Genomic DNA, 144,179 nt, shown 5'->3' with positions numbered 1-144,179 from the left:
CTTCCTGTGTAAGTAGTACCCAGATATCCAGCCCTGAAATTGAGGAACACAGACTGGACAGGAGGTCATGAGCCATTGGAGCCATGGGTGTGGGCTCAGCAGCTCAGGAGAAGGACGTGTGTGTCTTTGTGTGTTGAGCATCTGCTGCTTGTCCCAGTAGGGGTCTTCTACTTTTCTGCATCCCTCCTTTACATCACCACATGGTTCCTGGTTTAAAGCCAAGGAGGTCAGCCGTGGGTAAGGCCACTGAATGGTTCTGCAGACTTGAAATGTAAACTCCTAAATGTTTAAGTTAGTTCATCTTAGAAAGCACTGTCTTTATCAAGATTGGGTCCAGAGCATGTTTTCCTCATACAACCTCATTCTTCCATGTTCAACTAGTAGCCATTGGCAGGTCTTAGAGCTGCCAAGCTGAACAGAAGGGGCCATGCAGAGCTCCTGGATACAAAGAAAAGCTTATCCACTGCCATCAGCCAACACACTTCTGGAATAGGAGGCTGGAAATAATAAAAAGCCAGTAAGAACAAGGGCAATGGATTAATAACTTTTTTATTGATAATGGGGGAAAATTTCCTGTGGGGATCCAAGATCATATAGAAAGAATAGAAAAAAACCACTCCTATAAATGACACAGAAACAAATATTTTACTTTCCAAAACAAACAACAACAAAAACACAACTTAAAAGGCAGCAAAGGAAAAGCTGAGCCTTAAAAACTCTTTCATATTAATTCCTCCCACCTCCTAGGCTGCCCTGATTCACGTGTCCCTGAGTGGAGAGAAACACATTAAATATCCAGCACATTGAAGAGCACTTGCTATAGGACGCCCTGAACATAAATGCACGACCGTCCTACAGGTGAAGGCTGCTACTACCAGTGTCGTCCACGACACTTGCCTACGTACCCTTCCACCAACATCCACGGGAATCCCCATCTCCCCACACCCGAGACGTATTTGACAGGATCAGTCTTTTTAAACTGCTGTCAAGCTGATGGATGAAAAATATATCATTGTGGCTTTCATCCCATTTCCATTGTTAATAGCATGCATGCGCAGCCCCTCTGAATCTCTGCCATCACTGTTGTCTATATGCTTTGTTCTTCTACTTGGGAGGTTGTCTTTTTTATAATTTTTCATTAAAATAATAGTAACAGCTATCTTCTGGACACTTACTAGGACCCAGGCATAGTGCTAAGGACTTCTTAGGCGTCACCTAATTGGATCTCCAAAACAACCCAATGAAGTAGAGTGATTATTATCACTCCATTTTATAGATGAACAAACTAAGGTTCGAGAAGGTTAAGTGACTTGATCAAGATCACACAGTTAAGGATTGTGCAGTGCCTGGGAAATAGTAGGTTCTCATCAAGTAGGAGCTAATATTATGACTTGTATTATTGTATTATCGTTCTCTCTCTCCCTTTCTCTCTCTCATTTGTAATAGACTTTATTTTTAGAGCAGTTTAGGTTCACAACAAAATTAAGGGGAAGGTACAGAGGTTTCCCCTCTACCCCCTGCCCCACACACGCATAACCTCCCTCATATCAACATCCCGCACTAGAGTGGGACATTTGGTACAACTGATTAACCTACATTGACCGTTATTATCCATATTTTACATTAGGATTCACTCTTTGTGTTGGACGTTCTATGGGTTTGGATGAGTGTTTAATGACATGTATCACCGTTATAGTGTCATGCAAAACAGTTTCGCTGCCCTAAGAATCCTCTGTGCTCTGCTCTTCATCCCTCTCTCCTCCCAACCCTTGGCAACCACTGATCTTTTCACTGTTTCTATAGTCTGCCTTTTCCAGAGTGTCACAGAGTTGGAAGAATACAGTATGTAACATTTCAGATGGACTCTTTGCACTTCGTCATAAGCATTGAAGCTTCCTCCATGTCTTTCTGTGTCTTGATAGCTCATTTCTTTTAGTGCTGAATGAAATTTCATTATCTGGATGCAATACAGTTTATGTATCCATTCACTGAAAGACATCTTGTTGCCTTCTAAGTTTTGGCAATCATGAATAAAGCTGCTATAATCATGGGTATGCAGGGTTTTTTGTGGACATAAGTTTTCAATTCATTTGTGTAAATACCAAGGATCATGATTGCTGGATCATATGGTAAGAGTTTGTTTAGTTTTCTAAGAAACCAGCAAACTGTCTTCCTAAGTGGCTGCACCATTTTGCTTTCCCACCAGCGGTGAATGAGAGTTCCTGCTGTTCTACATCCTCATCAGCATTTGCTGGTGTCAGTGTTTTGGATTTAGGCCGTTCTAATAGGTGTGTAGTGGTATCTCATGGTTATTTTCAGTTGCAATTTGCTAATGACATCAGGGGATGAGCATCTTGTCATGTGATTATTGTCATCTGTATATCATGTTTGGTGAGGTGTATTTTCAGGATTTTTGCCCATTTTTTAACCAAAATTTGTTTTCTTATTGCTGTATTTTAAATGTTCTTTGTATGTTTTGGATCAAAGTCTTTTATCATATATGTCTTTTGCAGACTTTCTCCCCCTCTGTAGCTTGTTTTTAATTCTCTTGACAGTGTCTTTCTCAGACCAGAAATTTTTTTGCTTGTTTGTTTTGTTTTCAATTTTGAATGAGCTCCAGATTATCAATTATTTCTTTCAAGGATCATGTCTTTGGTGCTGTATCTAAAAAGTCATCTCCATACCCAAGATCATCTAGATTTTTCCTGTTATTTTCTTGCAGTTTTATAGTTCTGTGCTTTACATTTTGGTTTATGATCCATTTTGATTGAATTTTGGTATAGAGTCTGTGTCGTGATTCATTTTGTTGTTTGTGGATATCCTGTTGTTCTAGATCCATTTGTAGACAAGACTATTTTTTCTCTATTGCTTTGTCTTTGCTCCTTTGTCAAACATACATTGAGTATATTTATGTGAGTCTGTGAGTTACTTTCTAAGAGATTTTAGAAACACTTTATACATCATGAACATTAACCTCGGGTCAATTGTACGTGTTGCAAATCTCTCTAGATGGTTGATTGTTTTAATTTTGTTTATGGGGACTTTCAGACAGAAGATTTTTAACTTCTAAGAGCATAATCTATTAATTATTTATTTTAAGTCTCTGTATTATAAAATACGATTCTATGTTTATTTTGGACAATCTCATCAACTTCTTTGTACATTAGGCTGATCTACATGGTAGTCATTTTTGTATGATATGAAGTAGGAAGGTATCAAACTGAATTTTTTCCAAATTGATAGTCAGTTTTACTAAAACATATAAGACACGGTCCATATTTTCCCAGCTTTATTGCAATGAAAGTCTTTATCACACATTTATCATAAGAAGGATAAATTTTTCACTGATGCTTATCATGGGTTTTATAATGTTTATACCTTCTACATGAATTCTATAATCAGCTTGCCCAGTAACCTAAAAAGTATGTTGCCCTCTTGGTAGGTATTTCATTAATCTATAGATTGATGTGAGAGACGCTGACGGGTTCATGGGCTGACTGCCTCCATTCAGGATCCCAGTGTACTTCTCTGGTGACTCATACTCCTTTCGTGTTCTCCAGAACTTTATATGGATTTTATATGCATTTCATGTATATTTGAGGAATTGTTTCTTTACTTTTATTTCAGTGGAATTAGGAATTTTTGTTATAAAATGTTCTAATTGCTGATTCCGGCACAGAGACAAGTTGCTATTTATAGTCCTTATAACTGGCTGCTTTACTCAGTTGGCAAAGAGCTTTCTGTTCCTCTTCCTGGCTTTCCTGGACAGCTAATCACACAGTTGGTAAATGTCACTTTCCTTTGATTTATTTATTTATTTATTTTTATTGTCATCACAGCGGTTAGAACATCCAGGTCAGTGGGGACCATGAGCATGAAAAGCAGAACTCCTTGGCAGACTCGTGACTGTAATGGAAACATCTCTTTTTAGGCATGTAGAACATTTAGTGCAGGATTCTAGCAGACAGCCTGTGTCAATTTAAAGAACTCTCTTATTCCAACTTTGCCAGGTCTTTTTGAAGAAATGGTGGTGGATTTTGTCCCATGCTATTTCAGCATCTGAGATAATCATATGCACATACATTTTCTATCTGAAATGCTGTCATTAATTTCGTCAATAGATTGTCCAACCTTGTTAATAACCTTGAAAAGTAAGTATTGTTTTACCTCTTCTTGCTGATGACCACACTGATGCTCAGAGGAGGTAATTAACTCACACATGGTGCAGCTATGAAGTGATGGAGTCAGGATCAAAGCAGGCTTTTCTGGCTCCAAAGTTCAGGGCATAGCTTGGCCTAAATCTTAGGGTTACAGTATTTGTTTAACCATCCCTTCAGACTGTGGACACCTGTACTTTTTTTTTTGAGAGGGAAGAAGGGCACGGGAATATACATGTATAAAGCATCTCTGGAGAGAGCCTGTGGGCTACCTGTGTGGATACAGTCCCTCCTGGGGCTCCAGGGCAGCTGTGGTTTTGGGGGGAGCCTTCTGTCGGGATTCCTCAGCCACCACTGCCTAAAATGCCAGCAGTGCCACCTTCCCTGCACTTAGAGCCCCTCATGAGTTCAGCTCCGAGCTCAGCACCACAGCCTCACCCGAGGGAGAGCAGAGGGGGAAAGAGAGGGGAGATGGCATCTCCCTTTTGGCCAAGGATGGCTGGTCTCCATTACTCCCCCCACTCAGGGTGAGGCAGCCAGTGTTCCCACCAAGCTGTGGGCCTGACACTCTCTGTCACTGGCCCCATGTTCTTTTGGGTTGGATGTACGCAATTCCATATGTGGAAGCCCCCCACCCTTGGACCTTGACCCTCTTCCTCTGGGCAGTTTCTGTCACTCAACACAGCAGGGAGCTGGCTGGGCCTGGACCCCTCTGGATAGCACAAGGGCCTCCCACCATGGTCCATTCCAAGTGGAGGTTTCCATTGTCCATTTATTAACTTCTTCCCTTAACCCCTGGCTGCCGAGCAGACAGGACAAGGAGAATCCATATTCTGCCCAGGATGGGAACATGTCTCAAGTTCCTACAAGCACGGAGCAGACAGAACAAATCCGTGGGGCTTCAGTTTGCAGCCTCCGTGTCTGCTTTCCACACACACGCCTCTGGCCTCCATGGGCTTTTGTCCTCAGAGTTGGTGTGACACGTGAGCCCTTCTCTCTTTGAGGGTTTAAAATTCATGCAACACAAAACACGTTTCACCTTGTCTTCAATGTTGGGGAGCCCAAAGCAGCATCTTATGTCACTCTAGGGGCCGTGACAAGTAAATGTAAAAACTAATGGCCAAGCAGACTAAAGGACGTGGGAGAAAACTACCCGTGGAAGCATGCACACTCACACACATGTACACACACACATACACGAGTGGAAAAATACAAAGTCACTCTGAGCTGGGGCACACCGAGTGGCACTTAGGGTCCCTTCACTTGTCACATTAATATCCTTGCCGTCGAGAGCCTGGTTGGTGGCTCTCACTTCTGCCTGATCTTTATTTACTGTCTTTCTCTTCGGCTGCTTTGTCCCAGCACTGGTACGCCTGGGCTGAGCTCCATGATCCTGTCCATTATGACACGGTGTCGGCAGCACAGACCCCCGCCCCCGCCCCGCACTGCTGGATGTCAGGGAGATGCAGAGGAAGCAGAGATTTATTGAAATGCTGCAATTTAATTATCTCGATTGCCTTTTGCAAAATGAGGGAAGGAGGCTTCCAGGCAGCCACCGCACCATCTTCAGGCAACTTATCATCGTTACTGTGTGTCTGGTTCTCACCTTCATCTTTCTGATGTTTCCTCTCCTGGGGTTTTCAGGAAAATGCAATTCCTCGGGATTTTGAGCCTTGGGTAGGAACTGCCTGCCACCTCCCCGACAGCGAGTAGTGACAGCCTTGGATCCCAAGCTTACGTCTGAAAGGTCTCAGCCATAATAATAATAATAATAATAATAATAAAGCATAACTTCCAATACAGGCTGAATCCTCAGATGTAAAATAAAGATCCCTCTTCAGCCAACGCTAGCTTTACCAGCGAAACAATGCATTTGTCCGAGCACAGCCCTCTTTTCTCTGGGTTCCTAGTGTTCTAAGTCTACCTCATTGACATTCTCAAAACATCAGTCCCGGTGCAGAACCTGGCACACAGATGGAGCCCCGCTGCTCTTGGTTTCAGCAGGCCAGCTTTGCTCCTGGACCCTGTGCTCAGCCCTGTGGTCACCACGGTCCACTCTCTCCCGCCGCTGCACACAGGCCCTGTCTGCTGGGCCTGACCCCGGCCCTGCGTCCCCCAGGCCAGATGCTTCTTCATTCCCCCTCTGAGGATGCTGGGCACCACTGGAGATGCCCAGGACCTCCCACAAGCTGAGTAAGAGTGCAGAGCCCCTTCCCCTGCCTGGCTGTGGCTAAGTGAGGAGAGGACGGCAGGGAGATGAGAGGAAAGCCTGGGACAAACTTCCCAGAGTGCAGGTCAGGGAAGCCTTCACCCGGAGGGAACGGACTTAGCCCAGCATTCCTTGATTAACCACTGCCCCCATAGTGCGTATTCTGTGCGCTTCTGCCCCTGCGTGGGTCTCTGTGGGAGCTTCTGCATGTGTTCTGCAGAGGGCTTGTATCTCCCTCTGAAAACGCCATCCTCCTACCCTCCCTCTTATTTTGTCAGTGGAGTCAGAAGCTTCCAGCTGTGAAATATCAAGCATGCAGTAGTGGGATTCTCTGAATCATGACAGCCAGGAGAGAAATAGTCCACACCCAGCCCTCAGACCCTGCCTGAGCCATTGGGTCTGTGATATTTTGACCCTTGTTCATGGAACACCACAACCCCATGAGCAAAAGCATCCCGTTAGATTTTTAGCAACTTAGTGAGGAGAAGCACCGATATCATTGAGGAGGGAGTGGGGGGTTTGCCCACCTGCCTCTCCATCTTGATGAGTCAAGACAGAAGCTGTCCCTGCAGCGAGGCACCACCACCCAACATCTCAGGCAGGTTTCCTGCAGTGTTTCATGAGGTGGCATGGGACCGAAACCCAAAAGAATGTCCCCGTCTCCTTCCAGGTGACCACCTCATCCCTTTCTCAGGAAGCTCAGCTCCTCCAAGCCCAGGTAGGCTCTCCAAGGCTGCATTCTTGGAGGATTTATGTCATGCCACAGCAAAATTTAACCTCTCTTGTCCACAGTATTTTCCATATCTTCAATAGTTTTACTTCTCTTTCTTACACCCTCAAAGTATTCTCCACAAAACAATCTAAAATGTGACACATTCTGACCGGTGTGAGGTGATACATCACTGTAGTTTTGATTTGCATTTCTCTAATGATTAGTGATGTTGAGCATCCTTCCATGTGTTTCTTGGCAATCTGTATACCTTCTTTGGAGAAATGTCTATTTAGGTCTTCTGCCCATTTTTGGATTGGGTTGTTTGTTTTTTGTTATTGAGTTGCATGAGCTGCTTGTATATTTTGGAGATTAATCCTTTGCCAGTTGCTTCATTTGCAAATATTTTCTCCCATTCTGAGAGTTTTCTTTTCATCTTGTTTATGGTGTCCTTTGCTGTGCAAAAGCTTTTAAGTTTCATTAGGTCCCATTTGTTTACTTTTGTTTTTATTTCCATTTCTCTAGGAGGAGGGTCAAAATGGCCATCATCAAAAAATCTACAAACGATAAATGATGGAGAGAGTGTGGAGAAAAGGGAACCCTCTTGCACTGTTGGTGGGAATGTAAACTGATACAGCCACTATGGAGAACAGTATGGAGGTTCCTTAAAAGCTAAAAATAGAACTACCATACGACACAGAAATCCCACTACTGGGCATATACCTTGAGAAAACCATAATTCAAAAAGAGTCATGTACCACAATGTTCATTGCAGCTCTATTTACAATAGACAGAACATGGAAGAAACCTAAGTGTCCATTGACAGATGAATGGAAAAAGAAGATGTGGCACATATAGATACAATGGAATGTTACTCAGCCATAAAAAGAAATGAAATTGAGTTATATGTAGTGAAGTGGATGGACCTAGAGTGTGTCACACAGAGTGAAGTAAGTCAGAAAGAGAATAACAAATACCGTATGCTAACACGCATATATGGAAACTAAAAAAAAAAAAAAAAAAAATGGTTCTGAAGAACCTAGGGGCAGGACAAGAATAAAGACACAGACATAGAGAATGGACTTGAGGACAAAGGGAGGGAGAAGGGTAAGCTGGGAGGAAGTGAGAGAGTGGCATGGACATATATACACTACCAAACGTAAAATAGATAGCTAGTGGGAAGGAGCTGCATAGTGCAGGGAGATCAGCTCAGTGCTTTGTGACCACCTAGAGGGGTGGGACAGGGAGGGTGGGAGGGAGATGCAAGAGGGAGGGGATATGGGGATATATGTATATGTAAAACTGATTCACTTTGTTATACAGTAGAAACTAACACACAATTGTAAAGCAATTATACTTCAATAAAGATATTAAAAAAATTAAAAATAATAAAGATGACAGAAATGAACTTATCTATGAAACAGAAACAGACTCAGACATAAAGAAGTGACTGGTGGTTGCCAAGGGGGAGGGGGTTGAGTGAGATGGAGAGGGAATTTGGGGTCAGCAGATGCAAACTATTATATATAGAATGGATAAACAACAAGGTCCTACTGTAGAGCACAGGGAACTATATTCAGTATACTCTAATAAACCATAATGGAAAAGAAAAATAATAAAAAATAAAATATCTCTGAGATTAAAAAAAACAAAGACAAGCCATAGCAACCAATCAATCTCACCCATCTTTCTTTAGCTCCTGGGTCCTTTCTCTCCCTCTTCCCTCCGCGGTGTCCCTGTGTCCCTGTGCAGAGAAGACACCAGCGTTCCTGCCTCCTTGTCTCAGCTGGGGGGGCCAGAAGACATTCCTCAAGGAGAGAGGCCTGCTTGTATTCGGGGGACCCTCTTTGGCTGTAGACAGTGATGATTGAGCCAAGTGCAGGATGTAATTTGGGACAAAGCCACAACTATATTTCTGTTTCATTCTGGATGTTTGCCCACTAATAAAAATTCTGGCTAAGCAAGGAGTTTGGGGCAAAATGTAAGTCAGAATTTATGTATTGGGGGAATAACCGACCCAAGCAGCTTGGTGGTTTTCTCTATTTTTTGCTTAAAAAAAAAAAACTGATGTCATCTTGAACTATTTTCCCCATTATTAATTTATAGAGGAGTCACGAAGAGAAAATTCATGAAGACAAGGACTTTCAGCACTGGAAAAGACCTAAAAAGTCTTTTTTTCTGTTTCCATTCTCTTACAGAGGCAGGGGAGGGGAAGCAGAGGTTGAAGAAAGGCAGCTGCAGCTGCGTCTGAGTCATCATCAGTGGCAGCGGGATCCCTGGTTCTAGACTGGAATCAGTCTCCAGACACAGCCACAGTTTGGGCCACTGGCTTTGGTTTTATTCCCATCCCCTCCTTGAGTGCTAGTTTATGTATAGATTTCACCATTTAAAAATTAACCATTAGGGCTTCCCTGGTGGCACAGTGGTTGAGAGTCTGCCTGCCGATGCAGGGGACACGGGTTCGTGCCCCAGTCCAGGAAGATCCCACATGCCACGGAGCAGCTGGGCCCGTGAGCCATGGCCGCTGAGCCTGCGTGTCCAGAGCCTGTGCTGCGCAACGGGAGAGGCCACAACAGTGAGAGGCCCACGTACTGCAAAAACAAACAAAAAATAATAAAAATTAACCATGAGATGTAGGCATACAGATGATCTTTGGATTCTCCTTTCTGCTGAATTTAATTCAAGTGTCATCAAATATTCAAAAGGCAAAGACTGGAATTTTAGGGGAAAAAAATGGTAAAATTTTAAAGCAATTTTAAAAGTTAGCACAATTGATTAAAATCATCTCTGTGTCCCTTATTATCTGTATGAGGAGAACTTTGAAGAGTGTCCTTGATGGAAATGATGTCCTTTTGTCTCCCTGCAAGGCCATCACTACTACGTGTGGGGTGGATCATTCTGCCTTCCCCTCAGGTGCCTGGTAAGTCTACGAGCTGAGGAGGACCATTGTATTAGGTGTGCAATACATAATGGGTAGTAATATTTGGAGAAATGAAATAAATCCTCATCTTTTGGTGTTTATTGCTTCCTGAAGAAATCTTTATTCCTGCAATTCATATGACTTCATCCAGCTATTAAAAATAATTTATTTTGGTAGAAAAAGATTACTCTTTATAAGAATCAAGTATTTTCTCTACTGAAGTCACCTTGGCCAAGAACACAATGAATATTTTTAAGATGGGAAGGTCAGAAATGAAGGGAACTAAACTCTTTTCAGGGCTGAGAATGAATGCTACACAAGACTAGGATTCATGTGATCTGTGATATGATCAAGCATCATGGAAATGCTGATGCGATGAGGCCACTTCCACTGGCCCCCTTGCTGTGAGGTCATGGAGACTTTGGACAGATGGAGGGTCCCTTCTATTTAGAAGCTAACGGATGTTCCCCTCCACCAGGCACCCCTGCTTTAATTTCCCCATGTGTTTCTGGGCATCATTTCCCTGAACTGATGAAGAGATGTGATAAAAGGGGTGCCTGGGGCTTCCCTGGTGGCACAGTGGTTGAGAGTCCGCCTGCTGATGCAGGGGACATGGGTTCGTGCCCCGGTCTGGGAAGATCCCACATGCCACGGAGCGGCTGGGCCCGTGAGCCATGGCCTCTGAGCCTGCACGTCCGGAGCCTGTGCTCTGCAATGGAAGAGGCCACAACGGTGAGGGGCCAGCATACCGCAAAATAAATAAATAAATAAATAAATTTAAAATTTAAAAAAGAACAAATAGGGGTGCCTGGTAGGTCTTCAGTCCTTGTGAGGACACAACTGGTTCCGTGCCTAAGAGCCCTGAGTCACTCTGGACATCGCCCAGATCTCTGAGAGGCAAAGTCACAGCACAACACACTGAGAAATCACCAACAGCTTTTGATTGCTTCTTTTGTGTGAAAATGATGATTGTTAACACTTTGAGAAATAAGAAAACCCCTATTTAAGAAAGTCTTTAAAAAGCAATGAATAAAGTGTTATGATTGTAAATTCGTGATGAAGGTGTCCCCTATCCTTCTAGGAGGAACCATTCATAGAATACGAGGGCTGGCAAAGCATCTACAGTGACAACCCCTGGAAACGGCCTGACTCCCAGTGGCGCTCACGTGATCTTCTCCCAATGTGCCTCTACTGAGACAGCCCTCACCACCATCAGAGACCTGAGTGCTGAATCCAACCTTGAGATCTCCCTGACCTGGTGCGCCCTGGGATCACTGCATCACTCAGGGTCCAGGCTGGGAAAATGTATTTCTCAAAGGAGCATAACTGATGAGCATTTAATGAAAGGATTACACGAAGTTTATGCACAGGGTCCAGGGGGAACAACAAGGGGTGGCCAGGTCCCCGGGCACTGGCATCACCAGGGAACAAGGCCACTGCTCAAGCTGAAGGGACAAAGGACAGGCACGATGTCCCAGCCTCTGCACCTCCCACCCCCTGCCTGAGCCACCCATCGGCCAGACTCCACCTAGAGCTACAGGCACAGGAGGCTATGAATGTGGTCTATTCAGGTCAGCCTGCTGGCTTAGAGCTGGGTGCAGAAGTGGGGAGGCAGGTTTTGGGGAAACCTGCTTCTCACTGTGCTGTACACTCTCCTGGTCTCCCTAACCTTCAGGCTGCCCTTTACCAGTCTCCTTCGTGGTATCTTCTTCCTTTGCTCATGTAACCAAGCAGGACCCTATGGGGTCTTCCGAGAATAGACCCCCACCCATGTCCTCTGCCTGCCTTTTGTCTGCAGAAAAACTTTAGTCAAAGAATACATTTAATCAGAGAAGTGAGAAAATGCAGAAAGAAAGGAAAACAGGCAAGCAAGACAGAATAATAATACTTTAGCCATTGAACAAAGTCAGAACCTTTAGTTCTTCCTCAAGGGCTATTGATAATATTCTGAGCCATGTCCTTTGAGCTGTTTGGCAGATAATGAAATCCCCACAAGCGGGGGAAAGTTAACTGTACGTGGGCCCACAAGCACGGAGACCCCAGACCAGTCAGAACCAGAAGGCTGATGATGCTGACTCCCGGTTACGTCACCACCAACCAATCAGAGGAATGTCCACGGCCTGATCACGCCCTGCTCCTTGAGCACGATAAAACTCTTCACTACCCGCTCCAGGGTGGGACACACAGTCTTGAGGGCAGGAGCCTGCTGTGTCCTCCTTTGCCTGGCAAAGCAAGAAAGCCATTCTTTTCTACTTCCTCCAGAACGCCGTCTCCACATTGCTACGCGGCACCAGTGAACAGAGGCAGAGTTTCGGCAACACTCACCCCTAAGTGGAGCCTTTCCCCAGGGCTCTGCCCTCATCCCTCTGCTCCTGCACTCCCTCCCTCAGGGAAGTGTGTCCACGTCGTGAGGTTAACTAGAGTGGACTGATCTCTCCACAGCTGTGTCCCAAAGCAGCCCTGCTTATGGAAGCCCCCATCTGACATCTTCATCGTGAGGATGCCCCAACATGCCACGGCTAAACCTAGGCTCCGTCATGCTGCTTGTTGCACCTTGTACGGTTAATGCCCCCCGCCCTGCCATCCTGGTCTTTGCCTGGGAGTTATACTTACCTCCACCTTCTCCCATCCCCACCTCCAATGAGCCACCCATTCCAATGAAGGATCCTGCCTGAGATCCCGCACTTCCACTCCCCAGATGCCACATTTCTCCCTGAATTCCTGCCACTGCCTCCCAGCTGGTCCTGCAGACACCAAGCTTCTCCATGAAATGCAGCCTGTCTCTGTGCACACTCACATTTTATTTTTTTTCTAAAGCACGTCTAAACAGCTCACGAAGTACATCATAATACACACCCCAAGAATGGGAGTCAGGAAGAGTTAAAACAACACACAACAATGGTCTGCTATTTGCAACATAATTACAAAACAGGAATTAGACTACAACTAGAAGTACAGGTCCTCAACAATTCTAAGTTCTATGAGATGGAAGATAAAAGCCTAAATATCAAGGAGCTGCCTATTAAGCTTTGGGTGTGTGGCTAAGACCTGGATTGGGCTACCATCCATGTGTTCAACCTAAAGAAGTAGCTTAGCACTACTGCTAACTTAGTGCTAAACTTGCGGGAGGGAGAAATTAAATGTTCAACAACAGATATCGAGTGTGATGACACACGCAGCCGCAGGCAGTGGGGGGCAGAGAGAAAACCTGAACTCAGGTCTCCTGGCTGGGCTGCTAGTTTAATAAGCTTTTTCAAGTCTCTCCTTGAATTCCTCAGGAGGGAGAGGTGTAAATTAATTGGACGATTCCTCATTTTAACCACTTGAGAAGTTTTTCCTGATGAAAAGGCACCCAGCCCAGGGTCCATCTTCATGCATTTACCGCTGATCTAGAAGGGAAAGGCCAGAGAGTTGCCATGGAAACCATAAGTGGAGGAGCAGACAACGCCTCTATTTGAACCAGAGGAAATGCATGCTGGCATTAAGCACTGGCTGACATCGGAAGTCCTGGCCAGGCCCCCCCCCCATCTCCTTCCCCCAGCACCATCTCAGCTTCAGCCTTGGTCTCTTCTTGCCCGAGTCCCTACCTAACCAATTACCTGGTCTCTCAGCCACCACTCTTGGCATCTCCCATTCCTGTTCTTCAAGAGGCTGCACAGGCTTAAAAATGCAAATAATATCCATTCACTCAGGGCAGGGCAGAGCCTGCCCTGGTGATATCTCTATCAGCATCCCTCTCACCTACTTACCGCCCTTGGCAGTGCAGGTCTTCTTTGCAACTCAGACCAATCCTTCCTGCATCCGGGCATTTGCACCCAGCATCCCTCAGCCTGGACCATCCCTGGTGGTGAGTCATGGTTTCCTAGTTTGTTCATCCTGATATGCTTGATCCCTAGCAGAATTTCCAGCCATGCGGTGCTGGAAGCATGAAGGCAATGAGGACGCACAGGGCTGTGAGAAGCTGACAAAGACAGGGCTAAAACAGATGGTTGGGAGGGTTTGGCTCAATCAAGAGGAAGTGCCTGAAACCCTGGGAGTCCAAGGACAGGTAAGAGAAGGTAAGCGTTCCGACCTGGTCAGTGTTGAGCGGTGGTAATGCACATCAACTGAGGTTTAGTAAAAGGGGCCCATCTGTTCAGGAGACTTGCTAGTTTTACAACTGACGATCGCAGTGACCATCCAGCAGGTATACTTGGGTGCTGGTCTCCCTCCCTGGACTGAACTTGAGGGAAAAAGGAAGGGTCTTATTCGTTGATGCCTTCACAGCACAGGCGCCAGAGCAGCTCAGGTATGATGAGAGCCAAGCAAAGAGGCATCTGGACACAGATGTTCCAGCCATCACCTGGCCCAGGTGCTGGATGGGCAGAGTCAGCCTCCACAGTGCTGTCCTGGAATCCTAAAACCTCTGAAGGGGGAAACTGTGATAAAAATGGACTGCTTTGAGGCATTTAGGAGGTATATTATTAGTGGTGCACAGCTAATAGTAAAGAGGCTGCAAGTGTACACAACTAGTTTTATTAACATATACTATTATTCTAGTCGTGACTAGAACAATTCATCACACAGGCTATAACCCAGACTTCCAGTTTCCATGGTGCTATCTATTAATTTTAAAGTAAGGCTGTGCCCTTTGTCAATGAGCTGGAGGTGCTTTATAATAAGAGAATAAACATAAGTACATAATGTAAGAACATTCTGGGCACCCACTATTTTTTTTTTTTAATGAATGAGAGATAAAGCCAACTTCTAGCTCTGATTTAAATGTGAAAGCAGAGCTGTAGCAGAAAGAGCTGCACTGAGAAGAAGGAGACCCGGGGAGGGAAGGGACCCGCATCACCAGCCAACCTCTACCAGCTCTGTGATCTTGGGTAGTCTGGTCCCACTCTCCATGCCTCAGCTTCATTCTGTTGAGAAAAGCATGGATGGCCTTGCTCTCTCATGGGTTTTTGTAAGCATCTTGTGAGATAACAGGTAGTATATATGTCATGTCCCAGCACGAACAGATGGCACACTCCCATGGGGTGATGGGTAGAATGCCCCATAAAAAGACTGGTTACAGAGGTGAAGGCAGGAAGCAGGAAACCCCAGTGATGTAGTGCCTTGTTCTAAGGGCTGAGGGCACAGAGGAATTGGGAACCAGGTACAGAGAGAAGCAGGTGCAGAGGAACAAAGGCTGGGACCTTCAGTGGTGAGTCACAGACAACCCGTGATAGCTTGTGTGTGTAGGGGGGCTGGTCAGGAATAAACACCCTGACCCAATGCTGCTCCCCACCTGGAGTGACCCGATGATCACCCTTGGATGAAAAAAGTGAAAAGGTGGAGAGTAAGGAAGCCTGCTGACACAGCTCATAAAGGTCAGGCTCCAGGAGCAAGTGGGAAACATCACCAAGATCACTTTAAAAAGTTTGTTTTGTTTTGTAAATAAGTATATCGGTATCAGTTTTTTAGATTCCCCTATAAGTGATATCATATGATATTTCTCTTTCTCTGTCTGATTTACTTCAGATTTATGGTTACCCAAGGGGATAATGGGGGTGAGAGAGAGATAAATTAGGAGTTTGGGATTAACATATAGACACTACTATATATCAAATAGATAAACAACAAGGACCTACTGTATAGTACAGGGAACTGTATTTAATATCTTGTAATAACCTATAAGGGAGAAGAATCTGAAAAAGAATATATATATATAAATATATACATATATATATAATAGTTAAACATAAAAAGTATATATAAGAAATACGTATTTCTAATTTAGACAAATCAAGAGCAAATAGTTTTCAGGATTTCTTTTCATTAGATTTTAACATTGTAAATATAAAGAAAATGTATTTATAAAATATTTTTAAAAGGTTACTTTTAAAAAACAGTATGATGTACTACATAGAAGGAAAAGAAGTCCTCTGTCGGGGGGGCCATCTGGCTTCCTGGGCAGCAGGGACTCCCCACTCCAGCCTTGGAGACTGATCTCGCTGATGTGATAGTGACCATGTGCAGTAAATGCAAAAGTGTATCTCATTTTAAAAATTCTATTTTGAGAAGTTTCTTGTAAGATAAATTTTAGTCAAGAAAATGTTATTCTCCTCATTTCTGCACATTGTTATAGCTAAGTTATGTCCTCAGAGAAGAAAACCAAACCCAACAATATAGGAGATTGGTTATCAAAATATTCCTTGATCCTTTGCCTGTAGAAAAAAACCCAGACACTCCTCACATGCTCAGAATGTAACCACGGAAAATGAGGGAAGAGGGCATACATTGACCATCCTCACATCTCTCACCCCTGGGGCAAATTGTGCCTTCATGTCTTAAACATTAGGAGAGAAACCGCCAGTTTATCACATCTCTTTAAAGAACACATAAGGAAATCAGCACGGAAAACCCAGAATCTTGCCTAATCAGGAAATAATGCCTATTTAGTTCTCGGATATGTATTTTAATGTTCTTGAGATCAGAAATATGCTGACATTTTATTATCTTAGAGCCTATTTTTTCTAAACTGTACTCTAAAACTTTAAAGACTATAAGTTATGTGAATTACAACTTTATACAGAAAAATCCGTGTAGAACAATAAGTGCATTGAGACTGCCTTAGTCTCTCACTTAAAGCTGTGTATTTAGAATCTCAGCTAGAGCCTTGCTAATTGCCCCAAACGGACTTGCCTGAAACCCCTTGACTCTAGCCCCTCCTACCACGTGCCCATTTTCCTTTCCACATGTAAAGAACAAGAAAGCTGGTGCAGGTGTGATGGTGAAACGACCAGGGCCCATGAATCAGTTTCAAAAGGATTTGTTCATTTTAACACATTTTAATAGGGCCCAACTCTTAAATGAATCTCCACCAAAGCATAACAGTCATGCCTGAGTAACAACTAAGACTTCATCTGTATATGCATATCAGTTATCTATTTCTGTGCAACAAATTTCTACAGCCTCAACAGCTTAAGACAACGATACTTTCTTTTACTTCCTTAGATTGTTTGAATTGGTATACAAAAACTTCCACACATTTAACATGCTGACCTTATAGAGTTTGAAGACATGCATGCGCCCATGGTAGACATGTCCTTGTATTCTTTTGCTGTTTCTTTGTTGTTGTTGCTGTTAAGAACACTTAATAGGAGTGTGCACATGTTTTTTAAGTGCACAATACTGTATTAGTTCAACAACAATGTATTATCCCACTTTTCTGTGGATCAGGAGTTGGGGTACAGCTGATTAACTGGGTCCTCTGATTATGGTCACAAGGCTACAAAGTGTTGGCCAGAAATGAGTTCTCATCTGGCGGCTCAGTTGGGGAAGGACCCACTTCCGAGCACCCTCAGGGTGTGGGCAGAGTGCATTCCTTGAGGTTGTGGGATTGAGGGCACTGGCTTCTCACTGGCTGTCAGCTGGGGCTGCCCTCAGCTCTTTGCAGCATGGCCACTTACTTCCTCAACCAGTAAAGAGCTTCTCTACAGACAGTCTGCTAAGACCATTTTTAGATGATGCAGTATAATCCCAGAAGTGACATTTGCTGTATTCGCTTAAGAAGCAAGTCACAGGTGTCACTGGTACTCAAAGGTGTAACTACCTTTCTGCAGGGGAAAGTCTAGCTTCCTTCAAAGGGCCTCTAGGAACCTTACAGTAAAGCCCCACCCTCATGCAAATAGTCACCTGATTTATATGATTTATTTCTATACAGTTTTCTGAAAGGAAGGCATATCTGTACCAGAAGGCTTTTGGATGGGAACATATTCATTAAAAATGAACCCTGTGAGAGAGGCCAATATCACACACACACACACACACACACACACACCCACACACACACTCACGTGCATATGCACACCTGATTCATCATATTGTGACAAGATGCTACAGATGTTATGTGCAAGTGTAATGGTGAAAGAGTCCCATATGGACAGGAGCAGGCACTTTCTTGCACCCTGACCATGCTCAGTCACTGCCTTGGAGTAGCCCAGGGTGAATCCAGTGGGGTGGGACCCAGGGCTGTCGGTCAACTCTGCTCCCTTTGTCATCTCCCCACAGCAGGTCCTTGAAGAAGGTCTGAGTGCCTGCACCTCCACCCGCACCCCTGCTGGGACCTCTAGCAGGGGATGGAGTCAGAACTCAAAGCCCACTTCTCTGATTGCACACTGAAGGGATTATTTGCTTTCCAGATAGTATTCTTTTATTTTAGAACTTCCACTAGAATGTTTGAAATATACTTTAATTTTCAAGGCTTTAACTAAACAATCCTTTGAAAGCTCTGATTTATAAAATTGGGAGTTCATTTACAGTTTAATTTAGAACTTTCCATAATACAGAATCTCAGGTAGGGAGAGGCTGTTATTTAGTTTTTAAGTCTACAAGATCATTTCACCGTGAAAGTGGTCGAGACTTCCACTGGGAAATAAAAGCTGGGGAATTCCACTTTCTTGGTGTTTTATTAGGTTTTATTTTATTATTTTGGTCCTGGGATTATTGAACACATAACCCACAGGTTTTTCTTATCATATATACATTCTGTGTGTGTATATACATATACATAAAAAGAGAGAGAGATGAGGGAAACATGTACACATACATATGATGTATGGTCTATATTCAGTTTATACGTGTAGATGTACTTATGTATGTATGTATGTGTGTGTGTGTATATTTTTTGGAATTTTTAAGATTTTAAGTTGGAAACAAGAGAAATGGAAAAAGACATCATCAGATACCTCAAAATCATCCTTCTAAGGATATCCATTTCAAAGATATAACAAACTGTAATGGGATATTTTTTCACCTAAATGAATGAGGATAAAAAGTTATGCACAGAAGAACAACTCTGAAGGCAAACCTTAGTTATTTACAACTAAAAATGTTAGTGAAAAAAGTTATCATCTGAATATACATTTTCTTTAAAGCAGTTGAGTGTTTTTCTTGAACCAGCCAGTGGGCAATGGCTCATTTACCCTCAAAGCAACTGTAGACAATAAGAACTGTTAGTGCCTCATTTTAGAAGTTAGGGACTCAAGGCTTAAAGGGAAGATGTGACTTGCCCTAAATGATACAGTCCAAAGGTTTAGAGGTTTTCCTCTGTTTTTTATTCAATTTATTCACAAGCATATAAGATGATAGAAGCATGGGTTTGGCAGACTAGAAGTTAGATGTAAAGATGCTAATCATGAAAGCAATCTAAAATGCTTTCACTATTTTAAGCAGCTCTACAAAATTAAATTTAAAAACAACCTATGAAAATCTGAAGCTAATGACATGGTTGGTCTGCTGCTTATACCCTTCATTTTTTCCCACTTGAGGGAGGACAGATGATCTTTGCACATGTGAGCAGAACATGTTAGCAGATGAGGGGTCAGGGTGGTAAGTTGTGCCATTTTGGGGGTATAATTTAAGAACTGTTGGGGTAAAAGTAAGCAATCAGTGATGACAGTCTGCTTCTTCAGGGCACCATATACATTTAAATGTCAGAATCAGTTGTGAAAAGAGCTTTCTGTCACACAGATCCCGTAGGGGATCATATGCCACAAGGAGAAAAGCACAACTCAGTGCAGTAACTGCTAATCAAACTGAACAGAGCATAATTCATGAAATTGTCATCATAAATCAGTTTAGGTCCTGTGTGGGAAGAATGTGAAACATGGTGCTGAGACCCATCCCCACAGCTGCATGTAGAATTGTCTTTCTGACGTGTCAAGTCTGGCTCTTGTCAAGGGGAGCACCATGTGGTGGGAAAGCGAGGAACTTATGACTCCATGTTGCTAATGCCTGGATTACTTCCTATGGATGCCAGTATAATGCAGCATTTTGATGATCTTCGAATGATAACCCAAAACCTAAGTCCAAAATGCCAGAGCTATGGAGCTCGCCTGTGCTTATTTTAAACCCTAAAGACACTAGCTCATCCTTTCCGGAGTAGAATAAGCCACAGTTTAAGGAACCAGGCTCCAAATCAGACACTAATACTCAAATTAAAGGTTCTGAGTCTGGGCTTCCCTGGTGGCGCAGTAGTTGGGAGCCCGCCTGCCGATGCAGGGGAGGCGGGTTCGTGCCGTGGTCCGCGAAGATCCCACATACCGAGGAGTGGCTGGGCCCTTGAGCCATGACCGCTGAGCCTGCGCGTCCAGAGCCTGTGCTCCATAACGGGAGAGGCCACAACAGTGAGAAGCTCGCGTACTGCAAAAAAAAAAAAAAAAAAAAAAAAATTTGAGTCTGACAAAATAGCCTAATTTGGGAAAGAAAAGGGCACCATTGTCACTTGGGAAAGCCCATCCTTACGTGGAGAGAGCCATCCTTACACAGCTGAAACATTCTCTTTTTTTTTCCCCAGCTTTACTGATATAATTGACATATAATGTTGTGTAAGCTTAAGATGCATGGTGTGCTGATTTAATGCATGTATATATTGTGAAATGATTATCACAATAAGGCCAGTTAACACATCCTATATAACATAAGATTAATTATTTCACCCAACATAATAATCTTTTTTTTTTTTGGTGGTAAGAACATTTAAGATCTACTCTCCTAGCAACTTTCAGGTATAAAAAACTGTTAACTATCGTCACCATGCTATACATTAGATTCCTAGAACTTATCCATCTTATAACTGGTAGTTTGTACCCTTTGACTAACATCTTCCAATTTCCCCAGCTCCCAAACCCCAGCCACCAGCAGCCACCAAACTACTCTCTGTTTCTATGAGTTCAGCTTTATGGATACCACATGTAAGTGAGATCATACTCTATTTGTCTTTCTCTGTCTGACTTACTTCACTTAGCATAAAGACCTGAAGGTTAATTCATGTTGTCACAAATGACAGAATTGCGTTCTTTTTTATGGCTAAATAATATTCCACTGTATTAATATTGTACTTAAATTTTATTTATCCATCTGTCAATGGACACTTAGGTTGTTTCCATGCCTCGGTTTTGTGAATAATGCTGCAATGTACATGGGAGTGGAGATGTGTCTTAAAGGTAGTGATTTCACATCCTTTGGATATATATCTAGAAGTAGAATTACTGGATCATATGGTAGTTCTATGTTTAGTTTTCTGAGGAACCTCCATACTGTTCTCCATAGTGATGGTGCTGATTTACATTCCCACCAACAGTGCCCGAAGGTTCCTTTTTCTCTACATCCTCACCAACCTTTGTTATCTTTGTCATAATGGGCTTTCTAACAGGTGTGAGGTGATGTCTTGTTGTGGTTTTGATTTACAGTTCCCTGTTGGTCATTACTGTCAAGCATATTTGATATATCTGTTGGCCAGTTGTATTTCCTCTTTGGAAAAAATTCTATTCACGTCCTTTGTCCATTTTGTATTATTTGCCTTTTTGCTAATGAGTTGTATGAATTTCTTATATATTTTGGATATTAACCTTTAATCAAATATATGGCTAGCACATATTTTCTCCCATTCCAGAGGTTGCCTTTTCATTTTGCTGATTGTTACTTTTGCTGTATAGATGTTTTTTGGTTTGATGTAGTTTCACTTGTCTTTTATTTTTTTCTTTTGTTGCTTGTGCTTTTAGTATCATATTTAAAAAAATCATTGTCAAGACCAATGTCCAGGAGGTTTCTCCCTGTATCTTCATCTAGGAGTTTTAAGGTTTCAGGCCTTAAATCCAATTCAAGTAAATTTTTGTGAGGGGTGTAAGATAGTGGTTCAACTTCTTTCTTTTGCATGTGAATATCCAGTTTTCTCAACATCACTTATTGCAGAGACTGTCCTTTCCCCATTGAGTATTCTTGCCTCCCTTGTCAAATATTAGTTGACCATATCTATGTGGGTTTATTTCTGAGGATCTTAGTTCTGTTCTATTGGTCTATCTGTCTGTTTTTTTATGCCAGTAGCATACTGTTTTGGTTCCTATAGCTTCATAGTATTGTTTGAAGTCAAGAAGTCAGCTTTGTTCTTCTTTCTCAGGATTGTTTTCCTATTTGTTATGTTGGAATGACAAAAGACTGATATCTGTTTGTTACATTTCCTGTGAAAAATGCCATTAGAATTTTGATAAGGATTACATTGAATCCATAGATGGCTTTGGGTAATATAAACATTTCAATGATATTAATTCTTCCAATCCATGAACAAGGGATATCTTTCCATTTATTTGTGTCTTCTTCTATTTCTTTCATCAATGTGTTATAGTTTTCAGTGTACAGATCTTTCACCTCTTTGGTAAAATGTATTTCTATATATTTTAATATTTTTGATACTATTGTCAATGGGATTTTTTTTCCTCTTTATTTCTTTTTCAGATAGTTTATTGTTAGTTTACAGAAACAACTGATTTTTGTGTGTTGATTTTACATCCTGCAACTTTACTGAATTGGTTTGTTAGTTCTAAGAGTCTTTTTGGTGGAGTCTTTAGCATTTTCTATATATAAGATCATTTATTCTGCAAACAGAGACAATTTTACTTCTTGCTTTCTTATTTGGATCTTTTGTTTGTTTGTTTGTTTGTTGTTGTTGTTGTTGCCTACTTGCTCTATCTAGGGCTTCCAGGACTATGTTGAACAGGAGTATTGAGCATGAGCGTCCATGTCTTGTTCTTGATCATAGAGGAAAATCTTTCAAACTTTCATCATTAAGTATGAATTATCTGTAGGCTTGTCATATGTGGCCTTTATTATGTTGAGGTATGTTCCTTCTGTATCCAGTATGTTAAGAGCTTTTATCATAAATGAATATAATGACTGAGAATAACAGATCCAAGCCAATTTCATGATTCAACCAATTAAACAAAAACAAAGAACCAAGCATCTTTTCCAACCACAAAAAAAGAACAATAACAAAGGAAGTTACAGGTATATGAAATGATGTGAAAAGATTTAAACTGCAATAATCTGCCAAGTAAGGCATGGGGTTTACGAACAAAACCTGCCTTTAGGTGTTAGGAGAATGGAGAGATCCAAACGTTAGGAAAAGGGGCAAAGACAATCATCAGGAAAGAAGCAATATTTGAAGTTTAATACTGAAGGTGGGATAGGGTGTTACACATCCTCTCAGTTCCAAATAAATAAAATTATATGTATGTCTTGGAAAATAATGGGTTAATAATATCTGAAGAAGTACATTGTGTAGCCAAGCTGTGCTCACCTGAATAGTCAGACTCCACTTGCAGAAAGCATCTCTCCCTCTCAACCCACACACCGAGCTCCACTCCTGGGTGCTTGAAACTATGGCTTGAGCATGAAATGCACTGATACCTGGCCTCAAAGCCTCTACTCACAGGGCCTGTGGTGCATGAATGCATTTTATTTTATTTTAGGTAGGAGTATATTGTCATCTTTGGGAATCGTCTGCATAAAACACATTCTCAAGATTATCTAAAATAGGGGACCCAAACACCCTGGCTGCAGACCAGTACCGGTCAGCGGCCCACTAAGAACCAGGACACACAGCAGGTAGTGAGCAGTGGGAGAGCCAGCAAAGCTTCATCCCACTGTCTATCACTCCCCATCGCTCATATGACCGCCTGAAACATCCGCCCTAGCTCCCCCCTGCCGGCCCCATCTGTGCAAAAAATGCCTTCCGTGGAACTGGTCCTGGGTGCCAAAAATGTTGGGAACTGCTGATCTAAAATAATCAATGATCATTTACTTTAAAACAGTTCTCATGTCATGTATTGCTATCATTTTCTTCCTAAAAAGGTGAGGAAAACTAGCAACTTCTGTGGATTTTGATGCCTATGGGTTTTGCCACATTATATGCCACAAACAGCACAGGCTTTCCTAAGATTAAGAAATATTTCAAATCCTACATTCACTGAAGTTCTAAAGCCAAGAGGAAGGCAGACCAACACAAAGCATGGGATCACCCAAACACTACAGTGTTTGTTCTTATTTTACCTCTAATTCTGAAGACAAAGGAGGGCATCCACATAAGGAAAAGCCAGGATTCATGTAAAACCCAAGCCACTTATCTTGAAAATGGCCAGCCTGTTAGCATGTGAGCAACAGAGATGAACATTTTAACAGCAGGGGGAAATCTCAACAGGGAAACACTCTATTTATAAACTAAGTAGAAAATGCATATATTTCATGCTCATTTTAATGTTTCAGGTGAATGCTTGTTTCTATAAAGATCTGAGTCCTTTCAATTTTCCAACATTTACCCATTCTGCAATGTAAGCAATCTTTTTATAGTGACAGTGGCTTTCATGATGTTCACTTCAAGAGGAAATATGCATTTTACTCCTGGCTTGATCTTTAGTTTAATTTCCAATGCTGGAAGTCCAGGTGGGAAGTGGAGCTCGCTCTTCAATTTCAAGGCAATTTCTGTTTCCAATGAGGCAGACCACTAATTGGACAGGTTCACCCCATCTGCTTACTGCAAACCAAGCTCCAAATCTCCGAGACAGTATCAGCCTGGTTCTCATTAATATTTAAGCAAAGAAAACTGCCAAATTAACAATCTAATTATGATTGAAGTCCTACACTTGGCAGGGATCTACCACGCTGTCCCTGTTGGGTTCAATTTCTAAAATTGGTCATCTGGCAGACACCAGAGGTGTCTGGACCGAGACTCTGACAGTTTAGCTGGGGCCACCTGGTTTCAAGCACATCGTGCAAGTGCCTAAAAAGGAAGTGTCTGGTCAGAAAACACTTCGAGTCCTCAGGCACCTGCCCCGCTGTAAGTTCTCCAGTTCTACTGATCCCAATAAGAGCAACAGTGAATTACACAATATATTAAAAGAGCATAACCTCACTCAAAACAAGGTGAGCATCTCTGTGGAGCAGAATTAGGACCAATGTGAGGTGTTGAGCAGGGGCCAAGACACAGATGTCAGAATCTGATGGGAGACCATTCCTGCAGCACAGTGGATGAGAGCCTTCTGTGAGCAGGGAGAGTGAGGCTCACTTACCTGGTGTGAACCTGCAGTGCTGGGAGGGGGGTGAGTGGGGGAAGCTGATATGACAGGTCTGAACTAGATAACTGGTGAGCACAGAAGCAGTAGCCTGTGTGCAAACAAGAAGATGAAAATAAACACATCACACACACACACCATGTACACACACACCACACACACCATACACACCACAGACACACACACACCATATACACCACACACACCACACATACCATATACACACACACACCACATACACCATACACACCACACACAACATACACACACCAAACACACCATACACACCACACACCATACACACAACATACACCATACACACTACACACACCACATACACCATACACACCACAGACACACGCACACCATATATACCCCACACACCATACATACCATATATACACACACACCACACACAACATACACACCACACACCATACACACAACATACACCATGCACACCACACACACCACATACACACACACACCACACACCATACAAAGACAACACACACACCACATACACACACACCACACACATCACACACACTACAAACACACACCACCCACACTCACACCACACACACCACACACACCACACACACTACATACACCATACACACATCACACACACCATATACACACACACCACAAACACCACATACACACAAAAACCACACACACTACACATACGACACACACCATATACACCATACACACCACACATACCATATACACACACACACCACACACACACCACACACACTACATACACCATACACATCACACACAACACATACACACACACCAATACACACATACCACACACACCACACACACTACATACACCATACACATCACACACAACACATACACACACACCAATACACACATACCACACACACCACACACACCACACACACCACATACACCACACATAGCCCATACCTCATACCACACACAAAACACACACCCCACATACAACACACCAGACACACAACACCCCTAATTACACATACACTGCACACAATACACAATACATGCATACAGCAAAACACCCAACAAACATCTCAAACACACAAACACACCCCACGGGACTTTAAGATGAGCTTAGAATCAAAAGTTCCAATGCACCTGAAGAAGAGCAGTTCCATGGAAGTTTGAGCTTCACAAACTTGACTAAAGGAAGCAGTCATTCCAGAGTAAATGCAAGTAATGAAACAGTCTTCCTAAAGAAGGAATGATGTCTAAGAGCCATAATAAGAAAGATAAAACAAATGGCTGATACAAAACAAGCAGAAAGAGATTTTTTAAAGGCCTATAAGAAAGTACAAAAAATATAATTTCAACAAAATAAATACTGGATAATAGAAAATCATCAGAGCATTAAAAGACAGTACCAAAATAGTGAACCTAAATACTGAGAAATAAAAAGATAGAAAATGTGAAAATGATCCTAAAAAGATTAAAGATAAACTGTGAAGCTCCAACATTCACCTGGAGGAAGGGCTGGATGGAGGGTGAACAGGCAACGTTTGCAGTTATAATGGCTTAGAAATTCCCTTAAGTAAGAAGACAGTTCACATGTGTGTTCTGAGTGCATGCCAAAAGTGCATATTCAGTGCTCAATAGGATACATTTAAAATCTGTGTCTAGGTCTGTTATAATAAAAATGATGATTATCAAAAGTGGAATGAAATATATAGACGCTTTGGGGAAGAAGAAAAAAAATTAACCCACAGAAGGTTGGTAAGCTCTTAAATAGATGTTAAAATTAAGCACCACCTAGAAAAAGCAATGAAAGGATTCAGTCCGTCAATTAAAGGATTTAGTTCAGGCAGATAGCATGATTGTTAGTGATATAAATTGAAGCATCCTATTCAAAAGTGCAATTCCAAGCGCAGTGGAACCATATACTTGTATCATGGTTATGTCTGAGTTCTGTTCACCCTGTAGTCTGTCTACACCTTAAAGTCTGCAAAAACAACCCTCCTATTTACCCTTTAAGTCGTGCCCCCTCCACCCGCAAACACCTGTGACCAAAAAGCCTCTGTCTCCCACTCCGCAAGATCAAGTCCCACTTAATAAACTCTTCCATCATTACAAGAAAACATGATTTATATCTGTACTGCATTTTGCAAGCGAAGATCTACTAGTTCATTAAATGTTAAATAATTATGTAAATGTCTTTAAGACTATTTTATAATTTGCACAAACCTTCCATGGAGTTTTATTCATAAGTTTAGATGTGTTTCAGTGGTATTTGGGGAAACTGGTGAGCAGGCATTTTTGTCAGGCTGGGAACCATGAAACACATTATATCACTTTTTCCAACATAAAGTGGAACGTTGTTTCCTGTTTCCCAAAAATTCAGTATTGGATTAGATTTGGATAATGAGAGATACCTGTGTTTGTAATATAGTCATTCTTGCTGACACAATAGATGTATTTTCACTTTCTGATTTAAGATTTTGTGGTACAGCAATGAAAGAAACTGGTCTACAGAAACCTCTTTGATGGATCCAGCATTGTAAGTGGGCTCCAGGGCCCCTCAGTGGGACCCCATCAGGCCACAACTTGTCCATTGCTTCAGGATTGGCCCTATCTGGTTCTTGGCCTGGGTGTCATTCCTCTCCACCACAGGAGCCCATCCACCCCTACTCTAGCTTCTGAGATCAGTCATGATGTGAATAAGAGAGTGGTAAGTCCTGCTCTCCAGAATTCAGGAAACAGCTTCCTGCAAAGACCCACCCCGTTCCAGATGACTTAAATAAGACTCTGGGATAACCCCTTTGTTTATCTATGAAAAACCCCAACACAGACCTCTTGGTTCCCATTCTTTGCCTCTTAAAGGATTAGCTGAATTCTTTATGCCCACTGACCAATCTGAAAAACGTACCTGACTTGTCCAGATGTCTCTCCTCCTCCCAGGCCTCTGAACTTCGACCCACCTTAGCTGAGCCAGCAGACAACCCCTCCCAAGAATCAGCAACCTACAAGGAAAGACTTTCCCTGATCAACTGTCCCGTCATCGCACCGAGTCCCCTACACCCAGTTCTTTGTAGCCCTGTCCACACCTCATTACAAGAGAGCTCCTAGCTGCCTGCTCTTTGAGACACCTGCAGGTCTCAGGCTCAGAACACTCTCCCTACAGCAATAGACCTCTGCCTTTACCACATTAATCCCTTCAGACAAAGGCTCTCTTTGCTGTTAACCAAGAATTCCAAGAACAGAGATCTCGTTGAAGCAAAATACAAAAATTGCTTATATTGGGGGTTTGTTAGGACTGCAGCCTGGGAAGCACAAATTTACAAAAGCACTTGAATTGTGTTCCACAGGACCCCAAAATGGGGGAAGCTTCTAAAGGCAAACCCCCCCAGCAAGGTTACATGAGCTGCTTGTCAAGAATTAGGATTGGACCTGGCAAGAAGTAAGGGTGCTTGTTAAGTAAGGATTGGTTGAGGTTTGAAATGATTACATATTTGTGAAGCAAAGGGGACTTTGAAACCACAAGGTTGTAGCTGGCAGCTGTTAGCAATGGCTTGTGGTGTCCTTGAGTTTGATACAGTTCAGAAAGTTCAGGTTCTCAGTGATGCAGGGAAGTGTCTGAATCCCCATCCACAATCCACACCCCACAAACACCAGCTCCACTTCGGATGCCTGAACCATAGATACTCCATTTTGATGTTTTAAATGATCTTAAATGTATGATCATTTCCTAGGTCCAGGTATGTCTTTACCTGACACCGTGCACCCACATCTTTATAACCTAGACCTTGGGTCTAAGTTTTTATTCCTGAAATTCTGTCGGGACAGGAGTTCTGTCCTTAAATTTCCAGCTCAGGGGCCAGAACTTCCTCAGCTGAGAGATACTGTATCAACGTGTGAAAACTGCAAAATCACTGTTCTCTGTCAGCCTCTGACTACACAGAGCCCTGGGATGCTTCAATGTGGTTAACTCAGTGCACCAGTCATTCATTCCATAAATACTCATTAAATCACATGTGCCAATGCACACAGCTAGGCTGGGCTTCCTCTGTGCTTTGCGGCTGTGGGCATCGCCCACCTCAGCCCTGTGCTTAGGTCTCATCTCAAGTTCAGGTTCCTTAGAGACTTCCCAATCTCACTGTATCCCAAAACATGGAAAAAGCATTCATTGCAATACTTCTATTCAAAATAACGAGAAAGTATTGAGTGAGGGCCATTCACAAAACCTGTGGTTGCCAAAACATTTTTCAGGGTTTATAACATTAAAGCAGATAATGAACAATGTAATTGCCCTTCCTTAAAGAAATGGATTTTAAAATTTAGTCCATTTATAAGATGTACCCTTATAAAACATTTAAACAAGCAATCTAGATTTTAATGAATCAATACAGTTAGATCTCAAAAATTATGCTGAGTTTAAGCATTTTGGTTTAAATTGCTTTAAGGATTATAAATATTAAATTCCCAAGAGACTGGTCTATCTCCCAGATACCAAACTATAAAGCAAGTGAGATATTTTGGCAACAATATTTTCCTAAGATTAATATTTTGTGAATAACTTGAATTAAATTGTGATTAGCTCTATATTAGGATGTTCACTACTTTCTGCCATAGTAAACATCTCCTAAATAATTTCCTCATGCTTGGAATCCATGCATAAACTCTGCTGAAATAATTTAATTTGGAAACCTAAGGTCATCCCAGAAGTAAGTTGTACTCATGAGAATCTTTTTCCCTTTGAATTTTTTCTGACTTACATCAACATGAGCTTATGTGGGTAAATGACACATCCACTTATGCACAAATATTTCCATCCCTGCATTGCAGATGTAGAGGATTCTACAGTAGCCAAACACGGCCAAAGCATCATCGTCTCTCAGTTGGAGGAACCTCTGTTCAGATCCCAGTACTTAAGAAATACACTATTGTGTGCCAGGAAATATCAGATGAAGTGCCTAAGTATCTTCCTGACCTCCCATTGTCACCTCAGTGACACGCTGCCCTCTAGAAAAAAAGGAGTGAGTGCAGTGGATACAGCATAGGTGCAGCATCAGAAACCTGGCTGGTTCAACGTCTAACTGTCCCAATGTCAAGGCTGTGACTGTGGCCAAGTCACCTAAAAACAGGTTCTCACTGGTTCTCCTTCGTCTGCCAAATGGTCAAGGTCCCCTCTTGGTGACATCCTTATCCTGCAGCCAGATAACACCTGCCTAAGCACTTGGAAGGCTAAAAGCATGACTGACGTCAAAGTCACGAACACCAAAACCAGAGGAAACAACCTTACCTGAGAAGGTGAGGAGGAAAGGTGCTGACAAACAACTTTGAGGAGGAATGGAATTTCTAAGACTAAGGGAAAAGGGAAATGTACTAAAGTGCTGGACTCTGGTTGATCAAGTTATTACTGATGAGGAAGTAGGTTAACAATTCTGCTGCCACCCTACGTGTATATGACACTGGAAGTGAACAATTAAGTAAGTGGGTCTTGGATGGTGGGAACCAAGCTTCTCACTGATGGAGTGAGAGTTAACAGGATGAGCAACAGGAGGAGGCTAGGACGATCCATGTGGTGAAGGGTTAGGATTGGAGACACCCATGTGAACTCATATCTAGCTTCATATAGATGCTTGGTTGCATATAGAATATTTATAGGTATGTGCATACACATGCTAGTATACACACATATATTTCCTTGATCTGTCAGCTGAGAGGGCTTAGAAACACTTAGAAAGACACTCCAGTAGCAAAGAGCACATCACACACCCAGATCTCAGCTTCTACCACCATTCTTCAACAAAAGGAAGAAGGACTCCTTAGAGAAATGGCTGATTCTAAGACCAAGCAGAAAATATAAAAGATGTAAAAAGATATTGAAGTTCTAATCTCCCGTACCTGTGAGCATGACCTTATTTGGAAATAGTCTTTGCAGGTGATCAAGTTGAGGTCATTAGGGTGGCCCTAATCCAATATGGCTGGTGTCCATATAAAAAAGGGAAACTTGCACACAGAGACAGGCACACACTCAGGGAGGACACAGTGTTAAAGTTGGAATTATACTGCCACAAGCTGAGGAATGCCAACGATTGTCAGCAAACCACCAGAAGCCAGGAGAGAGGCACAGATTGGATTCTCTCTACTGCCTCAGAAGAAACCAACTCTGCCTTTATTTCAGACTCCTGGCCTCCACAACTCTGAGACAATACTTTTGTGTAATTAAGCCACCCAGTCTGTGGTACTTTGTTACAGCTGCCTTAGCAAACTCATACACTTGTTTTTCCTTCTTCTTTTTCTTCTTTTTCAGCATTGCTTTGCTTATTGCTTTGCACATGATTTACAGCCATTCACTTCTAGGGCTTCACATATGAAGAAGAGAAACCTTCCATTTCTGTGAGTTCCAACATGGACCGTTCACTCACTCCTTCACCTTCTTCCTCTTGTCCACTTTCACCTTCCACCAGACAAGACCAGCGACAAGACACTCTATCTTACCTCTTTCATCACCAAACCCTACTCAAGAAGCTTTTTTATTCATTAAGAAACCTCCATTTTAATATTGCCTTATTTATAAATGCTATTTTGCAAACTCTTTTTGCATTAATTATATGTGTTTAACATTTATTTCTTTATTTATGTTACATTATATGTTCATTTCAATGTAGAAGAAAAATACAATTTGCATCTGAGTCTGTACAATATCATTGCATACTGCATACAAGTGAACAGTCTAATGAGTTCATTAAGTGCCAAATAACAAGGTGACTGGTATTTTAAATTAGTTATATTGTGGACAAATCAGTGTAGGGTTGTTAAAAATGTTTTGGTCATGTTCAGGTAAAAAGGTGATAGTTTGGGCTTCCCTGGTGGCGCAGTGGTTGAGAATCCGCCTGCCGATGCAGGGGCCACGGGTTCGTGCGCCGGTCTGGGAAGATCCCACATGCCGCGGAGCGGCTGGGCCCGTGAGTCATGGCCGCTGAGCCTGCGCGTCCAGAGCCTGTGCTCCGCAACGGGAGAGGCCACAGCAGTGAGATGCCCGCGTACAGCAAAAAAAAAAAAAAAAAAAAAGTTGATAGTTTTGTTTACCCTGGGACATTATTTTTGTCCATTTATGGCTAAATTGTTTTCCCACATGAGTTTTAGGAGCCAGCACTTCCAATGGTCCTCAAAGTATCTGTGGTGAGTAGGGGCACTGAATGCAGACTGTGATATACCTCTAACAAATGAAACTTAGGTTTGTGGAACAAACCCTCAGATAACCATACTGCTTTTAACACAGATTTTCGAGCTTGCTATTGAACCTTTGTGGTCAACAAGCCATAGGATCAATGTACACACCATCAAATCCATCATCTAATGGCAAAGACGTATAAGATACAGGCCTTGATCAGATCCTGGAAGCACAGAAAATTGCGTCACAATTTGGTTCAGAATCTCATGGAACTTGCTCCTTCTATTGCCTCCTGTCCTAAGACTTCACAAGGAGTTCCTTATGGTTGGTTGACTTAGGAATAAAAATAATAGTCAGTCCTGATATATAGATAAGTTTTATAATTTAGTGGCCCTGATCAGTGGTTGATGGCTGTAACATTATAGCATCATAGAGAGATGTTCATAAATGACCAGGGTTGAAGATAAATTCTTCCAATGGCCAGAACTTTAAGCAATATTTTATATTGTCCACTTTTTCTCAACTAAAGCACAGCAGAGAAAGGGCTCCACACTGGTTTACAAGCTGCAACCATTGGGTTTGCAAGATGGTCAGGGATTTGGAATGAACTGGCCGAAAGCATGGGGAAGAGGTATATGGAAGGGTCTTGAAGGCTGGGCGTAGGCTGTGAAGATGTTTGGAAACTGTGTGAATACCTACAAGAGGGCATCTCTGCAGAGGAGCCTATCAAAACCAGGTGGACCAGATGACCTCTTCCCTCAGATGTCCTCTTTCCTCGACCACACCAACACCAAACAAAATGGCAGGATATTTGCTAGGAGGCAACACATGGCTTAAAAACATGGAATTCTTATCACTGATGTCAATCTGGGCTCCTGTCACTGATGAGTTTCTACTCTAACAATATCACTGTGCCCTGACACGGTCATCATTCCTTGAGGGGACCCTTTAAGTACCTGTGCCAAGTTAATTATATGAAATGCCTTACATCGTGGGAGGAGCAATGGTTTGTCTTTCCTAAAATAGACATGTATTTTGGATATGGATTTGACTTTCTGACTTACAATGCTTCTTCCAGCACCAACATCTGTGGATGTCTGAAATGCCTAATTTGACATCATCGTACCTCATCATCCTGGCTCCTAACAGAGCAGCCAATGTCACAGCACAAGACATACAGTGATGGACTCATGTCCACGGAATTCTCTGATTTTAATATATAGCTTGTCATTGAGAAACAGACAGTCAGATGAACTAGTGAATGGAGCTACTAAATCTTTAGTTATGGTTCCAGTTAAGAAAAAAATTTCTGAAAATCTGGAGGACTATCTCACAGGAAGCAATATTTCTTTAAGTCTACTGAACACATTATATGGTACTATTTTTCCCAGAGGCGATACGGACATATCTGGGAATTTAAGGGATAAAAATTGGGGATGCTCTTCTCATACTTCCCTCTCACTATTATACCTAATAACAAACTTCACTGAATAAGGGGTCTTAACAGGGCCAGGTTTAGAGTAAGACAAGCGAGGCAGTTGCCGCACATGTAAAATTCAAGAAGCATGAAAAACTCAGTCACCTAGACAAGTAATATTTTAATTCAATTTTTCAAAAAACTCTGATGAATAAAATATCAAAAATTTAAATAAAGACAGGATAAGTAACCTGAGATAATTAAATTTTATTTAAAATTTTCACTTGGTGAAGAGAAATTGTCCAACATGGCAGTTCTCATTTGAAAATGAAATAAGCAAAGAAGTTGACTTTGAAAATATTATTTGATGAATAATATTATTCATCAAATAATGTTTATATTGTTTAATATTATTTGATGAATCTGTTTTTCATTAAAGCCAGAAAAGTAACATTATAATAAGTTCCAATTTTGATATAAATATTTAAACATGTTTCAAGTTCCAATATACCTACTTCCAACCTTTCAATAATTTTTCAACTATTTAATGTTGTAGAAAAATTATCCATTAAAATAAAATACATAAAAATATGTATATAAGGGTGCACATTTTTCCTTTTCTTGCGGGTTCTGATATAGTTTGGCTTATGTTGGATCCTGTCTTCATTTCAATTTTTTGGCATTTTTGTTCATCTTGTATATTTGGCATCAATATAGATTTTTAAAATATTGCATTAAAATATTATTTATCTTGATTATAGTTTTTCTGGTGCTTGAGGCAAATGCTTCACTTGGCTGCCCTAATTCCTATCCTGGGCATTAGTTCTTGTATTAGGATTTTCCAGAGAAACAGATCAACAGGGTCTAGATCTAGATCTAGATATTTATTATAAGGAATTGGCTTACAGACTATGGAGGCTGAGAAGTACCAAGACATGCAGTCATTAAGCGAGAGCCCCAGGAGGGACGATGGTGCGGCTCTAGTCTGAAAGCAGTGAACTCAGGACCTAAGAAAAGCCAGTGTTACAGTCTGAGTTCAAAGGCTGGGAAAAGACCAGTGTCCCAGCTCAAGGTAGCCAGGCAGGAGGAAGTGCACCTTCCTCATGGGAATATCAGCCTTTTCTTTCTATTCAGGTTTTCATTTGATGAGGTCTGTCTAAGTCAGAGAGGGCAACTTGCACTACTCAGTCTATCAATTCAAATGTTAATCTCATCCAGAAACAGCCACACATACACAAAATGTTGTTTGGCCAAATGTCTGGCACACGATTGTCCCAGTCCAGATGACACATAAAATTAACCATCACAGTTTCCAAGAGAGGAATAATACTACCAGGCCAAACAGCAAGGGCTCCACTGAAGCAAAGTTGAGACTAAGGCCATTTTGATGCCCAAGGCTTTGTATTTGCTGGAGTAAATGTTTCTAATTACCAGGAGGATTTGGGGGGAGTTGCTACACAGTAAGGGCAGGGGAAACTATGTTTAAAACCCAGGGGAAAAAAAAACAAAAAACAAAAAACAGGGAATCCTCAGTGTTCATTTTAGTACTCTCATGGTGATAAATGTAAGTGGAAAACTACAGTATCCTAATAAAAGCAGAATCACTGAAGTTTTAGACACTTAAGAAATAAAGGTTTGGGTCATTCTATCTCACCCAAGAAGACAATGCTGGTCAGCTATAATACTACCTGGGAATTAGGGCACATGGGATGGATAGACAATGATAGTAATGATAAATATCAATTGTTACAATTACAGAGTGAGGACTGTAGCAGCTACACACATTTCCTTTCCAGCTTATTACAATTTGTGTATATGAACCAATTTGTGTATATACAATTTGTGTATATGAGTGAGAGTATCTTTATTTTATGAGGCAGAGTTACATTTTCTATGCCAAGAAGACTGTAGAGGCTAAAATGAGAAGGACTTGAAAACAGGCAGAAGGGGATGTACAGATGCCAGGAAGTCCAAGGAGTGGACTGTGCAGGTCATGTATCTATTCTTCCTCAGCTCCAAGACTATGTGATGCTTGAGGCTGCAATTCTGAAGCCACTCTTCATGCTTTCTCACCAGTTTCCTGCTAGGTTCTGTGTGTGGCGATGCTGGAAGAGAATTGGAAGGCAAGAGGAGAGGAAAAGGTACTTCCCTCCTGGTTCCAGCATCCCAAGCATCTCCCACCACCACCCCAGCAGAGGGCAGCTATGGCTCAAGGTTCTCCCTGCCCTGGGCACTAACTTCCAGCACCAGCTTCACGGCACATTCTTAGTGTTCCAGTGTCTAGCTGTAGGGAGACTCCCTCTCAGATCTAAGCACCACTGACTCTTAGTCGTCCCATTCTGAGGTTTGAGCATCAGCCTCTGAGGTCCCTCCTCTGAGCTTCAAGTCAATAACCCAACTCTTCCTGTGTTTCCCCAAACTAGAGGAACTTAGCTGTTTCCTTCACTTAATTAATAAATGGGTCACTAGTAAACCCTGGAGGGATTCGGTGCTTTCAAGATTTACAGTCTGATTACCCCTTTTTGTCTTGTTAGACTTTCAATGTCTGTGTAAAAATGATTATGTCCCCCGCTGTTTGAAATACCTCACATGATTTTTGTTCTCCCAACTGGCCCTTAATGGATTTACTTCTTCAAGGGAAATCCACCCCTCCTGTGTGTGAAATACTAAGGGTTCTCTTGCTGTTTGTACCTGCAGTGCACCTTGCAAGTCCTAGTACTGAGGCCAATTCCTTCTGAGACAGACTATTATCCACCAGGGAAGTGTAGAAATGAGCAAGAATAATTTTGATGGGATAAAAAAATAGGTAAAACAAAAATATTGGACTGTGATGAGCCCAAGTCTGACAGAAAACCACGTAATGTGTTATGACACCTGGGCAGTGAAAAGATGGTCTTCAGAAGAAAAGAGATGGGGTTTGACTTTGCAAAGTAGATTAATTACCTTGATTTCCAGAGAACCAGCTAGAAAGAGGGCATTGTGAAAGGTGATTTTCAGCCCCCTATATTAGACTCTGAATAACTAAATAAAATAAAACTATTCCTGGAGAAAGAGAGGCCCCAGTGCAGTTAAATGGCTTCAGACTTTCAGTAAGCCAAGTGGGAGTAATCTCCTCTTAGCCCCCACCTCCCCCAAGAACTAGATACCAAGGTCCGGTCTCCAGGATCCAGGCTGAAAGGGCAGCCCTCAGTCTGCCTCACACCTCATGACGATGTTCTATGAGTTAGTTGGACTTTGAGAGCTGAGTGTCTACAACCAAGTGACAGCCCTTCCAAGGAAATGCAAGTCTTAGCAACCATCTTACATGTTCTGAAGTGAAGTTAGTTTCTTTCTCTTTTTAAGTAGATTCATCCAAAGACAAACAGTCCCTTTCTCCTCTCACTGAGGGAAACTTTCCTGAAGATAGACTAGCATGTGACATAACTACACCCCCAAGAAAATAAAGCTATGGGTGATGAGAGAATTATACAGTAGATTGTAGCAGTCAACCTGTGCATGTCAAGTATAATTTTGGTGTCTGTCTTGGAAATGATGGTGGCTATGCCAGCAAAACCAGGCACTGCTTCTATCTCAGAAAAATACAATCTTTATTGGATGATAATTGATATCAGCCATTCTTGAGGTCTTGAAAATGGAGCATTGAGAGTTGTAGGTGTGGATTTCTTAGTGCCTGATTTCTCATAGCCTAGGACCCACAAGAATTACATGAGTCACACTGGGAAGCTTACATGTGATGACTAACTCAGGGTGCAAGCATGTTTTAGAGACAGTCTGAGCCACTTCTATTGACTGGCCCTTGCTTTTACAAGTCATGATTTGTGAGTATTGTGGCTCTGAGGGCACACATATCCCTTTTGTTTATTTTGTTATATCTCTGAATAAACAAAGGGGATAAATTTACAGTGGTGAACATCATGTGATAACATTTAGCCTTACCTCATAACTCAAATGCATCCTGTACTGGCCAATATGCCATCTTGATGGTACATCAGAGATTGCTAGGATTTGGGGAGGGAAGGTGAATAAGTGGAACACAGGGGAATTTTAGGGCAATGAAACTGTTCTATACAATACAGTAATCATGGACACATGACGTTATACATTTGTCAAAACCCATACAATGTACAGAGCAGAGAGGATTCTAATGTAGTCTATGGACTTTAATTAATTGATAGTGTGTCAGTGTAGGTTCATCAATTTTAACAAATGTACCACACTACTACAAAATGTAATAATAGGGAAAACTGTGTGCTGAGGAGGAGGTGGTATGAGGGAACTGTGTTCACTTTCTGATCAATTGCTATACAAATATAAAATGGCTTTCAATAAATAAAGTCTTCCTATTAAAAAAAAAAGCTTATAAAATTGGATCTATAAAATTGATGTCCAAAGCAGCGGTGATAAACTCCTTAGAGGAACCATACTCAGTGAAAACCGAGGCAAGGAATGAAATCAAATAAATACCTGTAAAACTAATGTCAAAATACTGCAGCCTCTGATTGGAGACTACAGCGAGGTCCTGGTGGAAACAAATGTCTCCAAAAGCAAAGAAATTCATGAAATGTATAAGGTGTGTTAAGAGGATGCCCAAAACGCTTGGGAAGGAAACTTTGCATGGAACTGGAGACTGCTCATCATCTGGAGAAAATCCAGTGAAATACAAGTTGGTATCATCACGACAAGGCCAAGTGTTCCTTGAGTCTATTGCTGTCACAGCAACACTGTCCCTCAATGAGACAATTTGTGCTTACTAGGATTTAAAACCAATAGTTTTTAAATACTATCTACTTTCATAATGACCTGGTGGCTGGGATTCAGGTTGAAATGTGCCAGGACCTCTCCAGGGGCCCAAGAAGAAACCCTCAGGAAGCAAGGGGGAGCTGAATGTCAGAAATTAAGGGCAGAGGTGTCCCAAAGAAGGAGGGGCCCCAAGAGTGCAGGCAGGGTATGAACAATGCATACCATCTAGGTCTGGTCCTACGGGATCAATATCTCTCCTGATGTACCTCCTTATGGAACTTTCTGGAGCTTTCCGTGATTATCTCTGAGAACAATTGCTTTCTGTGCCCAGAAAACTAGACGAGACCTCTATGGAGTAAGTTACCTTGCCATATGCCTGACAATAAAGAGAGTAGAAACATATGCACTGATGAGAGGATTACCCAGGAAATCAGAAGCTCATGGCAGACACTCAGTAAGGCCTGGGAGACCCACTAGGTCTAAAAATTTGTAGCAATTTAGGAAACTGTCACTGAGGAAGAGAGAGAAAAATGAAATGTTTTCAGATCTCCAACTACTGCTGCAGAATACAGGACAGGCCACTAGCAATTGTCATGTTATTTTTCTCAAACAACATGTTTATTGAAAAAAAAGTAAAGTTAAATAGGGAAATAATAAAAGATGACAAGAAAAACAGACAAGCTATTATTTCCTGGCCCAAGTGGATGCTATTTCTCATTGGATGGCTAGTTAGCTGTGGCAACACCTGTTTACCCAAAGGCTCAATTTTCTTTCTTTTTTTTTTTTTTTTTAACATCTTTATTGGAGTATAATTGCTTTACAATGGTGTGTTAGTTTCTGCTTTATAACAAAGTGAATCAGTTATACATATACATATGTCTGCATATCTGTTCCATCTTGGGTCTCCCTCCCTCCCACCCTCCCTATCCCACCCCTCTAGGTGGTCACAAAGCACCAAGCTGATCTCCCTGTGCTATGCGGCTGCTTCCCACTAGCTATCTATTTTACATTTGGTAGTGTGTATATGTCCATGCAAAGGCTCAATTTTCAGCTACTTCATATTTGTGTTAGCAAATAGCTGTGATAAAGCCCATGAATTCATTTTTTTACAACCACCATAGATTGGAAAATTGTGCATGAGAGACAAAGTCCTTTCCTTTATTTATCTGTACTATCTGTATGCAGTGCTATGGACCACTGAGCTGTGTAACAAATCAACCACAATGTTACTGACTTAAGACAACAGTTTTATTGTTTTATAATTCTGGAGGGCAGACATCTGACATAGGTCTCGTCCACCCGGCTAAAATCAAAGTGTTGGCAGGATGTGGTCCTTCCTAGAGGCTGAAAGGAAGAACCTGTTTCCTGCTAATCCGGGTGGTTGGCAGAATTCAATTTCTTGTAATAGGATGGAGGCTCCGTTTCCTCCTTGGCTGCCAGTTGAAGGCTGTTTCCAGATTCTAGGAACCATCTGCCTGTCTTGGCTCATAGCCCCATGCCTGCATCTTCATGCCACCAATGACCAGCTGGGTCCCTCTCATGCTTCAGGACCTTCTTGCTTCATCTTTCACTGGTACATCTCTCCAACAATGCTTCTGCCTCCCTCTTCTACTTTTAAGGTCCACATAATTACACTGAGCCCACCCAGTGCATCTCCTGGGAGATCACCCAGAGTAATCTCCTTATTTTAAGATCTGTAACCTTAATTCTATCTACAAAGTTCTTCCGGGATAAAACATGTCCATGGATTCCAGGGATTAGGGTGTGGACATTTGGGGGCATTATTCATCCTGCCACACCTTCCAATGAAAGCAACCTTCGTGTGGTCCAGTGATGTCAAAATTCACACACCTGTCCTTGTACATTCTTGGGTCACAAGCTCATCTTTTATACCACTCTTTCCTACTCCCAAGAAACATTTATTTCCAGGATAACAGCAAAGACGAAGCACTCTAATTCTTGCTGATACACCTGTCCTTAGGGATAGTGGCACAGAACCCAGAAAGCCTCTTTCTCCTTCAGATCCATCACTAACAAAAAACTACTCTGAGCCCATCCTCAACGTTCTCCTAACCTCCCTACCAATGGTCTCTTCATGGTTCGGGGCAGAAAACTATGGACTGGCAGGGCTTCAGTCTTTCCTTGGAGCCAGATTCGGGCTCATGGGCACAGAGCATAGAGGGAAGGCCTTCAATGATATTTGATGACTGGCTACAGCTGCCCATTCTGCCCACTCTGCTCATTCATCTGGAGGACTTGGAGGGATCACAACTCCTCATCTCCCAGTTGCCAACCACTTATTTATTTAAAAAAAAATCATTATGGATATCACAATAAAAAGAGCCATTTACACTATGAAGGAAAAGCTTTTGGTTGGTACTTTGCCTTGTAAGGTCCTCAGTGCATTTTTCATACCCAAGTATGGTTGGTTAAAGGCAAAACCAATGACTCCAGAGTGTCAAGGAAATAATGAATTGCTTGCATTCTAAAATAAAATGCAAATACAGTTAAGTGGAGAGAGCAAGAATCAAATCCTAGATGGCTTATATGCCTGGACTTTGTGTGTTTATATGACCTAGACAAGTCAAGGATGTATCTTCTAACCTAAAAGGAAGCTAACAACTAACCCATTTCATCTGACCACCAGGGAAGGTGATGGGAATTAGGGGTTAAAAGTAAAACCAGGAATATCCTGAAACCTGTTAGAAAAAGAATCAGGAGACTTCAGTAGGGAATGACCCCACAAAGCAAAGTCATGGGGCTCAGGAGAGACACTAGTCAGGATTAACAGGGATCTTCCCTCTGGCATGTCCCTCACCCCCATTATCTGTGACATTGACTTGCATGTGCTTTGATCATGGGATGAGTTTTTTCCTTAAGAAAGCTTTGACAGGAACTTACCTGGTGGCTAAGAAGGTGGTTAAGAATCTGTCTGCCAGTGCAGGGAACACAAGTTTGAGCCCTGGTCTGGGAAGATCTCAAATGCCACAGAGCAACTAAGCCCATGTGCCACAACTACTGAGACCATGTGCCACAACTACCAAGTCCACATGCCACAACTGCTGAAGCCCACGCACCTACAGCCCCTGCTCCGCAACAAGAGAAGCCACCACAATGAGAAGCCTGCACACCACGACAAAGAGTAGCCCCCGCTCGCCACAACTAGAGAAAGCCCCTGCGCAGCAACGAAGACCCAATGCAGCCAAAAATACATAAATAAACAAACAAATAAATGAATAAATAAAAATTAAAAAAAGAAAGCTTTGATAATAATTACATAACAAGTTACAAAAAGTTAAACTTACATAATAAAAATCAGAAAAAAATTGTTATACAGGTTATAAAACCAAGCAAGAGTCTTCTGAAATATAGTGTCTATATTTGTACTTGCTACTTCACACTTCTCTTTCCTCTTCTCACTTGAGTAACACCCAATCCCATGCACAAGTTAATTGGAAATATCGAATCAAACTCACCGTGGGATCATGTGGTAGGTATTCAAGACCATCTGATGTCTTTGATTCGAGTACTTTAAAAAGTTATCACTTCCAACGGTTATCTAATTTGGTCTCCTATTGTATATTCAAATGAAAACCCAACAGGCAGACGAAAATGTTCGTGTGAAAATGCAACAGGCAGAATCGCAGAAAAGAATTCTTATTCAATTTCTTGAAAATAAACATGGCAAATTCGACTTCATTTCTCAGTAACACAAGATCCTTAGCCAGATTTTCCTTCCGTCCATTTTTTCTTGGTAATATATATACATGTTTGTTATCATTTTCTCTTGAATTTTCTTACTCTTTTCATCTTTTTAAACATTTTTCAAATATACGTAAGCCTTAAAAAGGTTTCAGAAGCTCTATTTTTTGGAATGTTGACATGGAAATTCTGATCCAAATTATTGTGTCCTTCACTTTCAATTTAAATAGAATATGTGAGTTCAACCAGATAAAAAACAAAACTGAGACATCATCTGCTTTGAAATGAGTAAAACCCACTTACAGTTGTCCTGTCTGTCCCTCCCTTCCTCCTCCCAACCATGGCAGTTCTAAGACTTCTTCACGACCACCTCCATTAGACGCCTGAGAAAGGGAGTTTTTGTCAACAGTCTTCTCTCCCCATCTGTGACAAGAACCTTGGAGTCCTGGCTCAGTAAGAAACATATTGTCTGGAGCCTTGACAACCTAAAACACTTTGAAAATGAATTCCATTTTCTTTGCCTGCTGTACGTACGTACTCAGCATGATTCAGAACCCCCAGGGCATGTGGTAAGAACAGAAGCTTTCGGAGTTAGTCCAATCAGGAACAAAATGAAAGAAACAGAAATAAGAATAAAGCTCACCTTGCTGGAATACACCTATTCCATTAAATCTTACTTAATACAAAGAGTGACATAAAAACACAATGCAGTCCAACAGCAAGTGCTTACGCTAAAAAACTCCACAGACCTCACCTGGTTTTATCTCTGCCTTTCCTCTCCACGCCAAGAGGGCTTTCCAGAAGTCAAAAGAGCAACAGCAAAGTAACCCACTTAAACCAAAACTGAAACTGTTTTCCAAAAGTCATCAGAACAAGTTTTGTTTTTCTCTTTTACCAAAGAACAAAAGCGCTTGAGAGGCGTTTCACCCTGAGTTTCACCTCACAGACAAGCACGTGAGCTGCAGCACCAGCCCCTAAGCAAGTGGGGGTCAATGCCTGAGCCTGGTGGGGCAGCAGACAGGGTGACATTGGCCCCAGGCTGCACGTCCTCTGCCTCTCTTGAAACTGAGGAGGATCCTGTGAGGCTCCTGGGCACAGAAACCCTTCTGTCCTCTGTTTCTTGTAGGACAAGACCCCAGCCTCTGTGACCTTCCCCGATTTCCAAAGGGCAGAGGTTGCTAATCAAGGGAGGATCAAACAAGCAACCACGATTAAAGGGACCAGAGAAGCTCACCCGATTAGAAGAATACACGCCCTTCACACCCGAATCTTGTCAGCAACCCCGCCCTTGAACTATTGCTATAAAACCCCTCATCAAATCCTCCCAGGTTGAGATGCACAGTTTTCAAAGGCAGTAACCCACCGTGTTCCCCTTTGCCTGGCAAAGCAATAAAGCTGTTTTTTTCTACTTCACTCCAAGCTCTCTCTGAGATTAGATTCAGCACCGGTGTACAGAGGCTGAGTTTTCAGCATCCCTGTCTGGAGACAACAACGACTCAGAGCCAGGAACAACCCAGCAGACAGGACACAGGAGAAGTAACTCCGCTTTCAGAGCACTTTGGAGGAAAAGCAGGTCATCCTCTTTCTCCGCGGGAGAAAGAAACTCCTGGTGGGAGCACAGCCAGCTCCACGGGCAGGGGACCCAGCGGCCACACGGGGCCGTGTTCTGAAGGGCCCTGTGCTTGCTTTGTACTCTGCTGTGGCCTTCTTGAACCTAATATTATGAAGAAGCGCCCTGCATTTTCATTATGCCTGGGCTGCACAGCTCTGTAGCTGTCCTGGGTGTGAGTCAGAAGAGCAAGCAGTCTGGAGCAGGGCTGTGAATCCTGGCTTCAGGCAACTCTGTCCTCGGCAGCATGCCATGTGATTTTCTAAATGCCATTTCTTGTTTTTAAATCGGAGCTCAAAATACTTGCTACCTCATGGCTGATATGCTGAACTCGTGCATAAGGACATGCAAAACACACAACACAGAATAAGTACCTAATGTGAGCTGTCAAGCTGAAAGCTCCAATTAGTATTTGTCAAACTGAACTAAATATTATTTATAGGGAGTGGAGGAGTTTGGGGGGGAAATGTTTCACCTTAACCACTTCTCTAACATCTCTATATGTTTTTACCCTGCCTCTAAACTCTATTTTTACTTCCATCTTCAGAAATATTTCCTATCATTTAATCTAAAATGTCTAATTGCATTTTTACTCTCATTATTTTTAGAAGAAAAAAAAAACATACTTTTTTTTCAAGAAGAAACAAATCAGTGGAGGCACTAACTAGACCGTTTCTCTCGGTAGAAAGAACTCCCTCTTATTTGTAAAGCAGGAAATGTGGATTATGTAGGATGGCAGCTTTTAAACGTTCATTGGCCATGAGTCCCACATGAAGAACTTATGATACCTTTCAATCCATGCCACTCACCACACTCAACATTGAAACCAAAGTTGTATGCAACTTAAAAAAATCCTGACTCTAACTTTTACTATTTCCTCCTCAATCTGACATGTTTCTGTTCTATTTCAATTTTATTTTCCAAGCTGGATTGTGACCCACTAGCTTCATTTCATTAGCCAGACTCATCAAGAAAAAAAGGGAGAAGACTCAAATCAATAGAATTAGAAATGAAAAAGGAGAAGTAACAAATGACACTGCAGAAATACAAAGGATCATGAGAGATTACTGCAAGCAACTCTATGCCAATAAAATGAACAACCTGGAAGAAATGGACAAATTCTTAGAAAAGCACAACCTTCTGAGACTGAACCAGGAAGAAATAGAAAATATAAACAGACCAATCACAAGCACTGAAATGGAGACTGTGATTAAAAATCTTCATAATCTGGGCTTCCCTGGTGGTGCAGTGGTTGGGAGTCTGCCTGCTAATGCAGGGGACACGGGTTCGAGCCCTGGTCTGGGAGGATCCCACATGCCGCGGAGCAACTGGGCCCGTGAGCCACAACTACTGAGCCTGTGCGTCTGGAGCCTGTGCTCTGTAACAAGAGAGGCCGCAATAGTGAGAGGCCCGCGCACTGCGATGAAGAGTGGCCCCCGCTCGCTACAACTAGAAAAAGCCCTCGCGCAGAAACGAAGACCCAACACAGCAAAAATAAATAAATAAATTACTAAACTCCTACCCCCAACATCTTCTTTAAAAAAAAAAAAAAAATCATCATAATCCATTTATGTGCTACAACATGCCATTTAGAAAATGTTGATCGAGGGGCTGCTTTATTGTGAAAAATTATATTTGGAGAAACATGTTCAAGACTATTGGTGGAGTCATGATCCCTCCTCCAAATTAATATGTTGAAGTCACTGCCCCAGTACCTTAGACTGCAACTATATTTTCAGATAGGTCATTTAAAGATGTGACTCAGTTAAATGAAGCTGTGGGTATGGGCCCTAACCCAGTATAACTTGTGTCTTTATAAGAAGAGGAAGAGACCAGGGGTGCACAGGCACAGAGGAATAAACCATGTGGGAACACAGCCAGAAGACAGCCATCCACAAGGCAAGCAGAGAGGGCTGAGGAGAAACCAACCCTGCCCACACCTTGATCTCGGACTTCCAGCCTCCAGAACCATGAAAAACTAAATGTCTGTTGTTTAAGCCGCCCCATCTGCGGCACTTTGTTACAACAGCTCGAGCCGACTAATACAGGGCCTTCAGTAAAAGATGCGGAACACACGTGATTACCTTGCTCCCTCCCAATATCCTCTTAAATCATAATAAACGGGTTAAGATGTATAAAAAGGTGAGAGTCATTATTTTGAAAGCTGGAAAGCAGGTGAATGGATAACACTTTTTTAGCAACAACAGCTGTGAAACCTAAGTTGGCATTGGGGGTCCCCAGCAAGTCGCTCTGTGCCTTAGACTTCATGGTGACTCCGGAACTGGGGAGCTGTAGCTGGGATGCCCCTAACATGGACCGAGGGCAGGGGAGGAAAATGGACATCCACTGAGTGTGACGGTGAAGCAGTGTGGCCACCAACTGCCCAACCCAGCCCACATCTGGAAGCTGCACCCTCCTCCTCCTCAGCATGTGGGATTCTGTCCTTAAGGGCTGCAGGCACAGCCCAGCACAGGGGTGCTGCGTGGAAACAGGAGAGCCAGTGAAAGCCACATACTGGATAGGGGTGGAAGAAAGAAATGGCAAGAAAACAGAGCCAATGCAGAAAGCAGAAACATTTTTGAAGAGTGTGTATTTAATGTCCTCAAGAATAGGGGAAACTTGACCTCAACTGAAGCGAGCAGCAGCATAACATCTCATAGTAGGAAGGTAACTAAATCTTAGCTATAAATGGATTTTTAGACTATTTTCCAGGTTGTTTTGATATTCAAAAATATTCAAAATACTTTTTTTTAAATTATTTTTTGGCTGTGTTGGGTCTTCGTTGCTGCATGTGGGCTTTCTCTAGTTGTGGCGAGCAAGGACTACTCTTCGTTGCAGAGCGCAGACTTCTCATTGCTTCTCTTGTTGTGGAGCATGGGCTCTAGGCACGTGGGATTCAGTAGTTGTGGCACCTGGGCTCGGTAGTTGTGGCACACGGGCTCAGTTGCTCCATGACATGTGGGATCTTCCTGGATCAGGGCTAGAACCCGTGTCCCCTGCATTGGCAGGCAGATTCTTAAACACTGGGCCACCAGGGAAGTCCCCAAAACATTCTTGTTTCAAAAATATTCTTATGCAATTACTTTGATATTCTGGTTCTTTCATTGTAATGGGATATATTCTTTAAAATGATGGGGTTGGGCTTCCCTGGTGGCGCAGTGGTTGAGAGTCTGCCTGCCGATGCAAGGGACACAGGCTCATGCCCTGGTCTGGAAAGATCCCACATGCCGCGGAGCGGCTGGGCCCGTGATCCATGGCCACTGAGCCTGCGCGTCCGGAGCCTGTGCTCCACAACGAGAGAGGCCACAACAGTGAGAGGCCCAAGTACCACAAAACAAAACAAAACAAAAAAAGATGGGGTTGCTGGGGCAAAGGGTGTGTGTCTATCAGATTATCAGAGATACATTTCAAAAAGCTGGAGCAGTCCTCATCTTGACCAGCAATGGCTGCTCACCTTGTTCCCTGAATCCTCCTCCAGACTGAAAGCTACAGTGCTTGCTATGTTTTGCTAGTCTGCTGGGTGGAAAATATGAAGGTATTATTGCTTTAGCTTTCATTTTCCTGCATGCTGGTGATGTTGAGATTTCTGACTGTATTTCCTCTTCTGTGCATCGCTCGCCCATCTCATTGCCCATTTTCCCACTGAGCTGTCAGTCTTTTTTTCTTATATATTTATAGGAGCACTTTTACTGTCTCCTATATATGAAACAGAGCCAGACCCTATGGGGTCTTCCCAGGACAGACCTGGGGTCCCCCATGTCCTCTGCCTGCCTCTTGTCTGTAGAAAAACTTGAGCCAAAGAATAAATTTAATCAGAGAAGTGAGAAAATGCAGAAGCAAAGGAAAGTAGTCAAACAGGACAAAATAATAATAGTTTAGTCATTAAACAAAGTCAGGAACCTTTAGTTCCTCCTCAAGGACTATAGATCATATTCTGAGCCATATCCTGTGAGCTGTCTGGTAGATACTGAAACACCCATCAGGTGGAAGAAGTTAACTATTAATACATGATGACCAGACTGTAGCCATGACATAAGCTGCCACAATTCTGAGAACTGGCCTCAAGGAAATAGGAACAAACTGACCCTGGAACTGAAGACTAACTGTACTTAAAACAATCAAAATTACACTGAACAGACCACTTCATGACCAATTTCAAGATGACCGTCAGAGCTGACTGTGCTGTTTCTTCCTGTAGCCCTCTCCCTCCTCCCATAAACCCCTGAAACTCCCCTTTCATAGCTCTTGCCAAATGATTGGCAGCAGGCAGCTGGCCTGTGGACATGAGTCAGCCTTCTCCCCTGGTTGTCAGCCTCTGGAATAAAGCAAACTTTCCTTTCTACCAACACTTGCTTCTCAAGTATTGACCTTCAAGCAGTGAGCAACCAGACCTGAGTTTGGTAACATAAATCCACATCATTTAGCCAGGGGTGATACTCAGAACATCTGGGAGAGCTGAGGCCACATTAGTGAGGGGTGGGCAGGTGATAGCAGAGCTCAGAGAGGTAAGGGGCCAGCTTTTGTTCTGAGGACAATGCCATGTGGGGTTTTGAGCACAAGTAGCATGATCTAATGCGCTTTTCAGAAGCACCATTCTGGTGCTGTGTGGAGTGTGAATGGAAGGGGCAAAGGGGAGGCAGGGAGGATGCTCAGAAGGTAGTTGAATATTCTCCTAAATCATTGTGCAGATGTTGTTTTATTTACTTTTTCTTCATGAATCTATGTGCAGTTAGGTCCATGTGTTTCCACACTTTGTGGAGCAGTTGTGGTTAGGACAAGCTGTCTGTCCATCTCACCAAGGCTTCCCAGCACACCAACAGAGTGGCCATTGTCAGGGTCTCTGATGATCTAAACCTTCCCATCCATGCTTGCCTCACCTTAGGTCTACCAGTCCGTGTTGACTTCACCTCATTACCCCCAGTAGCAAGAGGTTGCTCCCTCTGCCTGGAAACACTTCCTTCCTTGGATCCCAGGCACCCACTCTCAAGGTAAAGGATCCTGAATTATTTTACCAAGATGCAAAGAAATTGATCCTTGATGCTCTCATCTTATTAAATACCTGACCTCAGCCTCCTTGAACGGAATTTAATAAAACAGTAGGAAGGAAAATGCTCATAAAGGAACAAAGATGTAGGCTTCCTTTCACATCCTTTTGCATTGGATGTCAGGGTAGCACATTTCTGATGCAACTGCCCAGCTCCAAACTGCAGAGACTTCTTAGAGAAACCAGGACCGGCTTTGATGTGGCATCAGGGATGCTGGTTGCTCCTCTCCCAGATGGAGATCAGTGTCCTCGAGGAGGAATAGAATAAAGTTTCTACTCTATTTTTCTAGGACATTTAGAGTGAGTGATGCTTATAGGACCATGTAGAGCACATGGCATTTTAGAACTGCAGACAAAGACAGAGCTTTGGTACCTTCATATGCACATATTAGCATAGGGAAGAACGTACCAACCTTGTTTTGATAAGTAAATCTTTCCCATTCAATGCCACTGCTCTGAAAGCGCTATACAACGGCACAGAAGGGAAAGCTGTGTGGATCATATGTTATACAAACAAGTTACCTTCCTGTCATCAGTTACCTGGATATGGTCTGATTTTTAGAATTGAGATAAAACTCTGTGTGCCTATGTGTGTGTGCACCTGTGTATGTGCACATGTGTGTGTTCCTGTGTATATACACATCTGTGCGTGCCTGCCTGTGTATGTGCACATGTGTGTGTGTGCCTGTGTATATTCACATGTGTGTGTGCCTGCCTGTGTGTGGGGGGAGGTGCTCTAGAAAGTCCATTTAGCAGAGATCTAGCCTCACTTTGGAAGCCATAACAGAAGACTGCTATTTGCTCTTCAGGAAGCAAAGACAATTTTTGAAAGGGACACTCAGGGCCCTCAAGTGGTTTGCCAACATGATCCGGCTGGTGCTGTGGAGGCTTGTCTGGCTCGTCCTTGTGATCTGAGACCCTGGCTCTTACTCAGAGGCCTGTTGGGAACTGAAAGCTGGGCACACAGGGTGTGGGAAGGGTTATTTCACTGGATCCCCTCCTACGGGTTTCTGGGACTGCTCCCGATTCCATCAAATCTCAGCTTTCCGGTTGCTGGGTGTTGGTGTGTGAATATATGATATTACATTAAACAAGGATTCACAAACTCAGATTTGATGTGGGTGTGTTTCATTTATGATGTTATTTGTTTCTAAACTAATTTAAGAGGGTGTGTGTGTAAGGTTGACTTTATGGATATGTGGATACCATAATGGTAAGAGTGTGTACCTTTAATTCTAAAATGCCCCAAGAGAGTGTGCTGTTCCTTCACTGTACCCTCATGTCTACCAACGTCTGGGGGACCACACGCACTGCATCAACTAAGCCTCAGAGCATGAGCAGACAGTGGGACTGTCACCTGTGCTACGTTTGCAGCCTTACCCTCTATCTGCCTAGTCCATGTTTTTTTTCCTCATCAACACAGTCCTCCTTCCTGGATTCTTCTTCTCTGTCTTATATTCTATGCAACTGAACTAAATATTAAAATATTATATTCATTGAACTGGAAATTACTATTTCCCATTTCTAATTTGAAAACCAGGTAAGAAGGATTATTTTATTTCTCTCTTAAACAACAAACAGAACTAAATTACCATTTTATTTACATGATGAAGAAAGTTGTGTGTGTGTGTGTGTGTGTGTGTGTGTAAGACCTTCAATCAAATAAAGCTTCCCAATTCTTATAGAATGTCTACATTTTGGATCAAATTATCTACTTTTCAATAATACAAGAAAATACAACGTCCAGTTGTGTTTGAAGAGCTTGCCCTAAGAACTAGGCAGTTTCATCCGTGTTTATATTGCCAGGATCAGTGCATTTTCTGGCCCATATCAATCATTCAAAATGTGGTGAAATGAACAGAAACTTTATTGTGATGATTTTTTTTTTTTGAGTTGGGCTGTGAAGCTCTATTTTTAAAATTCTCTTTCGCAGTGAACTAAAGTTAGAAATGGAGAGAAAAAAATAGGCATTCAACCTTTTAAATATTTCCTCTTTTACGTTATATGAGTAGTAGAAGGCTGTCCCTCTTCACTGCAGTTCCGAGTTTAAGAATAAGCACTTCCTAAAGAAAGAGTCACTGCATTTAGATGTGAACTACAAATCAGTTAGGTACACATTATATTTCTATTGCCCTTTCTCACAGGAGAAGAGATTAAAATTAAGAAATCAAAACAGAAGTTTCCCCTGATCTCTAAAAATGATGGATACTGGCCACAACAGCAGAAAAAAAAGCATAGTTCTAATTGCTGGTTCTTGATGTTTTCACATAGCTGCACTGAAAAGAAACACTATTTTTTAGAGTTGATAAAATCAACTTCCCCTAGCATTTTTTACTGTATTTTTTTATTTTTTTGCGGGAACAAATGGCTGTTAGCTAATGGACTGCACTGTTCATGGTGCAGTTTGCAGAGGCTCCATATTTTCAACAGGAGTAGCTTCAACCATCTCCCTCTTGACTGATAAAATCACATGAACCTCGTCCAGGACAAAGAACTGTTTCTGCATAACTTTTAAGAGCAAAAGAGACTCGGAGAGCAATTTAATTTGGGGAAACGGAACATAATGGGGCTCAAACAAACTAATTTGTCCCTAAAGCAGATAAAGTAAGTTCAAGGTTGGTGTTTTCATAATCAGCCAAGTGTTGGAGTTGTTGTTTTATGATTTTCTATGTGAAAGCTGTGCTATTTGATTTTGTTTTTCAGATGCCCAGAAACCAGGCCAAACCCTGGTTCTGATCCAAGGCAGAGCTGAATTTGCCGAAAGCTGGCTGGTTATCTCTCGGTTGCCAGACGGAAAACATTTTTTCGTGACAAATTTTCAGAAACACCCATTTACCTCCACGACCTTCACATAAATCATGAGAAGATTCTGCAGCACAAAAGGCCCCACGGTCCTCAGGTCCCTGTGCCACGAGGCTCTGCTTGCCCGGCAGCTGCCAGGTCTCCTCCTCAGGGTGACAGGAATCAGCTGCTCTGAGCACTTATCAGCAATTCTGGGGCTTGGAAGGGATTTACTGCCTTGGGGCATCACTGGTGTTTAGTTTGCAGATTTGAGTAGCCAGGGGCGTTGTCAGGTCTACAGTGCATCACACAGAGCCTGATGGAGGTGCTCCCTCATCACCATCTGCTGTCTGCTTCCTGCTTAGGGAAGGCTGCAGGTGTGAGGAGTCTGCTAAATAAATGAAAACTCGTTCTGTTTCATGACCCAGGCTCTCTGATCAAATGCAGGTCTATATCTTCAGGTCAAGCTACTCTATTTTTAAACGGAGACATTTCTAGAAGAGTTATTACTTATTCAAAATATTCTGAGATTTCTTTGCTTATGTGTATTTTCAATAGCATTGTCATAAATGTATAGGGATATTATAAGATGTTTCTAAAAAGAAATTAAAGAGCTTGATAAATTGTCAAAAAATAAGCAATTCCTTTCAACCACTATCTGATAAAGAAGTAGAATCTTAGGGCTTCCCTGGTGGCGCAGTGGTTGAGAGTCCGCCTGCCGATATAGGGGACACGGGTTCATGCCCCGGTCTGGGAAGATCCCACATGCCGCGGAGCGGTTTGGCCCGTGAGCTATGGCCGCTGAGCCTGCGCGTCCGGAGCTTGTGCTCCGCAACGGGAGAAGCCACAACAGTGAGAGGCCCGCGTACCGCAAAAAAAAAAAAAAAAAAAAAGAAGTAGAATCTTAAAATCTCCTGGAAATACTCCTGATACCCTTCTCAATGGCCACGTACTTCCTCCTAAAAGGTTATCACTATCCTGACTTCCATCACCATCAATTAGTTTTGCGTGTTTTGAAGTTTATATCAATGGAATAATTTAGTATGTAGTATTTGCTTAATATTGTATTTGTGAAATTTATCCATATTGTTGCATGTGGCAGTAGTTTATTGATTTTCATTGCCTTGTAGTATTCCTTGGTATAAACGTAGCACAATTTTCTTATCCATTCCACTGTTGATGGTCAGTTGAGTTTTTCTGCAGCTTGGGGCTATTACCAATAATGTTACTATGAACATTCCATGCAGGTCTTTGGGTGGACATGTGTGGACATATTGTTGGGTGTTGTCTTACTTATCTAATGCTACATGACAAATCTCCTCAGAGCTCACTGTGCTGAACAATAATCCTTTGTTGTCTCCGTGGTTTCTATGGATGAGAGTTTTGGAGGGGCTCCACTGGGCAGTTTTTGCTCATGGTCTCTCCTGTGGTTGCTGTCAGCTGCCAGCTGGGCCTGAAGACACCAGAAGTCACGGCTGGCACGGGGCTGAGGAGCTGTTGCCTATCAACCTGGGGACTCAGTTCCTGCCCCTGGACCTGTCCCTGAGGCTGAGTAGCCCATCACTAGCTTTCCCCAGAGGGAGTCATCCAAGAAAGCGAGGATTTCCCTGGATCTATTTTCACTTTCTCTTTTGTCTCCTGGTTTTTAGTCACTTATTTCTGCCTCATGGTAGACCTGGTAATTATTTGCACAATGCTAGACACTGAGTATGGAAAAGATGTAGAAATATGTGAATCTCTTGCTGTGGTTATTTTCCTCTAATAAAGATGTGCATTTCTTTATTTAGAAGGCATTTAGATGATGAGTGGATCACTTCAATCTGGACTTGAAATAAGCTGGTCGACACTGAGCTTTCATTTTCTGGTCCTGGGGTCCTTCTTAAGAATCTGGAGGGTTTATAAGGCCACCTTCTCTTTTTTTTTTTTTTTTTTTTTTTTGCAGTACACAGGCCTCTCACTGCCGTGGCCTCTCCCGTTGCGGAGCACAGACTCTGGATGCGCAGGCTCAGCAACCATGGCTCACAGGCCCAGCTGCTCCGCGGCATGTGGGATCTTCCCAGACCGGGGCACAAACCCGCGTCCCCTGAATCGGCAGGCGGACTCTCAACCACTGTACCACCAGGGAAGCCCCCACCTTCTCCTTTGAAAGCCAAGTGTTGACCTCCTTCCTTTGTCTCTCTGCCAAAAGCTGCTTAAAGATCGGCAAGTGTCTGAAGGGAACAGAAAGGAATGCTCACCTTAATGCATTTCACTTTTCTCCATGACTTTAGCACCTCAAGGCTTGGATGCCTTGGTAACCTCAAACTCCAAGTTTTGTAGCAGCAGCAAACCTTAGTTTAGGTGTCCAGACTTTTGTTTGCTACTCTTTGCTCAGATCTTAAATTTCTGGGGCTCGCAATACTTATGAATTAACAAATTCCTTAAACAGTAAAGTATCACAGGATGCTGGACTCATCTCAGTGAGTTCCTCTAGGCCAATGTATGGTCATTTCTGGCTGCCTAAGTAGTTCTCTGCTGCACTTAAGCAAATCTGAGTGTTTGTTCTCAAGATTTTCTGATTGCTTTCAGTAGCAGCTTAACCGAAAGAAGATACTACAGCATCATGAGAAGCAGAAAATATACAGGTTTTTAAACCAGATGTGCATTTGGGATGCTGGAACATTTAAAGAGAAGAAGAATCCTTAAATGTTGTAGTAGTCAGAATAATGCTCCCCCCAAAGGGTCCACATCCTAATCCCCAAAACCTATGAACATATCAGATTATATGGCAAAGGAAAATTATGGTAAAGATGGAATTAAGGCTGTTAATCAGTTGATCTTGAAACTGGAAGAGTAACTTGAATTTTCTAGTGGACCCAATATAATCAACAGGGTTCTTATATGTAGAAAAAGGAGACAGAAGAGAAATCAGAGTTACAAAGAGATTTAAAGACGATGAAGCTGGCTTTACAGGTGGAAGGCCATGGACCAAGGAATGCAGGTGGCTTCTAGAAACAGGAATAGGCAAAAATACAGATTCTCCCCTAGGCTCCAGAAGGAAGGCAGCCCTGCCAATATCTTTGTTTTATCCCAGTGAGACCTCTGACCACCAGAGCTGTAAGATCATGCACTTATATTGTTTTTGCTTTTAACATCTTTATTGTAGTATAATTGCGTTACAATATTGTGTTAGTTTCTGCCATACAACAAAGTGAATCAGCTATATGTACACGTGTATCCCCATATCCCCTCCCTCTTGCTTCTCTCTCCCACCCTCCCTATCCCACCCCTCTAGGTGGTCACAAAGCACAGAGCTGATCTCCCTGTGTTATGCAGCTGCTTCTCACTAGCTATCTATTTTACATTTGATAGTGTATATATGTCAATGCCACTCTCTCACTTCATCTCAGCTTAGCCTTGCCCCTCCCCATGTCCTCAAGTCCATTCTCTATGTCTGCGTCTTTATTCCTGCCCTGCCACTATGTTCAACAGTACCAATTTTTTTTAGATTCCATATATATGTGTTAGCATATGGTATTTGTTTTTCTCCTTCTGACTTACTTCATTCTCTATGACAGACTCTATGTCCATCCACCTCATTACAAATAAATCAATTTCACTTCTTTTATGGCTGAGTAATATTCCATTGTATATATGTGCCATTCTTTATCCATTCATCTGTCGACGGACACTTAGGGTGCTTCTATGACCTGGCTATTGTAAATAGTGCTGCAATGAACATTGGGGTACATGACTCTTTTTGAATTATGGTATTCTCAGGGTATATGCCCAGTAGTGGGATTGCTGGGTCATATGGTAGTTCTATTTGTAGTTTTTTAAGGAACCTCCATACTGTTCTCCACTGTGGCTGTATCAATTCACATTCCCACCAGAAAGTGCAAGAGGGTTCGCTTTTCTCCATACCTCTCCACCATTCATTGTTTGTAGATTTTTTCATGATGGCCTTTCTGATTGGTGTGAGGTGATACCTCATTGTAGTTTTGATTTGCATTTCTCTAATGATTAGTGATGTTGAGCATCCTTTCATGTGTTTGTTGGCAATCTGTATATCTTCTTTGGAGAAACGTCTATTTAGGTGCCCATTTTTGGATTGGGTTGTTTGTTTGTTTTTTTATATTGAGCTGCATAATCTGCTTGTATATTTTGGAGATTAATCCTTTGTCAGTTGCTTGGTTTGCAAATATTTTCTCCTATTCGGAGGGTTGTCTTTTAGTCTTGTTTATGGTTTCCTTTGCTGTGCCAAAGCTTTTAAGTTTCATTAGGTCCCATTTGTATATTTTTATTTTTATTTCCATTTCTCTAAGACGTGGGTCAAAAAGGATCTTGCTGTGATTTAAGTCATAGAGTGTTCTGCCTATGTTTTCCTCTAAGAGGTTTATAGTGTCTGGCCTTACATTTAGGTCTTTAATGCGTTTGGAGTTTATTCTTGTGTATGGTGTTAAGGAGTGTTCTAATTTCATTCTTTTACATGTAGCTATCCAGTTTTCCCAGTGCCACTTATTGAAGAGGCTGTGTTTTCTCCATTGATATTCTTGTGTCCTTTATCAAAGATAAAGTGACCATATGTGCGTGGGTTTATCTCTGGGATTTCTATCCTGTTCCACTGATCTATATTTCTGTGTTTGTGCAAGTACCACATTGTCTTGATTACTGTAGCTTTGTAGTGGAGTCTGAAGTCAGGGAGTCTGATTCCTCCAGCTCTGTTTTTCTTTCTCCAGATTACTTTGGCTATTCAAGGTCTTTTGTGTTTCCATACAAATTGTGATTTTTTTTTTCTAGCTCTGTGAAAAATGCCATTGGTAGTTTGATAGGGATTGCATTGAATCTGTAGATTGCCTTGGGCAGTATAGTCATTTTCACAATGTTGATTCTTCCAATCCAAGAACATGGTATGTCTCCCCATCTGTTTGTATCATCTTTAACTTCTTTCATCAGTGTCTTATAGTTTTCTGCATACAGGTCTTTTGTCTCCTTAGGTAGGTTTATTCTTAGGTATTTTATTCTTTTTGTTGCCTTGGTAAATGGGAGTGTTTCTTTAAAGTCTCTTTCAGATTTTTCATCATTAGTGTACAGGAATGCAAGAGATTTCTGTGCATTAACTTTGTATCCTGCTACTTTACCAAATTCATTGATTAGCTCTAGTAGTTTTCTGGGGGCATCTTTAGGATTCTCTGTGTATAGTATCATGCCATCTGCAGAGTGTCAGTTTTACTTCTTCTTTTCAGATTTGGATTACTTTTATTTCTTTTTCACCTCTGATTGTTGTGGCTGAAACTTCCAAAAGTTTGTTAAATAATAATAGTGAGAGTGGGCAACCTTGTTTTGATCTTAGTGGAAATGGTTTCATTTTTTTACCATTGAGAATGATGTTGGCTGTGGGTTTCTCATATATGGCCTTTATTATGTTGAGTTAAGTTCCCTCTATGCCCACTTTCTGGAGAGTTTTTATCATAAATGGGTGTTGAATTCTGTCAAAAGCTTTTTTCTTCATCTATTGAGATTATCCGATGGTTTTTATCCTTCAATTTGTTAACATGTTGTATCACGTTGATTGATTTTCTTATATTGAAGAATCCTTGACTTCCTGGGATAAATCCCAGTTGATCATGGTGTATGACCCTTTTAATGTGCTGATGGATTCTGTTTGCTAGTATTTTATTGAGGATTTTTGCATCTATGGTCATCAGTGATATTGGCCTGTAGTTTTCTTTATTTGTGACATCTTTGCTTGGTTTTGGTATCAGGGTGACAGTGGCCTCATAGAATGAGTTTGGGAGTGTTCCTCCCTCTGCTATATTTTGGAAATGTTTGAGAAGGATAGGTGTTAGCTCTTCTCTAAATGTTTGAGAGAATTCGCCTGTGAAGCCATCTGGTCCTGGGCTTTTGTTTGTTGGAACATCTTAAATCACAGTTTCAATTTCAGTGCTTGTGATTGGTCTGTTTATATTTTCTATTTCTTCCTGGTTCAGACTTGGAAGGTTGTGCTTTTCTAAGAATTTGTCCATTTCTTCCACGTTGTCCGTTTTTTGGCATACAGTTGCTTGTAGTAATCTCTCATGATCCTTTCTATTTCTGCAGTGTCAGTTGTTATTTCTCCTTTTTCATTTCTAATTCTGTTGATTTGCGCCTCCTCCCTTTTTTCCTTAATGAGTCTTGCTAATGTTTTATCAATTTTGCTTATCTTCTCAAAGAACCAGCTTTAAGTTTTACTGATCTTTGTTATCATTTCCTTCATCTCTTTTTAATTTATTTCTGACCTGCTCTTTATGATTTCTTTCCTTCTGCTAACTGTGGGGTACTTTTGTTCTTCTTTTTCTAATTGCTTTATGTGTAAGGTGTTTATTTGAGATTTTTCTTGTTTCTTGAGATAGGATGATATTACTCTAAACTTCCCTCTTAGAACTGCTTTTGCTGAATCCCATAGGTTTTGGGCTGTTGTGTTTTCATTGTCATTTGTTTTTAGGTATTTTTTGATTTCCTCTTTGATTACTTCAGTGGTCTATTGATTATTTAGTAGCATATTGTTTAGCCTCCATGTGTTTGTATTTTTTACAGTTTTATTTTCCAGTAATTGATATCTAGTCTCATAGCATTGCTGTCAGAAAAGATACCTGATACGATTTCAATTTTCTTATATTAGCCAAGGCTTGATTTGTGACCCAAGATATGATCTGTCCTGGAGAATGTTCCATGAGCCCTTGAGAAGAAAGTGTATTTTGTTGTTTGGGATGGAATGTCCTATAAATATCATTAAGTCTATGTTGTTTAATGTGTCATTTAAATCTTGTGGTTCCTTATTTATTTTCATTTTTGTTGATCTGTCCATTGGTGAAAGTGTGGTGTTAAAGTCCCCTACTATGACTGTGCTATTGTCGATTTCCCTTTTCATGGCTGTTAACATTTGCCTTTTATATTGAGGTGTTCCTCTGCTGGGTGCATAAATATTTACAATTGTTATATCTTCTTGGATTGGTCCCTTGATCATTATGTAGTGTTCTTCTTTGTCTCTTGTAATAGTTTTTATTTTAAAGTCTATTTTGTCTGATATGAGGATTGCTGCTCCAGCTTTCTTTTCATTTGCATTTGCATGGAATATCTTTTTCCATCCCCTCATTTTCAGTCTGTATGTGCCCCTAGGTCTGAAGTGTGTCTCTTGTAGACAGCATATATACAGGTCATGTTTTTGTATCCATTCAGCCAGTCTGTGTCTTTTGGTTGGAGCAATAAATCCATTTACATTTAAGGTAATTATGGATATGTATGCTCCTATTACCATTTTCTTAATTGTTTTGGGTTTGTTATTGTAGGTCTCTCCCTTCTCTTGTCTGTCCTGCCTAAAGAAGTTCCTTTAGCATTTGTTTTAAAGATGGTTTTGTGGTGCTGAATTCTCTAAGCTTTTGCTTGTCTGTAAAAGTTTTAATTTCTCAGTCGAATCTGAATGAGATCCTTGCTGGGTAGAGTAATCTTGATTGTAGGTTTTTCCCTTTCATCACTTTAAATAAGTCCTGCCACTCCCTTCTGGCTTGCAGAGTTTCTGCTGAAAGATCAGCCGTTAACCTTATGGAGATTCCCTTGTATGTTATTTGTTGCTTTTCCTTTGCTGCTTTTAATACTTTTTCTTTGCATTTAATTTTTGGTAGTTTGATTAATATGTGTCTTGGCATGTTTCTCCTTGGATTTATCTTGCATTGGACTCTCTGCACTTCCTGGTCTTGATTATTTCCTTTCCCATATTGGGGAAGTTTTCAACTATAATCTCTTCAAATATTTTCTCAGTCCCTTTCTTTTCCTCTTCTTCTTCTGGGACCCCAGTAATTCAAATGTTGGTGTGTTTAATATTGTCCCAGAGGTCTCTGAGACTGTCCTCAATTCTTTTCATTCTTTTTTCAGCTCTGCGGTAGCTATTTCCACTATTTTATCTTCCAGGTCACTTATCCGTTCTTCTGCCTCAGTTATTCTGCTATTGATTCCTTCTAGAGAATTTTTAATTTCATTTACTGTGTCATTCATCATTGTTTGTTTGCCCTTTAGTTCTTCTAGGTCCTTGTTAAACACTTCTTGTATTTTCTCCATTCTGGTTCCAAGATTTTGGATCATCTTTACTGTCATTACTCTGAATTCTTTTCCAGGTAGACTGCCTCTTTCCTCTTCATTTGTTTGGTCTGGTGGGTTTTTACCTTGCTTATTCATCTGCTACACATTTTTCTGTCTTCTCATTTTGCTTAATGAGGGGGTCTCCTTTTCACAGGCTGCCAGTTTGCAGTTCCCGTTGTTTTTGGTGTCTGCCCTCTGTGGGTAAGGTTTGTTCAGTGGGTTATGTAGGCTTCCTGGTGGAGTGGACTGGTGCCTTGTTGTGGTGGATGAGGCTGGATATTGTCTTTCTGGTGGGCAGGACCACTTCCAGTGATGTGTTTTGGGGTGTCTGTGAACTTATTATGATTTCAGGCAGCCTCTCTGTTAATGGGTGGGTTTGTGTTCTTCTCTTGCTAGTTGTTTGGCATGGGATGTCCAGCACTGGAGCTTGCTGGTCGTTGTGCGGATCTGGGTCTTAACGTTGATATGGAGATCTCTGGGAGAGCTCTCCACAATAATGTTATATGGAGCTGGGAGGTGTCTGGTTGTCCAATGTCCTGAACTCAGCTCTCCCACCTCAGAGGCTCATGCCTGACCCCTGGCCAGAGCACCAAGACCCTGTCAGCCACATGGGTCAGAAGAAAAGGAAGAAAAACAAGAAAGAAAGAAAAAATAAAATAAAGATATTAAAAGTTTAAAAAAATATAATGATTAAAATTTAAAAAGTTAAAAAAAAAAAAAGAGGAGAGCAACTAAACCAGTAAACAAATATACCAATGATAACAAGTGCTAAAAACTAAACTAAGATAAACTTATAAATCAGAAGCTAGTCAGTTGGAGACAGCAAATCCCAAGTCTACAATCGTCCCCAAAATCCACTGCCTCAATTTTGGGATGATTCGTTGTCTATTCAGGTATTCCACAGATGCAGGTACATCAAGTTGATTGTGGAGATTTAATCCACTGCTCCTGAGGCTGCAGGGAGAGATTTCCCTTTCTCTGCTTTGTTTGCACAGCTCCCGGGGTTCAGCTTTGGATCTGGCCCCACCTCGGCATGTAGGTTGCCCTCTGGCATCTTTTCTTTGCCCAGACCACAGGGAGTTAAAGGAGCGGCTGATTAGGGGGCTCTGGCTCACTTAGTGGAGAGATGGGGTACATAACGCAGGGGGGGCCTGCGGTGGCAGAGGCCGGCGTGACGTTGCAACAGCCTGAGGCGTGCCGTGTGCTCTCCCGGGGAAGTTGTCCCTGGATCACGGGACCCTGGCAGTGGTGGGCTGCACAGGCTCCCAGGAGGGGAGGTGTGGATAGTGACCTGTGCTTGCACACAGGCTTCTTGGTGGCGGCAGCAGCAGCCTTAGCGTCTCATGCCCGTCTCTTGTGTTCACACTGATAGCTGCTGCTCGTGCCCATCTCTGGAGCTTGTTTAGACGGTGCTCTGAATCCCCTCTCCTCGCACACCAGGAAACAATGGTCTCTTGCCTCTTAGGCAGTTCCAGACTTTTCCCCGGACTCCCTTCCAGCTAGCCGTGGTGCACTAACCCCTTCAGGCTGTGTTCACGCAGCCAACCCCAGCCCTCTCCCTGGGATCCGACCTCCAAAGCCCGAGCCTCAGCTCCCAGCCCCGCCCGCCCCAGGAGGTGAGCAGACAAGCCTCTCGGGCTGGTGAGTGCTGGTCGGCACTGATCCTCTGTGAGGGAATCTCTCCACTTTGCCCTCTGCACTCCTGTTGCTGCGCTCTCCTCCGTGGCTCCAAAGCTTCCCCCTCCGCTACCCCCCGCCCCCGTCTCCACCAGTGAAGGGCCTTCCTAGTGTGTGGAAACCTTTCCTCCTTCACAGCTCCCTCCCACTGGTGCAGGTCCCATCCCTATTCTTTTGTCTCTGTTTTTTCTTTTTTTCTTCTGCCCTACCCAGGTACATGGGGAGTTTCTTGACTTTTGGGAAGTCTGAGGTCTTCTGCCAACGTTCAGTAGGTGTTCTGTAGGAGTTGTTCCACATGTAGATGTATTTTTGATTTATTTATGGGGAGGAAGGTGATCTCCACATCTTACTCCTCCGCCATCTTGAAGGTCCTCCATCCCAGCTTTCTTTTGAATAGCATTTGCCTGTTTACCCTTTTTTCTTTTAACTTTCACACTTTCTGTGTCTATAATTTCAGTTGTGTCTCTTATAAATACCATATAGTTGGATTTTAAAAATTCAATTTTCTAATCTCTGGTAATCTCTAATTTTCACTGTTGAGTTTAGTTCATTTACTTTCACTCTATTTAATTGTATTTTTGGAGTTGTCTTCCTGCTGTCTTGAAATTCTTAATAATTTTGTGAAAGAGGCTTGGCATTTTCATTTTGAACTGAGTTTTACAATTTCTTCATTCAGTCCTGCAGAAGAGGAATAGTCTAGCTGTGGCAGAAGCCAGTACCAGCCCTTGAGGGTGAATGTGAGTCAGTTGGGCTGGGCTTCTATCTGGATCCCCTGGACATTCTCTTTCCCACTGGCCATCAATTCTGTTCCTATGCTAGATTTTCTTTCTGAGCTGAATTTATTGAGCATTGAATACGGGAGGGGATTGTGCAAACAGAGATGCATTTAATCTTCACAATAACACTATGAGCAGAATTATTATTATCCCAGTAAACGGAAGCTCAGAGGTTAAGTTACTCGCAGGAGCTCAGCATTGGAAATGGCAGGGCCTGGGTCCAACTCGAGGCCTGGGACACTACTCTACCCCCTCTAACCAATAGCTGGTTTCCTTATCTAGGTTTAGTAAATGCTTATTCCAGGATTCGTTTTCTGATGACCCCCATCTCCTCTCAGCTCCTGTTTGCTGTGTGCTTCTCCAGAAGCTCCTACCTCTGTGTTTGGTTTCAAGTTTGATAACATCCAATGCCAATGGCTCTGTTCAGCTGGCAGGACTCCACCTCCTGCCCCATAAGGACTTCTATGTGTCTCTGCTGCTTGTCTCTGTCCATATCGTAGCAGCCTGGCGCTTCTACTTACTAAACCTCCCTGTAGTCTCTTGAGGGCTCTCTTGCTCCCCTCCAGGAAGACATCAGTTCCTGGCTTTACCCATCTTTCTTACTCTATTCAGAAATAGTTCATTGAACTGACCTATAGACCAATCCTAACGCATTGTTTTTGACCTCCAAATTCTCGTCCAAATAGGAACTGCTGCTCTGGAGATCGTTGGTTTGTTTTCGAGATTATTCTTGCTGTTGGCCCTCTCCCTCTGTTTTACAGTTTTACACTTAAACTCCTTTCCCTGGTTCTTGCCTGGGTACATGGAATATTCCACGTTGACCTTTTTCTAGTAATGGGGTCCCATGACTCTTTTTTGAAAGTTCATGAGGCAATTCACTGTTAGCTCATTCTACTGCCCTCTCTGAATCTGGAATCAGCTCAGGTCTTATTTTGGGGCCTTCACTTCTTTGCCACCACCCAGTAACACAACCCCCATGAAGACAGGTGAATAGTATGTACACACACACAAACACACACGCGCACTGCATACAATCCATTCCCTCCTGCAGCCCAGATGCTGCACCGTTTCCCACAGAAGTCCCCACAGGCTTTTCCATTGACCTGTCCTGTAGGCAGAATTGTCTTGCAGAATCCATCCTACTCCCAAAGGACCTTACACAAACCACGTGGTTATTTCACTTTTGATATCTTCCTATGCTGGTACCTGTTAGATTATAAACTCTGGAAACTATGCTTTCAAGTCCTTTGGAACTACTGTACAAGCTAGTCTATCGCTGGTGTTTAGTAAATACTTATATAGGTGAATCTCAGCTGCTCATGGCCTCCAACTAGAAAGGCTGGCATAGTCTCAGCCGTGTTAAGGAGCAGTGAGTTTTCCATAATTACAAGCTAAGCTTCACACCAGCTCAACACTGTCTTAAAGTGTAGATAGTGCTGTTTTATTCTGTTGTATTATATAAGTTTTTATATAAATTTACAGACTCTGTGTGGGCATTTCATAGGTCATTGTTGCTAACTCTGTGTGCATAACCATCTCTTAATATCTCATTTAACATACATAAAAGTAAAATTGATCAGTTACCATGATCATGGTCTAGTCTGCCTCTTTCTCAAGAATAAGTACTTTCCATATTATACAGAGTAGAGTTTTAATGTAATATGTTAATACCCTTCTTTATATGCACTTAGCAATTTGCTGTTTGAAGGTTCTTATATTTCTCTTTTAAATGAAATACTCCTGGTAATACATTAAGACCTGGTGTTTTATTATTTTTGTTTCTTCTTTCCCCCGTCTTCTTGTATTATGTCTGAATTCCTTAATTCTTTTTCCTGTTATATGGCAAGTTTTATATTTCTACCTGTAATAGAGTGTGTTAATTATTCCTAATGATTTGTACCATCCCGAGATTGGTCAGCTAATTAGGTAATAGTCATAAGATGTGCAGTTTTTTAATCTCCTTTTCTCATTTTCACCTTTTAAATACTTTTTGATGGTTTTCTGCCCTGCACTGACATCCTGCCTCTAAAGTGAGATAGAGTTTTCTGTCATATTTTCTGAAGGGGAAACATTTGTCCCCATGATGAATATGCTAATGTTTTAGGGATTAGAATTGTAAATAACTTTAAAATAGAATATTATTTTTAAATGTAATGACAGGTTGAGTTGGTATGCTTGCAAATATCAGGAATCCAGTTTCTTTCTTTTTGTAGCTTATGACAATTTTATTTTTCATATGTCTTTCTTAGGACTCCAACTTTTTTTTTTTTCAATCTAGGCTTACCGATCCACATTAAAAAAAAAAATTGTAGCCCAACTATAAGTTGAGTTACTTAATGTTATTTGAGACTGTTTCTCTGAGAAGTAGAAGAACAAAATAACCATTTAAGAATAAGGTAAACAAAATTTTATTCAATAAGGGGCCATAAACATTTAAAATTTGAGCTTCAGTTTCATAGAATAGTCCAGAAAGGGCAGAGAACAGAGGACTGCTTAAGGATTTATAGACACAGGTAGGGATGGGCACCAGGCTGGCGTTTGGAACATGGAGCTTGGTCTCCAAGGGGAAGAAGAAGATTTGGGAACAGAAAATGTCAGCTGCCCAGAGGAGGGAGCTGGGGCTAGAAGAGATGCCACCTGCCCCCATCCCCAACCCCAGGCTGCCTCTGTCCAACCCAAGGAGATGCTGAAGGCAGAAAGGGTGACAGGGCTGCTGTGAAGAGGAAGAGCACTGACACTAGTCAAAGGCAGGCTTCACTCAGTGCTATTGTAGGAGGGGCTTCAGTAAGACTGAGCCCAGCTCCAAACACAGCAAACACAGCTGTGGATTTATAGCCAAGGACCAGAGTGAGGGGTCAGTGGATGGAAAAGTACTTAGAAGACACAACAAGGGTACGGGTTTTTTGCTAAACTGTAATAGGATTCTTTCTCAGTAAGGTCTCTAAATAAAACTAAAATTCACTGTTCTTACATTGTGCTTTTTAAAAAGTTTTTCCAGCTGACATCTCTCTTCCAGCTATTTCTGCCCTCTGATAAAGGTAGAGAACATGGAACAGGGCAATTCCCTGTGGGGTGCAGACAGAACCTAGACACATTTTTCACTGGTAGCTTCTATCTGTCTCTGTGTAGGTCCCTCTGGGGCCCTGGATTACCACTGGCCTGTGTTGCAGGTAGGCAGTCAGAATGAGAGGATGGGATCCAGGGACATCCTTCAGGTGGACGAAGAGCTCTTCCATGGGCAGCAGATAAAGCTAAAGATCTAAGGGATGACCTGGAGGGCGCAAATGAGGCCCAAGGTTGCCACAGGTGAGGGCTGGCCATACTGGAAACCCTCTGGAAGCAGAAAAGAAACAGAACAACAAAATAAAACCCAGAAGGGCCATGAGAGAGAAAAGGGTGTTGATACACACACCACTTTTACTACAATGAATGGACGGATAGGAAGATATTTTGGGTGCGGAGAGCACAGATTCCATCTGAGAAGTTAAGACCTGAGTCACCCTCGCTGGGAGCATCATGATTTGCCTGTGAAACAGCGACCTTGTGATTTCTGTAATTACCCCTGGGACTTCCTGCTCCAATGCAATACCTGCTAAGATGGAACAAAAAGGCAAAGGTGTTTGCTCTTTCTGTTAAAATGTGATTAAGTGGAAAAAATGCCATATATTCTCCCAAAATAGGTCTCAATAACTCTTAAAAAGTATTTCCTTTATATTATTATAAAAGCAGTTACTACAAAGCTCATTATAAAAAATGAGAAAAACATACAGGAAATATATATAAGAAAATGTACAGAAGAACATATAATCAATCTTTAACATGAAACATTATCATTATTAATGCTTTCTTGCAATAGGCTCTCCTGGTCAAGAGAGATATTTAGGAAAACAGACTTGCGGCTGGTCTCACTCTGTGGCTGGGTCAGGAAGGGCCACATAAGTCACACCCCAGGGGTTGGGCTCTGGGTGTTTAGACAATGGGAACCTTGCTGATGTGAAGCAGGGCAGAGGCGTAACTAGATGCTGCTTAGGAAGGTCCCACGCCTGCAAGTGGAGCATGGGTGGAAAGGGGTGAAACTGAAGGCAGGGATCCCACAGGGACCCAGGGAGAGACAAAAGGGAAAGTGGTAAGATAGCCAGAGCTAGGTAAGGAAAATGGGAGAAGACACGCCTGGGAGGGCACCATCCCCAGATTCAGTAATTCAGTGAATAGACGGTGTGAAGTAGAGGGAGACGCACACACATTTTACGTATTATAGACAATGCTGGGAAGTAGGCATGCTTGAACGGCATTTTCCAACTCAGGTCCTCCTACTTCCCCAGGGAAATTACTAAAGTAGGACTGGTGAGTCCAAAGGATTGCTGGGCTCTGGGGGACACTGAATCCACACTGCTTCTTTCCCACTACTGTTCAAAGCTAAGAGAAGGGGAATAAAGGAGCAAGTCAGAGAGAGACCCCAATGCCAGTGCTCCTTCCTAGAGAGCTGGGGGGTGGGCAGATGTGCACACAGTGCCAGGGGCTTCTCGGCAGGACCTACCCCCTCATGGGGATGTGCTCTCCTGTTAGGGCCTGGGGAAGTCCAAGGGTCTACACAGTCCTGCTGTAAGATGCAGCCATGTCCAACCCAGCATGGGCAAGAGTAAGAGGGGGCAGAAGGTCAGGCCAGTGTAGGGTCTTATGGAAACCCAGGCAGGGATGGAAGTGTTTCTCCAAAATAGGCAAGGAGTTTGATGCATGCTATTAATTTGGCATATTTATGGCAATGATAAACTTGCTGGGCAAGACCTTGAACAGAAGGTATATCATATCCAAAGAGCACAGTCAGGTAAGGGGAAAAGAGTAACCTGCAGTGGAAAAACCTGGGCAACACCACTCAACTGATAAGGGTGAATATGACCGGTACATCACGTGGACACCATGCATCCCTGGCATGAAGTGATGATATGGGATCTCACCCGGTGATATCCTTCCGCAGATCAGCCCAGTCTAATGATGAAACATCAGACAAGCCCACACTGGACATTCCAAAGGAGACCTGACCGGAACCCTCAAGACCATCAGGGGGTGACCCACCAAGACACTGAGGAAACATGGCAGGTCAATGTGATGGGGGAGCATGGATGGGGTCCTGAAACAGAGAGGAGACATGAATGGAAAACTGCTGGCATCCCAGTGAAGCCTGGATTTCAGTAATAATAATGTACCAGTGCTGATTTTGTATTTTTTAATTTTTTAAAATTTTCACTAATGTGCTGTGGTGATGTTAGATGCTGGCAACGGGGACTGCTGGGTGAGGGGTACTCAAACTTGGTACAACTTTCCAGTGAGTGTAAAATTATTCAAAAATAAAAAGTTTTCTTTATTTAATACTAGAAAGCATACAGTATTTACAGCACTCAGCATAGAGTCTGGCACAGAAGACGCACCCAATAAATATTTGTTGTCCTTCAAACAAAAATTAGAAAAAAAGATTACCAAACCCACTTCAGATTGGTCATTGGCCCTTTCTAGTTTTGAGTCGGGACCCCACTGTGAAGTGTTTCTAAGACCAGGCCAAGGTATATGTGCTTTATTCTGAAGAATGGGAAGGGGATTCTCTGAAAAGTTTTGAGTACAGATGTGTCATATTTAATTTTGGAAAGATAATCCTGGTGGCTGTGTATAGAATGGGAGAGATCTATTTAAGACCATTACAATAATTAAAGTGACACACTATAAGTAAGTGATCTAAGACTGGGACAGTAAAGTCAAGATAAAAAAGAGGAAACTGATGGGATACAGCTTGCAAGAGGAGCTAACAGGACTTGGTAACCAACTAAATGAGGGAGAAGATGCAAAGCATGGCTTGTTGTCCCCAAGGCTGTATTTATATAAGACCCCTAGTGTCCTAGGGTTAAATCCTATCATCTGGGTACAATCATTGCCCAGCTCCCTTAGGTCCTCAGCAAGGTCAGCAGAGGGGAGAGGCCTGGGATGGCAGGGGTGAAGGTCCTTGGCCTGGGCACTGTCTTTGCAGTGGGTATCAGGGCGGTAGAAGGCACAGATGCCTCAGAAGTGATGGTGAGGTTAACACTGGTTTCAAAGGTCCAGTCCAGAAACAGAACCACCATCGAAGAACTATGTTCTGCCTGGAATCCAACCAGGAAATCAGGCCAGGCTGGAGGAAATACCTGCAATGCTGGTGGGTGGACCTCTGGGGAGAGTCTCCACTCGAGGGCTTCAGTAGGGGGTCAGGAAGGCATGACGTTGAATTCAGGCCTCCAAAGCCCTACGATCAGAGTGCTGGGTTGGGAAACTAGACAAACCTTGAAGAAAGGGAGAAATTGGGAGATTGGGATTGACATATACACACTACTATATATAAAATAGATAACTAATAAGGACCTACTCTGTAGCAAGGGGAACTCTACTCAATACTCTGTAATGGCCTATATGGGAAAAGAATCTAAAAAAGACGGGTTATATGTATATGTATAGTTGATTCACTTTCCTGTACACCTGAAACGAACACAACCTCCTAAATCAAGTATACCCCAATAAAAAATTAAAAAAAAAAAAAAAGAAAATGAAATAGTTGCCTCTTTACTGTCACTCCCATGATAAATTTCACTTGCAGACAATTAAATCGAAGCCCCCACAGGGTCTGAATTGATACAGAGACAAAGGCTGCTGATGTATTTTCTCCCCCAGGCAGGACTGAGTCAGGAAGCAGGGTGAAGGGAAGCATTTTAAACCTGGTGTTGGGACCCAGCTATGAGGAGCCACAGTAGCAGAAGGGCCAGGGTAGGGCTGATGGTAACAGATTTCCTAGCTGATGATAAAGATGGCACTAAATGTGCGGTCTGTTTCAGCTCCAGTTTTTCCGGCGGTTGTAACAACCAAGCTGTGCAGAGAGTGCTGAGGGAGCTGGTAACCAAGAAGTGGTCCAGGTCAAGTGCTGGAGGTCTGGGCACTGACTGTCTGCCAGGGTGCTCCAGTTCAGAGCCAAGCCATTCAACGTGAATTTGCCGGAACAAAATAAACAGGGTTTCTAGGACATTAGTGGTAGCAGGGCATGCATACCTAAGGGCAACATTTGGCCTACTTTATTCCACTTAAATGCATCTGAGCTTTTGATTCCACATTATAAATAAGGAATTGGGCAGTTTGCTGTGTTTAAATTACCCCATGCCTATTTCTTTTTTTTTTTTTTTTTTGTCTTTTCAGACAGAAGTCTTTCTGGACTACTGTTTTGGGTTTCCTCTCAAATCTTCTTGTGTTGTAATTGCATAGCTCATACAACGAGAAGCTCCTATAGAACTGCAAGAACTTTCTGTACATCTTTTCAAGTGTAAGTTTAGAAAAACCTGATTCAGGGCTATTAGAGCTGCATAAGTAACAAGTCTAGTTCACCTTCAATAAAAGATTCTGATAAAGTTGTTAAATGAGCTCAACCAGAGCAGAATGATCAAAAAAAAAAAATCACAGCTCCTTTCTGAGTGCTCAGTATAAAGGCTAAACACACAGCTTGAAGGGAATGGGCTTGTTTTCTTCTGACTAATTGCACTCAGCATCCTGTGTCTATGCCCACATGGACTGCAGAGAATGGGAGATGCAAATGCATGTTCTTGTGCCCACACGGGCAAAGTGATCATTTCCGGGAGAAAATCTACATGCACCATGAGCCTAACAGCTGTATCTGGAGGCTACCTTCCACAGACATCCTGAGCCTTGCCGGGAAGAAGGAGAAGTTCTGCTTTCCCCTTCCTCTGTTTACTGCAAAGCAGGAAGGGGTACTGTCTGGCTATTAAGACACAGCATTGATAAATGGTGCTGTGTTCCCGGCCCAGGACCAGCGACAGAGTCTCCCAGTCTGGTGTGTGGACTGGCCCAAGAGTACCCATCTTGAGCCTCTGCAGGATCCCACCTGGGCCCCTCCCCAAACTGATTCTCAACTTCACTCCTGCTCCAAGGTGATAGAAGCAAAGCAGTCATCTCATATCACCTTTGGGTTAGCCTTGGACACTTGCTTTTATTTTACCCCATAAATGACCTTCTGTACCTTCCCCTCCTCAGTGCCTCTTTCCTTCTGTCCTAAATTGTCAGCTGCAGGGATCAGGTGCAAATTGGATTATGTCGCAGGCACAAATAGTCCAGGAAATAATTTCTGGTCACTGCTCAGTTGATACAGATGCACCCGTGCACACTAGACAAACCCTTTGTGCAGCTCAGGTTCTGCCCAGTGTGTCCCAGGACAGTAGAGTGAAGGCTCTTGGGCCATTGGGGGCCCTGGTGGGCAACCTCGTTGGGGTGGAGAGGAGCAGCTGAGGGGCGGAGGCACACTAGGAGGACCCACTGTGTATGCTGTCTCCAGGATGCCACTGGAGGTGATCTCCTCCCAGGCTCCTCTGAGGTGCTCATGGCAACTTCTAGAAGGCCTGAGCAATGGTAACAAGTGGGGCAGGTGGCTATGTCAGATCCGGGCTTTACTCGCCCTTTCTGTCTCCTGCATCCCTTCCCTCCTTCCGCCTCTTGACAGATCAAACAAATGCACCAAATTAAAGATGACTCAAGGAGGAGAGAGGGGGTGTTGTGATGGCTCTCCCTCCTCCCTGGGGCAGGGGTTTTGCTTGAGGGAATCTGAATGTCTGGCTGGGAGAAGTCAGATCTGAGGGATCAAGTTTAGAAGAAACAGCCTCTAAGCCAATTAGCACCTCAGCCTGTGGCCCTGCTGTTAATTTATCTGGGTGCCCCACCGCTGTCTCTTCTTGTGCTCACCGTAGGATCAATTATCACTTTCTTCTGATCCTAAGAAAATCACCACTGACTAAAGGAAATGGACTCACTGTTCCCAGCCACTTGTCAGTAGACACCTTTAAGGAAAGTCACTCAGAGGTCTTTTGAGTGCTTCACAGCACTATGGAAAAAAAACAGTAAGAAAGACAACTCAGTATCAAAACTGTATCTTGGAATCTGAGTCTATGTTAAGCTGCTCTTAGAAAATAGTTGATTCTTCTAACATATTATCTTGATTCTCACTAGATAATAATATATCCCAACTGAACTTAAATCAATTATTTTACTTTATTTTGCTAAAAAAATAATTTTTTGTATTTTTCCTGGATATGTGTGTGTCACTGAATATAGAAATGATGGGTGTACGTTAATTTTTAATAAGTAAAAGTGCTATTTTGTTAAAAATAAACCCTCCTGAATTTTGGAACACAGAGATAAAGACTTAAAGTGTGGTACATATTTTGACTAAGCAATTTTTTTTCTAAACATAAAATAAGTTTTTAAGAGTTTATGCTAGACAATAATTAGGAGTGCTCCAAATTATATGAAGATATTTGTTACAGTATTTTTAAAAAGAAAAATTAGAAACAATTTATAGACCTACCAAGACACTGGTTTAATAAATAGCAGTGCATTAGGAACTCATTAAAAACTGCATTGTAGGACAAAACTTAATGATGTGGTCAAATAGATTAGTTTACCAAGTTAAAAGAACAGGTTACATAATGGTATTTACCTTACAATATGAAATTTGTGAATAAAATATATATACAACCAAAGGAAAGGAAGTATATATGATTTTCTAAAGGTGGTTATTATGGAATCCTTTAATGATTGATTATTTTCATTTTTCTTCCCTGCTCTTCCTTCATTTTCCCCAAGTCTACAAAAAATGAACATTAAATTTGGCCAGCAAAAAATAATATAGATTACACAAAAATTCTGTTTTGTTTTTTTTTTTAACATCTTTATTGGAGTATAATTGCTTTACAATGGTGTATTAGTTTCTGCTTTATAACAAAGTGAATCAGTTATACATACATATACATATGTTCCCATATCTCTTCCCTCTTTCGTCTCCCTCCCTCCCACCCTCCCTATCCCACCCCTCCAGGAAGTCACAAAGCACCGAGCCCATATCCCTGTGCATTGCAGCTGCTTCCCACTAGCTATGTACCTTACGTTTGTTAGTGTATATATCTCCATGACTCTCTCTCGCCCTGTCACAGCTCACCCTTCCCCCTCCCCATATCCTCAAGTCCGTTCTCCAGTAGGTCTGTGTCTTTATTCCTGTCTTACCCCTAGGTTCTTCATGACATTTTTTTCCTTAAATTCCATATATATGTGTTAGCATACGGTATTTGTCTTTCTCATTCTGACTTACTTCACTCTGTATGACAGACTCTAGGTCTATCCACCTCATTACAAATAGCTCAATTTCATTTCTTTTTATGGCTGAGTAATATTCCATTGTATATATGTGCCACATCTTCTTTATCCATTCATCCGATGATGGACACTTAGGTTGTTTCCATCTCCTGGATATTGTAAATAGAGTTGCAATGAACATTTTGGTACACGACTCTTTTTGAATTTTGATATTTTTTAGGATATATGCCCAGTAGTGGGATTGCTGGGTCATATGGTAGTTCTACTTGTTGTTTTTTAAGGAACCTCCATACTGTTCTCCATAGTGGCTGAACCAATTCACATTCCCACCAGCAGTGCAAGAGTGTTCCCTTTTCTCCACACCCTCTCCAGCATTTATTGTTTCTAGATTTTTTGATGATGGACATTCTGACTGGTGTGAGATGATATATCTTTGTAGTTTTGATTTGCATTTCTCTAATGATTAATGATGTTGAGCATTCTTTCATGTGTTTGTTGGCAGTCTGTATATCTTCTTTAGAGAAATGTCTATTTAGGTCTTCTGCCCAGTTTTGGATTGGGTTGTTTGTTTTTTTGTTATTGAGCTGCATGGGCTGCTTGTAAATTTTGGAGATCAATCCTTTATCAGTTGCTTCATTTGTAAATATTTTCTCCCTTTCTGAGGGTTGTCTTTTGGTCTTATTTATGGTTTCCTTTGCTGTGCAAAAGCTTTGAAGTTTCATTAGGTCCCATTTGTTTTTTTGTTTTTTTTATTTCCATTTCTCTAGGAGGTGGGTCAGAAAGGATCTTGCTGTGATTTATGTCACAGAGTGTTCTACCTATGTTTTCCTCTAAGAGTTTGATAGTTTCTGGCCTTACATTTAGGTCTTTAATCCATTCTGAGCTTATTTTTGTGTATGGTGTTAGGGAGTGATCTAATCTCATACTTTTACATGTATCTGTCCAGTTTTCCCAGCATCACTTATTGAAGAGGCTATCCTTTCTCCACTGTACATTCCTGCCACCTTTATCAAAGATAAGGTGTCCATATGTGCATGGGTTTATCTCTGGGCTTTCTATCCTGTTCCATTGATCTATCTTTCTGTTTTTGTGCCAGTACCATACTGTCTTGATTACTGTAACTTTGTAGTATAGTCTGAAGTCAGGGAGCCTGATTCCTCCAGCTCCGTTTTTCGTTCTCAAGATTGCTTTGGCTATTCGGGATCTTTTGTGTTTCTATACAAATTGTGAAATTTTTTGTTCTAGTTCTGTGAAAAATGCCACTGGTAGTTTGATAGGGGTTGCATTGAATCTATAGATTGCTTTGTGTAGTAGAGTCATTTTCACAATGTTGATCCTTCCAATCCAGGAGCATGGTATGTCTCTCCATCTATTTGTATCCTCTTTAATTTCTTTCATCAGTGTCTTATAATTTTCTGCATACAGGTCTTTTGTCTCCATAAGTAGGTTTATTCCTAGATATTTTATTCTTTTTGTTGCAATGGTAAATGGGGGTGTTTTCTTGATTTTACTTTCAGATTTTTCATCATTAATATATAGGAATGCCAGAGATTTCTGTGCATTAATTTTGTATCCTGCTACTTTACCAAATTCATTGATTAGCTCTAGTAGTTTTCTGGTAGCATCTTTAGGATTCTCTATGTATAGTATCATGTCATCTGCAAACAGTGACAGCTTTACTTCTTCTTTTCTAATTTGGATTCCTTTTATTTCCTTTTCTTCTCTGATTTCTGTGGCTAAAACTTCCAAAACTATGTTGAATATGAGTGGTGAGAGTGGGCAACCTTGTCTTATTCCTGATCTTAGTGGAAATGCTTTCAGTTTTTCACCATTGAGGATGATGTTGGCTGTAGGCTTGTCATATATGGCCTTTATTATGTTGAGGAAAGTTCCCTCTATGCCTACCTTCTGCAGGGTTTTTATCATAAATGGGTGTTGAATTTTGTCAAAAGCTTTCTCTGCATCTATTGAGATGATCATATGTTTTTTCTCCTTCAATTTGTTAATATGGTTTATCACATTGATAGATTTGCGTATATTGAAGAATCCTTGCATTCCTAGAATAAACCCCACTTGATCATGGTGTATGATCCTTTTAATGTGCTGTTGGAGTCTGTTTGCTAGTATATACGATTTTCTAAAGGTGGTTATTTTGGAGCCATTTAATAATTGATTATTTGCATTTTTTCTTCCCTGCTCTTTCTTCATTTTCCCCAAGTCTACAAAAAATGAACACTAAATTTGGCCAGCAAAAAATAATATAGATTATACAAAAATTATGTTTATGTGCAGTACTTATTTATGTTTAACAGTCTTATGGGATATTGCTGATATCCATTACACTGCATCTATTTAAAGTGTACAGTTTGATAAAGTTTTGACATATGAATATGCTTGTAAAACCATGACCATAATCAAGATAATGAACATCCCATCACTGTGAAGTTTCCTCATGTCCTTTGGCTATCTGTCCCTCCCGACCCTCCCAGCCCCTGCCTTACCCCTTGTATCTAGGCACTTTCTGTCCTTCTGTCACTTTAGATTAGTTTGTGTTTTCCAGTTTTATATAAGTGGAATCATATGTGGCATGTGCACTTCTCTGGTTTGCTTTCTTTCACCCAGCACAATTATTTTGAGATGATCCCAAGTGGTGGTACCCCTCAAAGGTCATTCTTTTTTATTGCTCAATAGTATTTCATTGTATGGATGCACCAGTTTGTTTATCCTTTCACCTGTTGATGGGCATTTGAGTTGTTTCCAAAATTTGTTCATTTGAAAAGGAATGAGTATTAGACTCCTGGAGTCTGGCGGGTCCTCAAGCCAAAGGGGTATTTCCTGAGATTGTTCTGGCCCACTAGCGTTTAAGAGAAAAGCTAAGGTCAGTAATGTTCTCCTTGTGCAGGAAGCCTTCAGTGCTGGCGACCAACATATGATCAGGTTGATAAGAGCAGACATACAAATTTGGTAACTTGATCTTTTCAAATTAGAACATTTTCCATAGTTCATGATTTAGGAGAGACAAGGTTCTGGGAAAACAGCCATGTGCGTTACGTGGGATCGCATGGCAGTGACCCATAGGAAACTCTGAGGCCAGTGAGTGGTGGATCTTTCTACCTGAACTGGCTGGTCCTCCCCCATGGGCTAGTGTCACTGCTTGGTGATTATTTGTACAGCAGAGGAAGATGGACCACAGAGAAGTGAACTGTGTCAGAGGGAGTAATGGGGTAAAAGATGGTGTCCAGGGTACCTGGAGAAGCAGAAGATCATTAAAGCTCATGGGCCCAACTTCTGATGCTGCTGTGTAGTCACTCACATGGCATCTTTTCACATAGTAACATTTCAAGGCACGGTGATTTCCAAAGACAAAGCAGGATCCCTTGGGATACCATGTGTTTTCTTCACTGGGTGGTTTGGACTGGTACCTCTGGAGGGCAGAACCTCACTCCTGAGGGTTTCCACCACTGAGCTCATGCTGGACATGTGTTACACTCTGCTCATTTGTGGAGATTACATTTTAGGTCCATTTTTTAACCTCACTTTTTTCTGGACATTTATTGCCATGTGTTTGTTATATTTCCTGATGGAAATGTCTGTGAGCCTCCTCTTGGGTAAGAGGAGAACAGCTGATGCTTGTTGCAGACCCACCACCATGTGGACACACATTTTGGTTTTCCTCTTTACAACACAGGGATGTGGGTGTTCTCAGCCCATTTTACAGATGAGGACACTAAGGCAAAGAGAGCTGGTTAAGCAATGTATCTAAGTTCACAGAGGCAGTCAGTAGAGGATACTGGAATCAAACCCAGCTCTGTTGTATCCTAAAGCCAGTGATCTTTTTAGGTTTATTCATTGAAACTAATATTGGTTGAACACTTACTACACCTCAAGCACTGTTTGAGGTACTGGAAATATAGCAAAAAACAAAACAGATAAAAGTTTCTGCTCACATGGGGCTTCCATTTTATTGGGTGAGACAGACAATGGACAAGATAAACAGAGTGTGTCTTATGTTATTATGACAATGCAAAGGAGGACTGTAAAGCTGGGAAGGACGGTGAAAAAGCATTGGGACAAGGGCTACAGTTTTAGATAAGGTGGCCAAGGAATGAGGAAAAAGCTGTGTGGTCATCAGGAGGAAGAGCTGTCCAGGCAGAGGGTACAGAAAGTGCAAAGGCCCTGAGGCTGACATGCTTTAGGGGAGTGTCTCTGGTGTTTAAGAAATTGCCTCAAGTATGTTAGCATGAGGGAAACCTTCACACATGGGGTTCCCTCAAGGTCTTTTTAAATAACAGGATAAGACTATATTAAAGGTATATTAAAATATATAGTTTTGTGTTTAGGTATACAGATACAAATTGTTTTTTTAAGATGCAAATCTTTGGGATTTTTAAATCACTTTATTTATTTGTGCCTGAAATATAAGCTTTCTGTTTTCATTGTAATTTCAGCCAAGTAACATTTTGCAAAGCCCCAAGGAAATGTTTGCACATTATGTTTGCACATTTGACTTTGTTTTCACACTTAGTTGAAATAACAGACTAATAGGAAGTCCTAGACTTTAAACTGAAGTCTAACCCATCCACTTTGCTGTGCTGAGCCTGGGTCAGCAAGGCTTTTTGAGTTTGCTTTACTCATCTGCAAAAAGGGGCGATACCTTCCTCCCTGTCATGGTCTATCCAATGATCTTCCACCATTGTGTGTGGATCTTTTGATTTTATCTAAGAGCTGGGAGTAAAAAGAACAACCAAGATGGGGCTCACCAGCCTGTGGCAGCATGCATTTTAGCAAGGAAAGAGAGATGGGTAAGCAGGTGTGCAACAACAGCAGGTGCTAAATCGACAGTAGATGAGGGGTCGCTGACCCTGCAAGTGGCATGGGGTTAGGGTGTTGATGGACGCGCAGAGGAGCTAATAGGTGGGTTGTTGCTCAGACCAGGGGAGGTACAGGGTTTTCTGTGCAGAATTGAAAAGGGATCACAGAACAAAAATGAGAACAGCCACACGATGCATTATGACATTTCACATTGCTCAGCAGGGCCGCAGGAGCATCAGGTGGGGTGTGTGTGTGTGTGTGTGTGTGTGTGTGTGTGTGTGTGTGTGTGTGTGTGTGATGTATAAAGTGCAGAAAGAAGTAGGCACAGGACATCTCATGTAGGACCTTAAGCATTGTTCTAAGTTTTCCAGGCTTGTCTCGTAAGCTCTGGGGAAGCTATTGATGTTCATGTCAAATGACACAGTTCTCCTTTAGGAGGCTCATTATGTGACAACAGCAAGTGGTTCAACAGGATATGCTATTTAGAAATTAAATAAATCACAACATAATATTTTAAATTATTTGATATACTTCTATGTGCTGAAAGTATAAAATCATAGACTAGAAGGACAGACTCCTCTGAAAAGGGGGAGGTAGGAAAGGAACAGGGCATGAAAATGACAGGGACACAAACTTTATTAAAATTTATGAAGGTAAAATGAGAAATAGTTGTTAATTTGGCTGGTGTATACATGGGTATTTTTTATTATTATTATTGTTATGACCCTTCTGAATCGTATAACTTTTCAAGAGAAAAACATTGATATTCCTGTAGCTGTTAGTTGGGAAGAGGGCTGGACTGGGAGGGTCCCATGATGGAAGCAAGAGATTAAGGGGACCTGAACGAGGTCACAGCAGTGGGGAGAGGACAGGCAGGAAGTGGTAATATTAGGACGAGCTTGTCACGGCTGGTGATGGTGGAGTGGAGGGAGGGAGGAAAAGGGTTTAGGAGGCACCTTAATTTTTATCTTGGGTGACGGTACAGTGGTGCTGGTGATGACGTAGGTCTACACTGGAGAATGAGCGACTCTGAGGTGCTAGGCAACGACTTGATCTTTAGAGAGATGTAGGTGGAGACGTCTAGTAAGTTACTACATGAAAAGTTCAGGAGTCCAGGAGAGTTGTGGGCTGGAGACTTAGATTCAAGAGCCAGAAGAAGAGGATACATTTTCCAGGGCAGCAGACAGAGGAGAAAAGGGCCACAGAGAGAGTACTCTGGATTTCTTAGCAGATGACCAGGCCTTTGATGGCAATGGGGAACTCAGAAGCGGGGGTACAAGGTAATTACTGTGACAGGAACTCCTATGTTTACACGTGTTGCCTAGTTGAATTCCCATAACAACCTTCTCAAGCTGTGACCCCATTTTACAGAAGAAGAAACTGAGAGGCAGAGAAATGAGGTCATTTGTCCATGGTCTGAGTCATTCTAGGAACACAAGTGGTCTGGATCCAGTTGATGGTGCTCACAGGGACAGTGGGAATAGGTGATACCAGAAGGAAGAGGAGTCTTCTGCCCCTTCACCATGCTCTTTTCTAGTTGGGCTTTTGTTCTCCTCAGTGTGAAGACCTGACTTTGGAGAATGTCAGCTGAAGACTTCCAGCATTCCAAATGCCAGGAAGTGTTTTTATATCCTCTAATTTTGATATCACATTAAACAATGTGATGCTGCCTCACACAACAAACTGCTACATAAAGAAGGAAGTGGGTACTGAGTCCTTGACCACAGTGAAGTAAAGGGCGTTCCAAGGAGAACTTTCTCAACGTTGTTCGATCATACATGCACTCACACACATTCAAGAAATTATAATTCAAAACTCCTAGTGAATTCTAGATAACTCTCTTGTTTTAGAAGTGCATTCCTTACTTTATTGGAATATGATGCATTGGGGTGGAAGTATGTGGGAGTAGACAGAGCTGACCTTGAATGAGAGAACAGGGGTTATAGCAGCAGCATCTTTGCCCTGCAGGATTAGACATAGCCTCCCATCCTTCTGCAATTCAATAAATTGTTAAGACACTAAAAACTCAATAATCTTGGTGACCAAAACTTGTCAATGTGGAGTTTGTTTCTGTGATGTTTAACATCATTTCTCTAGGTTTAAAATGGATTATTTGCTCTCTTTTTCCCATTACTGTATAAGAAAATGACACTTTTTGCTACATTATAAATGTTACTGGGGAAGGAGAGAGAATTTAAGCAGCAAAAGCATGCAGAATGGAGACTGTGAGCTGAATTATTTTAATTTTGGCTTGAGTTCTATGTTTGAGTCCCTGTTATTTTGCTCTAATTTGGAGAGGAAGGAGTGTTGAATTTAGACATTTGGTATTTGCTTCAGTAACTTCAACTATTTCTTTCTAATCAATTTTACTTCAAGGCTTAGTATAAAGTATTAAATTCTGTATGTGATCCTGTCCTACTGTTTTCTGCATTTCTACCATAAACATCTTAAGAAATAAAGAGAAGTGTGAAAAAAGAAAATATAATTTATATTCTTTGAGATTAGAACTTCATTACTTACCCAGAGGCAATGTTTCAGCAGTCATTTCCAAGTACTCCTTTAAATGAGATCTAAGTGTATCACATTTAAAATAGATACTTAAAAATAATTACTATAAGAGTAATTTGGTATCATTTTAAAAATTAAGGAGAATATGTCCTAGAATGGATCACTATCTATCTATCCTATATTTAAGTGACGTTGAGATTGTTAAAGCTCTCTTCCCTTACATAGACTCCATTTTCTTCCAAAAGTTTGTAATATTTACAACAATCTAAATCCTGACTACTTCATAGGGTCTAGGTGCCATATGGAGCCATTTCCCAGAGACATAATTTGTAAGTGTCCACAGTTTTTTTATTTTTTTATGTTCAGTGTTTGTTTTTGTTTTCCTCAATGACCCTAATTAACCAATCAGGGTGAAGGAAAGAACAAGGTTAAAAGGATTCGGTTTTCAGGTTTAAAGGAGAAAATATTATATATTTCTGCTTCTACCTATGAAAAAACCCAAAGCTTTTCAATGCTTTTGCTCAGGTACAATGACATCCAACATATTTTAGGAGGCAGCCCCAAAACTCAAAAAGAAAACCTGCATGTTTTGCTATGTTGGCCACTTATAGATTTTAATCTTCCATCATTTCATATGAGTTTTTTATATTTACAGGAAGGCAAATACTCTGTGCATTCCAGATGCCATTATATTATTATAACTGTCGTTTGGAAGTGGGCTGAATGATTTGGATGGGGAAAATCCCTATCTGGAATTTTAATCCATAGAGACCAAAACTGGCTACTAATATACACATTTTCCTTGTGAATAAACTTTTCCCATCTTAACATGATGCATGATTAGCAGTTTTATAAATAATAAAACTTTTATTTGGGGTGACTAAATTTAGTCTTCTTGGTCAAGTTCATGTTTCTTTTTTTTTTTTTTTTTTTTGGTTTGACTTTATACAGACATGGAAGTTGGCATTAAGTGATTACTTACAATGTTTTATTACACTGAAATCATAGATTTCCATCAAGGGAAGATTGGAAATTACCATGTCAAGTTCCCTCACTTGATAAATTGGTGACAGAGGACTTGCTCAATGTCACTCAATGTGAAAGATAACCCCAGGTGAGGGTCATTTCCACTGGAGTAGACTGACAAAGCCTGGATGAAAGGCAGGCAAATCGGATGAGATGACTGAGCCCTGCTTGGTGATGACCAAGGAACAGAAGGTCCCGACCAGCCAGTACCTTCTGTCAGTACTTGGAAGATAGGCACCATGATGCAACACTGCAAGGGGGAAGACACCTGAACCGACATATTTCAGCTATCCCCTCACAATGGGGGTTGTGAGTAGCTATAGAAAAACAAAAAAGTAATGACATTTCTTACAGCCTGAGATTTGAAGGGTTTATATATCCTGTGAGTCATTTAGATGAGAAAGTATCTTCACAGGTTGACCAGATGTTCATCTGTTTGGAATGGGGTATAAATAAGTAGACTGTCCTAAGGTGCTTGATCAAAATCAATTCTTAACTTATATGTTACTTACATGATCATCCTGTCAGTTACCCAAGTAAGAACCTTCACTCCTTTTACTCCTGCTTGCAGTCTATTGTGAGCTTACAAATTATTGGATTCAGTTTTTCCTTTTCTTTTTTCTTCACTTGTTTGGGATCCTGAAAAGTTTTTTCTCTGAAGACTTTAACTTGACCTCCGGTAGTCAGTACATTGATAGTATGTAATGTGCCATGTCTTCTGGTACCCACATTCATGTGTGACCTCCTCCCATGTGACTGGGTATTGCTATGTGACCAGATATGGCCAATTGCTATATGACCAGATATGGCAAACCCTGGTTGTTGCATCAACCAGGGTTGATGCAACAGGAGACCGGATAAGCACTTGCACATTGGGACTTGCCCTGTTGGAACTCTCTTCCTTGGAATTCAGCTGGCACACCGTGAGGCAACCCAAGCATCCATTAAAAAAAAGGCCAGCAAGAAGGAACACGGAGGTCCCACGCTGATGCTCCTGAGCTCCCAGCTGGCAGCAACAAAAATCAACCAAGTCAGCGAGCCATCTTGAATGTTCCAGCCTGGTGTAAGCCTCCAAATGTCTACAGCTGAAATCATGTGGAGCAGAAGAGTTTCCCTGCTGAGCCCAATCAATTATAAAATCATGAGACATAGTAAAACATTTGTTTGTTTGGGTTGTTGTATGTTATGCCACTAAGGTTTGGGGTGGTTAGTTATGCAGCAATTGACAAAGAAAATGTCTTACTCTTTTTTTTCTATCTATCTTCTTTCTCACCCCACTTCCCTTTGTAACAAGCCTACCTTCACATCGTCTTCTCTTACTCCTCTTTGGATGCCCTGCTTCCCTAATTGGGGGAATGCTCACCATTCCTAGTTCCACTGCTGTCTTTCTTCTGTTTGTCGTGGCCTCTCCTGAATTACCCATCAGTGCCTCCTATGAGCCAATCCATCTCCCAAAGGCCTAAGCTTCATAAAACCCCCAGCTGGTAAGCTTTGCTTCGTAGCCCTGGGGGCTCCTTCACTGCTACATTTCTTGCTTATTCTTGGCTCTTCCCTCTCTGCTCCTGCTTTGTGGATTGCTACCTTGCAGAGTGTCATTCCGTGTTCTTATAATGCCTGGCACAAACCGAATATGTGTCTGTTGAGTTGAATTCTTTAAGTTGTACAGCATAGAACACAGGGCTCTTGTAAGTACAAGCATCACACTGAGTAGGAAAAGCCAATGAGCTGCACAGGAAATCACAGGGTAGGGCTAGAATTACTGAAGTCAGAAAACAAAGAGCAAAGAAACAATGTAATAACAGTCTTCATATATTGCCGGACACTTTGTAACACTGGTGTTTAAAGAACGCGATTGACACTAGGCTTATGAGTTTCATAATTTTTACAACATATAAGTGCAATGTTTCTGAGGACATGATTAAATTCTACAAAGTATTTCCAAAGGGTAAAGGGATATATTTAGACAGTCAGGTAGGTAAGTACAAAGGCAGATAGACAGATAGATGGAAAGATAATAGGTAGATAGAGTCTTAGTATAACTTACTGAGGACTACAACTTGGAGTAGTATCATTAATGGCTGAATGAAAAACAAACTAATCCTTACATGTTAAGGATGAGGGTTGTGCAACATTGTTTCCCTGCACAGAACACTTGACACTAGATGGCAGATATAGATAGATAGATAGATAGATAGATAGTTAGATAGATAGATATGAGTATAATTGCTTTACAATGTTGCATTAGTTTCTGCTGTACAATGAAATGAATAAGCTATATGTACACATATAACCCCTCTCTCTTGAACCTCCCTCCCACCCACCTAGCTCACCACGGAACACCGAGCTGAGCTCCCTGTGCTATACAGCAGGTTCCCACTAGCTATCAAGTTTACACATGGTAGTGTATTTATGTCAAACCTAATCTCCCAATTCATCCCACCTTCCCCTTTCCCCCCACCCCATGTCCACATGTCCATTCTCTGCCTCTGTGGCAGATATATTTTTGAAATGTGCCCCTGATGAGTAAAGACTTCAGTGTGCTGCAGGGACTGTCTTCCTGGCTTTGCTCAGTCCAGGGTCTAGTCTGTGGGTCTTATTTCTGGTGTAAGTGTCACGTGGTCCAGGATGACTTGTGAGTATACTCATGTCAAAACAATATTGTTTTGGGAGCCTCTAATTGCTCAATTTCCATGTTTTGCAGCAAGATAGAATTTCATAGAAAATAAAACAGAGACTAAGAACTCCAGTGGGAGAGGATGAGATGGCCCATCATTCTTCTATTCATTTCATGGCGTCTGCTGTCCCAGCCCATTGTCTTCATGCCTTTGTGTCCCCACAATGTCAGCCTAAGAGCCTGAGTCTCTTTCTCCCCTACAGCCTATTTAATTGGGGCCTTTCCTGTGCTCTTGGCCCTGGCAAGGATTTTAGTTTCAAATGGATTTTTAGCTTGGGTAAGAAATGAAGTATAGAGATACTAACTACTCTTAAAACCTTCCTATGGATTTTTAAAACAAATCTCAAACAAAACCTTTTATCAGTGGTGGCTTTAATAAATACCATGTAATTCCAAAAGACACAAAGCAGTTTTAAGTTTTATTTAGCATTATGAAATTACTAGGCATTTACCTGGTTATTATTTCTTTGGCATTATTAAAAAGATAAAGCATACATCTGTGAATCAAGGAAATGGGAAAAATTGTTGAGTAGACGGAATGGGCTTTTAATAGGATTTTGAAGTCAAATAGCGTTAAGATCTTCAAGGAAATAAGAACAGCTAAGGGGTTTAACATATGAAGTGGTTTCAGTCACCTTCAAGGTTGAGAGCCCCTTAGACCTAAATGGATTATTGCTCCTCCAGTGTTCATCCTACAGCAAATTCCAAAATGCTTTCCACTTTCCTCAATTACTACATACTTTTAAAATATGTTAAAATAAGTGGTCTAGAATGGCTTTCCAATTAGTTCACTGGACCTTCTTTGATATGGACCAGGATCCGAAGGTACTGACACTCCAGCTGGAATGGCTGCTAATCAAGGGATAAATAAAATGTGTCTTGGAAAATCACATTGCAATCTGGTCCCTATTCAGTCAGTGTTTATGACATTATAAACAATATTTTCCAAGCAGATAAAACAATTGTTTCAAGTACATTGTATCTTCCTTCTGGGAGAAGTAATAAAGAAAATGTTCTATGGGAGTTCCCTGGCGTTCCAGTTGTTAGGATTCTGAGCTTTTACTGCCACGACCCGGGTTCAATCCCTGAGTCTGGGCCACACCCCCAGGAAGCCACCTAGGCTACTAGAGATACTAGCTCAGAATAAAGGAATATAGAATGGGTAGAAGGAGAGAGAGACGATGTATTAGTCATCTTAATCTACCGTAATAAAATACCATTGACTGAGTGGCTGAAACAACAGGAATCTCATATTTCTGAAGGCTGGACATCCATGATGATGTTGTCAACAGATTCAGTTCTCACAGTGAGGCTTCTCTTCCTGGTGTGTAGACAATCACCTTCTCATTGTGTCCTGATATGGTACAGATAGAGAGAAGAAGAAAGCTCTATGTTTTCTATTCTCATAAGGGCACCTATCCCATCATGGGGCCTCATCCTCATGACCTCATCTAAACCTAATCACCTCCAAAGGCCCCACCTCCAAATACCATCACAGTGGGCACTGAGGACTTCAACAAATAAATCTGTTGGCAGGACACAAAATTGAGTCCCTAATAGATGGAAAGTATTGGTTGTCATCCTAAACCCACTGCAGTGTCAGAAGTTTTAGTTTGTCACACTAATATCCTTCCTTCAACTCTCCCCAGGAAATGAGACTAACCAGATACAGTGAAATCTCTAGACTGTCTTGAGTGTGAGATGCTGACTCACAGCTGTATTCATCTTCAGGAATTATTCTGAAGGGAGATGTCTAACCCAAGGGGTAGAAAGGCCAAGCTCCTTTCCTTCAAGTTGGGGAAAACTCCGAAAGACAACTACTTTTGCAAATGCAGTGCATTTAAAATTTACCTTCTGCTCAGTCCTCTCTGTTTCTCTCACTCCCTTTCAGGGACTATTCCTGAGAGAAGTCCCTGAACACAAATCTCTGCTCAGAGTCTGCTGCAGGGAACGTGACCTGCCACCAGAGGTGTGTAAGTAGTCTTGGTCAGAGGGTGAACAGAGGAATGCTGAGAGCACTAACCACTCCCATTCTCCACCCCTCCCTGTATTCAAGCCCTTTGACACAAAATTTTATATTTTTCTCACTAAAGAGGCATAGTGGGTGGGGCTAATGGCCAACTCTGGGAGGGCTCACGCCAAGGAGTACTTCCCAGAACTTCTGCTTCCAGTGTCCTTGTCCTCACAGTGAGACACAGCCACCCCCTGCCTCTGCAGGAGACCCTCCAACACTAACAGCCTGAGGAGAAAACCCCAAGAACCAACCAGATATATGCTTCTACATGAAAAGACATGAAGAGGATAACCTCTGCCTGTAAGTTCTACCCTGGAAGTTTTTTTATCCTTCAATTTATTCTGGGTGTCTGGGTTGAGGATTGAAAGGCAATATATATGTAGTCTTAGAAAGCCTGAATGGGTTGACAGAATTTTTGGTCTTCTCTGAAAATTCATCTATTGATTTGACAAGACAGTTACATTTTGTGAAGCTTGGAATACCATAGTCGCCATTTCAAGACAACACAAAGCTGAAGCAAAGGCTTCAGGAGAAGCATTGATATGTCTGGACACCTGGAACATTTCTCAGTCTCAGACTGGAGAAACATCCAGATGGCGTCTAATCCGTCCACACTTGTCTATGAGGAAAGACTCCTAAGTGATGAGTTTCGTGTATGCTCTTAGAAATCTCCAGAGAAGGACCACCTGCCCATTCTCCCGTACATTAGTGCTGGTCATGGCTCCAAGCTAAACTTCTCCTGGTACAATTAAAACTCACTGCAGGACGAGGAGAAGATGGCAGAAGAGTAAGACATGGAGATCACCTTCCTCCCCACAGATACACCAGAAATACATCTACACGTGGAACAGCTCACACAGAACACCTACTGAACGCTGGCAGAAGACCTCAGACCTCCCAAAAGGCAAGAAGGTCCCCACGTACCTGGGTAGGGCAAAAGAATAAAGAATGAACAGAGACAAAAGAATAGGGACGGGACCTGCACCAGTGGGAGGGAGCCATGAAGGAGGAAAGGTTTCCACACACTAGGAAGCCCCTTCGCGGGTGGAGACTACGGGTGGCAGAGGGGGAAGCTTTGGAGCCGTGGAGGAGAGCGCAGCCCCAGGGTGAGGAGGGCAAGGCGGAGAGATTCCCGCACAGAGGATTGGCGCCGACCGGCACTCACCAGCCCGAGAAGCTTGTCTGCTCACCCGCTGGAGCTGGCGTGGCTGGGAGCTGAGGTTCGGGCTTCGGTTGGAGCAAAGGGAGAGGACTGCGGTTGGCAGCGTGAACACAGCCTGCAGGGGGTTAGTGCACCACGGCTAGCCGGGAGGGAGTCCGGGGAAAAGTCTGGACCTGCCGAAGAGGCAAGAGACCTTTTCTTCCCTCTTTGTTTCCTGGTGCGCGAGGAGAGGGGATTAAGAGCGCTGCTTAAAGGAGTTCCAGAGACGGGCGCGAGCCGTGGCTAAAAGCGCGGACCCCACAGACGTGTATGAGACGCTAAGGCTGCTGCTGCCGCCACCAAGAAGCCTGTGTGTGAGCACAGGTCACTCTCCACACCGCCCTTCCGGGAACCCTGTGCAGCCCGCCACTGCCAGGGTCCTGTGATCCAGGGACAACTCCCTCGGGGGAATGCATGGCGCGCCTGAGGCTGGTGCAACGTCACGCTGGCCTCTGCCGCCGCACTCCGTACCCCTTCCTCCCCCCATCCTGAGTGAGCCAGAGCCCCCGAATCAGCGGCTCCTTTAACCCCGTCCTGTCTGAGTGAAGAACAGACGCCCTCCTGCGACCAACACGCAGAGGCGGGGCCAAATCCAAAGCTGAGCCGCGGGAGCTGTGAGAACAAAGAAAGGGAAATCTCTCCCACCAGCCTCAGAGGCAGAGGATTAAAGCTCCACAATCAACTTGATGTACCTGCATCTGTGGAATAACTGAATAGACAACGAATCATCCCAAATTGAGGAGGTGGGCTTCGAGAGAAATATTTGAGTTTTTCCCCTTTTCCTCTTTTTGGAGTGTGTATGTGTATGCTTCTGTGTGAGATATTGTCTGTATAGCTTTGCTTCCACCACTTTCCCTAGGGTTCTATCTGTCCGTTTTTTTTTTCTTAATAATTTTTTATTTTAATAACGTTATTATATTTTATCTTACTTAATTTTATTTTACTTTATCTTCTTTCTTTCTTTCTTTTCTTTCTTCCCTTCTTTCTTCCTTGCTTCCTCCCTCCTGCCCTCCTTTCTTTCTTGCTTTCCTTTTTTCTTTCTTTCTTTCTTTCTTTCTACTTCTACTAATTCTTTATTTCTCCTTTTTCTCCCTTTTATTCTGAGCCGTGTGGATGAAAGGCTCTTGGTGTTGCAGCCAGGACTCAGTGCTGTGCCTTTGAGGTGGGAGAGCCAACTTCAGGACATTGGTCCACAAGAGACCTCCCAGCTCCACATAATATCAAACGGTGAAAATCTCCCAGAGATCTCCATCTCAAAACTAGCACCCAGCTTCACTCAACAACAAGCAAGCTACAGTACTGGACACCCTATGCCAAACAACTAGCAAGACAGGAACACAACCCCACCTGTTACCAGAGAGGCTGCCTAAAATCATAATAAGTCCACAGACACCCCCAAAACACACCACCAGACGTGGACCTGCCCACCAGAAAGACAAGATCCATCCTCATCCACCAGCACAGGCACTAGTCCCCTCCACTTGGAAGCCTACACAAGCCACTGAACCAACCTTAGCCACTGGGGACAGACACTGAAAACAACGGGAACTACGAACTGCAGCCTGCAAAAAGGAAACCCCAAACACAGTAAGATAAGCAAAATGAGAAGACAGAAAAACACACAGCAGATGAAGGAACAAGATAAAAACCCACTAGACCTAACAAATGAAGAGGAAATAGGCAGTGTACCTGAAGAAGAATTCAGAATATGATAGTAAAGATGATCCAAAATCTTGGAAATAGACAAAATGCAAGAAACATTTAACAAGGACCCAGAAGAACTAAAGAGGAAACAAACAACGGTGAACAACACAATAAATGAAATTAAAAGTACTCTAGATGGGATCAATAGCGGAATAATTGAGGCAGAAGAACAGATAAGTGATGTGGAAAATAAAATAGTGGAAATAACTACTGCAGAGCAGAATAAAGAAAAAAGAATGAAAAGAACTGAGGACAGTCTCAGAGACCTCTGGGACAACATTAAATGCACCAACATTCAAATTATAGGGGTTCCAGAAGAAGAAGAGAAAAAGAAAGGGACTGAGAAAATATTTGAAGAGATTATAGTTGAAAACTTCCCTAATATGGGAAAGGAAATATTTAATCAAGTCCAGGAAGCACAGAGAGCCCCATACAGGATTAATCCAAGGAGAAATACACCAAGACACATATTAATCAAACTGTCAAAAATTAAATATAAAGAAAACGTATTAAAAGCAGCAAGGGAAAAACAACAAATAACACACAAGGGAATCCCCATAAGGTTAACCGCTGATCATTCAGCAGAAACTCTGCAAGCCAGAAGGGACTGGCAGGACATATTTAAAGTGATGAAGGAGAAAAACTTGCAACCAAGATTACTCTACCCAGCAAGGATCTCATTCAGATTTGATGGAGAAATTAAAACCTTTACAGACAAGCAAAAGCTGAGAGAGTTCAGCACCACCAAAACAGCTTTACAACAAATGCTAAAGGAACTTCTCTAGGCAAGAAACACAAGAGAAGGAAAAGACCTACAATAATGAACACAAAACAATTAAGAAAATGGGAATAGGAACATACATATTGATAGTTACCTTAAATGTAAATGGACTAAATGGTACCACCAAAAGACACAGATTGGCTGAATGGAAACTAAAACAAGACCCATATATAGGCTGTCTACAAGAGACCCACTTCAGACCTAGAGACACATACAGACTGAAAGTAAGGGGATGGAAAAAGATATTCCATGCTAATGGAAACCAAAAGAAAGCTGGAGTAGCAATTCTCATATCACACAGAGTAGACTTTAAAATAAAGACTATTCGAAGAGACAAAGAAGGACACTACATAATGATCAAGGAATCGATCCAAGAAGAAGATATAACAATTGTAAATATTTATGCACCCAACATAGGAGCACCTCAATACATAAGGCAAATACTAACAGCCATAAAAGGGGAAATCGACAGTAACACATTCATAGTAGGGGACTTTAACACCCCACTTTCACCAATGAACAGATCATCCAAAATGAAAATAAATAAGGAAAAACAAGCTTTAAATGATACATTAAACAAGATGGACTTAATTGATATTTACAGGACATTCCATCCAAAAACAACAGAATAGACATTTTTCTCAAGTGCTCATGGAATATTCTCCAGGATAGATCATATGTTGAGTCACAAATCAAGCCTTGGTAAATTTAAGAAAATTGAAATTGTATCAAGTATCTTTTCTGACCACAACGCTATGAGACTAGATATCATTTATAGGAAAAGATCTGTAAAAAATACAAACATATGGAGGCTAAACAATACACTACTTAATAACGAAGTGATCACTGAAGAAATCAAAAAGGAAATCAAAAAATACCTAGAAACAAATGACAATGGAGTCACAACGACCCAAAACCTATGAGATGCAACAAAAGCAGTTCTAAGAGGGAAGTTTATAGCAATACAATCCTACCTTAAGAAACAGGAAACATCCCAAATAAACAACCTAACCTTGCACCTAAAGCAATTAGAGAAAGAAGAACAAAAAAAAAAAAACCCCAAAGTTAGCAGAAGGAAAGAAATCATAAAAATAAGATCAGAAATAAATGAAAAAGAAATGAAGGAAATGATAGCAAAGATCAATAAAACTAAAAGCTGGTTCTTTGAGAAGATAAACAAAATTGATAAACCATTAGCCAGACTCATCAAGAAAAAAAGGGAGAAGACTCAAATCAATAGAATTAGAAATGAAAAAGGAGAAGTAACAACTGACACTGCAGAAATACAAAAGATCATGAGAGATTACTACAAGCAACTCTATGCCAATAAAATGGACAACCTGGAAGAAATGGACAAATTCTTAGAAATACACAACGTGCCAAGACTGAATCCAGAAGAAATAGAAAATATGAACAGACAAATCACAAGAACTGAAATTGAAACTGTGATTAAAAATCTTCCAACAAACAACAGTCCAGGACTAGATGGCTTCACAGGCGAATTCTATCAAACATTTAGAGAAGAACTAACACCTATCCTTCTCAAACGCTTCCAAAATATAGAAGAGGGAGGAATACTCCCAAACTCATACTACGAAGCCACCATCACCTTGATACCAAAACCAGACAAGGATGTCACAAAGAAAGGAAACTACAGGCCAATATCACTGATGAACATAGATGTAAATATCGTCAACAAAATACTAGCAAACAGAATCCAACAGCACATTAAAAGGGTCATACACCATGATCAAGTGGGGTATATTCCAGGAATGCAAGCATTCTTCAATATAAGAAAATCAATCAATGTGATAAACAATATTAACAAATTGAAGGAGAAAAAACATATGATCATCTCAATAGTTGCAGAGAAAGCTTTTGACAAAACTCAACACCCATTTTTGATAAAAACCCTGCAGAAAGTAGGCATAGAGGGAACTTTCCTCAACATAATAAAGGCCATATATGACAAACCCGCAGCCAACATCGTCCTCAATGGTGAAAAACTGAAAGCATTTCCACTAAGATCAGGAACAAGACAAGGTTGCCCACTCTTATTCAACATAGTTTTGGAAGTTTTAGCCACAGAAATCAGAGAAGAAAAGGAAATAAAAGGAATCCAAATTAGAAAAGAAGAAGTAAAGCTGTCACTGTTTGCAGATGACATGATACTATACATAGAGAATCCTAAAGGTGCTACCAGGAAACTACTAGAGCTAATCAATGAATTTGGTAAAGTAGCAGGATACAGAATTAATGCACAGAAATCTCTGGCATTCCTATACACTAATGATGAAAAATCTGAAAGTGAAATCAAGAAAACACTCCCATTTACCATTGCAACAAAAAAAATAAAATATCTAGGAATAAACCTACCTAAGGAGACAAAAGACCTGTATGCAGAAAATTATAAGACACTGATGAAAGAAATTAAAGAGGATACAAATAGATGGAGAGACCTACCACTTTCTTGGATTGGAAGAATCAACATTGTGAAAATGACTCTACTACCCAAAGCAATCTACAGATTCAATGAAATCCCTATCAAACTACCACTGAAATTTTTCACATAACTAGACCAAAAAATTTCACAATTTGTATGGAAACACAAAAGACCCCGAATAGCCAAAGCAATCTTGAGAACGAAAAAGGAGCTGGAGGAATCAGCCTCCCTGACTTCACACTATACTACAAAGCTACAGTAATCAAGACAGTATGGCACTGGCACAAAAACAGAAAGATAGGTCAATGGAACAGGATAGAAAGCCCAGAGATAAACTCATGCACATATGGTCACCTTATCTTTGATAAAGGAGGCAGGAATGTACAGTGGAGAAAGGACAGCCTCTTCAATAAGTGGTGATGGGAAAACTGGACAGGCACATGTAAAAGTATGAGATTAGATCACTTCCTAACACCATTCACAAAAATAAGCTCAAAATGGATTAAAGACCTAAATGTAAGGCCAGAAACTATGAAACTCTTAGAGGAAAACATAGGCAGAACACTCTATGACATAAATCACAGCAGGATCCTTTCTGGCCCACCTCCTAGAGAAATGGAAATAAAAACAAAAATAAACAAATGGGACATAATGAAACTTCAAAACTTTTGCACAGCAAAGGAAACCATAAACAAGATGAAAAGGCAACCCTCAGAATGGGAGAGAATATTTTCAAATGAAGCAACTGACAAAGAATTAATCTCCAAAATTTATAAGCAGCTCATGCAGCTCAATAACAAAGAAACAAACAACCCAATCCAAAATTGGGCAGAAGACCTAAATAGACATTTCTCCAAAGAAGTTATACAGACTGCCAACAAACACATGAAAGAATGCTTAACATCATTAATCTTTAGAGAAATGCAAATCAAAACTACAAAGATATATCATCTCACACCAGTCAGAATGTCCATCATCAAAAAATCTAGAAACAATAAATGCTGGAGAGGGTGTGGAGAAAAGGGAACACTCTTGCACTGCTGGTGGGAATTTGAATTGGTACAGCCACTATGGAGAACGGTATGGAGGGTCCTTAAAAAACTACAAATAGAACTACCATATGACCCAGCAATCCCACTATTGGGCATATACCCTGAGTAAACCATAATTCAAAAAGAGTCATGTACCAAAATGTTCACTGCAGCTCTATTTACAATAGCTCAGAGATGGAAACAACCTAAGTGTCCATCATCGGATGAATGGATAAAGAAGATGTGGCACGTATATACAATGGAATAATACTCAGCCATAAAAAGAAATGAAATTGAGCTATTTCATTTGATGAGGTGGATAGACCTACAGTCTGTCATACAGAGTGAAGTAAGTCAGAAATAGAAAGACAAATACTGTATGCTAACACATATATATGGAATTTAAGAAAAAAAAATGTCGTGAAGAACCTAGGGGTAAGACAGGAATAAAGACACAAACCTACTAGAGAAAGGACTTGACGATATGGGGAGGGGGAAGGGTAAGCTGTGACAAAGCGAGAGAGAGGCACGGACATATATACACTACCAAAGTAAGGTTGATAGCTAGTGGGAAGCAGCCACATAGCACAGGGAGATCAGCTCTGTGCTTTGTGACCACCTGGAGGGGTGGGATAGGGCGGGTGCGAGGGAGGGAGACACAAGAGGGAATAGATATGGGAACATATGTATAACTGATTCACTTTGTTATAAAGCAGAAACTAACACACCATTGTAAAGCAATTATACTCTAATAAAGATGTAAAAAAAAAAGAGGCATAGTTTATTTCATTAATTTCCTTACCCCTTGATTATGGTCATCCGGCTGCTCTGCAGGGTAGGATGTTAGCAGACGCGATGTACGTAAATAGTTGAAAACAACCTTTGGTTTCCACTTGGCTCTTGATCCTCTGTTACCTCCAGGAGATATGCCTGGACTAGCCCTTTACGATACAATACATTTAAAGATACTTTCTCTTTGAACTTGAGGCCAGTTTCTCTCATTACAGAATCCTAAATGGTGAAGCCACCTCTATTTGGCAAGTCTAGCTTACTGGAAAAAAAAAAAAAAAAAAAAAAACCTACACATTTTTCTTTTTATTTGCATGGAATGTGGAAGATCACACTATCTATGTCTGGATCATTATTCTGCTAATTACAAGACTCAGAAACCGAATGAGAGAAGAAAGATCATGTGGTTCCTGGAGAATCATCTTGCCCTGCAGGGCAGAAGGTCAAGCAAGGTCACTGTCACCTAGAAAATAATGATGGAGACTGCAGTCTCCCAAATTGTGGTCAAAAGTTATTTTTATCTGAAGAGGTAAGTACAAAAATCTCTCCTTGACAGATGTATAGAGACTGGACTGTCAAATAAATATCATATATATCTCAGTCAATATCTCCAGATAAATGCTAACTGGCTTGTTTTTCAGAGAATTCCATTTCAGACCATGACATTGAGTTGTAGAAAACATTCTGCTCTCAGAAACCATTTATAATAAACAGAAAAAACGTCCTTTTCTTTGCCTCAAACATCTCATTAAGAGTGTCATGAAGTCTTCTTCTGGTGCCCTGACCCACTGTCATGTTGAAATAAATTTCTAGACCCAATATGGAGTTACTCTTGCCTGGGGTGCCACATCAGCAAAACAAAAATTAGGTAACTTTCCTGTCCCTGTAAATGCCCTGCTTGACCAGAAGCACAGTGCATCCTGTCAGCCAATCCCCAAACGCAAGCCAACTCTGGGCTTTCTCACCCCAAATAAGATTGACCATGTGGCCCCAGCCAATCAGGTATTCTATTTTTCTCTTCCTTGTTCTTTATTCTTCATCCTATAACAGCTTCCTGCCTTCAGCCCCATTTTTCAGTTCTCTGAAAGGAGACTTCCGCTGCATGAAGTGTTGAAAAAGATTGCTTTCATCACTAAAATTGTGTCCTTTAATCATTTTTAACAGTCATGGACTCTCCTCCGATGTCCTGCACCCACTGCTTCCGTTCCATTCCTGATGCTACCACCTAACTCAAGTCTGTCTCTGATTCTGACTCACCTCCTGACTCACCTCCTTTATTTTCACTGTTCCACTAATCTCTTAACTGGCCACTGGACATTATTCTTTCTCCCCTCCACCTATTTTATGCACAGAAAAATCCAGGCGTCTAATTCTTCTGCTCAAAATTTTTATTAACTCTGAATTACCAAATAAACTTAAGCTTCTGAATAGCCCCATTTAACATACTTGATGACCTTGCATAAATTGCCAATCATCCTTCAGGGTCCTTCTCATGACTCCCTTGTAAGGAATATACAGCCTGACTCTCCAGCCAAATCCAAATTCCTCTCTGTTCCTTGGACACTCCTGGTCGTTTACCATTTCTGCCTTTTTTTTTTTTTTTTAATCTACCATGATGTCTTCCTGGTTGGTTTCCCATGTGGAAGCCTCTTCCATCTCTTCCATGAAGACTTCTCAGCTTCCCCCAGGAAAAAGCAAATCAGAAATACCCCAAGTAAATGACCAAAAGTGCATGCAAAGTCTTCAACATCACCAGTCATCAGAAACCTGCAAATTAAAACTACAATGAGACCACTGCACAGTCACTAAAATGTCAAACATTTTTAAAAGACCCCAAACAGCAAACGTTGGTGGGGACTTGGAACAACCGAAACTCTCATACATTATTGGTGGGAAAATGGTACGGCCGCTTTAGAAAAGCTCTGGCAGTTTTCGTACACACGAAACATTCTCAGCCATTGCATACCTGGGCACTTACCAAAGGGAAATGAGGGTACGTGTGCACAAACTCATTTGTGCAAAGCATGTTCATAGCAGCCCTACTCAAAATAGATGAAAACTGGACATAGTGTAAGTGGCCATCAGTAAAAAAAAGGGAAAAAGAAAATTCTGGTGCACTTATACAATGGAATTATATTCTCCTACTATGGAATTATACTGAGCAAAAATAGGAACAAACTAGTAATACATGAAATAACATGGATTGATTGTAAACAACATCATGTAAAGTGAAAGACGTCTTATGAAAGGGTACGTGCTCTATGAAGTTCTATGGCAGGCAAAACTAATCGATGGTAGAAAAAATCAGAATGGTGGTTACACCTGTGGGAATGTAGATGCGAATTGACTGAGAAGCAACATTAGGGCTTTCTGGGGCGATGGTTATGTTTTGTATCTTCACAGGGGTTTGGGTTACAGAGGTACATGTGTTTACCAAAACTAAGTGAATGTACGCTGAAGACTTGTGCATTTCATTATCGGTAAGATTTACATAAAAAACATGTATGCAAATATTGAGTTAATCCTATAGATGCTGAAGTTTTTAGTGGGAAGTGTGCCGATGTCTGCAATATGTTTTGCAATGCATCAGAAAGAAAATAGTTTGATGGATGGAGGGAAGGATGGATTGATGTCTGCATGTGTGAAAAAGTAAGAATAGTAAAATGTTAGTGGTAGAACCTGGGTGGTGGGTAGATGGGCATGCATGACAAAATCCAGTCAATTTCACTGTTTGAAAAATTTTTAATAAAAAAGTTGGGAAAACATTAAATCCCATGGCAATCTTCTTTCACTGCTTTTGAGACTTTTGATGTCTCTCTTGGTAGCAATGGAACCAAGCATGCTTGGTAGCAATCAGTAAGTGAATGGTTCTCAAAGCATGGCCTGGGAACCCGTTCTGAGACCTCTGAGGGATCTGCAAAGTCGAAACCATTTCCTTAATAACAACAACTTAATAATACTAAGGTGTTATTTGCCTTTAAAAAACTCATTCTTTCACAAGTGTGTAGTGGAAATGTTTAGAGGCTACATGATTTGTGGCATCTCAGTAGATTAAATACAGAAGCAGCTTGAGAATCCAGCTGTCTTCTATTAAGCTGGACAATAAAAAATTTGTAAAAATGTAAAACAATTCCATCTTCTCACTAATTTTTGGTTGTTTTAGTAAATATAGTTATTTTTGACAAAAACATATTATGTCTGTTAACGTGTAATGGTTTTACTTTGCCATTTTAAACTGCATAAATAAATATTTTATAAAGGTCACAGTTTTAGTAATATTGTAAACAGCAATTCTCAGCAGTAGTAGTTAAAATCTAAATCACTTTGGTCATGAGTATTTTCTTGGCAAAGTTTACATTAGTTTTATTTGCACAGCTGAATTTAGAGAGCCCTCAGTACAAGTTAAGGGAGCAAGGGGTCCTGAGAGAAGAGAGCTTGAACATCTCTGCAATCACCATTTATTCCAAGAAGACAGACAGCCTTGTGTGAAGGTCAGGAGGACATGTGTTGGCCCTGCTCCCTTCTAGCATCATGTTCCTTAAACTCTCTTGAAACTGAGAATATTAATGGTACCCACTTCAACAGGATGGGGAAGGACCAGAAGAACTGCTAGTTAGTTGGAGATAGTATTAGAGGGGTATTTGAAAAACATAAAGCAAAGCTCATATTTTAATTATTTGTACAAACATGTTTCCCTCTTCTCATTTATCATGGCCTCCTTGAGGAGGGAAGATAAAGCTTCATACTTGCATCTTTGCATCTCCACTGGAACCTTCACACGTTACACCTGAATTACCACAAGTCAGATAAAGGTGGAGGTGATAAAGGTTTCCCTTCCCATGTGCCCAAGTGCCTGGCACAGAGCAGTTCCTCAACATATAGGTATTTACAGAGTGAATTAATACATATATACATTAATCAGATAGCCCCCATTTTATCTAGTTGGAAGTTGAATTTTAAAATATTCTCATGGAGCCTTATTTTGTTACTTTCATAGGTGCAGATATTAAACAGAGCCACTCTTGAAACCATGCATCTTAAAGGGGTTCATAAGGAAACTACTTAATAAAGAAAGAAGAGTAACTTCCAATTAGAATGCCATGTGTTTACAAGTCAATAGATGCTTCTAGACACTTGAAGGTGCTTGAAAACAGTGTTCATCTAAGCGCTCTGAGTATTTTCTTGAAATATTATTTCCACTACAAGTTTGTTTAACAGGTGCTCTTTAAATGAAGTACAAAATTAAATGTCAGTCCTAGCTTTGACTCAAGCATTCAGTTCAGAATAACGGTAAGATTCCCACAGTGGAAGACAAATAGGGATATTACAAAGTCCCCACTTATGCATTGTGCATGGAGATAACTGGTCCAAGTGACCAAGAGCATAGGCAAAGAAGCATCAATTGTCAACAAGCATTGCATATTGAAAAGAAAAACTCTGTCCTTTGGGCTATTGCATGCAGAACCAGAACCGATAATTCAGTTCCTTTCACGATATAGAAAAATAGAAAAGGAGCTGGAGAAGGCTAAGGGATAGGGCTTCATGTCCCTGATTTCAGCTATGCAAACTAAAATTTGATGATTAAAATATATCTGGTTTCCAATCACTGTAGTTTCGAATTGTCTCTTACAATGCTTATGCTACGATGACAAATTTGCTAAGAACATTTAATTCTAGAAAGAGCTGACAAAAATAAATTATGGGCAGAGCATGCATTAATACAAATTGCCTTCATTTGCTATATGTTAATTTCAAAATGAGTAGACATCTACAAAAGCAAAATATTTTCAGGTCTGATACAATTATTTATGTCGCCTTCCATGGAACTGTAGTAATGAATGCTGAACCAGCACAGAAATGTTCCTATTAAAGAGCTCATAAGTGCCAACTTGTAATTACTGCTGACACTGACTTCTCTTCAGAGACTTTCTGCTTATTTTATTCAAAGATATTTTTAGGTACCTGAGATCTGTTTTATTTTACCATACTCTTTTAGTTCTTTCTGCTCTATTAGTTGGAATTCAATGTCCAAAAGTTTTACAGAAAAAAGGATACCTTAAAACATTCATTTTATTTTAAGTCTGCATTAAGAACTTTGTTATTTGCTTCTTGCTCTCTGTCTTAGTTAAATGACTTCTTGTTGCTTATGTTCAAATATGTCCAGGAAACTTTCTGCTTATTTTGAACATTTTGTTTGCTTGTTACGGAGATCTTTATTGTGCTAAAAAATGTCAGCATAGGGTGGTTCACACTTTTTGATTAAGCAGGTCTCCAAGATGAGCTTTGCAAGCCTTCTCCACATGGCCACGCCCATCCCACAACCTTTGTCCACTGCTGCCTGACCTTCTACCAGTACATCTGTCTCCTGTCCCAAACTTGTCACCTCACCAGGTACTCCCAGGTATCTCCTCACTCTTCTTTATCAGAGTCAAGGTTAAGCTTGTGGAAATTAACCCCTACTTCCCAGGAGACATGAACAGCATGGAGCAGAGCAGAGAGGGGCATCTGTTGCATCACTAGCCCCACTTCCTGAGTCCCCTCACAGCGCTCCTGGACATCCCCCGTCTTGCTAGGCCAGGAGCTTCTGTCCCCAGCATGGTTCCCAGGTCTTGTTGTCCACCTAATTTTGGACCAAACACTTGTCTTGACCCCAGTTAGTTCTGCACATCATCTCACCTGATTCTGACCTCTGACGTTTTCTAATTTATTTCTAGCTTCCACCAAATATCCCCCATCCCCAATCTTCATTGGACACTTTGCCTTAATGCTCTAATGCCAGCTCTCTTGTTTCATTTCATTCCCTTAGTGACACATCATCATGAACTCTACAGATTCCACTTTTCCTTCTGAATTGCCCTAAAATTAAAGTAGGAAATAGGCTTCTAGAACATATATCATATCTATATCATCTGTGTCTATATATATCACTTCCCAAACAAAAACTACTTTCTCCTTGAAAAATTCTAGCATACGTAAATTTCTCCCTCCACATTTCCCACAATCCACAAGGACTTGAATTTTAATATTTTTCTTTTTTTTTCTTTTTTTTTCTTTTTTTTTCTTTTTTTTTCTTTTTTTTTCTTGCCGTACTCAGGCCTCTCACTGTTGTGGCCTCTCCCATTGAGGAGCACAGGCTCCAGACGCGCAGGCTCAGCAGCCATGGCTCACGGGCCCAGCCGCTCCGGGGCATATGGGATCTTCCCAGACCGGGCCACGATCCCATGTCCCCTGCATTGGCAGGCGGACTCTTAACCACTGCGCCACCAGGGAAGCCCAATTTTAATATTTTTCAAATGACAATTTGGTCTATGTAGGGGAGAGGGGACAGGGAACAGAGTGGACATTGGAATTTGAAGAGAAGCAGAGCCAGTGGCCTAGAGTCTGCAGAGATTTTATAATAATAAATAAACAATAATACTAATAAATATAACTTGTTGAGTATTTGTTCTTTAAAAGTGGACCATAGCCAATATTATTTTCCTTTAGCTTATGACTTATTATTTATTATAGTGAACACAAAACATTATTAAGTTTCCCTACCAACTTCCCCTGAGAGGTCTTCAGTTCCTCAATCCATTCCACTCTTCTTAATTAAATTCACTTCAGCCAATATTTATTGATTATCCATTCCGTCGTTCTCACTACAGTCAAAACGTAACACTGAATAAGACATAATACCTGCCCTTTAGAAGTTTAGAGACTACAAGGGGTTTTGGGAAATTGGCCGATTGGAATTCGTGACCATGAAATGCCACATGTGGACAAGGCTGGGCAGCCACAGAAAATGTGAAAGGGTAAATTCTGGAGGACATAATGTCTGAACCAAGAGGATATACTTTGCCACCCTCTACCTTCCATCCAGTTGATTTGGAAAGGGGTTACTCTGATGTCATACCTCTGTGATATTTTAATAAAAGCTTAATTTCTTTGTTGGTCCCCTCATAGCATCAGTGTCTCTGCAGCACTACATCAATACACCACTAATTCACATGCTTGGGATGCTCTGGCATGCCTGTTCCTGTGAGGTAAAAGCTGAATCACAGCTTTCTTGGGGAAATTAAAAAGCTACATTAAATAATACACCATGGAACACACTTGCATTTGTTTCTTATTGCTGCTGTAACACTTGGAACAAAATTAGTGGTTTAAAACAATGTAAGTGAGAGTTTACTGTGTCAGTAGAAGGAGAGTGGTTGAGACTCATATTTCTTTTCTTTTTTCCGGATGCCTGTTGGAGAAAATCTCACGTCTCCTGTGTGAGTCAGTTGTGAGTGTTTCTGCTTCGGAAAGAATACATCTGTGACTATGTTCGAGTGTATCAGATACAGAGACACTGCATTTTACCCTCCCCAGAGAATAAAATTCCAGACTTCTGCCAGGGTGGGGGATGAGCAGTTGGTGCAAGTATATGGCATAGGAAAGGGGCTATGGAGACCCAACAACTTTTCACACATCCTTCAACCAGTCTCCTTGTGTCAGCATTCTCTTCACCCCCCACTTTCAGAGGGTTTCATCAATTCTTAGACATTTTGATGAATCTTAAGCTACCTTTCTCCACAGTTGGCTTAATATTCAGCTTTCTTCAGTTTTCCAATTTGACTGCCAGTTGACTATTTGTCTTCTTGTCTCGAAAATTCTTTAATTTCCTTTTCTGCTACATCATTATAATTTTATTTTATTGATGCTCCAGTCAGAATTTAAGAGGACTGTGTTTGACATTATTTTGTTGACCTGATATATTCCTGGTTCCGCTCACTGCTGCTGAAAAGATTTATTGCAAAAATAAAAACTATATAATCAAGACACCGGGAGGGCTCACACCAAAGAGTACTTCCCAGAACTTCTGCTGCCAGTGTCCTTGTCCCTGCAGTGAGTCACAGACAACCTCCACCTCTGTAGGAGACCCTCCAACACTGCCAGCTGTGCAACAGGCTGAAACATAGATGGAAATAGAACTGTGGAAAATCAGAAGAATTAAAAACTGTGTGGCTGACAGGGTCTTGGTGCTCCAGCCAGGTGACAGGCCTGAGCCTCGGAGGTGGGAGAGCTGAGTTAAGGACATTGGACCACCAGACACCTCCTGGCCCCATGTAATATCAATTGGCAAGAGCTCTCCCAGACATCTCTGCCTCCATGCTAAGACCCAGCTCCACACAACGACAAGCAAGTTCCAGTGCTGAACACCCCATGCGAAACAACTAGCAGAGAGTCACATACAGGATAAATCCAAGGAGAAACACGTCAAGACACATATTAATCAAACTATCAAAATTTAAATACAAAGAAAAATTGTTAAAAGCAGCAAGGGAAGAGCAACAAATAACATACAAGGGAATCCCCATAAGGTTAACAGCTGATCTTTCAGTAGAAACTCTGCAAGCCAGAAGGGAGTGGCAGGACTTATTTAAAATGATGAAAGGGAAAAACCTACAACCAAGATTACTCTACCCAGCAAGGATCTCATTCAGAGTCAACGGAGAAATTAAAACCTTTACAGACAAGCAAAAGCTAAGAGAATTCAGCACCACCAAACCAGCTTTACAACAAATGCTAAAGGAAATTTGTTAAGCAGGAAACACAAGAGATGGAAAAGACCTACAAAAACAACCCCAAAACAATTAAGAAAATGGTAATAGGAACATACATATTGATAATTACCTTAAATGTAAATGGATGAAATGCTACAACCAAAAGACATAGACTGACTGAATGGATACAAACACAAGACCCATATATATGCTGTCTACAAGAGACCCACTTCAGACCTAGGGACACATACAAACTGAAAGTGAGGGACTGGAAAAAGATATTCCATGCAAATGGATATCAAAAGAAAGCTGGAGTAGCAATTCTCATATCATACAGAATAGACTTTAAAATTAAGACTATTATAAGAGACAAAGAAGGACACTACATAATGATCAAGGGATCAATCCGATATGACAATTGTAAATATTTACGCACCCGATATAGGAGCACCTCAATACATAAGGCAAATGCTAACAGCCATGAAAGGGGAAATTGACAATAGCACAGTCATAGTAGGGGACTTTAACATCCCACTTTTACCAATGGACAGATCAACAAAATTGAAAATAAATAAGAAAACACAAGCTTTAAATGACACATTAAACAAGATGGACTTAAATGATATTTATAGGACATTCCATCCAAAAACAACAAAGCACAATTTCTTCTCAAATGCTCATGGAACATTCTCCAGGACAGATCATATCTTGGGTCACAAATCAAGCTTTGGTAAATTTAAGAACATTGAAATTGCATTAAGTATCTTTTCAGACCACAGTGTTATGAGACTATATATCAATTACAGGAAAAAAAAACTGTAAAAATATATAAACACATGGAGGTTAAACAATACATTACTAAATAACCAAGAGATCACTGAAGAAATCAAAGAGGAAATCAATAAATACCTAGAAATAAATGATACTGAAAACACGACGGCCCCAAACCTATGGGATACAGGAAAAGCAGTTCTAAGAGAGTTTATAACAATTCAATCCTACCTCAAGAAACAAGAAAAAATTCAAATAAACAACCTATACTTACACTTAAAGCAATCAGAGAAAGAAGAACAAAAATCACCAAAGTTAGCAGAAGGAACAAAATCATAAAGATCAGATAAGAAATGAATGAAAAAGAAATGAGGGAAACAATAACAAATATCAGTAAAACTAAAAGCTGGTTCTTTGAGAAGACAAACAAAATTGGTAAACCATTAGCCAGACTCATCAAGAAAAATAGGAAGAAAACCCAAATCAACAAATTTGAAATGAAAAAGGAGAAGTAACAAGTGACACTGCAGAAATAAAAGGACCATGAGAGATTGCTACAAGCAACTCTATGCCAAAAAATGGACAACCTGGAAGAAATGGACAAATTCTTAGAAAAGCACAACCTTCTGAAACTGAACCAGGAAGAAATAGAAAATATAAACAGATAAATCACAAGCACTGAAATTGAAACTGTGATAAAAAATCTTCTAACAAAAAAAATGCTGAGGACCAGATGGCTTCACGTGGGAATTCTATCAAACATTAGAGAAGAGCTAACATCTATCCTTCTCAAACTCTTCAAAAACATAACAGAGGGAGGAACACTCCCAAACTCATTCTATGAGGCCAGCATCACCCTGATACCAAAAACAGACAAAGATGTCACAAAGAAAGAAAACTACAGATCCATATCACTGATGAACACAGATGCAAATATTGTCAACAAAATAATAGCAAACAGAATGCAACAGCACATTAAAAGGATCATACACCATGATCAAGTGGGGTTTATCCCAGGAATACAAGGATCCTTCAATATATGGAAATCAGTCAATGTGATACACAATAGTAACAAATTGAAGGTTAAAAACCATATGATAATCTCAATAGATGAAGAAAACACTTTTGACAAAATTCAACACTCCTTTATGATAAAAACTCTCCAGAAAGTAGGTGTAGAGGGAACTTACCTCAACATAACAAAGTCCATATATGACAAACCCAGAGCCAACATCGTTCTCAATAGTAAAAAACTGAAACAATTCCACAAAGGTCAGGAAGAAGACAAGGTTGCCTACTCTCACCACTATTACTCAACAAAGTTTTGGAAGTTTTAGTCACAGCAATCAGAGATGAAAAAGAAATAAAAGGAATCCAAATCTGAAAAGAAGAAGTAAAACTGTCACTGTTTGCAAATGACATGATACTATACATAGAGAATCCTAAAGATACTACCAGAAAACTACTAGAGCTAATCAATGAATTTGGTAAAGTAGCAGGATACAAAATTAATGCACAGAAATCTCTTGCATTCCTATACACTAATGATGAAAAATCTGAAAGAGACATTAAAGAAACACTCCCATTTACCAATGCAACAAAGAGAATAAATACCTAAGAATAAACCTGCTTAAGGAGACAAAAGACCTATATGCAGAAAACTATGACACCGATGAAAGAAATTAAAGATGATACAAACAGATGGGGAGACATACCATGTTCTTGGATTGGAAGAATCAACATTGTGAAAATGACTATACTACCCAAAGCAATCTATAGATTCAATACAACCCCTATCAAACTACCAATGGCCTTTTTCACAGAACTAGAACAAAAGTTTTTCACAATTTGTATGGAAACACAAAAGACCCCGGATAGCCAAAACAATCTTGAGAAAGAAAAACGGAGCTCAAGGAATCAGGCTCCCTGACTTCAGACTCTACTACTACAAAGCTACAGTAATCAGGACAGTATGGTACTGGCACAAGCACAGAAATATAGATCAATGGAACAGGATAGAAAGCCCAGAAATAAACCCACACATATATGGTCACCTTATCTTTGATAAAAGAAGCAAGGATATACAATGGAGAAAAGACAGCCCCTTCAATAAGTGGTGCTGGGAAAACTGGACAGCTACATGTAAAAGAATGAAATTAGAACACTCCCTAACACCATACATGAAAATAACTCTAAACGGATTAAAGACCTAAATGTAAGTCCAGACACTATACACCTCTTAGAGGAAAACATAGGCAGAGCACTCTATGACATAAATCACAGCAAGATCTTTTTGACCCACCTCCTAGAGAAATGGAAATAAAAACAAAAATATACAAATGGGACCTAATGAAACTTAAAAGCTTTGGCACAGCAAAGGAAACCATAAACAAGATGAAAAGACAACCCTCAGAATGGGAGAAAATATTTGAAAATGAAGCAACTGACAAAGGATTAATCTCCAAAATACACAAGCAGCTCATGCAGCTCAATATTAAAAAAACAAACAACCCAATCCTAAAATGGGCAGAAGATCTAAACAGACATTTCTCCAACGAAGATATACAGATTGCCAACAAACACATGAAAGAATGCTCAACATCATTAATCATCAGAGAAATGCAAATCAAGGCTACAGTGAGATATCATCTCACACCAGTCAGAATGGCCATCCTCAAAATATCTACAAACAATAAATTCTAGAGAGGGTGTGGAGAAAAGGGAACCCTCTTGCACTCTTTGGTGGGAATGTAAATTAATATCACCATTATGGAGAACAGTATGGAGGTTCCTTAAACTAAAAATAGAACTACCATATGGTCCAGCAATCTCACTCTTGGACATATACCCTGAGAGAAATATAATTCAAAAAGAGTCATGTACCACAGTGTTCATTGCAGCTCTATATACAATAGCCAGGACATGGAAGCAACCTAAGTGTCCATTGACAGATGAATGAATAAAGATGTGGCACATATATGCAATAGAATATTACTCAACCATAAAAAGAAACAAAACTGAGTTATTTGTAGTGAAGTGGAAGCACTTAGAGTCTGTCATACAGAGTGAAGTAAGTCAGAAAAAGAAAAACAAATACCGTACGCTAACACATATATATGGAATTTAAAATTAAAAAAGAAATGGTTCTGATGAACCTAGGGGCAGGACAGGAATAAAGACGCAGATGTAGAGAATGGACTTGAGGACATGGGGAGGGAGAAGGGTAAGCTGGGACAAAGTGAGAGAGTGACATTGACTTGTATACATACCAAATGTAAAATAGATAGCAGCCACATAGCACAGGGAGATCAGCTCCCTGCTTTGTGACCACCTAGAGGTGTGAGATAGGGAGGGTGGGACGGAGACACAAGAGGGAGGGATATGGAGATATATATATATATATATATATATATATATATATATATATATATATATATATACACGTATTGCTGATTCACTTTGTTACGCAGCAGAAACTAACACAACATTGTAAAATAATTATACTCCATTAAAGATGTTTAAGAAAAAAATAAAAACTGTCATTACACAATATAACGATGATGGTAAAACTTATGCTAAATAAATAAAATAAAGAAAGAAACCTTGGGTCCCTGTATCAATAGAAGTTAAGATAAACTTTAAGACAAAAAGCATTTTGGACAAAGAGAGTCACTATAAAATGATATTGAAAAAATCCATTCAAAAAGAGAATTTGACAATGTAAAAGCTCTGTGAATCTTTTCAATTTGCCTAAATATTTGAATTAAATATTGATAGAGATACAGGAAGAAAATGAAAATCTATTCTCACAATGTGATCTTTCAACAGACCTTCTCAATTATCATTGGCTCACAAGGGGAAAATATTCAAAGATTAAGAAGCTTTGAAGAAAATAATTGTGATTCTTAATTTTATGTCATCTTGACTGGGCTAAAGGATACCCAGATAGCTGGTAAAACATTATTTCTGGGCGTGTCTATGAGGGTGTTTATGGAAGAGACTAGCATTTGATTCAGTAAAGAAGATCCTCCCTCACTAATGTGGGTGAACATCATCCAATCCAGTGAGGGCCAGAGTAGAACAAAAAGGTGGAAATAGAGAGAATTATCTCTTCTCTTCACCTGGGATGTCCATCTTCTCTTGCCCTCATCTTGACATCAGAGCTCCTAGCTCTTGGACCTTTGGACTCAGGGAATTATACCATCAGCTTCCCTAGTTTTTAGACCTTCGGGCTCAGTCTGAACTACACCACAGGCTTTCCCGGGCCTCCAAATTGCAGAACACAGACCATGGGACTTCTCAATCTCCTTGACAGCATGAGCCAATTCCTATAATAAATCCCTCTCTCTCTCTCTCTCTCTCTCTCTCTCTCTCTCTCTCTCTCTCTCTCTCTCTCTCTCTATATATATATATATATATATATATATATATATATATACCTCCCACTGGTTCTGTTTCTCTGGAAAACCCTGACTAATATGATAATTAACCAGCATGTCTTAATGGACTTTACAGAATTCTGCATCCAAGAATTAAAGGATCACATTCTTCTGAAGCACACACAAGACATTTACAAACTTAGCCATGCTCCAGGGCATAAAGCAATCTCAACATTGTACAAACTGTGTAGGAATAGTTTGTATTGTACAGATCATATTGTGTGACCATGATGCAATTAAGTTAGAGGTCAGTAGGAAAAAAGAGAAAAGTCAAAGATCTCTACGTACTTGAAAAATAAAAGACCCACTTTTAAATTACTCATGGGTCAAAGATGAAATTTTAATGACAATTTAGAAATATTCAGAAATGTATGATAATGAAAATACTCCATTAATACTTGTGATATGCAAATAAGGTAACACTTAAAGGGAAGATTTTAATTCTACACTCTTGTTAAAAAGAAAGAACTCTAAATGTTAATGAGTTAAATGTCCAACTTAAAATGTTAGAAAGTAAATTGCTAAATAGACCCAAATAAAGTAAATGTAAAGAAAAAAATAAAGAGGGAAGAAATCAAATAAATAAATATTCAATAGAGTAGACAGAGCCAGAATTTTTTTTGAAAACATTAATAAAACAGATAAACATCTAGTAAAATTGATCCAGAAAATAAGAGAAGTCAAAAATAAAGAATATTAGGAATTAAAGTAACCATAACTACAGATACAACACAGATTAAAATAAAACACAATTTTATACCAACAAATCTGCAAACTTAAACAAAATGGAGAAATTTTAGGAAAATATAACTTGGCCAAACTGAATCTAGAGAAAAGTCTGAATAGCATTAGAACTACTGAATAAATTGAAGTAGTGGTCACAAATTTTCCTATAGAGAAAATTCCAGGCTAACATGGTGTTACAGGAGAGTTCTACCTAACTTTTAATCTTAAACAAATTCTTCCAGAGCATAGGAAGGAAAAATATTCCCCAATTCTTCTACGAGACCAGTATACCTTGATATTCAAGCCAAAACAGGAATAGAACATGGAAACAAAGCAAACACAAAAGAAAAAAAAATATCACAGGCCAAACTCATTCCTGTACACTGCTACAATATCCTCTAAATAAAATATTAGCAAACCGAATCCAGCAGTGTATTAAAATATGATAATCCATATGTATGCAAGGCATTTATTATAAGAATTGAAGTAGGATTTCGCATTAGAAAGTCTGTAAATGTTGTTCCCAGCATTAATAGATTAAAGGACAAAACCAAATGATTTTCTCAAGAAATTGGGAAAATCATTCCATAAGATTGTTCCATAAGAACAATACATAGCAATTCACCTTTTTTACCTGCATATTTTTAAGGTTCTATTAGATTTAATTTATAAACATGTATTTGGGAATTGGGGTGAAGATTATCCAAACTCGTTTGTGTTTATATGTTATTGATTTACAATATTTTACTAAAAGCAATGCCTGTGGTGAAACAGATAATTAAATCTAATAGATTCTCTGCCTTTGAGGCACCGGTGCTCCATGGGTAGGTGCTGAGGACCCCAGGACCAGCCCTGAGCTGGCCATGCAGTCCTGCATTCTGCTACCCATCCAGTCCTCAGAGCCCCTCAGGCACCTGCACCCCGCCTGTGACCTGCACCTCATTGCCTGGTGTGTATTCTCGTACTGTCCATATCATTGCCCTGCCCACTTCTGTCAGGATGACCCTCAGTTCCTGCCAGCAGCTGAAATGAATGGAATCACAGTTCCCTACAGGGTTTCTTCTGCCTCACTCCCATCTGTAATGAGGACAGGCACTGCAATTTAAGGCTCTCAGCTCTGTCCTCCGGGGCTCCCAGGACATGTGAGAGAAACTCCACCTCGCTACTCCAGGGAGCCACTCAAGAGAGCGCCTTTGCTCTCCCGAGACACCGGAATTGTTCCCTCTACTGACCCACACTCAGTGAGGTACTGCTGGAACACCAAGTGTGTGGTTTACTAAACAAAACAACACCTAGGTCAGGATGGGCAGTGGGTCCCCAAGGCACTTTATAAACCTGCATTTTTTCTTATGGCCTGAAAAGTTTCAAATTTTCACTTAGACTTAATGTAAGATATGGATTTTATGTTACAAAAAAACAAAGTTGTCATACATTTTTTGGTCATATCTTAGAAAAGTGTAAATTCCCAATTAGAGTCTTTAAAATTCAGAAGTATTTAGTGGAAAGAAATTTCTCTAAAAGCCTTATATTCTTTCCAGCAGTGTCTTAGGAATAGCCATGATGATAATACAACTTACATTTTTCTTCTTTAAATGACAATGGAAAATATTTCTTGTCAAAATTCTTCTCTACTCACCTTTTGCTCCACACACAAAACAGAAATAGGTAAAATGGAGGAAGAGGAAACCTGAAAGACACATATGGATTCAAATACGGAAGAAGTAGAAGGAAGGGAGGGGCGAGGGGGAAAGAAAGATGGAAGAAGGAAGGAACTAGAGGATGGTGAGGGGAGAGAAAGCAGGAGAGAGATGAGAAGGGTTGCGGCGAGGAGGGAGAGACGCATAAAAAATCCCCAAACCTTCCCCTCTAAACGGCCTTGCAAACCAAAATATGAAAACATGTGAAAAAATATACTGCCAAGAAATACAGCCCACAAAATCAACAACTGGAAAATGAATTCACTCCAAATAAAATTAACGTCTGGAACATTCTAAGTCTTTAAGTATACACAGACTGCTCAAAGGGTAGTTTTAAAAGTCCATCTTTTAAAAGAACGAAAAATTTTGAAAAACGTAACTGACATAAAATGGATGAGATAGACAGGTAAAAAATTAATTAGAAATATTCAAAATGAAACATATACATTGAAATAATGCAAAATCGGTTAGATTATCTTACAGTAAAAGAGAGAACTAGGTATAATAATTAAAAGATATTCCTGAAAAGCTTACCTAGAATGAAGCATGGAGAGGCTGGAGACAAGAAAGTGAATATGTGTGTGATTATGTGCTGTGTATGTTATGTGTGTGTGTGTTTACAGTTAAGTGACCTGGAGGATAGAGTGAGAAGATTCCAGCTACAGATAATAAGTGCTCCAGGAGACCATGTAGAGGAAACTGCAAAAAAATGGTCCTGCTGGGCACCTTCTTGATTGGAGACAGGCATTGGTCTTCAGATTGAGAGTGTACTCTGATTTCTGAGTGTATATATATATTATTACATGTAATAATAATATTATCGTTATATACAGTACATTATATAGTTTACATAATCTCAAAACTTTGAGTATATAAGTATATATAAGTGTATATATATTATACACAATAATACATAAATAATATACAATAAATATCATCAATAATCATATGATTTATATATTTATCATTTATATAGTATAATCATGAAATATGTAATTTATTATAATATATAATTTTAATATATAATATATATTAATGATATATATACTAATCATGCTTTTAAAAGATACTTCATGACACCAAAGATAAAGAATCTTTAAATGTGCCAAAGAAAAGACTATCTATCTCAGAATAACAATTAAATTCCTAGCAGATTTTGTTCTTATCAAAGAAGACACCAAAATGCAAAAGTCTAATAACTAAAACACCTAAAGAAAATAATTATCCTCTTAGTATTTTCCATCTAGCTACCAAGAGATGAACTTTAGAAAAAGAAAAAAAAATAACTCTGAGGGAAGGTTTGGGATACAAGAGAAACATTAATGAAACATGTAGTAAATGGAATTAGCTATTTTAATATAAAATATTAATAACAAGCTTTGGTGTTAAAAAGTTAAAAATAAAACTCCAAACCGTGTTAAGAACACGGAGGTATCCAATGGTAGTTAATGCCTACTAAGATCCACATTGTGTTAAGAGGAAGGCAGAAATAATAAATAACTAATTATTGTTAGACAGACATAGTGTAAAAATCAAAGATAGTAACTAAAAGAATAGGAAGGTATAGCTACAATGTTACAAGACCCAAAAATATTTATCCACAAACACAATCTTTTCTTTGCCAGGGAAGGAGGAACAGAATAGTTCAGCAAGATTGCTGTATAACATATAAACATACAAAAATCAATTGTACTTCTGTTTTTACCAATAACCAATTACAAAATGAAATAGAAAGAGAAATTACACTCATAAGAACTAAAGCTACCGAATGTCTAAGAACTAATGCAGTCGATAGTGTGCCAGACTTCCCATGGGTCCCAGGGAGGCTGCATTTCCAGAAATCACTGTGGTTCAGAGAAACTCGCAGAATCTAAGCCCCTCCCGGTGTTCAGAACCCAGACTGGTCACTAAGGCAAACCACCCATGCATCCTCATCGTTTTTGTCTTGTCCTTATGTTGAGCTCCAATCTCTCGCTGACCACTTCCACAGGGCTCTTCTGCTCCCACCTGGCACCTCCTCTGATGTTCTGGAAGCTTCCAGGGCCAAAGCTGTAGGGTGTTTTCTGTATTTTAGGGTTCCCCTCAGCTGACTAACTGATGTCCTCCAAACAGTCTTTAGGAGAAAGAATCTTTGTTTAAAACTGCCCTTTTCCCTTGTGGGACAGAAGAACAACTAACATTTTCAAGCAGAATATAAGATATTAGTACTTGACTATCCAAAATGCAACTTAAGGGTGAATTTATGTTTCATAATAAAGGAGTTGTCCCCTTACAAAAAGACAGCAGGGCTCCCTTAAATATTGTCTTCTCAAGTGTTTATTTTGAGATCTTTAAATAAAAGGAGAAATTAAAAGCAGAAGTATCTCAAATCACTGTCGACCAGGTTTATCAGAAATTAGGATGAAACCAAAAGTAGTACAATAAGAAGGAACATGACTCCCTCTGGGGTTTTATTTCACTTTCATTTTCTAGGCAGGAGTCTAGAATACCAGACTTTCTGATTCAAAGTCAGGATGCCTTGATGATGCTGTTAGAACTTTTCATTTTCACTTTCAGCAATGACCATGTCTTCCACGGGGTCCACACAAGGTGAATGTACTGGTACGGGACTCTCAGAATGGCCAACCCCAAAGACTACCATTGCTTTGGCACCGGGTCAAGTCTGTCAGATTAACTCTCCCTTCTCTTGGGAGAAGCTCTCACTTAGAGCAATCCTCAGTCACTCCTTTCAGTGGCCTCCCCCCATGTTTCAATGGAGGACAAGGTATCCTCACCCCAATCTCACCAGCCCTCTTCAGAGCTGGGCCATCAGAAACAGTGTCAGCTGCCCATCTGCACCACGACCTTCTGGGTCATGGAGCAGAACAAGGGGTCTGTTTTCAGCACATTCCTGCTCCTCTCCTGAGTCTTCTCCTTATGTGATTGTTCCAGAGATCGAACATGCCAGGTCCTATAACATTTGCTGGTGATGCAAACACGGATAAGACAGGAGTGCCGGCCTTATGTTCAGAGTGTAACATAGGGAAACATAAATCAATGCCTAGATTGCAATCCTGTGTTATGACTGAGGTATGTTTCATAAACACTTGGGGCCTCGCAAGGGAGGGTCCAATCTGCCTGGGGGAACAGTGGGGCTCTCCAGGAGGATGAATAGATGGGAAGAGAAGAAAGAGTTCAACGTGTGTGTCCACTCATTTATCCATGGGCCAGGTGCTGTGCTAGGTCAGGAGAGAGGGGGGAAAGAGGCAAGCAAAGTTGTGTCCTCATGGGCATCTCAACCTCAGCATATCTGCTGCTCAGCTGTTGGTTCTTCCAGAATGATGGGAACGTTCCAGTTTGAAAGAGGTCCTGCTGGCCAGTCTGGGATAATTCCCCAGCATAGATTCTAATCGTTCCAGACTGTAGCCCTTGTAGTAAAAGAGGAATCCATCAATCTACATCTTCTGGGAAGAGGGAATAGTAATGCAAACCCCGACAGTAGGATGAGTTTGGCATGTTTGAGAAACACATGAGGAAAAGGTTCACATCTGATGGAAACAAGAAGGTGTACATATCCTTAATATGTAGACGTCATCCAGGTATATAGGAGGAAAACAAAATTATCCAAAGGAAAATATGACTAAAAGTAAGTAGCTCACAGAGGGGAAAATGCAGGGGAAGGTAAAACCTAAGAAGATGTTCATTCAAAGGAATTGTCAGAGATAATCAAATAAAAATGAGGACTTTTACCATCAGAGTAGAAATTTCGCTTATATTTTAATGCTTAATTTAATAAGTTAATGCTTATTTTGATTTCAGAAATGTTTTAAGAATATTATGTGTGCTTCTAAATAACTTTTACCTGGACTGTGCCACATTTACAGAGAGATGGAGAAAAGGAGAGGTAGGGAGGAAGAAGAATTCCTCCTCTGAGATATCACAGTGCTCACACCGATTTCCCTTGCTTTCTAGAACTGGTGTCTGGCTTTATTTCTCTCACTCCCATCTAGACCTTGACACTTTTTGGTGACATCTATTCCTTACTCACTTTTGTATTTTCCGTATTAGTACAGTGCCGGAGACACAGCCTGGCTAACAGTATGCATGGAATGAATACTGAATGCATACATGAGTGAATGACATTTCTAAAATGTCAGCAGTACCCTGTCAGAGTCTACTGGTGTGGCACTCCAATACTTTTAAGATACCTTTATAGCAACTTCTAAGTTTCTACCAAAGTGAGGAAATTTTCCTGTCACAAGAATTATTTTCTAAGAGTCCCAGCTATCCTTCTAAGTAAACTTGGAACCCATAAGTGTTGCCTGTAGAACTTTGCAGCAAAACTTGATCATTCCTGCAGGAGAGCCTCTTAAATTAAAAATCAGAAGAGTCTTAAGTTAACACCCAATGTTGTGCAAAAGATGCATTGTATCCTTGATTCTGTAAGAAAATGAGCAGTATATACATAAACATCTGAAAATTAGAAATTAGTATTTATCACTTTGTCACAGCAGAGTCATCTGCTAACCCTTGCCTGGGCAGGAGCCAAGTCATCGTCTCTATTGCTTCAGTCGCTCTGTTACCCCTAGGAAAGTTCTGCAGGCTCTGGCTGCAAACGCTTCGGAACCCTCACTTGAATGTGGGTGTGATGTGAGTAGCTCCTTCTGTCCGGACATTCCAAAGCCTTTTAATAGGCACGAGCCATACTTCAGAGCCAGCAAAGGAGCTGCAGTCAACAGCTTCTGTTTCCCAAAGTCCATTGTCTGATCAAAATAAAAATCTTCATTTTTACCAAAAGGTGTGATGCCAAATGAGGTGGTTTTCAGGAGCTCTGGCTAAACACAGGAGTGACCGGTCGATGACCTCAAGTGAACCCTCCTCTGACCCAGGTACTGAATTCCTTATCCTGTCAGATCCTGGGTGCTGGGTTCCATCTTTCCCATTTTAAATGAGGGGACAGAGCCTAAGAAAGTCAGGTATCTCATAAGTAACCAGAGCCAGAATCCCATGGTGGGACCTCTGATTAAAATGTATCCTCTCTCTACATGATATTCAACCCAACAGGATGCAAGACACCTAGTAATGAACTTTAGCTTGCTGAATCTTCTTGGCTTTCTCTACAACTTTCTGGTCTGCCATAATTACTTTCTGTTGAAATTATAATAACTAATCATCACTATTGATGCCTCCCTGTGTGCCTGACCTAAGTGAGGTGGTAAGCCTACCTGAGTGGGGTGATCTGTGATGAAGGAAGAGGGGAATGACATCAAGGTTCGTGAGCAGAAAAGAAAGAAGTTAAGGGCTTACCTGGTGGCACAGTAGTTGAGAGTCCACCTGCTGATGCAGGGGACACGGGTTCGTGCCCCGGTCTGGGAGGATCCCACACGCCACGGAGCGGCTGGGCCCGTGAGCCATGGCCACTGAGCCTGAGTGTCCGGAGCCTCTGCTCTGCAGCAGGAGAGTCCACAACGGTGAGAGGCCTGCGTACCGCAAAAAAAAAAAGCAAAAAGAAAGAAGTTAGTCAACCAGCAGCACACTGCTTATGTCAGCTCCGTCTGGAGTAAAGAAAACAAAAGGGGAGAAAACATCTATTTACACACAAAATTGAGTGTAACCAGAAAGACAGAAGGATAACTGTGGATAAAAAGATCTGAGGCAGAGCTGACCTCTGCTTTTCCACTCCCCAAAGCCCCATTAAGAGGACTTATGGCGGGGCTGCTCTAATGAGATGTCACCCACTTAGGATGGAAGGAAACAGTCATTGTGGACGGTGTTATTGTGGTCTCACTGGCCTCGCCCAGAGAAGGTGATGGATGTATCCAGAGCTCCTTTGTCCGTGGTGATGAGTGATGACACAGGAGGAAGTGCGAGGCTTCAGCGTGCTGGAGAAAGCGCCTGGGCGCCGCCGGCCACTTTCTTCTGCTGCTGCTGATGCGTAGTGTCTGTGCGGGTAAGTCACATGTGACAGTGTCCAAATCGCTTCCCCATCCTTTCTGGTCTCACTCTGGGAACTCGCGAGGGAGTGAAAGCCCTAGAGAGAGGCTGTCTGCACTGCCTGCATTATCCCCGCTCACAGGCGGGTGGAGAGAACAGGGCATCACAGACATAGTGTCTCAGACTAAGACATCACAGACATGCCATTTCACAGATGAGGAAGCACAGAGAAGTTAACCTGACCAAGGTCACACAGGACAGAGAAAGCAAAGCCAGGGACTGCAGCAGGTGTGCTCTTAAGAAGCAGGTACTTATAATGACAGCAGTAACAGCAAACATCTTCCCAGCACTTATGACCACCAGGCCCTGCTATCAGCATGTTCACATCTTACTGCACTTATGACGGGGCTTGGGACTATGTCGCAGACATGGGTCCTGACTCACGAAGGAATCAGGTCACCTGCCCAGGTCACACGGCTCCTTAGGGTTCAAAGACTAAAGCCTCAGCCTTGCAGCCAAGGCAGCTGTTTCTGTCCCCATGAGTCACCCCGTGGCTCACACAGTCTGCCCGGAGGGGCCCTTGATCAATACTGGCGGTGAGGTTAGGGCTCACCAGCCAGCCTTGGCACAAGGAATCCTCACCCCAGATCTGTCCTTGTACATTTCTGTCACTGCCCTGCTCACCGCCGCCACCACGCACCCTAAGGAGGGTCAGGACCAGGTCGCGCTGGTCGGATGTCTCCTACCCGCCACCCCACCCCCAAACATCAGCAGCACTTCTGGCACCATTCGCAGCACCTGCAAAGAGCTTTCTCCACCTGATGATGGGCGTCCCTCCTCCCCACACCTCTGATTTAGGGATAATGTTCTTGGGATTTTCAGTGAGGAGTACCTTCTATTCCTTCTTTTTTAAAAAGTTTTACTGGAGTCGAGTTGACTTACAATGTTGTGTTAGTCTCAGGTGTACAGCAAAGTGAATCTGTTATACATATACATAGATCCACTCTTTTGTAGATTCTTTTCCCAAATAGGCCATTACAGAGGATTGAGTAGAGTTCCCTGTGCTATACAGTAAGTCCTTATTAGCTATCTATTTTATATATATTAGTGTGTATTTGTCAATCCTAATTCTTCCAATTTATCCCTCCCCTGCCTTATCCCTGGTAACTCTAGGTTTATTGTCTACATCTGTAACTCTATTTCTGTTTTGTAGATAAGTTCACTTGCATCATTTTTTTAGATACCACATATAAGGGATATCACATATTCGTACTTTTCTGTCTGACTTCACTCAGTATGACAACCTCTAGGTCCATCCGTGTTGCTGCAAGTGCCATTATTTTGTTCTTTTTTATGGCTGAGTAATATCCCATTTCCTTGTCCAATGACTTGTCTCAATGCTCACAGTTTTGTCCATCCTCGTGATGACCTCATTAACCGGGCAGGCAGAGGGTCCACCCAGGGCTGCTCCAGCCTTTGTCCCCCACCCATGGCAGGTGACACCTGTCTGCTCTTATTCAAAACAGAAAAGACCGTCTTGTTTGGGGGGGTCACCATCACCCCCGGCTGTGGGCAGCCCCTTCCCAGCCTTTGCTAGGCAGCCTTGCTCATCCTGAATGTGAAGACCTCTGTGTACAGAGCTCAGGGTGAGAATATTATTGTTTCCTTTTTACATTGCAGCCAGTGAATTACAATCCTGTCTTCTCTGCATCTTGTTTTATTTTTTGCCTGGAATGATTTTACAACAATTAATTATAATCTTCTCTAATATTTTAATAAAATAGAAGTAAATGATAACCTGAAGAATATATAGACAATGCCTTTTATTCATCCTTCTCAGAGTTCATTAAACATTTAGTTTCTAGCTTTTAAGAAAGGTTTCCTCATCCAATAAAGACATTAACATAATCTCATTGCATTTATTGCTCCCAAAGATAAACTTACAGGGGAAGAAAACCTCTCTAACAGATGCCCAGTAATAGAAGTCACTGCCAAGAGAAGAAACATCAATGCTTTCTGCACTATTCCGGGGGGGGAGCAGCTCTGAAAGGCTGGTAGCTGTTCTCCCCAAAGCCAAATATTGGAAGAGTTTGTAGTGTCTGTTTATTAACAATTTTTTTCCTCTGATTTATCATGCTGTATAGATTACCTTCATGGTGTCTTTGAAAAATCAATCCCTACGTGACTGACAACATGGTTTGTGTTGCCTGGGAGGGGCTGCTTCTTACTTTTCACCTGATTTTAAAAGGATAGCCTGGGATTTTTTCATCTGCCTGTGACCTGAACAGATGGGTGGTGGGAGGTGGGTGGGAGATAGTGCAGGAAGCATGGAGGTGTCCTTGGGTAGATGAAGCCGAGGTCCCAGGTGGTCTCCCCAGCTGTGTGCCTAAAGAGCATCGTGGCCCTGGGACATAAAAGATGTCAGGTGGCTGACACCATGTCTCCTGTCTGGAGTGATGGGGATAACAATGTTCACTGCCCACACTCTTCACAGGGATCCTGGGAGGAATGAATGAGGCGGTGTTTATGTAACAGTTCCCTCCATGGCTCAGAACTGAGTGACCTAAAATAGAAGAGCTGAACACTGATACCAAATATTTACTGGGCATCTTCCATGTTCTGCTCACTCTGTGTTATGGTCCTAACAGATGCATCATTGTGCTAATCTCTGAACATCAGGGAGAGCTCTGCCCATATTTATCCATCTTAATGAGACACCGTTTGCACAAGATCAATGAATTTTGCTGAACAGACACGGTACCAAGATGCACCAAATAACCCTCCTTTGGAGGGCCCTAAACAGCCCACGTTTGTGTTCTGACCTGTTTTCGTCTTGTCCCTGCTGTGCACCAGGGCTGGCAGCAGCAGAACAGGAGTAAGACAGAGAGACCGAGAGACCCATTCAACCTGCTCAGCGCACCCAGACAACCATGATAAGCCTACAATCCAGGTAAAAACAATGAAATCGCAGCTTTGAAGAGTGTCTGTCCCCTCTCCTATCTTTCCATCAAAACAAGCCTCTATTATATAAAAAATCAGGAGCTGCCGCTGGGTAAAGACTTTATCGACTATTGGTTTACTGATTTATGACTGTTGGGCTATCCAGATGTTTGGGAAGCAGGAAGGAATATGAATATCTGATGAAATTGCCAGGAAACCCCTCCAGTATAAAATGAAAGGTTGGCTAAGTGGGCCAGGAACATGGAAAAATAAAGTGGGGATTAGGGAATCCACATCACACAGGAGAATCCAGAAATGTGCAGAGTCATGCTGCAGTGTGTAGGGCATATCAAGGCGAGGTCACGTGTCATTCAGACTCTGTTCTCTGTGTTCCTGATGCCACAAGCTCTGACACTTTTGGGGGAAAGAGAATCAGAAACTCTGGGAAGGGGCATATAAATTCCACGCTCCAATTCTTTCAACTGGAGCACATGTTCATACCTCCACCTACGGAAACTGTAATGTACAAGTCAGGAGGTCCTGTTGATGGAAACCATACAAAACTCTGGGCACAGAAAGTCTGCTGATGCCACGGTCTCTCCCTGGGGTCTTATGCCGTATCTAGTGTTGTTGGTGCCTGATTACTGAGGGCTTTCTGGAGGTCAGGTGCCATGCTATGTGCTTAATCCACGTTGTCTCATCACATCTCATGGAGACCCAGACTGAGGTGCACAGCTCGCCAGCCCTGTAGCAAGGGTCTTGAATTGAACACGTGTGAATCTAAAACACAAATTCTTCCAGATTGTCCTCAGACTGATGGGGAGGTAGGTGCTCAAGCAAGGTTGTTTGCTTCCTCTGAGATCAAGAACTGTGTTCCTTCTTCCACCATAAACTTTTGTTCTCTAATTTTCTGTGTTCCATTGTGCACCTTACATTCCTGGAACCCACCCCTTTTTCTTAAAATTAGGAGTCAAGACAACCCAATCACTCTCCAAGGTTATATTTCCACTGAACTACTAAGCTTCGGTCTCCTTATGGCTGCAGTGTTCTGTGTGTATTAACATTATTTTCTCCCTGTGGAAGAACTTCATGGTTATCCCTGATTAAAAAGAAATGCATGCTCATTATAAAAACATTTTGGAAAATATAGACAAAGAATAAAAATAATAAAACACACACACACACTAATAAAACACATGCACTCTCACATTCTCATACATGTTCTCACACACAATAAATATCACAGTCCCGTACACACAAATGCACTCATTTAGACATGCTATATACTATATACTCACACCCATGAACAATCACACTCACATATACAATCACACAGAGTTACACACAGACACAGTCACATACATATACACACACAAACATACCCATATTTAAGGGGATCATGCTATAATTTTGTTTGGATGTTGGTCTTTTCACCCATTATTGTTTAAGAGAATTTTCCCATATCAAACAAATATATAGGCATCTTTATTTTTATAGTGACATAGTATATTATTTTATCGATAACCACAGCTCATTTATTGAATGTACTACTTTTGGACAAGAGAACTTTATTTAATATTGACTTTTATCAACAAAGTTTTAAAGTCATCCTTGTAATGTGAACTTGGTTTTCTTTTCATTAGGAAAAATTCCAGTAGGAAAAATTAGACCAATGGGAAATCACATTTTAAAACTTAAAACACACACACACACACACACACACACACACACACACACACACACATATATTTATAACCAAATATATGTATACACATAACACCAAATATGCATATATATTTGGCTGTAAATACACATGTAACCAAAATGGTACCACATCATTCTCTCCTGAGCATTGTGTAAGGTTGCCTCTTTCCTCACAAGTTCATCAACAGTGGATATCAGCACGCTCATTACCAAGCTGAGGTGGAGAAAAACAGGATTTCATTTATATGTACATCTTATTTGCTTAAACATTATTGAGGTGGAGCATTTGTCTTTTTGCCCTTTGGCCATTTGCACTTCAGCTTCTCCCAAAAAGACCATTTACAAATGTTGCCTGTGTTTTTTGTCTCTTTTTCTGTCTAAATATGCCTTCACAAGTCCTAAAAGCTTTTCTAATAAGAAGAATATTAACCCTATTCCTCTGATATAGTGATATATTGTAAACACTTTCCCTGGTTTTCCATTATTTTCCGAATTGTTTATGGTGAGATTTCTGCTTTCATTCTAGATGAAGTAACAGGGCCTGGATTGGCTCTCTAGTCCAAGGAGAAAAAAGACTGACATACTATATTAAACAATGTGTTTATTTTTAATTTTTATTTTGTATTGGAGTAGAATTGATTTCTAATGTTGCATTAGTTTTGGGTGTACAGCAAAGCGATTCAGTTATACAGATACATATATTGATTCTTTTTCACATTCTTTTCCCATATAGGTTATTACAGGATATAAACAATGATTTTTAAAACACTGGGCATGAGGCAACAAAAGGGCAGAAATATCTGAGAGCGCACTGAGGTGATCCCTGTGATCCCTCAGCTTACTGTCCGCAGAAGGCACTGAGGCTGCAGCACAGGGAGGGTACCAGGCAGAGCCCACATTGAAGAGAGGGCTGTGAGTTCAAGGAAACCAAGGTAGGTTGGAGCTCATGGGGCAGAGGATCAGCTCACAGGTGAACAGTGATCAACCTGTATGTGAGGAAACTACCAGAAAGAAGGGGTAAATGATGTGGTAGGATTGGGGAGTACAGCATCCAGGTCTTGTACTGGTGGCAGAGTGCCTCTCCCCACCAGCCAGAGTGGAAAATCTCAGTGTGTGGAGCATCCACTATAAGACTAAGAAAGGTCACAACTAAGCAGTGGGGGAAACTAACACTAGACTAAGCGCTGTCCTGACCCCACCCAAGTCAGCTTACAAGCAAGTTCTGAAAGGATCACACTGTCTCTGGTTAATTTTACTGGTTCCAAGAGCACAGATCGAGAGTACTTACAGAAATACAAAACTATACATCACCCAAAGTAAAATTCACATCTGGCATCCAACCAAAAACCACCAAGTCTACAGAGAAGTAGGAAAACACAGATCTCAGTGAGGATAAATGTCAGTAGGCCAAAAACAGCACAGAGTCAAAACAGGGGTAAGACTCTATACCACACGTCCAAGAGCCTACAGGGAGGATTGAGCGTGTTGTAGAGACATGGAAGTTATGAAAGAAACACCCAAGTCAAAGTTCTAGAGAGGAAAAGTACTAGGAATTATATAAAAAAATATAATGGGTGGTGGTGCAAAGATTAGACTTTGCAGGGGAAAAAACCCCGAGAATCTAAACACAGAAAAATGATTAAAAATGAAATTCAGGTACAAAGGAGAATTTTAAAATAAATGAATGGTGAGACTATGTTAAGTCCTCAAACAGACATCTGACTGGAGTCTCCAGAGAAGAGGATGGGCATTTGAAAATTCATTTGAAGTACTAATGGCCAAAACATTTCCAAATTTGCTGGAAACTACAAACCCACAGTTCCAAGAAGTAAATCTTAAAGGCAGCCTGAGAAAAAAGGCACTTTAGGTACAGAAGAACAAAGTAAGAGATGACAGTAGATTTTCTATCAGAAGCAGTGTAAACTAGGCAACAGGAGAGAAGCAGCTTTCAAGTACTAAAGGAAAATTGTCAACTTAGAATTCTTATTCCCTGAAAATACCTTTCAAATATTATGGGAACATAAGGACTATTTCAAGATATACAAAAACTGAAAGAATTCATCATGAGGCAACTTGCATTACAGAAATGTTAAAGATGTCCTTCAAGCAAGGGAAAGATGACACGTGATGAAAGCTTGGACCTACACAAAGGCATGAAGATATCAGGATGGTCATTACATGGGTAAATATAAAGAGTTCTTTCTTATTTATTAGTTACATCTCTAAAGGAGATAACTGATTATTTAAAGTAAAAATAACTATAATGTTTATCATGGGGATTATACCATACATAACAGTAAAAAAAAAATATACATATCAGCATGAATTCCAGGAGAGGAAAAATGGAAGTCCATACACTGTTGTAAGGCAGCGTGGGATTATTTGAAGACAGACTGTAGATACGTTATTTTCCCTCTTTTTTTTCTTTCTTGGTTTTGAATCAATCAAATATTTTATGTTTTTCCTCTATTTTTTCTTGGTTACATTATCTTTTACTATTCTTTTAGTAGTAACCCAAAAATTAAAATATGCATACTGGACCTTATAAACTTTAATTTAAATTATTATTTTTACTAATTCCCTGATAATGCTAAGAATTCAGAGAGAGCTCCATTCATTTTCTGAACATTTAGTGCTATTGTTGTCATGTGTTTCAATCACAAATATATTTTAAATCTCATCACATATTATTATTGTTTTATACCATCGATATTCATTTATACCCACTCACATAATTCACTCTTTCCATTCTTCTACATTTCTTTCTGCACTTACAGATTTCCATCTGTGATGAGTATCCTGCTCTGTGACCAACTTCCTTTAGAGTTTCTTGTAGTGAAGATCTGCTGGTAATTATTTCTCTCTGTTTTGTTTTTCTGAACAAATATACATATATTTTGCTTCAGTTTTGAAGGGTGTGATCAGTTGGTAGCTAATTCTAGGTTGGTATTTTTATATTGGCACTTTTAAGACACAGATGGAATTCCATTGTCTTCTGGCATCCACTGTTCCTGTTGAAAGTCAGCATTTAGTTTGACTGTTGTTCCTTTGAAGGTAGTGTGTCTTTTATATTTCCCCCCTCTGGCTGCTTATTACATCCTATCTTTGTTTTTTTGTTGTTTTTTTTTTTTGACCATAGTATATCCAGATGCTTGTTTGTTTTGTTTATCTTGTTTTGCTTTTTATTTTGTTGTTTTTATAGAGATTTTTAAATCTGTGGGTTGATGTGTTTTATCAGTTTTTGAACAAATAATGTTTCTGCCCCATTCATAAATGCCTCTCTGGAATCTCAATTATATATGACAAACATTTTTACTTTTATAGTTCTCTTATATTATTTTCTGTATTTTCTAACTTTTTTCTCTCAATTATTTTAAAATATCTTTTTGTTGTTATTGTTCTCAGACCAGCAATAAAAGTTGAAGGTAGAAATGCATATGGAGTTTGGGCATCTTGATTCAAGCACACACTCTGTCACTGGTACAGTTAAATGTACTTCCTTCCTCCCTGCCTCCCTCCCTTCCTTCCTACCCCCTTTGCTGGGGACAGGCATTGGCATATCATATGACTCCTTGCTTCTCTTGTGTTTCTATAAATCTCTTGCTTCACCTCTTGCTCCCCTCTTTCCTTCATCCCTAGATCCCCACTCCCGGACACCATACTTCTCCTTCAGAAGTGGTTTTCACTATCTCCCCACCTAAGTGAACTTTCTCCTCCCAGGAATCCTCTTCCTTCTCCACTTTTCCACAAACTCTTACCTGATAGTTTGCTCAGGATGGGCTCCAGAGTACACATCCTGAATCTGGCTGTTTATGTGAAGTTTATCGTATTCCTGTCTCCTAATTATACTATAGGTGTGTTTTGAGTAATGTTGTTTGCTTTTCTTGTGGAACTGGATTATTTTGTTTGAAAATGTGTAGAGAGATTTGGATTCCAATGGCCACCAACATTCTATGGGCTCTCTTCAACCAAACCCTCCAAGTGGCTGTTGGGAGTTATATCGAATAGAAATCTCCAAAATCATTTATGTGCAAATATTCCTTTTATAATGTATTTCCACTTTCATTGTTCAAACTACTATGTTTTTAATCTCAAGAGAACGTTCACTTACTCCCTCAAAACTCTCTGGACAAGGGCATGTCAGTGGTCCATAATACCTCTTTCCTGTGTGCCCTTTTCTCTGATGCAATGTTCTATATATATCCCTGGCTCACACTCTGGTGTGCATTCTAATCTCAACATGCTAAACAGCTTGTTTAAATGCTAATTATAGGACTATATCTCCAAAGATTATGATTCAAGAAGGCTGTTGGGAGGGAAGAATGTCTGAATTTCCAATAGGCATCCCACATGATTCTGACTCAGACAGCCCTGTTAATGCCCTTCCAGAAGCACTGACATAGACTTACCTCATAGGCCCATCATCAGAGAAGGAAGATCCCAGCTGTATAAGATTTGTTCCAGGAATCTCAGGATAATCTCAAGGCAGCCAGGAACAGAACATGAAATAAGCAGAAAGACTGAGAGCTTCAAACAGGATATAATGTTCAGTAGCAGAACTTTGTAGACCCTAAGTTCTTGAAGAACTTGGACAGGTGCTTCATGAATAGTTTTACAACATATCAGCTCTTTTTCAAAATCTGAGACACTCATCCAGAATTCAGGTTTAACGATGATAACAGGTGAAGGCACAGACATGGGAGAAACAGTAGGAGTCACATGACTAGATCAGAGACTGGGGATCAGAACAGAATCAGATTTAAGTCTACTCAAATTCTCCTGACTGTTAACATCATTGGTCCTGAAGTCAAGGATGTCCTTGAGCTCCAGGTTAGAAGAGATTCCCTCTGCATCTACAGAACAGAGAGAACCCAAGGAAGATATGATAGTTTTCTCTTCATTTTAACCCATTTTCTTTGTAAAAGCCAGGTCCCTTTCATGACCTCCTGAGATTGTTATTAAGTCACAAAATAGTAAAGACCAAAAATGTTCATATGGAAGTAGGAAGTACCAGAAGAAAGAAAATGGGCCAGTGGTCCTGGAATAGAAACTACTTTGTAGGGGAAAAAAATACACTTCCTTGCAGAAGAAATAATTTCATGTGCTTCTTTCTTATGACACAGAAATAAAATCTGTGTCAGTCAAGTAGGTATTTGACCTTTCCAAGCTCCTCACTCTTGAACATGAGCCAACGATTATCAAGGCAGTGAGTCTGAAACTTACTGTACACACTCCACTTCTCTGCTAGGGAGTCCATTAATTTAACTCATCCATTGGAGTTTGCAAAGGATTATACAAGACCAGGGTTTTCCTACTAGGCATGGAATGGGATAGCTTAGTAATTTGGGGATGATTAATAAAACAAATAGCCCTTAAAAGGCAAAGCTACTATCTGTAAAAAAAATTACAAAAAGTATCTTCATTAGTGGCTGATGGAAAACTCTCAAGCCTTTTTCCATTAATGTTTCATGTGAAGTGTGCTTGCCAAATCAACCACAGTTTTTAAAAGAGAGATCAGCTCGGTGCTTTGTGACCACCTAGAGGTGTAGGATAGGGAGGGTGGGAGGGAGATGCCAGAGGGAGGGGATATGGGAGTATATGTATATGTATAGCTGATTCACTTTGTTATACAGCAGAAACTAACACAACGTTGTAAAACAATTATACACCAAAAAAGAGGTTAATAAAATAAAATAAAATAAAATGTCGATTATTATAATAAAAAAAAGGAGAGAGCAAGGAATTAAGCCCATATTATTTGAACAAGCTTGTGAAACAGATTGGAACTCTGTTTATTCAATCATTTTTACCAAGAAATTAAAATTTATGTACCTTTTAGATTATGGGGACAGTTTCATTTTAGAACTGGAGTTTCCTAAGTTCCAGGGACAACACTGATTTGGTTCAAAAGAGCTTTTATTGCATTGCAATCTCACTGTTGATCTTTCCTTTGTCCCTACCAAGAAATTATTATTTGTTTCCAGAATTTGATTTACTTTCTTTACAAAGGAACTTTTCTCTTATAAACAAAAAAACCAACAAAAACACAGGGTCAAAAGCCTTGATTGCTGAGAAAATCTAAACGTTACTTAATTGTACCACAGCTATTGTTATAACTTAATGATAAAATTAAAAAACAGCATAGTTATTTATAGTGGAAAAGATATCAATATGCTTGGAATATTTTAACCAGCTACTTCTCCCAGTGGCATTATAAGTTGTGTTTTCTTTTTGATCCTCCAAATACGTAAGTGCAGTATGTTCTAGAGACCACAGGAAACTTGACCTCAAATCCAGGGGACCTGCACTTATGGTCCTCACTTTTCAAGTCTTTAGATTAACATACTTGCGTTACTGTTTCTTGGCGGCTATAGCAGCTCTGAACACTGTCACTGTTCAAGACAAATTGCGCCCAGCTTAGTCCCAATTTTAGCTATAAAAAGCTGACAGCAAGCACTATTTGTATGTGGTTAACTAGTAATTTTTGCAATGCAGCTTTTCGTTACTATTTGGGGTGCTATAATTAATACCATTCCGGTATATCAGTTTTAACACATACTTCACTCCAAGCAAAAACTTGGCAGCCATGTTAGGGGTATAAAAATAAGCAAAGGGATAGATTATTTTTAGAATGCAGAGTTTTTAATTAAATTCCGGAATGATTATGTAAATTATGTGGCAGCGGTCAAGACCAGCAGATCATAATGTACTCAGGGAGGCAATCCCAAATAACTGAACTCACTGGGAGGCCAAAACCGGTGAAAATAACCAAGGGTGACAGCACATAGACTGTGCTTATCTACCAGGGATACAATTTCACAGACTCTCAGGATAAGCCTGGTGCAAGTCTCTGAAAAGCCATCATCACCCAAAGACATGGCACGTGTGGTGAGAGGGAACATGTGCATTAAGTAATGCATAATTTTCCATGTCATCTGTGTCTTTGTAGTTGAGGGAAATTGGAACGTGGAGAGGTTAAATGAATTATCAAGGTCACATATGTGAGGATATAATAGGTTAGGGTGGAAAATGTAAAGCAACACCTGCCACGCTGTAGGCACTCAATATTGATGGAATAATTCAATAGGAAATGAATCCTGAAAGGTCTAGAAAGACTGGCTAGGGCTTTGATATTCTCTGGAATGAGCAAGAAGACAGGCTGTCGTGGATTAGTCTGAGATTAAGGTAGGTTCTAAGGACAGTCCAGCTACCAATTTAGTCCATATGCTCTTTGGAGGGGACCCAAATGTAGGCACAAGAAAAAAATGGTATCTGTCTCCTTGAATTTTTCCCAGGAATCATTCCTATTTCTACAAATGTGACACAACTAAATCCAAGTGAGGAGAAAGAGTGAGAGATAGAGAACTGTTCATCTGGCCCTTAGCATCTGGCCAGCTGCATCGTGCAGGATTGCTGGTACACCTGGCTGTCATCCTTAGCTGATCACTGTGTACTAAATGTGGCATAAGTTAAATGGAATAAAAATGAGGGACCAGGACATTTTCATTGATTAAACCTAAGCACTCTTAAGAAGAGGACATTTCTTTGTATCCACAGCAAAACATGTCTCACCTAAAGAACAGCTAAGCTTCCTGTTTCTCTTGGCCAGATGGATTTTATGGAGCATCTGTGCATAATTCTAAGTAGATATCCACCCTTCCATCTGGATAAAGCTTAATTAATACCAAACATAGTTACACAATGATATAAAAGGCAAGGAGGACAGGAGGGATAAGGGAAGAGTTCATATCAGACATTTTTTAATGTCAGTTGTTTTCAATAATGATGTGTTAGATAGCAAATAAGACTAGATTAAAACCAGGTGGGGTAAGTGGAAAAGAGTCTTGAAACTAAACACAAAATTATCTCTTCTTTCAAACAACATGTTACCTTTGAAGCAGGTGATACATTTGGTTGCAATTTTAGCATCTTCCATGCATGTCCAGATTTCATAAGACACTATCCTGAAACGTGTACTAAAATATATGTATTTTTAAAATGTGCAAAAGTTTTATCTTCTAGATTTTTTCTAAGTCAAGGATAAGTTCCAAAACTTCTAAGACATGCCTATCCTTGGAGTAAGTTTTCTTCACACACACACACACACACACACACTTCATTTACTTCATCTAATCAACTTTGGTGGCACTGCCATTTGGAGTTGGATAATTCTCTGTCATGAAGCCTGTCCTGTGCATTTTAGGATGCTTATTGGAACCTCTTTCTCTACCCACTATATGCCAGTAGCACCCTCCAGTTGTGACAACTGAAAAATGTCTCCAGACATTACTAAGTGCCTCTGGATGGCAAAATCAACCGTGGTTAGGCACCCTTGTTCTAAATCAGTGTCAATAATAAAAGACCATTTAGATTAAAGCTCTCACTCTGGTCCTGGGGTAGCTGAAGGCAAAAGGAGGCCCAGCTGTGTCCCACGTCCCCATCTAATGGCAGAGGGACGTCTCCAGCCCATTACTTAGACTTCTGACCCGTGGCTTCATCCACTGCTAGCATTATTACAGCAATTCAGGACCAGGTTCCTCCCTGTTTCCTCTCCTTTCCAGTCTCAAAAATAAATCTCCCAAAGTCAACCTTATGAGAAGAAATTTTTTAAAGATGACTAATCATATTTGAGGGAATGTGATCAGCACTGCCACCCATTTCAAAGTGCCCACTCCCATAACTCGGGCGCCAGCATGGGGGCTCATGTTTATCTATGATTCTCCGTTTATCACGAAGCTGCCAGGCATGCCTTCTTATCCCCAGATGAAAACTGAGGATCAGAAAGGGGAATAACCTGTCCAAGACAGCACAAACCCCAAAAGGCTGAGCAGAATGTGGGGCTGCTCTCTGACTTCAAACCCCTACTTTCCCTTAGCACCTTGATGTTAAGTTCTGTTAGCTGTTCTGAGCCCTTCAGACATGGTCGTGGTGGTGAACCTGGAACAGGGCACTTCAGGAGCCCTCTGTTCCAGCCTCCATTGACCCTATTTTCTGCACACGAGTCTCATGTCCTCATTTGGGTTCAGACTTCGGTTGCCTCTGAAAATATCTACTTGATTTAGGATATGCCCTTTCCTCAATAAGCTATCCTCCCCAGAGGATTTTTAAATATTCACTGAATAACTGACATTGCCCCCCCCCATGCTTCTGCAGTGGGAAAGCAGGGGTGGTAGGAGATGCCATGAGCTCAGGTTCCCCCCGCCCTGCCTTTGAAGCTGGGACTCAGGGTCACCAGGAATGTCCAGGGAAAGGAGAGTTTCCCTTTCTGCTTTCAGTCAGTGGTCATGCAGCCTCTCTCAATCTGTTTTACCAGCAGCTTTTAAAAAAAGAAAAAAAAAGCTGGTTTTTGTTTCCTAGCTCTCTCCCAAAAGGCACAGAGCCAAGGCCTATCTGCTGGAAAATAAACTCCCACATAAAAGCATATGCTGTGCATTCCTGCAAAGACTGTCGAGCTTGGTTTTGACAGAGTGTGCCAGCTGCAGAGAGAGCTGGGCAAGGCAGCAGGGCACCAGGGGACATTTCCAAAGAGCCTGGACAGCCATGATTTGCTTTGCCTCCACTTCCTCTGGAGGAGGAGGAGGCCCGCTGATGCCTGGGGTGTTGGGGAGGAGTGTGCGCATCCTTCACCTCTGCAGTGCCTTCCAAGATGTATTTCAGGGTGTCATCTCTCTCTCTGTCTCTCTCTCTCTGTCTCTCTCTCTCTCTCTCTCTCTCTCTCTCTCACACACACACACACACACACACACACTCCCAGATGTTACACTACAGCACACACATCCTGCCCCTTGCTGTCTACATGGGATTTTGAATACCATGACTAATGAGCAAAGAATATAATACAGACAGAGCTATTAGGTACCAAGTACCAAGACACAGGGACTAATGAAAAAGAAGCCCAGAACCAAGGTGAGTGGCAGCCTTGAAGATCTTCTGAAAGGATAACACAGACCCAGACACATGGCCTCTGCTGTCACAAGGCTGGGAGAGGGGTTGGTGACAAATGCCCTCTCACGTGGAAGATCTGCCCTAGGACACCGTCCCTGCAGGCACAGGGCACACGGTGAGCTCTGGGTCCCCAGTGACAGTGGGAACTAGATGGCAGGAACTGCTCACCAGGAATTGATCTCCCATGGATGCTTCTAATAGTCTGATCACAACCTTTAGTTCCTTTGACTAAGAGCAAAAAAAAAAAACAAAAATTACCCTCTGTTTAAGTGTCAGCAAGAACTAGAAGCAAGAGAGAAGTCAAGTCCAGGACCAAACCCATGAATGCCTGAACAGGTGTCAGTGTTCAGAAAAATCTTAGACATAGCCCTAAATCTAAGATTCAAATGAGAACTTTGGGGTGATTTCTTCATATCTCTTCTGATCCACCCACTGAAGTATCAAGGTAAATGCTCTTCTCACATTTAAGGATTTGCTTATATATAATGACAAATGCAGGGGTGGCAGAGGAGGGGGGAGGGGAACAGGATGAGAGTTTAAAAATATAGTGGGACAAAAGTGTAAAGTAGGCGGGAAATATATCTGGGTTTAATTTAGGGCAAGAGTCTCATTTATACACACATTTCCAAAGTGTCCCTATTTTTACCCTTTCTTCACTGTGAAGTGAAGCACCTTGGATCCCCTGAGCATCATTAAATACAAATATTCTTACAAAACAGGGAGTCATGGTGACCCATACTAGGTGAGGAAGGAAATTACCCTGGAAGTGCCCCTCAGGGCATGTTCACCACTCAATGGAACTTGCTGAGATGACAAAGTAGAGAAACTCAAAATGACAGTAACTCACATAGCTGCGAGAATGGGCTGGGGGAGTTTTGATGTAAGACAAGGTTATAGAGAAAATGTGTGTGACACACCGGCCTGCCCTCTGAGTAGATTAGGGCTTTGTGTCACCCAGGTCACCACACCTGACACATCCTACCTGGGGCTCCAAAGCGTTCCTGTCGCTCCGGCTTGTTCTGCTGGAAACTCACACCATCTGAAGGCCCCCTCCCCCTCCCCTCCCCAGAGTGCTGCTCAGCGACCTTAATCTACCAAACTCTGAGTTTCCAGAGTGTGTCTCCCACCAGCTGCTGTAAATGTTACTCTTCCTTCAGCTACCCTACCCCCATCCCCAGTGGCCTCACTCAAACCGCCTTAATTTGTACTTCTCGGAACAAGGGCAGGAATGCTCTTGCTTCTCCCCACTTGTAAATGCACTTTTGTCCTCACCCTTCTTCCTCTCCTTCCCTCCTGTTCCCCTCTTTGCTGAGTTCAGCCTTCTAGGACTTGATCCAACAATTATCCTCTCTTCTCTCTTTGCTATTGTCACCCTCTCTCTCTCAATAGGGAATTGACTCCCTCACTTTGTAAACATGCTCAGGTCTTCACATCTTTTAAAACAACAACAACAACAAAAACCTTCTGTCCTTGTTTTTGAGTTTTATTAGAAGTAATATCACCAACTGAAACCTTCCTTCAACTGTATCCTCCAGGTGAGTATCACCTTCATTTCACATTTATTCACAAGGATATTGGATTAGTCAGGTTTGGTCAGGAAAACCAGCAGCATGCCAGGTATCTTCACTGTGGGAATTGAATGCAGGGGCTTGACTGCCTCAGTTCTGAGAGCTGAGAAAGCAGCAGGACAGAGATGACACAGGGGTGGTAACTGCAGAATCAACCAGCAGGGCTGGGGAACCAAAGGTAAGAAGTTGACCTTATTGGATCATAAAAGCATGGGGAGAGTCCTGCAGAGCTGAGACCCAGGTTTCCAAGGAAAGTGTATCTCAGATGGTGCTGGTGCCATGGAAGGGACCTTGGAAGGGACCTCACAGGGCTCAGATTTCAAGGAAAACTGGAAACTGGGTTCAACTGTGCATCAGAGTGTAGATCTGGAACCATGAGTGAAAGGAAGGAACTAAGTCCCTTCTCCCCCTCCAGCCCTCCAGGCTGCTTCTTGTCCTTTGGAAAGAGCCTGAAAGGAAGCACCTGACACAGGAGAAATGTGGCCCACAGAATACAGAGGATGGTTTTGAAACTGAAAACAGCAGCTTAATCCCAGTCCACTCTCTGCCTATGACTTAGCATCCACACATACCCTTCTTCCCATGCATGAACTTGGATACACACCACTGACAGCTTTATGCTTTCACCTAAGAAACCAGAATTACCCTTCACCCAATGAAGACGCTGTGTCCCAGAAGAGGAAGATATGAAGTCTCCCAAAGTATTGTGTCCTTCTCTGAGCAACAGCCATGCAAACCATCCTTGAGAGATGTGAATTACCCCCCAAGTTCTTCCACAGTCCCACCTGAATATCTTCTTACCTAAATACTAAATGGATTAATGATTGGCTAATGATAAATAAATAAAATCACAAAAGAAGGAAGGTGGAAAAAGAAGAAATGAGTTCACACACACACACACATAATCATAACAAGCTAGAAGGAGAACACGCACAATTGACACCCTGAAGTTGCCCCAGGTCTGCGGCTGATTCGGACCATCTTCTTCTAAGCCCAGGCTGTGTTCCATAGCCCTCAGCCAGAACCACCTTCGTTCCTGAGGGTCTGAGTCTCTGGCCCTGTCTTTCTTCTGTGATTTTCCATTACGGTTTACCATGGGAGATGAAAACATCACAAGGTGCCCAGGGGAGGTCTGGGCTGTAGATTTCACCCTCCGTGTCTGCACCATGAGGCAGCAGCCCAATCCCCCCTTCTTGTCTGGATCAACCTCGCCAGCCCGTGTGAAGCTCCGGCTAAATTCAGCGGTCTGAGCTCCCCTGAAGAGGGCCGTCTGCATTTCTTGTTCATGGAACACTCGTGGTCCAGGACTTCAAACCAGCAGAAGTCACATTGCAGGGGCAGACATTCCGAGAGGGCATCACAGGGGCCACGGTGAGAGGACTCCTTGCCCTATCCTCCTCTGAATTCCCAGACCCAGGGCTCTGGCTGTGGGGAGCTGGCTCCATACAGGTGTCTCTGATTCAGAGCACATGCTGTGAGAGAGAGCCCATCATTTCAGAGCATGGTCTCCCAATGTTGCTGTAACAGTGTCCTCATTTGGCCATCCTACATCCTATGGGAACCATTACTCCCGGGGAGGGCATATGGTAACATCGGTGAGTGCACATGGCTGCTCTCCCTTATCCAGAAACTTGGGTCTCGGTCTGAAGCTGTGCTGTCCACAATATTTCGGTGGGGAAGAAAGGCAACATTTACGTCTCATCTTATCTTCATTCCTTCATTGGCCTAAAGTCATGTGGCTTCTGTCACCATCGCTTGATTAAAACCTTTCTCTGCAGGTTTCCAATCACCCAGACTTGTTAAGTACCTGTGTCCAGGGCCATTTGTGCTATAACTCCCACCTCCCCGGTCTTCCCAACACCATGACCTGCTCCCCCTCTCACAGGCAGGTCACTCCCAGGGTTCTTTCTCGGCTCCCCCTCTTCTGCTATCTGTTATGAGCACAATGGATAGAGACTGGGTGTTGAGTGAAGCCATGGGTATGAAGAAATGTCCAAGAAAGAGAATTGAAAAGGAGGCAATAATAGGGTCTTAGAGTAGAGGTCAGGGCACCTGAATTTGGATATGAGCCTTAAAAGAGAGAGAGAGAGAGAGAGAGAGAGAGAAAGAGAGATTGAGGATCCTTTGAGCCTGGAGTCCCAAAAAGGGAAAAGAAAGAAAGGAAAAAGATAGTCTGCACTGTTCATCAAATCATGGTGACTAGATTTCACAAATAAAATTATGATAATAAAAAATACAACCGTAACAACCTTAGGAACCAGCTTGTCATCCTTCTTTCTTAACTAAAATCTCAAAGGTGCCTTCACATTCTGCAGAGACTGAACATTCAGGATGACATTCTAGGGCAGTGGAAAGAGCAGCTGTCAACCTGAAAGTCAAGCACGCAATCCCAGGAGCTTGCTAAGAGGAGGTGTCTGCTAGGAATAGAGAAGGTCTGAAAACAGCACCGTTTGGTCCCTCTGGGGCACATGCTTTCAGAGAGAGCACGTGAAAGTGGCAGGATGTGAGCACCGCCTTAAAGGACGTGGCCTTGTTGAGTGCATGAGTGTGGCCACACCTGCCTCTCAAAGGTATCACAGACCCTCCTCCTTCCTCCTATGAGAAAAGTCCTGGGAACGATTCCAGGAAGGTAACTGCTCACAGGGATGACAGTAATTTAGAGTGAACATCAGGAAACCCTGTGATGAGAAGAGCTGAGCCACTAAAACACTTGCCAGGGGAGCTGCGAGGGGTCTTCCCCCACAGATATTAGAGCCAAGTCAGAACAAACACCGCCTGGGCCAATTTGGGCAAAGTCTGGCCTCAGAGACAGTGTTGCAATGAGCTCTCATGGTTCCTTTCAAGCCAGCACCCCACAAGGAAGTCATGCTTCCAAACTAGCAAATCGTGTTGAATCAATTAATAACATTTCTTTAATCCTGAGCTAGAATCGTGCAGCTGGCCTTTCACAGCACATGGTAACCTCCAGGCTCTGAGAAACCAGAGGTGGTGCGGGATGGAGATTTGCAAGGTGCCTGGGCTTTGCTTCTTGAACCTGCTTTTCCAGGTGTAAATGAGAACACCACTTTATGCCACATCTGCTCAAGAAGTAAATATGTACTCCCTTATTGTTTGTCACTAAAGGGAAGCCCATGAAGCCTGGTGTGTCTGTGTTCATAGTTAAGTCAGAACAGCCTAGGAGTTGAGCCAGGGTCTCAGTATAACTGTCCCACACCACATACAAGTGCACGCACACAGACTGCCATGCACACAGGTGTGTAGGCACACATATATACCATGACACGCTCACACATGTGAGCACGCAAACATGGATACACACCAGCATATAGGCCCACAGACATGCCCAGATGTCTCCACCTGCATAGCGGAGCACGTACACAAACAGGCACACTCAGCACACACACACACACATGCATCTGAGGGGTGAGGGTCTCAGTGCAGAGGCAGGCCTGTCCACCTCCTCCCCTGCACCCCCCAGCTGTGTGCCCACCTCCACTCTGCTCTTGCACGTGGTGTTGTCTTGTCCCCGACCAGCCTGGGGACCCTGGGGGCAGGGCCTGCTCTTACCTCCGAACCACCAGCACCCCTGTCCTGGCCCGTGCAGGATGTTCTGTGTTGAAGATCTCCCTGGACCCGCTTCACCAGCCACCCGCAAGCACTCCTTCTTTCACAGCAAAGCAGGGTATGAAAGAGGTAGGCAGGACTCAGGCAACAACCAGGAAAGACAGACAGTTTCCAGATGGTCTGTTTACCAAGCTCAGAAGCTGAGGTGGTGGAAGCATACAGAGTCTTTATGAAGACTAGAGAGAAATGAGCGTTATTACTTTCGATAACCTGGAAAGGGCCCTTCTCCAGGTTGGCTGATGCCCTAAACCTTGGTGCAAATGTGAGCATGATGCTGCCCCAGGGTCAGGGATCCAGCCTCCAAGCCCTGAGGGCTGCCGGGAACGGCCCCTGTTTACTTCCTCTGGCTGCTCTCCACCGCATGCGAAGATTCATTCAGCTTGTCTGCTCTGCCCAGGTGTGGAGGCTGCCAGATGCCTGACGGGACCTCAGAGTTACAAACAAAATGCAGCATCAATGTCCCTGTAACAGGGCAAAGTCAAGTCCAGCCCCTGGAGCCGAGGTCAGCCCAGGACGCTGCATGATCTACCCTTGTACCCTCCTTCTCTGAGAGGTTTGCATTCTTCGGGTGTTTCTGGGGCCTCAGGAACGGCTACAGGAAACCCTAGATCATTGCAATCAGCTGCTAAGTGGTGATTCCTGTGGCATTGGCCCACCTTGCAACAAGCTGGAACAGCACCAGTGAATAGGAATAGGAGGTGCCAGGTGGGATGTGTGACTCAGCCTTGTGCATTTTCTTTTGGAAAATGGAGACTGGACATGCCCTCCACAGCCAGTTCTGTCTGACACCTCTGCACTGTCTTGTGTCTAATTAGGAGAGAACAACAGAAGAGGAGAGAAAGCTTGCAGAGGATGTATTGATATCTCTGCACCCCAGGAGAACGGACAACTTATTTGAAATAGAAGACTCTGGAATACTTGATTCTCATTGTCATCACAAAGGCAGATATGTACAAGACCCAGAATTAAATTTCTCCATAATCAGAAACATTAGACTGGTCATGTGTGTGACCAATATTACAGAGGAGGCCAGGGATCCCTGGGTGGAGCTCACTGTTCATTTGCATGTTATTTACCACAGGATAAGGCATCATATCCTATCAAAGATGGACCAGCCACACTGCTGGAGAAAAATAGCCCTAGAGTGTGGGGCTGAGGAGCCCTGGTGGGTCCCAATAAGTCCTCAGGCCTGTGTACAAGGCCATCAGGCTCTGTATCCGTAGGCTCTGACGGGCATGAAGAATCGAATGCATGAATGAATGAAGTCACAGAATTTCTGGCTATGAAAAAAGGCTCTCCCAGAACCCTACTTGTTCCCACTGCTCAGGCTGCTAGGCCACCGGGAAGGCCCCTCCCTCCCTCCCTTCCTTCCTTTCAACTTAATTTCTGAAAACAGTTTTAGGTTCACAGCAAAAGTGAAAGGTACAGAGAGTTCCCACTGCACCTGCTTAGCCTCCTCCACTCTTAACACCCTCCACCAGATGGAACATTTGTTATCATCGATGAACCTGCACTGACTGACACATCATAATCCCTCAAAGTCTATAGTTGTCATTAGGGTTCACTCTTGATGTTGTATGTTCTGTGGGTTTGGACAAATGTTTATTGATGTGTATCCATTCCTACAGCATCATAGTGTTTTCACACTCTATGTGAAATCCTCTTTAAATCCTCTGTGTTCCACCTATTCGTTTCTCCCTCCCCAACCTCTGAACTTTTTATTGTCTCCACAGCTCTGCCTTTTCTAGAATGTCATATAGTTGAAATGGTACAGCATGTAGCCTTTTCAGATTGGCTTCTTTCACTTAGTCATATGCCTTTAACCTTCTTCCATGTCTTTTCATGATTGATAACTTGTTTCTTTTTAGTTCTGAATAGTGTTCCATTGTCTGGATGTGCCAGTTTATCCATTCACCTACTGAAGGCCATCTTGGTTGCTTCAGAAAGACCTTTTACAAACACAGATGTGTCATTTCACTCCATGGCCTGGCTATCTTCTTGCCCACACCCTCAACCCCTCCCTGGCTGCAGCCACACTGGCTTCCAGCTGTCCCCTCACCCTCTTCTTTTAGCCTGGGATGACCCCCATCCCCTGGCTGGGCAGAGGTCTTCAAGTTTCAACCCACATGGGCTTCCTTAGTGAGGCCTCCCTGACCACCCAAAAGGAAGTCTCCTTTCCATCCCAGTTTCTCAGGGTCCCCTCTTGTTTTTCTTGGTGGCAAACTTGTGACCACATGATTGTTTCGTGCTTGTTGATTTCCCATCTGTCTCCCTCCTGCACCCTAACTGTGTGGGCAAGGCCTTGTCTTTCTCAGACACATAGCAGGTCATGCAGATCATGTCCCCGGCCACACAGAAGCTACTAGTGAACCAGGGCTCGGGGTGGAGTGAGTCTGAGTGGTCACAGTCGAAGGGAAGCAGCAAGGGCCAGGGATGGCTTTTCCAATATGGAAGCTTAATGAAAAGAATTAGAAGGACTCACCAGTACATTTATATATCATTGTTTAATAATGCATAATATAGATAAAATGTATGTGTAGTATACATGTATATTTACACAGTTGTATAGTGCCATTTATGATATAATGGGGAGAAAAGCAAAAAATAGAGGAACGCTTCCCATTACATTTCCACCTCGACTATACTCATTTTCATTTGTTACCATATTTCATCATATCTAAGATGCATTCTAACTTCAAAGTTGTTAAAATGTTAAAATAAAAAAAAGTAAGATGCCATTAAATGTCAGACTCATCTCAATTTCAGAGTTGCTGTTCAGTGATATAAATAACCACCATTTATTACGTCCCTGGACTCTGTAGGTCAGAAACTTGCACAGGACGTAGCAGAGAAGGCCTGTTTCTTCTCCACAATGTCTGGGGTCGCAACTAGGAAGCCTCAAGCTTTTGGAAGTGACTCAGACAGCCAGGGGCTAGAATAATCGAGAAGGATTTTTACTGGTCTGGAGTCTGGCCTGGGAAGACTCAAAGGCTGGGTTGAGCTAGCACAGCTGACTGGATCACCTGCACATAGCCTTTCCATGTGGCTTATGGCAGCTGGGTTCTGAGAGGGATCGTTCCAGAAGGAAGCGTCTTAGTCAGATCAGGTTGCTTATAGCGGCAGTACCAAAGACAGGGCCACATGTCTGTCCAAACCCACAGAACGTACAACATCAAGAGTGAACCCTAATGACAACTATAGACTTTGGTACTTTGGCAGTACCAAAGACAGGCATTCATTTCTCACACTTCTGGAGGCTGGAAAGTCCAAGATCATGGTGCCAGCAGGCACTCTCCTCCTCCTTTGCAGATGGACTACTTCTTGTTTTGTTCTCACATGATGAAGATCAGGGAACTCTGGTCTCTTCATCTCCTTATAAGGACATGAAACCCATTCATAGGAGCTCCCCATCCTTCTAACCTAATCACCTCCCAAAGCCCCCCTCCTCTAAATACTGTCACAGTGGGAATTAAGCTTCAACATATGAATTTTGAAGGGACACAAACATTGAGTCCATAGCAGGAAGAATCCAAATTAAGACTCCAGAGAAATGGGCAGAGGCTACAGGGGTGTCTCTGATCTATTCTTGAAGGTCATACAGCATCGTTCCTGCCCCCTCTATTGGTGACAAGTGAGTCACTAAGGCCAGCCTATATTTAGGTATGGGTGGGCAAGCTTTTGTGAGGGGTGAGGTTGGGGCAACATCATGGCAATGGGAGTCTACTGAGGCCATCCTTAGAAAATGCAATCTGCCACCCATGTTAAAATATGATAGATAGCATACAACTGATTAAATCTGGCCTGTACACAAAGCTTATTTCAAAAGAGAGGGAGAACACAGAAGAGAGAACCCTTATATATATTTATTTATGAATAATATTTTTGAAACCTAGTGTGATAGACCTATTCCATTTGCTTCACAACAGTTCTCAGTCCCCTGCCAATGTCCAGTCTGTCTGGGCCACGTAATTATTTCTGGCCAATAGGACGTGCAAGCAGTGATAGCATCAGCTCCAGGCTAAAGCGGTCAAAAGAATCAGAAACTCCAGTTCCCTCTCTCCTGCCATGGCTGCTACAATGGCTGTTTGTCCCATGTGTGCAGCTCCACGTAGGTGTAATCTAATTCAACAGACGACCCTCAAAACCTGCCATGCATCATCTCACTTACTTGCATAGTATGTGTACTGCAGGCAAGACATAAAGTTTCATTGTGTCAAACCAGTGTAACTTGAGGATTTATCTGCTAACATGGAATACCACAGTGCTATTATAATACTATAAATTTTGGGGCAAAGCTGGAGTGCTGCGGAAATAAAAACCTAAAATACATGACATTGACTCAACCGTAGGATAGCGTATGGCAAGAGAACTAATTCTAGAAGCTAAAACAAGGGAGATGCATTTTAAAAAATAGAAAAGGGGTAAGGTGTACTAGCTTTTAATTGGGTTCAAAAGAGTATTACAAGAAAGACAGTTGAGCCAGAAAGACTTAGCTAATTTGCAAGCACAGATGAGAGAAAATAATGAGTCCAGAATTTGGGGTCCTTGGAATGTTGGATGACCTGATTATTTCTAGACTCCAAAGAGTAAAACATGGGACTTTAAAAGACTGAGGGGTAAAAATACAATAAAACCTCAAAGTAGCCTCCATTAGGGAAAGGGATATTCATTGGGATGATAAAGCAAAGAAATACAGTACACACAAGAGCTGTGCCCTGACAAGAATGCCCTCATTGACCAAACTCTACTCAGCTCTTCTGAGCCCTCCTTTTAACTAGACCTAGTCTTTGGTCCATTGAGCCCCGTTTTAGCAAAAATCCTGCAAAGTCAGTTCATCAAGAATCCCCTCCACCCTTGATATCTAATCAAGTTCCTCTTTCCCCACCCTTGATATCTAACCAGTTCCTCTTAGTGATTTTCCAAATATGGACCCTCCCAGTCTGCCCCTGGACTTGAAATCCCCAGCTGGATTTGGTGTATCCCGAATTGAGTCCAGTCTCTCTCCCTGACTGAAATAGTCCTGAATAAAATCTTCTTTGCCTGTTTAACTCTGCCCAGTGCAATTCTTCCATAGCAGGCTAGAAAAGAAGTGTGACTATGTTTACAGAAAACAGACCAGGAGTCCACTAAGTTTCCACAGGAATTAGGTTGCTGTATGAACCATGATCCTGCCTAGAAAAGCAGGTGAACGTTTGAAACTTGGGGTCCACACATTTTGAAGACTGACAAAGTTCTGCACTGCCTAAATAGATATAGTCTCCAAAGCCCACATCTGATTTTGTGGGATTTCAGAGTGAATTTGTTACTGTAGCACATATTAACTTTACTTGAATATATATATATATATATATATATGTTTATACGTGCATATTTATATATGTAATTTGAAAAGAGTTTCTGGTAATTAAATCTATTGGAAATTATGTCCAGAAAGTCATCATGCTACTGTGTGTGTGTGTGTGTGTGTGTGTGTGTGTGTCTGTTTGTTGGGATTTAAGAGACAAGGAGACCATGGAGTTAGATTATACCTGGAGCAAGTTTCCCCTAGAACCTGACACTCTACATTCAGTACTATTCATGTACTATGATTACAAAAGTATTTAATAAGTGGAAGTTAAGTAATGAAAAAGAGTAATTAGAAGACACTTAGGGACTTCCCTGGTGGCACAGTGGTTAAGAATCAGCCTACCAATGCAGGGGACATGAGTTTGAGCCCTGGTCCTGGAAGATCCCACATGCTGTGGAGCAACTAAGCCCGTGAACCACAACTACTGAGACCACGTGCCACAACTACTGAAGCCCGCCTGCTTAGAGTCCATGCTCCACAACAAGAGAAGCCACCGCAATGAGAAGCCCACACACCACAATGAAGAGTAGCCCCCGCTCACCGCAACTAGAGAGAGCCCGTGCACAGCAATGAAGACCCAACACAGCCAAAAATAAATAAATAAATAAATTTATAAATAAAAGAAGAAGACACTTAGTATGTCTCTTGATCTCTGGGATGCATCTGCAAGTTCATCTTGCTTCCTTAGCATCCTCCATATGTCAGGCACAGGGACCCGATGGTGAATCAAATCCATCAGGATCATTGTACCTTCAGAACTGAAGGCTAGCAATGCAGACAGGCATGAATCAAATGCTCCTATGAAGGCCCCAGTTCATGGGTGACACATGCTTCTATCATGAGGGGAATGAAGTCAGCAGGGGTCAGAACCTGCCATGTCACAATGTAGGGTGGCCATTGGTCCCAGTTAGGAAGGGAAAGTCCTGATTGTGTCCATTGCTCTGTCTTCCCATTTGACTTAGTATTTGTCTCAAATTTTGCAGTTTTTAGCAATGTATCTCTATTGCTAGTTGCACCAAAATAAAGTTAAAAGGGTTCTGTATTGCTCTTCTTTATAGTTCCAGCTACAGGCGTGATCTAGTCAGAAAGCACGTGACATTTGCATGACCTTCCTTTCAAGAGCAGCATGCAGCACACTTGCTGGGAAAAATGTTTAGATACAAGCAACCAGGAGTGGCTAAGTCCTTCTCCCAAACCATAATGGGAGCATTTTTAAACCTGCTGCTCCTGCTACCCGTTGATTTACTATCCAGTTTTGTCACATGCTTACCGAAGCCTGCAAGATGCATCTTGTCACCAACCTACCATCAGCAAGGTTAGTGATGAATGTGGGAAATCATAGATTAAGGGTGCAGGAAGAGGGAGAATCACATGACCTAGAACATCAGAATGCTCTTGCTACTGCAGCTTCCTAATATATTATAAAAATCTACAAATATCTGTTTATTTTATTTGACTTCTTTTTTGTTTTATTAAATGCATCCAGCAGCAATGAGCTAAAAAATAGATGTGCATGTCTGGTGAAAAATTATTCCTATTTTTCAAGAATGTTGCTGATAAATGTGTACCATGCATGACATATCTGCCAATATTTATCACCCACATGCTCATGAAGGACATGGTGACATCATAGCCCACATGAAAATCAAAGACATATAACTGCTGTGGAGTATCAGTGATTTTAACAACATGATGCCTGAAGGTGCCAATTTAACACAAGCAGCTGCAGAAAGTAAAGTTACTTTTCACTCTGAGTAGCTTGACTTTAAATCAAATGGCTGTTTTCTAAACTAATTTTGCCCATTTTCAATTCCAAGTTTTCTTATGCCTGGGCAAAAAAGTGAAGAAAGATCTATTAATAGGTTGGCTCCATAACAGAAAAGCTTTGCAAACAGTTAAATGATGCAGTATTATATCAGAGTCATCAGATGATTCAAATAGAAAACAAGATAATTATAATAACTGTTAAACATTTTATGCAATTCATGAAATCAATAAAAAGCTTTTGGAAGTTTATTTTGATGAAGGTGAAACATTATTATTAATGTTCTGGTATATTCAGTTACAAATTTAACACTGAACATAGAATTGTTTTTGTGTAATGATGTGAAGACAAATTTTGAGGGAGGGAAACATCAGGGCAAAAGCAAAATTCTTACTGAAATAAAAATCCACAAATCAGAATTTCGCTTTGAACAGATTATAGTGCATCCATAATGCATAATTGCATTCAAAACAGCTGAGATATTCTACTTCAAAGCAGAAGCTTGATTATTAGATATACAAATTTTTATTATATGCACAGAGAAACTAAACCATATATTTTTTTTGGTTAAGCATGATGCTAAATGTGAAAAAGTGTTAGATAACTAGGGACATAAAAATAAACCTTGACCGCTACATCATGATGTGTAAAAAAAATTAATTCAAGTTCTGTAAAAATACCATTGGTAGTTTGATAAGGATTGTATTGAATCTGTAGATTGCTTTTGGTAGTATAGTCATTTTCACAATGTTGATTCTTCCAACCCAAGAACATGGTATATCTCTCCATCTGTTGGTATCATCTTTAATTTCTTTCATCAGTGTCTTACAGTTTTCTGCATACAGGTCTTTTGTCTCCTTAGGTAGATTTATTCCTAGGTATTTTATTCTTTTTGTTGCAATGGTAAATAGGAGTGTTTCCTTAATTTCACTTGCAGATTTTTCATCATTAGTGTATAGGAATGAAAGAGATTTCTATGCATTAATTTTGCATCCTGCTGCTTTACCAGATTCATTGATTAGCTCTAGGAGTTTTCTAGTAGCATCTTTAGGATTCTTTATGAATAGTCTCATGTCATTTGCACACAATGACATTTTTACTTCTTCTTTTCTGATTTTATTCTTTTTCTTCTCTGACTGTCATGGCTAAAGTTTCCAAAACTATGTTGAATAATTGTGGTAAGAGTGGGCAACCTTGTCTTGTTCCTGATCTTAGAGGAAATGGTTTCAGTTTTTCACCATTGAGAATGATGTTGGCTGTGTGTGTGAACAGAAAATTTCACAATTTTTATGGAAACACAAAAGACCCCGAATAAACACAGCAAACTTAAGAAAGAAAAATGGAGCTGGAGGATTCAGGCTCCCTGACTTTGGTCTATACTACAAAGCTACAGTAATCAAGACAGTATGGTACTGGCACTAAAACAGAAATATAGATCAATGGAATGGGATAGAAAGCCCAGAAATAAACCCACACACATATGGTCATCTTATCTTTGATAAAGGAGGCAAGAGTATACAATGGAGAAAAGACAGCCTCTTCAATGAGTGTTGCTGGGTAATCTGGTCAGCTACGTGTAAAAGAATGAAATTAGAACGCTTCCTGACACCATACACAAAAATAAACTGAAAATGAATTAAAGACCTAAATGTAAGGCCAGACACTACAAAACTCTTAGAGGAAAACGTAGGCAGAACACTCTACGACATAAATCACAGCAAGATCCTTTTTGACCCACCTCCTAGAGAAATGGAAATAAAAACAAAAATAAATAAATGGGACCTAATGAAAAGTAAAAGCTTTTGCACTGCAAAGGAAGCCATAAACAAGACAAAAAGACAACCCTCAGAATGGGAGAAAATATTTACAAATGAAGCAACTGACAAAGGATTAACCTCCAAAATATACAAGCAGCTCATGCAGCTCAATATCAAAAACACAGTCAACCCAATCAAAAAATGGGCGGAAGGGGCTTCCCTGGTGGCGCAGTGGTTGAGAGTCTGCCTGCCAGTGCAGGGGATACGGGTTCATGCCCCGGTCTGGGAAGATCCCACATGCCGCGGAGCAGCTGGGCCCATGAGCCATGGCCACTGAGCCTGCGCGTCCGGAGCCTGTGCTCCGCAACGGGAGAGGCCACAACAGTGAGAGGCACGCATACTGCAAAAAAACAAAAAAAAATGGGTGGAAGACCTAAATAGACATTTCTC

Source organism: Grampus griseus (genome assembly GCF_964374135.1).
Source record: "Grampus griseus genome assembly, chromosome: 3".
NCBI classification, from domain to species: Eukaryota; Metazoa; Chordata; class Mammalia; order Artiodactyla; family Delphinidae; genus Grampus; species Grampus griseus.
This window is presented reverse-complemented; position numbering follows the sequence as displayed.